The sequence below is a fragment of the Vigna unguiculata genome, chromosome 2, assembly GCF_037176805.1.
Source record: "Vigna unguiculata cultivar grain cowpea cultivar isolate G323 ecotype 2 chromosome 2, ASM3717680v1, whole genome shotgun sequence".
NCBI classification, from domain to species: Eukaryota; Viridiplantae; Streptophyta; class Magnoliopsida; order Fabales; family Fabaceae; genus Vigna; species Vigna unguiculata.
In genome coordinates this window covers 34187688-34327824 of record NC_140793.1, presented here as the reverse complement: position 1 = coordinate 34327824, position 140137 = coordinate 34187688, and the positions used below count along the sequence as shown (strand labels likewise).

General features: G+C 31.2%; 19 protein-coding genes, 1 long non-coding RNA gene, 1 other non-coding gene and 2 pseudogenes across 36 annotated transcripts; 11 read left to right on the top strand and 12 right to left on the bottom strand.

The window, feature by feature from the left end:
- Positions 1-467: 467 nt before the first annotated feature.
- LOC114170006 (homeobox-leucine zipper protein HAT4-like) lies at positions 468-2273 on the bottom strand. The gene is made up of 4 exons (XM_028055465.2): positions 1975-2273; positions 1402-1691; positions 1213-1292; positions 468-1130 (listed from the first exon to the last, which is right to left on the bottom strand). Exons 1-4 carry the CDS (start codon positions 2138-2140, stop codon positions 794-796), a joined length of 873 nt encoding a protein of 290 aa, XP_027911266.1. The 5' UTR covers positions 2141-2273; the 3' UTR covers positions 468-793.
- Positions 2274-10176: 7903 nt separating this feature from the next.
- On the bottom strand, positions 10177-15245 carry LOC114173446 (uncharacterized). Its single transcript, XM_028057855.2, has 12 exons — positions 15020-15245; positions 14483-14567; positions 14290-14341; positions 14185-14205; positions 14033-14086; positions 13220-13270; positions 12506-12568; positions 11605-11670; positions 11481-11519; positions 11085-11207; positions 10887-10979; positions 10177-10775 (listed from the first exon to the last, which is right to left on the bottom strand). Exons 1-12 carry the CDS (start codon positions 15105-15107, stop codon positions 10434-10436), a joined length of 1077 nt encoding a protein of 358 aa, XP_027913656.1. The 5' UTR covers positions 15108-15245; the 3' UTR covers positions 10177-10433.
- A 2625-nt stretch (positions 15246-17870) lies between these two features.
- On the bottom strand, positions 17871-19177 carry LOC114173448 (RING-H2 finger protein ATL22-like). The gene is made up of 2 exons (XM_028057857.2): positions 18318-19177; positions 17871-18178 (listed from the first exon to the last, which is right to left on the bottom strand). The coding sequence occupies exons 1-2, from the start codon at positions 18949-18951 to the stop codon at positions 18063-18065; spliced, it is 750 nt and encodes a 249-aa protein (XP_027913658.1). The 5' UTR covers positions 18952-19177; the 3' UTR covers positions 17871-18062.
- A 502-nt stretch (positions 19178-19679) lies between these two features.
- On the bottom strand, positions 19680-23501 carry LOC114173449 (PPPDE putative thiol peptidase family protein). Of its 2 annotated transcripts, none has more exons than XM_028057858.2 (5): positions 23340-23501; positions 22901-23142; positions 21424-21711; positions 21106-21186; positions 19680-20164 (listed from the first exon to the last, which is right to left on the bottom strand). In XM_028057858.2, exons 2-5 carry the CDS (start codon positions 23061-23063, stop codon positions 20019-20021), a joined length of 678 nt encoding a protein of 225 aa, XP_027913659.1. In that variant the 5' UTR covers positions 23064-23142; positions 23340-23501; the 3' UTR covers positions 19680-20018. The 2 variants fall into 2 exon arrangements, with proteins under 2 accessions (XP_027913659.1, XP_027913661.1); XM_028057860.2 differs by having other exon boundaries at positions 23248-23451.
- Positions 23502-25470: 1969 nt separating this feature from the next.
- Positions 25471-28387, bottom strand: LOC114173445 (nudix hydrolase 8-like). The gene is made up of 9 exons (XM_028057854.2): positions 27967-28387; positions 27477-27757; positions 27249-27314; positions 27010-27147; positions 26789-26866; positions 26659-26709; positions 26535-26569; positions 26310-26418; positions 25471-26218 (listed from the first exon to the last, which is right to left on the bottom strand). Exons 1-9 carry the CDS (start codon positions 28100-28102, stop codon positions 26012-26014), a joined length of 1101 nt encoding a protein of 366 aa, XP_027913655.1. The 5' UTR covers positions 28103-28387; the 3' UTR covers positions 25471-26011.
- Positions 28388-32085: 3698 nt separating this feature from the next.
- Positions 32086-33270, bottom strand: LOC114173447 (ethylene-responsive transcription factor 6 pseudogene; annotated as a pseudogene).
- A 9838-nt stretch (positions 33271-43108) lies between these two features.
- LOC114167378 (ethylene-responsive transcription factor 2-like) lies at positions 43109-44518 on the top strand. The gene has a single exon (XM_028052460.2). The coding sequence runs from the start codon at positions 43360-43362 to the stop codon at positions 44167-44169; it is 810 nt and encodes a 269-aa protein (XP_027908261.2). The 5' UTR covers positions 43109-43359; the 3' UTR covers positions 44170-44518.
- Positions 44519-47873: 3355 nt separating this feature from the next.
- Positions 47874-50276, bottom strand: LOC114174192 (G-type lectin S-receptor-like serine/threonine-protein kinase LECRK3). Its single transcript, XM_028058983.2, is given in 3 exon segments — positions 47874-47900; positions 47902-48158; positions 48161-50276. Coding segments are annotated over 3 exon segments (2400 nt in total).
- A 1685-nt stretch (positions 50277-51961) lies between these two features.
- On the bottom strand, positions 51962-54519 carry LOC114174631 (G-type lectin S-receptor-like serine/threonine-protein kinase LECRK3; annotated as a pseudogene).
- A 3303-nt stretch (positions 54520-57822) lies between these two features.
- Positions 57823-60778, bottom strand: LOC114173043 (ubiquitin carboxyl-terminal hydrolase 3-like). 2 transcript variants are annotated; one of them, XM_028057239.2, is made up of 9 exons: positions 60620-60778; positions 60278-60409; positions 60152-60190; positions 59848-59953; positions 59707-59765; positions 59508-59582; positions 58923-58971; positions 58712-58788; positions 57823-58178 (listed from the first exon to the last, which is right to left on the bottom strand). In XM_028057239.2, the coding sequence occupies exons 1-9, from the start codon at positions 60677-60679 to the stop codon at positions 58089-58091; spliced, it is 687 nt and encodes a 228-aa protein (XP_027913040.1). In that variant the 5' UTR covers positions 60680-60778; the 3' UTR covers positions 57823-58088. The 2 variants fall into 2 exon arrangements, with proteins under 2 accessions (XP_027913040.1, XP_085525376.1); XM_085669250.1 differs by lacking the exon at positions 57823-58178 and adding an exon at positions 58347-58464.
- A 496-nt stretch (positions 60779-61274) lies between these two features.
- On the bottom strand, positions 61275-63552 carry LOC114173085 (ATP-dependent caseinolytic protease/crotonase family protein). 2 transcript variants are annotated; one of them, XM_028057306.2, is made up of 7 exons: positions 63425-63552; positions 63321-63357; positions 63004-63224; positions 62796-62832; positions 62459-62670; positions 62152-62163; positions 61275-62051 (listed from the first exon to the last, which is right to left on the bottom strand). In XM_028057306.2, the coding sequence occupies exons 1-7, from the start codon at positions 63461-63463 to the stop codon at positions 61416-61418; spliced, it is 1194 nt and encodes a 397-aa protein (XP_027913107.1). In that variant the 5' UTR covers positions 63464-63552; the 3' UTR covers positions 61275-61415. The 2 variants fall into 2 exon arrangements, with proteins under 2 accessions (XP_027913107.1, XP_027913108.1); XM_028057307.2 differs by lacking the exon at positions 62152-62163.
- A 2974-nt stretch (positions 63553-66526) lies between these two features.
- LOC114173800 (polycomb group protein VERNALIZATION 2-like) lies at positions 66527-75671 on the bottom strand. Of its 4 annotated transcripts, none has more exons than XM_028058409.2 (15): positions 75525-75671; positions 75220-75371; positions 74777-74832; positions 72538-72602; positions 72170-72222; positions 71604-71657; positions 71461-71520; positions 71090-71136; positions 70883-71004; positions 69876-70152; positions 69258-69306; positions 67743-67826; positions 67355-67434; positions 67121-67210; positions 66527-66853 (listed from the first exon to the last, which is right to left on the bottom strand). In XM_028058409.2, the coding sequence occupies exons 2-15, from the start codon at positions 75343-75345 to the stop codon at positions 66730-66732; spliced, it is 1287 nt and encodes a 428-aa protein (XP_027914210.1). In that variant the 5' UTR covers positions 75346-75371; positions 75525-75671; the 3' UTR covers positions 66527-66729. The 4 variants fall into 4 exon arrangements, with proteins under 4 accessions (XP_027914210.1, XP_027914211.1, XP_085523901.1 ...); XM_028058410.2 differs by having other exon boundaries at positions 66527-66850; XM_085667775.1 differs by having other exon boundaries at positions 69876-70134.
- A 10677-nt stretch (positions 75672-86348) lies between these two features.
- On the top strand, positions 86349-88072 carry PLA-I{BETA]2 (alpha/beta-Hydrolases superfamily protein). The gene has a single exon (XM_028058654.2). It carries the CDS (start codon positions 86463-86465, stop codon positions 88047-88049), a length of 1587 nt encoding a protein of 528 aa, XP_027914455.1. The 5' UTR covers positions 86349-86462; the 3' UTR covers positions 88050-88072.
- Positions 88073-90021: 1949 nt separating this feature from the next.
- On the top strand, positions 90022-90094 carry TRNAE-CUC (transfer RNA glutamic acid (anticodon CUC)). The gene has a single exon. It is a non-coding gene; the product is annotated as a tRNA-Glu (tRNA).
- Positions 90095-90156: 62 nt separating this feature from the next.
- On the top strand, positions 90157-93432 carry LOC114173868 (uncharacterized). 2 transcript variants are annotated; one of them, XR_003602620.2, is made up of 3 exons: positions 90999-91463; positions 91536-91683; positions 92252-93432. It is a non-coding gene; the product is annotated as an uncharacterized LOC114173868 (long non-coding RNA). The 2 variants fall into 2 exon arrangements; XR_003602619.2 differs by lacking the exon at positions 92252-93432 and having other exon boundaries at positions 90157-91463; positions 91536-91837.
- On the bottom strand, positions 92057-94259 carry CTF2A (FAD/NAD(P)-binding oxidoreductase family protein). The gene is made up of 6 exons (XM_028058518.2): positions 93986-94259; positions 93762-93908; positions 93605-93670; positions 93178-93340; positions 92759-92987; positions 92057-92671 (listed from the first exon to the last, which is right to left on the bottom strand). The coding sequence occupies exons 1-6, from the start codon at positions 94246-94248 to the stop codon at positions 92166-92168; spliced, it is 1374 nt and encodes a 457-aa protein (XP_027914319.1). The 5' UTR covers positions 94249-94259; the 3' UTR covers positions 92057-92165.
- Positions 94260-95583: 1324 nt separating this feature from the next.
- On the top strand, positions 95584-96991 carry LOC114173232 (acetyl-CoA-benzylalcohol acetyltransferase-like). Its single transcript, XM_028057498.2, has 2 exons — positions 95584-96188; positions 96306-96991. The coding sequence occupies exons 1-2, from the start codon at positions 95715-95717 to the stop codon at positions 96864-96866; spliced, it is 1035 nt and encodes a 344-aa protein (XP_027913299.1). The 5' UTR covers positions 95584-95714; the 3' UTR covers positions 96867-96991.
- Positions 96992-97657: 666 nt separating this feature from the next.
- Positions 97658-101196, top strand: LOC114168928 (uncharacterized). 2 transcript variants are annotated; one of them, XM_028053911.1, is made up of 7 exons: positions 97658-97908; positions 98003-98091; positions 98206-98281; positions 99042-99091; positions 99178-99510; positions 100677-100715; positions 100798-101196. In XM_028053911.1, the coding sequence occupies exons 1-7, from the start codon at positions 97770-97772 to the stop codon at positions 100978-100980; spliced, it is 909 nt and encodes a 302-aa protein (XP_027909712.1). In that variant the 5' UTR covers positions 97658-97769; the 3' UTR covers positions 100981-101196. The 2 variants fall into 2 exon arrangements, with proteins under 2 accessions (XP_027909712.1, XP_027909720.1); XM_028053919.2 differs by having other exon boundaries at positions 97693-97931.
- A 2948-nt stretch (positions 101197-104144) lies between these two features.
- LOC114174188 (uncharacterized) lies at positions 104145-108927 on the top strand. 3 transcript variants are annotated; one of them, XM_028058977.2, is made up of 9 exons: positions 104145-104269; positions 104504-104592; positions 104686-104761; positions 105323-105369; positions 105457-105780; positions 106508-106546; positions 106668-106785; positions 106967-107047; positions 108493-108927. In XM_028058977.2, the coding sequence occupies exons 1-9, from the start codon at positions 104224-104226 to the stop codon at positions 108537-108539; spliced, it is 867 nt and encodes a 288-aa protein (XP_027914778.1). In that variant the 5' UTR covers positions 104145-104223; the 3' UTR covers positions 108540-108927. The 3 variants fall into 3 exon arrangements, with proteins under 3 accessions (XP_027914778.1, XP_027914777.1, XP_085523860.1); XM_028058976.2 differs by having other exon boundaries at positions 105457-105828; XM_085667734.1 differs by having other exon boundaries at positions 104221-104302; positions 105457-105828.
- Positions 108928-110611: 1684 nt separating this feature from the next.
- LOC114174189 (large ribosomal subunit protein bL19c-like) lies at positions 110612-112843 on the top strand. Of its 4 annotated transcripts, none has more exons than XM_085667742.1 (5): positions 110612-110766; positions 110854-111144; positions 111247-111396; positions 111485-111618; positions 112521-112843. In XM_085667742.1, the coding sequence occupies exons 1-5, from the start codon at positions 110743-110745 to the stop codon at positions 112627-112629; spliced, it is 708 nt and encodes a 235-aa protein (XP_085523868.1). In that variant the 5' UTR covers positions 110612-110742; the 3' UTR covers positions 112630-112843. The 4 variants fall into 4 exon arrangements, with proteins under 4 accessions (XP_085523868.1, XP_027914779.1, XP_085523874.1 ...); XM_028058978.2 differs by having other exon boundaries at positions 110613-110766; positions 111310-111396; XM_085667748.1 differs by having other exon boundaries at positions 110616-110766; positions 110857-111144.
- Positions 112844-113935: 1092 nt separating this feature from the next.
- On the top strand, positions 113936-117584 carry LOC114169245 (Plant VAMP (vesicle-associated membrane protein) family protein). 3 transcript variants are annotated; one of them, XM_028054315.2, is made up of 7 exons: positions 113936-114222; positions 114369-114439; positions 114522-114603; positions 115493-115608; positions 115701-115829; positions 116875-116934; positions 117296-117584. In XM_028054315.2, exons 1-7 carry the CDS (start codon positions 114171-114173, stop codon positions 117428-117430), a joined length of 645 nt encoding a protein of 214 aa, XP_027910116.2. In that variant the 5' UTR covers positions 113936-114170; the 3' UTR covers positions 117431-117584. The 3 variants fall into 3 exon arrangements, with proteins under 3 accessions (XP_027910116.2, XP_027910108.2, XP_027910099.2); XM_028054307.2 differs by having other exon boundaries at positions 116866-116934; XM_028054298.2 differs by having other exon boundaries at positions 116860-116934.
- A 2518-nt stretch (positions 117585-120102) lies between these two features.
- Positions 120103-122398, top strand: LOC114168571 (bax inhibitor 1-like). The gene is made up of 6 exons (XM_028053453.2): positions 120103-120373; positions 120643-120786; positions 120885-120976; positions 121387-121573; positions 121925-122080; positions 122168-122398. Exons 1-6 carry the CDS (start codon positions 120269-120271, stop codon positions 122216-122218), a joined length of 735 nt encoding a protein of 244 aa, XP_027909254.1. The 5' UTR covers positions 120103-120268; the 3' UTR covers positions 122219-122398.
- An 11267-nt stretch (positions 122399-133665) lies between these two features.
- Positions 133666-139083, top strand: LOC114173984 (GATA transcription factor 26-like). The gene is made up of 8 exons (XM_028058699.2): positions 133666-134129; positions 135665-136033; positions 136516-136945; positions 137168-137240; positions 137630-137733; positions 137950-138136; positions 138231-138342; positions 138523-139083. The coding sequence occupies exons 1-8, from the start codon at positions 134090-134092 to the stop codon at positions 138825-138827; spliced, it is 1620 nt and encodes a 539-aa protein (XP_027914500.2). The 5' UTR covers positions 133666-134089; the 3' UTR covers positions 138828-139083.
- Positions 139084-140137: the final 1054 nt, after the last annotated feature.

Below are 140137 nucleotides of genomic sequence, written 5' to 3'. Positions count from 1 at the left end.
ACCAAAAGTGGAAAAAACCTAAATGGACCAAAATGACCCATCTGGACTATCTTAGTTCTTACCGATACATTAGGTTTTATGAGAAAGTATTTAAATTTAACGAGTCTAGTTGAAGATGATGCAGTAAATGTTGGGAATCACACCTTACACCTTACAAGACATTTATTAACCAATTTAGCCAGACAATAGCCTGATAGGTGTGTGAAGGAGAGAGAGGAAAGTTTTAATAAAACAATTATGTAAGTAGAACTTTGAATTGGATTGGGATCCATATTCACCCAAATTTCTTGAACCATTGTCTGGTCATTCAAGGCAAAACTCCTTTTAAAGGTGTAATTCCCATTTTATTTTGTCAAATTCGTACCCGAAACCCGTAGTTAGCCCCCACTATTTGCAGCATCACCCAAATCAACTCAGGATCTTTTCAACATGCAACAAATTTGACTTTATACGAGAACAAAATCTGCTTACACAAAAACAAAACTATATTACATATAATTAATTAATTAATTAATCAAGACCATTGAACTTTACAACAAAGTCTCCTCCGATAATTGGCGAGAGTTTTTTTAACGCAGTAAGTATCAGAGAGTGAAAAGAAAACCTAACTAAACTAGCTAGACCAGGCCATGCCCCCGAAACCCAAAAGAAAAGACGAAGGGTCAAACTGGTACAAAACATTTGAGACCCACAAAATCAGTTTTTCTAACCACCATATCTTAGACCACACTTTGAACGCAGAATTCATGGCTCCGATACTATTCCAACCGTTTTGTCGTTTTCTTTCGGCGAGTCAAGATCTGGGACGGAGGGCATCGAAGGGCCTGTGTGAAATAGGAGCGGCAGAGGTGGCCCATGGGCCAATGGGGAAGGCCCGAGAGTGGGTCTGGGGCACGTGATGGTGACGCGCGGCGGCATCAACGGCAGCGGAAGAGGGAACAGCGACGCGCTCACAAGAGGGACACATGGTGAGAGTGGTTGGTGGAGTCATGTGCATGTAGAACTGAGGGGAGAGTTTCAGTGCTCTCAGCTCTTGCACTTCCTTCTGCAACCTTCTGTTTTCCTCCGTCAGATTCTCACAGCACCTCTTCAAAAACTCGCAGTCCACCTCCGTTTGTTTCAGCTTCGTCCTGAAATTTGTTTTCAATTTATTTTACTTCATTTTTCTCGTGAAAAAGACAACACAAACGAATATCAGTGAAATAAACCCACCTTGCCCTTCTGTTCTGGAACCACACCTCCACTTGTCTTGCTCGAAGACCCAACTGTTTCGCCAGTGCCAACTTTTGTTTCTGCACGCAACAATACACGCACTCACGTTAGAGAAAAAAAAAACATGAAACACATACATTGGACATAACAAATACGAAACTGATCGGAACCTGGAACCCTGTCACTTACCGGGTTAAGAGTGCTGTGTTCTTTGAAACTCTCTTCCAGAATAATGGATTGGTCTTTGGAGAGTCTGAGTTTCTTTCTACAATTTTCACCTTCTTCTTCGTCGCTGATGCCTCTGAAACAACCTCTTTCTGTGTCGTGCTCTTCTTCCCCATTGGCTTCCCTCTCGCTACGCTTTTCGCTGACGCTAGAAACCGTGCTGTTCGGAGACGAGACACCCGCTTCCTCTTCGCAATCAACCGCAGAAGGTAACCGGTTCACATCGATTCCGCGGAGGAACGATCCAGCTTCACCTGCATGCACAAAAAGGACAGCGTTTAGGATAACCAGAAATGGATGAAGAAGAAAGTGGAGATATTGAAAGAGGGGTTGGGAAAATTAGGAAGCTTTGAATGAGCATGGAAAGAGGTGAAAAGGAGTGCAGAATAGTAAAAGTTGTGGAAAATGTAAAAGAAGAAAAGTGAGAAAGTATTGTGCTAAGGTACGTGGTTAAAGTAAAAGAGAAGAAAATTGGTGCAGATCCGGAAAGAAACAAGAGACAGAGAATGGAAGGTTTGGGAATGGTATTATACAGACCTGAAGAAGCGAAAGGGTCGTTCCAAGAGGGTTTGTGAGGGTTGTGGCTTGAAGGAGAAGAAGAATAAGTGGGGGTAGAGAGAAGATTGAGATGAAGAGGGGTTGGAGCGTTGTGAGGGAAGCTCAAGCTTAGACTCAAACCCAAATCTTCCTTTTGAGCCGTCATCTCAAATAATGTGAGAGAGTTAATGGGTGAGTGAGTATGAAGTGGAGAAGTGGAGAAGTGGTGTGTGTTTAGAGGGGATTATATAGAAAGGAGGGAAAATGGGTGTGAGTGGAGAGTTCAATCATGACTTTATGTCAGGAAGCTCCAATTATCTGAATCATGGCTTTTGCCCCACAAATAATAATACAATTCCCATTCTCTCTCCTTATTATTTCCTACCTCCATTTCCTACACACAACCTTTCAAATATAGTAGATCCTACTATCTCACATAAACACTTATTTTTTATATTATTATCACCAGAGTCTAAACGTGTATAACCCCGGCCTGCTTTATAAAGTATTTCAAGTATCAAACAAAATTTTGTATATCCCATCATGTATAGTAATATTTGAAGGTTAGGAGAAAGCGTTGAAGTTTAGAGAGGATGAGAATGAAGAAGAAAGAGAGGTGTGTAAAGCATTTAACGCGGTGGGGCAGGTGGCACCTGAAGAAATGGGAGTTCCCCTACATCAACGGCTGAGGTCAAACGTGGAGGGCAGGGACCCCATCATCGCCCTTGGTTTTACGCTTTACCGCCATCAGGTGTTGTCGAAATCAACGCATTGGGCATGATTAGAATTTAGAAGGAAATAATTGATAGGTTTTGATAATTTAGCATGTTGGTGAGTGATTGTATCATGTGATGGATGTGATTATAGAGAGGGGGGACAGGGGTGAGTCTGGTTCACGTGGGAAAGAGGGGCTACGAAAATGAAGGAAGGTGTGGAACAAAAACCTGAGGAGCCCCAACTCACGTGGACCAACATGGCTTCCTCCACCACACGTGCTCCAACCACCGTTTCCACCTCCACACCCGGCCCCACTTCTGGGACAAATTCGTGGGTGTCGCCCTCTTTTGTCCCTTCACGCACCAACACCTTCCTCATCACAATCATTTGAACTCCTTCCTTTTCATTTTCCATCATCACCACTCTCCCATTTTCTTCACTCCACCACGCCACGTCGGAACTTCTATTCTATTCTATTTTCTTTTCTTTCTCTTCCGACTCCCACCCAACAATCAATTCATTTCACAGCCACATATATCCTTTCTCCATAATAACAAAATTTTTTAATTTCAATAATTTCGTACACCTTAATTGTATTAGGACTGCTTTTTATTTTATTCATCAATATTAATAACGAAATTAAATATTATAAAAAAGGGAGAATATTTATTGAGTTGAGAGTTTAGGTAGCAGTTTTGGCGCAGATTGTGGGGTGATAACAATGATGAATCATGTATTTCTTTCCATGAAAAGAGACGGGAGGAGTTCATAAAAGAAGTCAAAAAGGGTGAAGAATTTATTCTTGCATTAATTATATTATTCTGTGAAGGATAAAAAAAGAAAAGTTGAAGGGTGAAAAAAGGTTGCGTCAATTAATTATGATTGGGCTCCCAATAATAGAAACTCATTGGATTATGGGGCCAATCTTTTTCCCATTGGGTCCGTTCGTCACGTGATGCGCGCGTGAACCCCGGACCCTGATTCTGTGTTTTCGTTCATTCATTCATTCATTGCCACAGCACAGTGTATTTGTTTTCGACTTTGGAGATATATGCGGATTGATTAAACCCTCAACTTGCACTGCTTTGTCCTTTCCCTTCCATCGCCTGCGTTTATTTTTCACGGATTTAATTTAATCAATAAAATCTTTACTTATTATATTATTATAAGAGTTTTCAACGATTTATTGTTGAATATTCATATATTAATATATTTAATTTGTTGTTATTTTTTTTTTTGAATAAAAATATTATAGAAAGATTTTTAATTATTTTTTTTAACTGGTTTTGGTGCTAAGTGGTCGTTGTGGTTGTGGATAATGAATGCTACAATTTTCAGTTGGGACAATATACACACCCGAACTGATTAGACTTCACACCTCACTTAGTCATGTCTTCCTTCGTAAGAATCTCGTTTCGATTTTATGTGCCCCACCAATTGCATTACGTCTGTCAGTTACTTCTCTCACAGCCATGATATGATAAATAATAGACACTCCGTTATATTAACCATTTCATTCGTATCATTTTTGCGCCAATTTATTTATTTTAAAATAAAAACAAGATATTTATATAATAAAAATAATTTATACAATACATAATTCATATCATTTTCGATTATCGTAATTATTATTATTATTGTTTATGTATTAGTACACATTTGTGTTGTGTGAGTTTTAGATGTCAACGTACATATAATCAAATACACTTCGATATATTTTTTGCTTTCCTTCTATGTTATCATATTTGTTGTCTTGTCTAAATTAACAAAAAAAATGAAATACCAAGTTAAAGACCACTTGAACTTTGGAACCCTAATATCTTTTGTTTAAACAATTAAAAAAAAATATCAACTTTACCATACACAAAGAAAGTGCACTTTAACATCAACTTTAGTATCATCAAGCTGTCGGTGCATAACTTTAGATCTTTTACGCTATATAACTTAGTTCCAACTTATGTGACACTAACAAAATTATTTGGGAATCATGACGCCAAAAAACGAGTCCAAGAAGAAGCAACTAAAGTAAAAGGAATTGTTCTCATCGCTCGTAAATGGACACAATATGCACTATCACAGTATTAACCAGCACCATAATTCTGTGCCCAAATAATATACAAAGTACAGTACCAATTACCGAAACAGAAAAAAACTTTAATCAGAAAGAAAAAATTATTTTGATGGGGCCAACAAAAGTCATCGAAATAGGTATATCACTCAACTGTTTAATTGAAAATAACATCGTGAATATGTGTAATATTACATTCATGCTTTGTCCTTTGTGTTCTTATCACGACAAAAGAGATAAGAAAACAGGATGAAAATGGAACCATTTTTTAATAACACTATGATTTTTGTCAAAAGAAGATGTAAATTGACTTAGGCCAACCAAATTACGATAGGGAGTGTCAACTTACATTATCGTCAATATATATATATATATATATATATATATATATATATATATATATATATCTCTAAGGCCAGAAATTTGGGGTGATTCATCTTATAAAAATATCGTAATCTAGTCAGCATCTTCAACGACAACGTATGAACACCAATTACAAGGTTTTTACAAATATGACTTGTTTTTATTTAATAGTTATATTCGTTGTCAAAGATGATCATGCTTCAACAATTAATAGATTGCACCAACGACCACTCTATTCTCTCCCGAAAATCAACATATGACTTATCACGTCGTGTTTTTTTTTTTTTTTTTGAAAATATGTAACTTTAAAAGTGGACTAATTGTGTTTATTTTCTCCTCCTCCCTCGGAAACAAATGATGGTGCTATTTGATTATTGTCTCCTTCGTCCAATTATCTCATCCCTAATCATTATATTGCATTTTCGTACCATAATATAATGTCACCATGATCGAGTTTAAATTCGAGGTTCAAATGTTTCCGGTTACAGTGTTTTTTTTTTTTCTTTGATGTTCCCATTCTAATATTTATTTGTTTATTTTGATTAAGATTATGAGATAAGTTTAATAATATTGCCCATGAAAATAATAATAAATTTTAGGGAAAAAGCAAAAGGGTTAACTGTGTTGCATGGTTGCAAAAGTTGCAAAAGCAATGGTGTGCATGTCCTTCACCTCGGGTTGTGAGTAAACCACATGGATCCTACTTGTCTCACCAATTTCCATGTCCAACTGCTGCCGACGGACACCGAAGCGCACGTGCAGAATGTCTATCCCACGTGTACTTTTTCTTTAAAATTATTCTTTCCAATTTCATCTTATACTATTAACTTTAGAAAAAGCATATATACTAATTAAATAAATACTTAAATGAAAATATAAGTGTTTGCTTGATCTGGTCCACGGTCAAACCTGACTTTCCCTGTAATGATGATGATGATTATCGTAATTATTATACCTAATGAAGCTACCTTCCTCACACTTTCTTAACAAACAAACACACTCATGAGTTTCCCAAGCTTAGATTGTGTGATTCTCCACACGTGCATGTGCAAGAGCACTTAAAGGAACATTTGCAGAGGCAACTTGGTTTATGATACCATGATATTGTAATGCAAGCTAGTTAGTTAGCATTTTTAAAGACGTGGCCATGTGAGCGCCTGAGCTGGTAATCATGTGATTAACGGTTAAACCAATGATTTAATTGGTTGGGTTATATCGTTAATCCATGATTCACTTCATGTTGCCTTGCACGTGCATTGCTTTCTTTCTTTCTCGTACCCATTGCCATTTTCTCTGAAAAAACCTTCACAGGAGCATGAATTGAAGGGTATAATCGGAAATATGAAGGAACAGAAGAGAATATTATTGTGTATTATGGGACATGATGGTGCAATGATTATTTATAAATTTGATGATCTTGTGGTACCTGATTTGTTTATTCGATGCAGCATCAAGGTTGGCTCGCATTAACCCAATCATTTCGCTTCCTGATTCTTCAAATCATGAAAAGGTTCCAATGCGTAGGAATTCGTTTTCCCTTGTGAGAATTCTTTGTTGAATTTATTTTTCTGTTAATATTTTTAAATATATAATTTTTTTTAATATATTAAATGTTAATGGAGAAGATGACCAAAATATTGAACTGGACTGATGGATCACAGGCCCCAAAATAATGGGAAGGCCCACATGGAATTGGTTAGTTGGTGGGTTGTTGAGAGCATGAGAGGGCCACCCTGTTAGGTTTGAATAATGCATAAAGAGGTACTCTATTTGCAGTGTGTCCCCTACTAGGGAAGTTTTTTTTTTTTTACTAAAACGTGGTCTACTTGCATTACCTTATTATAGATACAGATTGGGGCTATTACTTGCTTATTTGCTTTACAATAACTTTTTCTTCTAGGTTACTATTATTGGTGCTACGAGAATATCTATGAATTTCCAAAAGCTTTTTAGTGGTAGGAGATTTAAGAGTTGGAATTTTTTTTTGTCGTCCTTTCTACTATTTTTATTTAAAATGCTTCGAAAGTTTGTATCCTTATAAAAAATAAGATTTTGATATACAAATATTTTAATATACCTATGCCCATGGAAGAATGACGAAGTGGCCAAAGAATATCAATTTTCTTTACATATGGAGATTCTCACATAGATCATATAAAGTATGTGAGTATAGTGTATTATATATGATCGAGATTAGATTAGATAAAGTAGCATCATGTAGTAAAATCATAAATATTCTTTATATACCGAGGTTCTCGCCATCAATGTATGGGGTTAATGTATGTATTATATATGACTGAGATCATTTCCGACTAAATAAAGTGACATCATGTTGATAAGAATATCTCCGTCAAAGCTAATAAGGATCAAGCATAATTAGTAGAGGTAAAGGAGTAAGACAACCTTAACATATTAACATATCACCTAGGTAGTTTAGGTCCAACAAAGTAAAAATTCATATAAACTAACTATAACATTGTTCAAGAGATAAATAATTACATATTTATTATCATCCAACGGACATATCTAACTTTAGCGTTAGAGTATTTTTGTAAACACACCCTTATTGGATTAAAGACATAAAAATTTATACACAATTTGGAATACTTAAAAGCAAAGTAAGAACATCTTGAATTGAACAATATATAAACCTGTACACATTTTGAAATACCTAAAAATAAATAAGGAACATCTCAAATTGAAGACAAAAAATATATAAAGACTTCTTGTGAATTCTTTATGGTGTGATTTTGATTTTGTGAAAACATTTAGTAAATTTCAAAATATCATAACCCTATTCTTAAACTTCCACTCATAACACTTAAAAGATCATAACAAGAAACGTAACTTTATGTTCATAAGTTTAGTTTTTTGTTGACACGCGTTTAAGATTATTGTAAAACTTTGTAAAGGCTGCATGCTTTCTATTATAGCAATGAGCAGAGCACTATTTGTTTTTGTAAAGAATAAAAACAAGCACAAATTGAATGAAAAATATAAGCCATAAAAAAATGTTAAAATAAAATACCGGTTCTCGTGTTTTAGTAGAGACGGTGAAAACCCATTTCATTCTCTTTTTCACTTATTTTATTTTCTTCACTGGTAAAAGTTGGGAACCGCACACAAATGTTAAATTCGAAATATTGGTAAGAAATATTATAATTAAATATTTTTCCCCTTTACCTAACGTTCTTAGTTTGCAAAACAATAAAAGAAATCTGAGGAAAACAAATGTTTGACGTACAAAAAGTAAGAAAGTAGAAACCCTTCTACAAATAATGGTTTATCAAATCAAATGAATCCCAACGAATCTAAAAATAGATTATTATATAAATAATTTGTAATGATTAATCATATAAAAATATTTAGCTATATTTGTTAAAGATAGGACTAAAACTTTTTAAATTATATAACGGATGTCATAGTAACTGCTTCGAAATTTTAGTGAAGGAAATGATTTATTTCAATTAATTTGGATATGCTTTGGATTATAAATGGAAGGAGTTTTTGGTTAGTCTTTTAAAGAAATTAAAGACCATAACTGAATTGTTAAATATGATTTTATACAGTCAACACATTTCTTGGGTCACTTCTATTTATTTTGAAATAATTCTGTGAAATACTTTTTACAAAATGATAATATCAGTTCCAAATTGAATGAGAGATGATTAAAAAAAAAAGGTTGGGTAAAAATAAAAACACCCCAAAATGGTTCTTAGATTAAGTGCTTGGATCCAAGTTAATCAAATGATAAACGACTGTTCAACGGAGCTAGTTCTCAAACTCAACTTTCAAGTACTAAGTTAACCTCCTTACTAAACCAAAAAATAGTTTGAGCCCAACTTCTCTGACTATTATCCATTTGGGCCCAACTTCTATGACCATTTGGGCCCGGCACTAAACATAATTCTGAATTGTTTTTTTTTTTATATATATAAGTATATATTAAAAAGTCTTAATTACTCGGATGTACCCATTTTGGTTCGAAAATTTCAAAATGGTACCCACTTTGAACTTTGTGTCAATTTAGTACCCAATTTTGATTATTGCATCAATGTAGTACTTTCCGTTAAGTCTTCACAAATAGCATTAACTACCTTGCCACGTGTCAACATCTGGATTTTTTAATTTTTATTTTTTTAAAATTTTTTTTTGCCACGTGTCAAATCCTTGTTGACACGTGCCACGGTATAAGGTACCTGACAAATGTCATTGTCTTCATTTCAACTTAGTCCCCACATGTGTTTATTTGTTTCAATTTAGTACCCATATATGTTTATTGGTTTCAATTTAGTACCCAATTTATTTGTTTTAATTTTGTCTAAATATTTTTTTACAAAATAGAGAAATATTGTTTCTCCCTTAAGACCAAATTTATTATTTATATAAATGTTATATTTATATTTGTTATTAAAAATGACTTACAATTATGTTATTCATGACTTTTACCATTAACTTTAATATAAATTTTAATACTTAATTTTATAACTCATTTTTAGTAACAAATATCAATATAACATTTATATAAATAATAAATTTTGTCTTAAAAGAGATACAATATTTCTCCATTTAAAAAAAACATTTGAATAAAATTCAAACAAATAAATTGGGTACTAAATTGAAACAAATAAACATATATGGATACTAAATTGAAACAAATAGACACGTGTGGATACTAAGTTGAAATGAAGACAATGACACTTGCTAGGTAGACACGTGGCGCTACCGTGTCACTGACAATGTCACGTGTCACATCAAAGATTTGACACGTGGCAATTTAAAAAAAAAAATTATAAAAAAATTATAAAAAAATTTTAAAAAAAAGTTTAAAAAAATTTTAAAAAAAATTTTAAAAAAATTTTAAAAAAAATTTTAAAAAATTAAAAAATCCAGAGGCTGACACGTGGCAATGTAGTTAACGATATTTGTGAAGACTTAACGGAGGGTACTAATGCAATAATCAAAATTAGATACTAAATTGAGACAAAATTCAAAGTGAGTACCATTTTGAAATTTTCGAACCAAAATGGGTATGATCCCAATAATTAAACCTATTAAAAAAATAATGTAGAAGGAAGTTAAACAAAATTAGGTGTTAAAGACTACAAAAGATAGAAGCTAAGCCTTCCAGGTAAAGCATTTTGATCATCATCAACTAAACTAATGTGAATATTATGATACTCTTATGCTATATCTATCTAATATGATGCAACTGAATTATTTTGATGAATCACAACCCAGCACACAACAAACTTTTTTGTTCAATTGAATAGATTTAGTTTAACAATGAAGTGTAATGTGATTGTTTCCTTTATGTGGATTTCTCTTCATTCATGCCAATCAATCCTCCAACGAAAGCCTTGAATGGTGCAGGCCACGAATATGACAATGATCCATCAAGTAATGGAGTGGTTGATGGTTCTACCTCCATCGTGTTGCTCTGAACAACTTTCTGATTAACTCCTCGCATTCTGAACCTAACTTCATTGATGCTATGTTCTTGGGATGTTTGATCCTTCAAATATGGCACCACATATTTTTTCATATCTGGTTCGGAGATTCCGAGATGCTTTCCTGGAACACTTACGAAGTGAACTTTACCAGCTTCATCTAGAGTTCTTAAGCCTATCCAATCCTCAATGTAGAGTTGTGTCTGTGAAGCAGATTAATACAGTAAAACAACTTTAATATTTTTTGCTTATTTGATGCACTATCACTTCCAAGTACATGATATAAGAAAACAAAGTTGAATTAAGGATCATACCGATTGTGGAGGTAAAATTGGGTTGAAGTAGCCATCTGGGTAATATCCAAACCAGGAAGTTTCCTTTGGTATTAGAACAGTGTCGTGCTCAAACTGTTAATGTACAGCATAAGAAGATAATTATGTAACTTTTCCTTATGAAATGAATTAGCTATATTCTACTCACAATATCAACAAAAATAACTTTAGAGGACTTACCATGATAAGTACCAAATTCTGCAAGCTACTGAATCTTTCCTTGTAAGTGGAATTTCTCTTGTCTGGTATTTCATTGTTAAGCACTGGAAGAAATCTACAGTTCTCCAAATACTCAGGTATGGCCTGGAATCAAAGTTTACACCAATTTCAAGGTTTTGAGCAAATTTAAAGCATATGAATAGCTAAGATACATGAAATTGTGTAGCTGAATGGTGAGTAAAAACAACTAGAAGCTCAGCAGTTTATTCCATCGCAGAAAAACATATTTGAGATTGAAAACTAAAAAAAGTAACTAACAAGGATGACTTTTTATCAATCAATTTGCATTTGTTAGATAAATAAACAAGTTATTAGATATCACACAACTTATAAATTATTTAGCACAGTCTAACTCACATTCGGTAATTTAAGATAGCCACTAGGAGCCAAGTGTTCCTGCAATATTTTAAAATTGAGGTAAATCAGAGACAGTAGAGATCTGATAAAAGACAAAAAAAAAAAAGGTGGGAATGAATAATACTTGAATATAGCTACTGTAAACCTCTCCCTTGATTAGTTGGTCCGCGAGAATGCAAAAGATACCTGACTGTTGAAACAACACTAAAAATCATTAGAACTAGGCAAAATAGAAGTTTAATATATATTGAATTTTTCTAATTTATTCTTTTGCACATATTAGCAGCATGACCAATACTTTTCAGAGACATGACATCAAGTTCAATGTTGTAAGATGATGCAAGCAACCATAACACGGGGCATTAACTAAACACTAAACAGTGAATCTAAAGCACGCTGTAAAAGGAAGAAGTGCATATATATGGATATAAAACAAGACAAAATGCAAGAGTTTTAAAAATTTATTTGATAACACTATAAAAAGATTAAAATTTACATTGTTTCACTCTCTTTCATGATATCAAAAGATTAAGGAAAGAAAAAAACGACTTTGGGTAACATATATCAATAATAAAATATAGAAAATAAAACAGAAAAAAAATATATGATCCTGTTACATCTTAAGAAACAGTCAATTTTTTTCCACTGTCAATTTAGTGGACAAAATTAACTAAGCTAATATAAACAATTCAATGTCAAGTATTCTCTGATGACTATTCAACAAAGGTCTATTTTCTTTTCCTTTTTGCTTGAGTTTTACTCTTATCTTTTTTGTAATCATCTCTGCTATTGTCCAACAAGTTCAGTAAATAATACACAAGCATTCGAATCCAATTCTAACATTTACACTAACATTCTTTGTATCTCTTCTTGCGACCTTCGAATGAAATAATTGGTGTGGTGACTGATTCAATGGGGTGGTGTCAAGACAAAGGAAATTGATGATATAGCGTATGGTATTTCCAAAGTCAATAGAAGACAGAAATTGTAAAGGTATCTTGCTGGAAAAGAACAATGATACTCACACCACATAGGGGAACTGAAGCAGTACCAGCATGAGGGCCTCCTAAAGAAACGAAGTTTTTCACCTGTTCCAAAAATAAGAAGGAAGAAAGAAGAAATCCCATGAATAAATTGACAAGGATGGGAATTTATAGAGACTAAATATACAGAAAAGAAGAATACAGAGAGAGACAGAGAGGAATACTCATAAATATGAAAGAAAGAAGAGAAGAACAATAAGAAGGAAGAACTAAATTGATACATTTGAAAAGAACATGAATAGCATTTCCATTTCTTATTATTTTGAAACAATGAAAGATGAATAACATTTTGAAAATAAAAGAATAGCATTTCTATTTCTGTCATCATAATAAGAAACAATGAAAGGTTAGACTAAAACTACATAATAAAAGCTCCAATTGTAAATTAAAAAATGCATATGCACATGTATAACAAACCACGAATTTGTCAGAAATAATCTCTCTTCATTTTCTTGGCACCAGTCACTTTTTTTCTTTGAACTGAAACCTTACTTTAAAATAGACAAGTAGTAAAATCATACAATTTGAGTTATTGCCTCTCAATTATGGACCAGACTTCCTAATTTCTCACGTGTATATATCTGATTATGAATATGTGCAAGTACAGTTAAGAGTGAAATATGTAGAAACACAGATAAAGCAATAAGTTACGAAAATTAAAATAAGAATTGCACATCTAAACTTGTGGATTCTTACGGGAGGTCCTCCTTCACAAAATTCCACAACGCCTCGACCAATTAAATTTCCCTGCAAGAAGATAAATTCAAGAATGAATCACAACAGATCTAAAACTATAAAAAAGAATAAAGGTGAAGATTGGATATTGGATATTGGTCATCTGCCGCAGTAGTATATCGATCACTCTTTTCAGTAAATAAGTACATAAACGATGTGAAGCGTTTTTAATACGTTATCACAACTCGAAAACATAGTAAAAAATGTACATAAGTGAGAAGAATAAAGTGAAGATATAATCTTTACCAATCACCATATATTTTGCTAAGGGGACTTGCCTTATTCAAACCTTTGCAGCTGACAATAAACACTTTTTCACATAAAGCAAGCCTTAAAGGACAGACACAACTATGTCAAGGATGTATTTTAACCACAAGGGCTTGTAGTAATGCAGCAAAGAAGGAGGAATAGAAATATATAGGCATTCGAAAGAAGATCACTGATGAAGCTGAATGGTGACTAAGATATATAATTTCATTGGACAAGTTGGAAATTTAATAAAGCTTATGAAACTCTATTCAACTTCAGTTTTTACGACAAACAGACATGGTTCTCTCAAATATAATTTCCCAACTTTGTTGACGCCATCAAAGTTTTTTTTTTTTTTTATAAATGATGTGATGTGATAATGATCAAATGCTTTCCAATATAATAGAGCAATAATCAGCACTCTCTTGCACTTACTACAACAACAAAAGTCTCATCCCACTATGATCCACTTTACATGAACATAACAAGAGAAAAATGAAGAAAATCCCAACTCTCATGCTTTACCTGGGAAAGTCCAACAATGTTGTACCCTTCCTTCAATTCTTTCATTTTCTTCACCTGTACATGTTGGGAAGTGGAGTAGCAAGTTTAAATTCAAAAGCCTAGAAATGTGAAGTGTTATCAGTATCACAACTTAGCAGAAATCCTTTTCTCACCTTTTCACAAACAATATCAGCCTGCATACAAGGAAAAGATGATAAGTTAGAAAATAGTCAATACTTCAAATACCTCCAATACGGCAAATCCTTCTGACCTATTACCTGCTCTTTCAAAGACACAAACCATGAATCCCATGATCCATTGCCAATCTCGCTGAAGAAATAGGGGAACTTTATCAGTGGTGAAATCAACATTACATTACAGTCTACTTTCAGAAGATAAAAAAAGGCAATGGAAGATAGTGGAAAGAAATTCCTTTACAAGAAATTAATACAAAAAGTTATACAAACATACACGCAATATCCTTCAACTCCAGAAAAGCTGCTCAATTCCTCAGTGAATCTTTTCAATCCGCGATTAGAGCACTGATCCCCAATTCCTGCAATCAAGAACCAGTGTAGTCTATAATTCAACTAAAAGGCATGGCATGCCAAAACTAGAATTCAATCACAACCAGGTAAATCAGAGTTCAAGAAAATTCCAATATACAATGCTGAATCCATCTAAAATGAACCAGGTAACTCTAACATTTTTTGGTCAAACGTAATCTAAGACAATTGATTAACTAAAAATAGGGTAGAAAAAAAGAGTGTACAGTGAAAATAGTTTTTTTTTTTTTTAAATATCTACTGATTCGTTAGAATCTCCGGGCGGGCAAAAGGAAGACACTTTCCTCAACCCCATCAAACAAGGACATAACATGAAACGAAAACCTCAACAAAAAAGTAATAAGAATTGGACTCCCTAGTAAGTTCAATCAAGACAAAAAGCAAGAACACCATGTAGTGGTTATATAAACAGATTGAAAAACTGAAAAGAAAAGAAACTTACCATGAATTACAATGAAGGGTATAGAGTGTGAGACGGAGAAGATGAAGGAGGTGAAGATGAAGAAAAAAGATATTGAAGGAAGAGCCATAACGGTATGAACAGAACGAGTGTCCGATTCTGTGAGACTAGGAAAAGGAAGGTTTTTTTTTTCTGTTAGTGAAGGCTACCAGCAACTGCTAACTGCTACTTGTTGGGTTCAGATTGGTAGCGTGCAGCACGAGACAAGAAAGAGATGAAAGGAAGCTAAAAGGGTTTTAATTTAAATATCTTTATTTTAAAAAATATTAATTTATATTTTATTTTTTTTAAACAGCATGTATATTATTATATAAGAGATAATCTTAAAATTAAGGATGACAAAAATATTTACGTTTGCGGATATATGGGGATAAAATTCATAGTCGATAGTCAGTAACCATTGGTATTTATTATTTGCAGGTAGTGGATAGCGGATATTTTATTATCCGTTTATAAATGGGTTGAGTGCGGGTATCATACTATTTGGTATTCGTTACCTGCACAAAATTAAAATTAAAATTTAATTTATATTTTATTAAGTTAAAATTAATATTAAAAGTATATTTTATTATGTCAAATTTAATTATAATTATAATTTTATTTTTTTAATTTTTATATTAATTTTTTTATAAAATATATATTTTTTAAATATTTGCGGGTATCAGGTATCCATGGATACCCGCAAGTTTTAAAAATATCCGCGAATATTTTTTAAGCGGATACCTGACGAGTAAACGGACGAGTAATGGGCGAATTTTTTTTTTGCGGGTCAGATTGCAGGTAGGCACTATCCGTACTCGACACGATCCATTGTCATCCCTACTTAAAACTGTGATATGTGTTGACAAAAAGTACGCAATTAACGTGTATTTAGAATAAATGATTTGTTTGCCTTTTTTTAATATGATTTTTATTATGATTCGTTGTTTGTAATTATGAATTGCAATATTTTCTGAAAAAATATTAAAAATAATCTGTTATTTTAAACCCAAAACTTTTAAAAGACTTTAGAACGAAGACAATGAAACTTTTCTTTGAAATAATAGTTACAAAATATGTATATTTTAATGTTATAAAATAGTATGATTTGAAATAAAATAAAACTAGTGAAATTTCATTCATTGAAAAAAGGAAAGTTGTGTTATGAGCTGGAATGGATAGACAACTTTTTTGTTAAGTTCATAAATGACAAAGGAGGAATTAAGTGAGTAGCACACAGATAATTAAATGCTATTTACACTGATTTGTTTGACTTATGATGAAAAAAATGGGGAGAAAAATTCAATGTGAATGGATTAAATGAACACAATAGGAATTAGTACCAACCACCAAATGTTTTATTTATCTGGGTGGTTGGTTGGTCTATGTTGGCAGATATGACATTTAACAAACAATAAATAAAACACTCATAGGAACCAGATTGATACATAAATCCTTAAATATATTAATTTAATAGTTTTTTATTTATTTATCTAATCTGTGGATGTTTTATAAAATAATTTGTATTAACAAGACCAAGGCAACACAAATAATTTGTCGATATAATGAAGGAGTATTTTCAGTGTTAAATTTTGATATGAAAATTTTAGGAGCCAAAACTTGATGTACAATAACAAAGTATTTTTGGTTTGGGCTTTGGTAACTTAAATGGGCCTTTATGAAAGCTAGGGCTTGGAATTGGACTCCAAAGCTTATTATTCAAAGCAGTTTCTTCTCTCTACACTAGTCCCACACCACTCTCTTTTCACTTTTATTTCAGATTCATGGCCTTGTTTTGAAATAAACAATCTAAAATACAAATTTGTATTATAAAGTGTACATTCTAAAATATTTTGAAATTATGCATTCCGAAACTAAAATATGAAAATGCTAAACTAAAAAATAAAATTGAAAATTGAAAATACATGCAAGTTGAAATTATAGAATTGCAGGAAGAAGCAGCCATTATTCAAATATTAATTCAACACGATTCCCTATTACCTACCTCCGTCTTTTTGTCTTATTGTTACGGATTCACAAAAGTGTTCCCTACCCTAAGTATGTATAAATTGGCTTCTATTTTCATCATTCTCATTGAGTGTAGTGTAATCTCGCTTCTTTCATTTCCTCGTCAGTAATGAGATAAATGATCAATTTTATTATTTTACTCGTAGACCACACTGTCAATTTAATCAACATCCAGATTTTTTTTATAGTCCTTGACTGTATAAAAAGTCATCAAATAATCTCCTGCTACTAAGTTCTGTGGGATCATTTTATCACTAAAATATATAAGTTCAAGAACCAACTTTGATCTTGAACCAGTGATGATTGTGCCATTTAGTAGTAAAGTTCAAGGAATTGATATGTTTTTAATTTCTGACTTAGACATAAAATTGAAATATATCTAATCATCTTTTAATTATGTATTTTGATTTAAGTATAAATATTTAAATTGGAATTTATCGAATCATGTAAATATCTTAAACGTCAACCCAACACGTTATTTAAAACGATTGAACAAAAATCATACCGAGAATTAGAAAAACTATTTTATTTATTTTTAGAATTTGAGAATTAGACTTAATCAAAATTCGAAACATATCCGATTTCAATTTTACATTCAAGAAATTAAAGAGATATTTAATCCTAATATTCAAATATTAATATGAGTACGTTTTTAGAATTGAGCAAGTGAATGAATTAGTAAACATAAATTCTCCCACTCAAGAATCGAATTGATGATTTCCTTGTGAAGTAATATATATATATATATATATATATATATATATATAAAAGAACAATATTTTAATTAAGATATACAAAGATGAAGTAAGAAGTATCGCGGAAGAAATAAATGGTAAGAGGAGAAAATGATGTCATTCAATATCGTACACTGAGTGCTAGGTTTCTTCTGACGTGAGACAAGAGGAAAATATATTTAACTGGGAAGTGTAACAGGAAAAGCTAGAAGATAAATATAAGAGATATTACGTAACTAAGGAATAATGTTGAAAAAGTCTATTACTGTCTGCCAGAAATCTGTCTAACTATGCAATAACTGCCCTTCTTTCTGATGGTTATTCCTGGCGGCAACACGAATCTTTGTGCTTATAAGCAATAACATTGCCATCACAAAAACAAACATGCTGAATCCAATAACTGCACAACCCAACAATAACATCGTTAAGAAAATCGAAAACTAAAGAGTGATGATCTGAAGAAACAGTGATGTCAAAACTATTCATTCCAAATTTTCAACAAGGGGAAAGCAAGAAAAAAAAAATAGTTTATAGTTTACCTGTGTTACGCGATGTGTGGGAACCTCTAGCACCGTTTGTTGTTCCCCTGTCTTGAGGTTCACGCATGTCCCATGTTAATCTAAGACCGAGTTTACTGTCCGAGAGATAAGGGCTATATGCAAAAGGAATGGCAACGGTTTTAAGTCCTGCACATGAACCTGGCACAGGTAGTGCAGGGTCAACTGTGTAGACATGATAACTAGCAGCACTTAAACATGGAATCTCCAGGAAAGGAGGTGGGAGGGTGGTGGAGCAATTGAGGTATGTGTAGTTTTTCAGAGCATAAAAATAGTGGAAGGGGGTGAGGGAGAGATTGAGGTTCAGAAAGACACGATGGACACATTTTTTGGGGTCAAGGAGGTGAATGTTTCTGGTGTCGTACGTGATAGACTTCACTTCTAAATCTCCATAAGATGGAAAGTGGATGGTGGTGAGGTTATCTCTGCAAAGAAGCTCAAAACCAGAAGGGGACTCACAGTGCTGGTGCTGATCTTTTATCTGATATGGATAGTGGATGTCAGGACCTGAATCTCCACACTTTGTTGGTTGGACGAACCTTGCATGGGTCACCTCAAGAACAGAGCTTTGCAAGAAGAGAACACAGAAGACGAAGAGGATGATGAATCCACCCATCAGTTGAGACTGCAGAGGATGCTGGGTCAAGTTTACCAAGGGAATAGAATATAGGAGGCGTTTTATTTTTCTATGTTAATGATGAAGTGTACGTGGTAGGTGGGGACGAAGACCAAGATAAACAAATGGATCTAGACTTTGTAAAGAAACTTCAGCCGCCTAGAAGAACTTTGCAAAAAGAATTAAAAGCATTGGTTTCTTGCAGGCTTCAACAAGCTTCTGATGGGGGTAATGTAAGCAATTTGTAAAGGAGCGAACAGGTAGAATAAACTTTTCAAAAGTCACATCAAGTGTCCGAACTTCAATTGTTGACCAATTCATCGTACTTCTTCCACTATTTTAACTAAATTTTTCTGGCTAATTTGCTTGACTTGGAGTAGTCATCTTCGTCAACGGTTTTGGACAGCATGCAGTTTAGGAATGTTCATGTTAGGTCACTTAATAATGACTACCGTATAAACCAACCAATCGGCTGAAGATAATGGTATCCAAATAAAAAATTTTGGATGAATTATTTGATTAATAGAACTGATTATATGGAAGAACTCAGGGGGTGCCTGTTTGAAGAAGAAAGAATGGGGAAAACCAAGACTAATGTAAAATTAATTTAAGCACTCAACAACGTGTTTCTTACGAATGAGCAAGTCGTATATGTCTACATACTTACCAAGAATCTATCTTTATAGCAGTTGTCATTGTAAAAGAAAAATAGAGCATCCAGCTTTGCGTGACACTTTCAACTGATGAAATTTTCATTCATATAAGGAGCAAACACAAGGTTTACATTAATCAGTCATTTTGTGCGTTACAGAAAAGATGGATTGGGAAAGGAATCACTGAATCAGATTTAACAGTATACCTGAACATTTTTGTCTGTACTCCTAACCAGTCTATTTTGACACGTACAGGACATTATACAACAGATTATGGTCTTTGTTCTACAAAGCATGCATTATGAGTCTTAAATATTCCAGTTGGGAAACTCGTTGCACTGAAGGTAGGATCATACATAGGTACAAGCCAAGAGAACAAAGAAAGAATATAAAGAAAAGGTAAACCAACTAAAATCATAGGTTCTCCCGCGCCAGCCGAACTGGTTTTTCCTTTAGAAAAGCAACATCACCGTTTGGTGCTGTTAGCAAATGGTGATTAGGCTCATCCTCTTCACTGTCAGTGGATGCAGAATGACCATCCGATCCTGATCCATCATCATCTGCAATGGCAGAAATTTAGATTCTTCCTCACATGGTTTAGTTAAAATCAGGTACGGAACAAGGAAGCAGACTCCATTATACTACAAGATCCAATGAACAATGCAACAATAGAATTTCTATTATAGTAAAACACACCACAAGTTGTTGCTGGACATAAAAGGAATTCAAAAGCAAATTCTTCAATAATTAATCAAAGTGTTTTAAAAAATAAAATATGTGTCCATGGATATTTTCACAAGGGAAGAAATAAAGCCCCATTTACTTCTTGGTTGATGATGAAGTGCATACTTTCTTCAACCTTTTTTACACAAGTATTAAAATGGACGTTTTATGATAATGCATACTAGGCTTACATATAGTGGTGGATTAAGAAAAGAAAATAGTGAGGACAAGAGACTAATCTATATTTTCATCAAAAAATGCTTTTACAAAATACATACTATAATGATAAACAAAATCCAAAATACCTAAGCTCTTAAAAATTATAATTGCTCTTTACACATACCTCCCTATCTTGAGAATGTTGTATGATATTATTGTCAATATTATTAAAATATTTTGAGAGATTACTCTCCATGTGTAACAGATACTTTCCTTCTTGGATAGCCAATAAAACAAGATGAAATGAAACATAGGATCTATGTGGACGAGTTTCTTCATGAGTACTTCTAGCAAAGAAAATTCGAAATTTACTCCAAAGAGTTTTAAATTCATCAAATAAATGAATTACTCTGTTGAATTACTTCGTCCAAATACAAGGTAAGCATAAGCTAATTAGTAGAAACTTTTTCATATAGTTTTAATTTGAACATAAGTTAACTTGTAGATGTTCTCGCATAGCTTCTAAGTTTTTGTTTAGAACTTATACATAAGCTAATTTTAGATTTTAGAAACCCATAAAATGTGAATCAGTTTGGACCTTATAATCCTAACATCTTACCAGAAAATGCAAGACGTTCCGGGTGATGTCTAACTGCAGCAACCTGGAGGTTTTCTGGCAGAAGACAATTGCAGAAAGAACCTAAAAGATTAAATCACACATGATTAGATGAGAACAAAACTAGTCTCCATAATCAGCAGATTCATAAAATGAAACCCCATGTAAGCATGCTTGTTTCCCTTGTCCTCATATAACCCATTTCAGCTGTAATGTGAAATTCACATCTATGCAACCTGGACCGTATGCTACACATGGGCATTACTAATGCAAATCAAATTGCGATTTACAACAAGAATAAGAAAGCAGAAAGATTCCCACCTATACGAGCCATACGATTTACCCATCCTGGGATAGAACTTCCTGTTAGATGCTGGCAAACTTCATCTGTAAAATGGTTGCAGTTTTTGGCAATAAGATGATAAGTGTCTCCATGATATTTTGCTGAAAGGCGCTCTATGAATGATCGAAATTCTGAATTAGACATATCAGTGCTGCCCAACAACACTGATCGTCTGAAGATGAAGCCAGGGCAGCTTCTAGGCTCCACTTCAAACACACCACTACTTGAATATTCATGTGCTCCAAATCCATATTCAATATCATGCACTGTTCATGAAAAAAATAAGCTTTAAAGTTGTTGCAAGATGGTATTCAACAACAAAAATGGAACTAATGAAAAACAAAACAGGACCAATATTCATGTACAAGCTCCTTGTCAACAATTCGTTCAGGGCCAGCTTACAAACTAAATTCAAAATCGAACAGGTAACCAAGTTTGTTCACAGTATCAAAAAGCACATTTTAGATATAAAAAATAAACAACAGCAGCAATCAAACATGAGCAGAAAAAAGAAGGAAGGTAAAGTCACTTAGTCTTGTCCTCCTTTAAACTATTAATTTACACATTCGTGAAACCATCGATACTCTATACATAACGTGTTACGCTTTTTGCATGATGACCTGGTCGAAAATAGCACATACATCAGTGTTCAGCATTCACCCTATGGCTCATAAATTCATCACTGACAGACTTTAAGTACATAAAACTAGGTGAGGAGGAGAAAGAGAAATGGTTGAAAATACAAGGATGAAAATCAGAGAGGAATAAAGAGAGAACATGACAGCAAAATAAACAAATTAATTATTCAGTAAAAAAATTTAAGGAGCCAAAGTAACGGCTGCTTGGTACATCACCATGCGTTCCAAATCGTAGAATAATACAATACACAATGCAGGCTAATAACGTACTCTCTAACACCTGCCGCGTTTCAGGTTGAATGCACACAGCAACTTCATTTATTATATAACAACTTCATTTAGAATTACCCTTTATTTCTCTTCTTTTAATAAGCAAACATTCTTAGCAATGATAAACTGTAAATTCATGGTCGGAAAATCGGCAAATTTTACGTGGCTCGCCGAAAGCCTAACACAACCCTTCTCCTTAACTGTTAGTCTAAAGAAATGAAGAAAGAAGAAGGGAGACCTATAAAGACTTTGAAGAAGCCGTCAAAGAAAACCTCATGCTAAACAATGATTCTCAAACTTTGGTTTTCAACTGAGACGAATGGTGACATGTAATCTAATACGGCGGGACAAGTTCTTTGCTGTAATAAACTGTAGATTAAAGTAATTCTCTCATTCATTAGTGGTAACCTTCAACCCAGCTAAAATTTGCAATATCCCGCGGCGTCCCAGAATAAGCATAGACAAGAAAAATAACAGAAAAAAAGATCCATATAAAGAAAGATAGGAAAAGAACTGGAAAGAAAATATAAGGAAAACAGACACAAACCTTGAATACCCGAATGAAATATTCCAAGACCAAGCACGTAAAGATAATTGTTTATGGGAGTAAGATCATATACATTGAGATACACCGAAGTACGAGTAGTATTATTCTCTCTATCTCGTTCTCTTTCCGAGCTTGAAGTTGTACTCAACGGAAACCACCGCATTGTGGCCGTGGACGGTGTCCTCCTTCCTCCCCCCTTCTCCAATTACAAATCACAACCCCATCCCCTTGCCGTTAAAAACCTGCAGAAGCATCAATTAATCAAAAGAAAGAGATTCAATTCAATGTTCCCAGAAATTCTGCGGTGGAAATATAAAAGTAAGAATTCAATTTGATGAAATACACACATATTTGGAATGTGAAATGAAAAAAGTGAGCATTGAAGGTGTGTAGAGCAGGATCGCTGAAAAGAAACCCACGAAAGGGAAGAAAAACTTACGTAGGAATGGGGATTGAAAAATTGAAGAAGAATTGGGAATGAAAGTTGAAGATGGAAATTTTGGTGCTTGAAATTAGGTTGGTTTTGGGTTTAGTGGCTTCGCCGTCATTATTTGAGTTCACACTGCAACTATATTATTCTCATAACAATAATCACAGTTGGGTTTGTCTGAATTTATTACTGTGGATAATAAGATTTGTAATTATAACTTTTTTATTTTTCTTTCAGACTTTAGTCCAATAGTCAACAATTAGATTCTTGTGTCGTCAGATCTTGTTAACAGATATAATTAAATTTAATATTTACTAATCCTTTACTTGTTGATCATTTTTCTATAATTAAAATTTTATAATGAGTAAGTATTTTTTATATATAAAAAATATATTTTGAATTTAAAAAAAGAGAGGTATTTGCTCTATGATATATGTCGTTATTTTTAACCGTTTAGCTGTTTCTTTCAATAACTATAAAAATTAAGTTTAGAATAATAAATAAAGCATTAATTTGAAATAAATTGATAATTAAAAAAAAACAGATAAATGAAGGTGAAAGAGATACTTTATAATGGTTAACTAAAACTTTTTTTAATAATTGTAATTGCTCTGTTGTATAAATACGGTATATAATATAATTTTTCGATTTAAAAAATAAATAAAATTACCGACCCATGTTGCAACCCTGACCTTTATGGAACTAATATAAAGAATGATTTTTATAAGCATGTCTACTTTAGCTCAAGAGTAAAGGTGTAGTAATCTATAAGTTAAACTTTTCAAACTAAGGTTTAGAAAAAGAAAAAGGGGATTTTTTGTATTCTTAAAATGGAACTAGAAACTATTCTTCAAGAAAATAATAATTTCTAATTTCTAACAAGAAATGAGAGCAACCTTTGAGAAAATCCAAGAACCTAAAAATGGAAGGAAGAAAGAGAACGAGAAAGAGGTGATGAATAGAAAAATGTATAAAAAAAGATTTAAAAAATGAAAATTACAGAAGTTTTAGTTTCTACAAATAAAAAGTGAGTGGCTTCTTCAACCATAACAATAATTGTCATTTTTACATGCTAGATCACACTGCTAATAGTTTCAAATATTTAATAATATCATGTCATTGGTGTTTACACATTAATGTTCTAAGTTGAATTAAAAATAGGAATGATAATGGATTTAGGATGGTACATGTATATAAACTACCCACTTCCTTTAAAAAAGTTTCCTCATTCTTCCACTTATTTATAGTAAAATTTTAAAAATAGTATTCGATTTTAAAAAAAATATAAAACTAAATAAAAAAAATGATTTTTACATAGTTTTGTGGAATGAAAATTGCAAGGCATGGAGCACCATTTTGGTTAGGAAATAATTGAAGGTTAATAATGAGGTATTGAATTTTCTTTTTTATGGATGAAGAAGCTCTGAAATCTCACATGATGTTGTCGTTCTCTGGTTGGGAGAAGAAGCCAACCCACTCCAAGTTATTCGCCATGTTGACTCCAAATTCAGTGGCAGAACTTATTCAATTTCAATTTACAATGCCAAAAACAAAATAAATACAGACACAGTTGCAGTCTCATTCATGGAATAATCTCTGTAATAAATAAAAGATTTGCTGTAACACTAAATAAGTTGATCATGAAAACGATGGAAACAAAAATTCAATATTAACTAAATTCACATCCAAAATGACCTGCATCTAACCAATCAAACACTTGGTTCAGCGTTTATACGTTAATAGAAAACAAAACACAAGTAACTATCAGCTTCTTTCACGTCCAACACTTTAGTCTGACAGGACATATACATTACGTATTTTTTGTCTGACATGTACAAGTGAAAAATAAGATTTACTATTTTTATTCTAAGAAACCAATTTTTCAAATTTGAATTTGAATGATACCGGATTAGATGATTAAAAACTGAATTTTAAACCTAGTGAGATTTACATTTACATACCAGTTGTAAATTTGATTTTTTGATTTTATCTCTAATCAATATGAAATTTTCAACACATCTCATTTCAATGTATACACTCTCTCGTGTCAAGGTATATACATCTCTCGTGTCTATATCCGTGTTCGTGTCTGGACTTCATAGTTCAAAGATAAAACTAAATATTAATGGATAATCCAATATCAGGAAACAATAAACTCAATAAATAACAAACTTTGATCTAGAATAGACTCTAAATCATGGTTCTAATACCATTTTAAGAAGTGTGAAGTAAAATTTACACTCATATAATAATTTGGCCTTATCTCTATTCGATGAACTTCAAGAGTACTTGATGGTAAAATGCACACACTACACTTATGCTACTGACACTAATGCTACGGTATCTTGTGGAAATATCATTTCTTCAGAGAATTTGTTGTTTTTTGGGAGAAGGGAATGTTACACAATGGATGAACAATCATTTTGCTTGGCTGAAGTTGGTACCTACACAATCAAATTTCCACTGCAAAGGCGTGATCAGTAAACCAGGAACAGGTGAACAAGTGTGAGAGTTACGCATGCTACATTCCAACGTTGCTGTTAAAGATCTCAGTTTCATTACTCAACAAATTGCGTATCAGTATCTATTGTGTATGGTTATCTCTCTCAGGTATCAACTTGTTGCTCAAATTTGAGAAGAATTAAAGTAGTATAGTGACATGCATTTTAGATTTGAGTGCTTTAATTGCTGATACAGTTGATATCTTCTATGTTGATGACATTATGGTACAGGGAAGATGACTTGCCATCAAGTTTGGAAACCATGTTATGTGCACATAATCCACCGTAACGCTTCTCCACACAAGCAATGCAGATATTTATGATCTTTTTGAACATTGAATCTTCTTGGAGAAGTGGTTGCTCTACAAACTCAACTAGAGGCATCCACTGCATAAAACATCACATCAATTATTCTGAATTAGCAAAACAAAAAACCAGGATTGGGACAAGTATGCCATCAGTTTGTGATTTTACTAACTTTCGCAGCTTCAATTTCAGGATCATCAACAATGATCTCAACTGACAGGGGTCTTAACATGCAGATGAAGAACAAATCTGACTTCTCAAACGCCACCTTGTGTGCGTGTCTGCAATTTGTGATGCAATCAATCAAACTTTGTTGGTTATGAAAATCACAAGAATCATTCGAAGTTATTTAAACTTTCTAAGATTACATAAAAGTGAGTGTGGATCATGCTCTTACCTGAATGCTATGACTTCAATGAACTCGGTACAAATCTGCAACATGGGGAAAAGGCAGTAAAAGAAAACACTGATTTAAGCAATGATGCTATATTATGCAGCATGAACAAATTCAATATTCTCACCCCAGTTTCTTCCTTCACTTCTCTTACGGCTCCTGCATATATCTCCTCTGACTGCCAAAAGTTAAGACTGGTAAAAACATTTTTATTTCTGAAGCATTTAAGAAACTTGGGTGAAGTGAAACTTAACTACCTGTAGAACAAAACCAGTTGGTATCTTCCAAAGACCACGATTTGCAGGAGCACAGTACTTCTCTTGGACTACAAGCACCTTCAAAAATTTATAAGATGAAACTATCTCAATGCAAGTGCTTAAATAAATTAACTTAGCTCATATAGAAGGAAAAAATCAACTAAAGTTTGCTTTCTATGTTTTTTGATTCAGTGTCATTTACATGAGTTTGATGTTAGTACCTCATTTCTGTGATTTATGACAAATCCCCCAACTCCTACATGATGTGATGCATTGAATGGAAGCATGCAAGGTCCTTCAGGAATCCAGTATGTTAACATCACATATCCTGGTTCCGCATGGTGGTATCCAAAGCCTTCCTGAGAGAAGAGGCATAGGTTCAACAACTCTTCTATAATTAATAGCACAGTAAGAACTGAATATATGACAAAACACTTTCATAGCCAATTAGTTATGTTACCTTAATAGCTATTGGAACAAGTTCAGACTTCTCTATAGGCAATTTAAGCCAAATCCCCTTCTTTCCCTGCAATCATCACATAACCCTATGTCAATACTTCATGCCTTTCATTCCCCAGTTACACTATATATAAACTTCTCTTGTTGTTATAGTTAAAAGAAGCTAATTTCAGAGGAATTGACAACATTTTCTCTGCTAGATGTTCCAGGAACATGACAGAGATTTTACCATCTTTTTCCAATGAGAAAGAGAAAAACGCAGAATAGCTGCGAAGTTAGTGGGGTCGTCTGGTAACCCATCTGAATCAACTACAATCCCTTCATACACATCATCAAACGCATCAAGTACTTTCAGGTTTCTGTAAACCAAGCTAGAAGTTGAGCCATTTATGCCATTCATATGATGGAAACTCGTTTCTGCAGCAAGATTATCTCGACCAACTAAACTGATGACATCTCTATGAGTCATGTAAATGTTATTCAAGGCTTCATAGTTCCTTAGAAATAACCCTGACATTGAACATAGCAGAGTAAAAAACCCAGCACCAATTATTATCAAAATGTAAATTATAGACACACCATAATGAATGAAGCATATAAAATTATGTATACGAAACAACCTCAAATTATACTAATCATGCATGTTTTTATCCGTACACATACAAAAACTGAAGAACCAATAGAAAGAAAAGCCTGAGTGAGGCTTTATTTGGTGTTACCTCCGAAACAGTTGAGCTGTCTGGAGAATCTAACGCTGCTGAAATTAGAGAGCAAAGATGAATAGATTCTTGTTCTTCCCGCATTTACAATCTCAGAAATGCACGCAGAAGTGGAAGAGAATGAACTCAGCTCCATCAATATCAAAAGTCGCAAGCTTGATAAGAAGTGAAAATTCCAAACTTTAGTCTTAAAAGAGCATCAGATTGAAATGATTTACGGTGCTTGGTAGTGTTCTCTGACTTCAATCCCATGTTTGAGTTAAGAAGCTTGATAATCCAACTGGGCACGCAATAAAGGCAAGGTGATTCACGACAGCATTATCCCACACTGGAATATGCTAGTAGCCACCGCCACGCAAAATTTTAGAACAATGTTAAACTGTTGGTGTCGGTTTAAAATATTGTATCCACAAAGCCTAAAGTCACATGAAAACTTGACCGACCAAAAAAATGAATTTATCATTTTGTAGCAAATGAAGAGAAGGAGGGAAACGAGTCATCCAATAAAAGATGACAGTGAAGTCACTTTCTTTTGGAAGGACAGGAAGTAGGTACTGTTGTGCAGGAACCGATGTTGTTGTTGTTGAAACTTTTAAGGTATTTTCTTTTATATATTTGGTAAAAACGTTGTTGGAAGGTCTAGTCATGGAGCAACTGCACGTGTTTAGAATATGAAATTTTAATGTCATTCTCAGCCAAAGTGAAATGATCTCATGAATTGCTATTTGAAAAGAACAAATACAATTGAATTTATTAGGAAGAAAGAGATGAAAGTGGTGCATTTACCTTGTTAGTAAGACCTTTAATGTAAAAAGAAATGATGTTATAAGAAATAGAGAGATATTTAGTTGAAATAGTATATTTATGTGATAGAAATCGAAAAATAATATAGTGAATAAAAATATCTATTTTATCTCCTAATTTAACAACATAATATTACAATAATATCAACCCATAAAAGTTATTAACTGATGTGTCGCTACTTCAATTAATGTCATTAGGTATTCGTATCTAATACTTAATACTTATCGATAAAATATATAATTTATATTGCAATAATTTTTTATAATAATATTAATTTATGATTTTTTATGTTAATAATTTATATATATATAATTTTAATTTGGATTCACACAATAATAATCATATATTTATCATATTTTTAAAGAATTATTGTCTATTTTTTGATATACATGTATCACGTATCGTTTCTTAATACTTTTAAAATAAACATATCGATGTATTATATATATATATATATATATATATATATATATATATATATATATATATATATATATATATATATATATATATATATATATAGCATCAATATACGTCTATCTATATATGTATAACAATCATATCACCCGATTAATAGTTATATCACTCTCATTAATTTTTAATTTTGAAACTTTTAATTGAGTTTTTATTACAGTGTTGTGGTGTAATAAGTACTAAAAAAGATTATATTTTTTAATTACATTCCTATTATTTAATTATTTTGTTAATCGAGTCGTGGGATTGTTTGTTATCTTTTTTGTCTTCTTATTTAGTTGTCGTCAACTAACAAAAAATTAGAATAACTTAACTATAAATTTTGAGTACCAAATTTTGAGTACCAATCTAGTGTATGCAATTGTTTACATCATATAATAAAAAAAAAAGAAAAAAAAATCAGCCCACAGTAATCCTTATTTCATTTGAGAATAAAATATTATGAATTAGAAAAATAATTTTATTTAAATGACTGTTTATTATGTTAAAACTACAAAATAGTTCTTTTAATTTTTTAATTCCTTAACCTACACTTAATATGCGCTTAAAAAAAGATAATTAAACTTATATGATAATCGATTGGAATCCTAATTGATCACAGGATTTGTCACTTTCAGTCCTTTATTGAATATAATGATGATACCAAACAGTTGGAAAAAAAATGCAACGACTTGATCTAAAACTTAATCGGTGATTTTAAGTTTGAGTATTTTAGGTTGTAATTGTGTTGAATATTCTTAAGAAAAATATCACGTCCAGTGATCTAATTACACTCTAGCAGCTCTCGTAAATATTTAGAATATATAAAAATCAAAATGTTTCGAGGTACGACTTTGACCACACACACTATATGCCACATATATGAGTTTTATGTCATTATTTAGGGTAATTCAATTTGCATAATTGTTTTTTTTTCTTTATGTTATACTCTTGTCAATTTAATAATGTATGTGGAATTACTATTCTGTTATGGATATTTTCTTTTTATTATTAAGATGTGATATAGTTATTAGAAAAGGTATTTCTTTAATATTTTTAAAAATAATTTAAATATCTTAATGGGGGTACAATAAGCAGGGTTTATATGTTGTGGATTGAGGAAGCCTCCTTTACCAAATCGAAGAAGGTTCATGTAGGGGACTTCTCCTTGCACCCCCAAACCTTCTCCTGTACTTCCAATAATTACTCTTTTAACCCTCTATTTTCTTGACTTCCAAACCAACTCTACCACCTCCTTCTCCTTCCGCTTCTCCTTCTCCATCCTCTCCTCTCCCTCCTGCCCCTCCAGCGAAGGCCTCACTTTCCTCGTCGCCTCCTCCACCCACTTCTTCGCCCTCTCCATGGGCCTTCCCCAACCCTCCCCCAGCCCAACCTCCTTCGCCGTCGAGTTCGACACTACCTTCGACCCCTCCCTCAGCGACATCAACGACAACCACGTTTTTAATTTTAATTTTTTGTTTTAGAAACGGATTTTGAAATCCGTTTCGTACTTTTTTGAAACGGATTTCGATATCCGTTTCACAATATTTTTTTTTGAAACCGATTTCGGAATCCGTTTCAGAAAAGTATGAAACGGATTCCGAAATCCGTTTCACAAATTTTAATTTTTTTTCTAGAAACGGATTTCGGAATCCGTTTCATACTTTCCTGGAATTTGAAATCCGATTCATAGATTCCGAAATCCGTTTCATACTTTTCTGAAACGGATTCCGAAATCCGTTTCACAAATTTTAATTTTTTTTTGAAACGGATTTCGGAATCCATTTCATACATTTCTGAAATAGATTTCGAGATCCGTTTCACAAATTTTAATTTTTTTTTTTTGAAACAGATTTTGAAATCCGTTTCATACTTTTTCTGAAACGGATTCCAAAATCCGTTTCATAAAAAAACATGAAAATTTATAAAACGGATCTTAAAATCCATTTTATATTTTTGATTAGAGTACAGGAGAAGGTTTGGGGTGGAGAAAGAAACTACGAAACATGAAAGGATGACAAGTTTAGGTAACCGTTGAATCTAATGAGTGGATAACATAAAATATTCCGACTTTTTTATTTTTCAGGAGTCATCTCAGGTTGAATTTTGAATAAAAAGGTGACACTCAGACAACGTCATGGCCCATGCCCATTAAATAAACCTCTCAAAAATAACAAAACTCAAAAACTTCTCTCATCACTTATTAATTATTTGGCCAAAAAATTTAACTTTATTTTTTTATAAACCTGCTGCTGAGTTTCTAAAAAAAGTAACGTATAAAGTCAAAAGTAGGAAAGAGTCTTCAGTTGAAAAAGAACTCTGTAGAGTTTTATTTTCTTTCTTTAATTGACATGTGCTATATTATCAAATAAGTCCATTTTTTTTTTTATATAATTTTTAAGTTCAGTATCATAAAATTCAAAAATATATACTATCTTAAACATAATTATAATATTTATTCTTCTTTTTGTATCTTCATTGTTTTTGGTTGAGCCGTGGAAAACATAAACAAAAATGGTTACAATCGTAGTTAGATAGTGTTTCCATAATGGCTGGCAAGCAAGAAAGCACTGTTCTGAGATCCGAACCTCTCATTTTCTGGCTACGTTACCTTCCATTGTTAAGCATTTCCATTCTGGTTATTCTTAGCCACAATCGTTTCTTGTTATTTCCATATTTATTAAACAATTTACGCTCTTGCATATATCTATTATATGTTAGCATGTAAATAAACAAATCCAAGGTTTTGTTTCTGCAGTATCTTCAATCTTAATGAATAGGTTGTCTGCACGTTATGTAGTAATGTATAATGTTGTTTTGTTCACCCATATTAACTGGAAATGTTTTTTACTTACAGCATAATGAAGAGGCACAACCAATGATTCAATTTAAACAAACGAATAAACAAATGATCTCGATTTTCGAGAAGGAAAACGAAAGAAAAAAGTGATTTCAATTTCACACGACCATAAGCTGTGGATAACCCAACGCCGGATGAGGAGATAACGGCGACAGAGGCGGCACGGCGAAGATTCCGTTAGCATCGGAACCCCAGAAGCCCGGCCAGCTAGACGGCGTTAAGGGAGCATCCCTAAAACAGGTGACGTCGAAATCTTCTACCTTTTCCCTCTTAACGACTTCCACCACCGGCTCTTCCTCCTCCCTTTGGCGTTTGCGGTTATCGGCGCCGGCTTCGAGGGGAAAGTTGAGGATGGCTTTGGAGCCGCGAAACCTGAACGCGGCTCGGTCGTAGGCTTTGGCGGCTTCCAGAGCCGTTTCGAACGTCCCTAGCCACACCCTGGAGCCACGCTTGTTGGGGTCGCGGATCTCCGCCGCGAACTTCCCCCACGGTCTCTGTCGAACTCCTCTGTAGTGCTTCTTCTCTTCTGCAGCCTGCTGCACCACGTTTCCCGCAACCTCACCCTCTCCGAACTGGATCCACTCCGTCTTTTTCGGGAGAGAAACTTGCAGTGACGGTTTTCGATTTGTCTGAGATTTCTTGCGGTCATGTGTGTTCGGAAACGTGAATTCCGAGGTTGATGTTTGAGGTTGGGGATTCGGGGTTTGGTAATCGATTATTTGGGGTTTGGACTCGATTTCGAAAACAGAGAACTGGTCTTCCGTGGTGGAAGTAGTTGGGAAGTCGAAAAAATCAGAGAAAAAATCGTCCATTGTTGCAGATGAGTGAGAAGTTGAAGTTTGAGAACAGATAGAGCTTGATTGAGAGGAGGTAGGGTTTGGTTCCTCAAACAGAAAAGAAAAGTTGCTTTTGTTGAGGTTAGAGGAGGGTGTGATTGGAAGAGGAGAAAGCTCTCCTAGAAGATGAAGTTTTATTTGATTGAGAGCAGAAAGTTGAAGAGGGTTTTGGTTTGCCATCAGCGATGTTTCTGATACCGATTCAGAACTGGTTTCTTAAGAGGAAGAAGATGGAGGAAGAACTTGGTTGAGATGTTAAGAAGCTGAAGGAAGATTTTGAGTGTATCAGAGACAGTGGAAAATGAAGATATATAGCCATAAAAGATGTTAAGTTTCAACGGAGGTGCCTGCAATGATTGTTGCACGAACCTTCCACTAACTTACCTTCTCCATTATTATAATCCTCTCTCTCAATTTGTATCCGTATTTTTAAATTGGGTTAGATACTTGAATTTGATCCACAACCCGATCCGACAGATTTTTCTTAAGAGTATAGCACTCTCCTTAAACATAACCCGAAAACTTGACTCCATTTCGTAATTACCCGACCCATTTTGCTTCAAACCTAATCCTATCTCAACCTTGCCCTAGTCAACTGCATGTTCTTTGACTTTTGATTGATCATTATACCCATTCTTTGCTTCTGCTGTCACTTGTCAAAGGGCCCTTTTGCTGTATAAAAAGAAAACATTTAACTAAATAAATATTTGCACTCTTGGTGAATTTTGTTGCTAAATATTAAGACAAATAAATAATACATGACCGTTTGGAATCCGGTTTAGAAAATACTAGCGTAAACATACGCGCGATATCATATGTGTGTACGTATTTTTTGAATTATATTAATAATTAATGATATTGTAATGTTTTTAAGTTAATAAACAAAATAAAAGTATGTTTATAAAAAATAAAGTAAAATATATGAAAAAAATATAAAAAAAAAAACTGTTGATGAATAGCGGAAGAAAAAAAAAGGAGATAAGTAAATAATTTTATAAAAACTTGTAAAAATAACCGTTAATTTTTAAAAATTTAATAAATAATTAAATTATAAAAAGTAAAGTTGGAATTATGAAATGTGGACACAAAAAAAGGAATTCCCTTTATATATAGTTATAGATTAATTACTAAATTAGATAAATTGCAACATAATTATTTCTATTGATATGTTTTAATGGAGTAATATAACTATTTATTATAATTTATACTACTACTTACGTCTCTTTACTCCATCATTTAGTATAGTTTTAAAATAATGTTAAGTGATTGGGATTGTTTTTGTTTTGACCCAAATGGTGCAGTCCAAAACAAATAAAAGGTAGAGTGTTGGCAAAGGTTAAAGGAAGATACTGTACGTATAAGCAAAGTTTATTTGTATATTTGTTAATAATATAGTGTTTAATTCTAGAAGGCCTAAAAGGTATCCTTCGTTTCTGGTTAAGCCTCTGAGCTGTTTACTAACAACCAAATCGTTTATTTATATGTTTGAAAATCTTGTAAAGATTATACACTAGATTATTCAAAGTAATTAAATTAATTAAGTTTGTAATGTATCTGAATTGTTTTGTTTTTTTTTTTCGTGTCTAGTTTTCAAGAAAGATATTTCTTCTCTTAAATATTACAATTTAAGTTCTCTAAATTAAAAGAAACTCCCTCCATATATTTTTGGACACCACAGAAATCATTTTGTTTAGATTTGCACGAGTCAAATCTAATATACAGTTTTGTAACTTGTATTATACTTAAGCCAGACAATTACTCCGCTTACGTATAGTATTATAAAAAAAATAGACGAATGATTAATCGAACAACACAACACACATAACTGTTCAGATCGTCTACTATAAATGATAATGCACAATCAAAAATTGCTAACTCCAAACTTAGAAAATTGCAAGCGAGAACTCTACTGTGTCTCTAGTGTCGACTCGCTTACACAAGACTTGGGCTTGGTCCAGACACATCCAAAATTTGAATATTGGCCCAATGCAACTAAGAGGGTCCAACCCATAAGAAGTGACAAACATAATTAATGACTCTATAAATATATGTGAACCCCAATAATTAAGAGATACGCTCTCATTAATTCACTAGTATGATATTTGACTTTTAAGAGTCTTTATTGACTTAATCTTGAGAACCCTTTTCGTAGGTAACCCCTTAAGGGTCCAGACCGCCAACATTAAGAGAAGACACATCTAAACCAAAGAACAACCAATTTGAAAAGTCAATGATTAAAATAAGATTCGATTTGTGTTCCCTTCGATTTGTGTTCCCTGACATCTTGTTATTGTTTCCACATGAACATAACCCATCAAGAAATTAATCTCTTGGAGTCTATTCAATCACGTATTAATTTCATTTTCTAAAACTAGCTTTCTAATATGTTTGCACGTAACTTGTAAGTTGCAAACATCAAGTATGAAGAGATAAGAAAGAGATTCCAAAGTTTTATATTCTAAAGCAAAATATATCTTAAATGCAATCATGATCAATGTTATCTTAACGAAATGAAGATTGTTAAAAAGATTGTGAGTTGAACCCGAAAAAAAATAAATTTGCTAATATGTTTGAATCAATCTCCTACGTTATTTCTCAAAAGAGCATCTTCTGGATCTGAAATTAAGGAGGTGGAAAGACTAGTGTTTTATATATTCCGATCAATAAAATGATTCCCTAAAACTATATCATATTTAATAACAGAAAGAAGAAGAGCAGTGTTGTATAAGCATAATACAGTTTTTAAATAATATAAACAATTGATGGAATAGTTTAATGAATGATGCGGTCATACATAGAATGGATAGAAGAACTTCTAGAATGGTCATGGTTGATTTGGATGTCCTGTTGCTTTCTCCTATTTTTTAAAAAAAAAACTTTGACCTTCTCACAACCCTAATCATTCTAGTTTGACTTCATCCATATTATGATAAAGTCTGGTGAAACGGTCTCTTACTATTCTACAGTGTTTGTAAATGTTATAGACCCTGTCATGTTTTTCTTTCTAATATTAACTTTACAACATCTTCTCTCACTTTTGCAACATTGTTCCCATTGTCTATTGGGCTAGCCCAAATTCAATATGCAGATCTAGTTTTGATAAATATAATTTAGTTTTCGTAACCCAATTTAATAAGTTACATTAAGAAGTAAAAAATTAAAGTAAAAAAAAAGTCAAAATATAATTTTTCAAAATAAAATTACAACATCAAAAGACATTTCTAACTGATATGCATGACTGAGTCTTTAGTTTTACAAAAGTGGAAGAAATTTCAGTTTATAAAACACACGTTCTTTTGATGTTGTACGAGTAGCATGTGAAGTGGTTAAACAAAACATTAAACTGAAAATAGGTCGTGCCGACAACAGGTGAAGTTTCGTTTAATTCTTGTAGACAGAATCAAACAATTGGTTACCCAAAAACTGAGAAGAAAGAAATCGAATACCTATTGCAATGTATTACAAAATAATATTGATTTGTAGAAATGGCATGTGTATCGATATTCCTGGTCAAACTCTCGATCAGGAGGGATAAGCAGTCGAAAGTCGTCCGTTACAGGCAGACAATTTCGTGGATTGTTGATGTGACAATTTTTTCGGAGTAATTTAAGGGAGTTCACGACCCAAACTGTCACCACTGTTCATTTTAGTAGAACTTTGTCGCTATAACATAATTATGGGACCTTCGACAGAACGCACAACCCTCCTGTCGAGCGGCTGCACGAAAACTAAATATGTACATTAAAGTAATACAAGTCATTAATCAAGTTTAAAAATCAATTGGGTCGTGATTAAGAAAACCTTAATCACAGGTCCATGCTAAACACTATAAATAGGAGCTCAAGGTAAATTGGTAAAAAATTTTACTTCACATTTATTACAACATTAATTGCATTTATTCGAACGGACTTGAACTGAGTTAAACATCGGAACCTTATAAACAGGTATTGAGCGGAAAAGAGCAGAAGGAGATTGAATGGTAAAAACTATTATGAAAAGAAGATATACATATTGAGTGTTTTTAGACAAGTACTAGGTCCCTGTACCCGAAATAATAACATGTTAAATGGAGATGATATGAATTTATTATTGATCAATGAATGATGTTATAATTTTAAAAGAGGATTAATTTGACCGTTACATAGAAAAGTCATGTTAAGATAGTAGCATTGAATGAGTTGTATTATTCTATGGTGGATAAGGTTTTGTTTTCTCCATTGTTTTGGTATGGGCATTAAAGTGCCTGAAAATATAGATTATATAATATTATCAAGTCGATTATAGATAGTACAGTGCAGTTTTACGTGACAAGATTGTCAACTTGTTTGAATGAAAATATTTCAATTAAGATGCCACCAAACTAGTTCATTCCGAACAATTTTTGCAACAACTTCTTTAATTACGTCTACTTTTTGTACCCATGGAACCATGCACAAGACCAATGAAGTTTATATATTATGCAATCTAAATAATATCTTTGAAAGTTGAAGAAAAATGAATAATTATTATTTTATTGGTATGAATTTGTATATTATTAGTGTCAGTATAAAGTGTTAGAGGTAGATTTTACCCTATGTTAAGCCACAAATGATTTTATTACATTCTAAAAATAAATAAATAATATTTTGTAAAAACTACGTCATATTAATTAATTATTTATTTATTTAATATATAAATTAATATATATATATATATATATATATATATATATATATATATATATATATATATATATATATATATATATAATAAACATTTTAATAATTTTGGTTTTACTAATTTTGGTTTACCTGTGCATGTGTGAAACAAAGATTTAAGTAATCGCTTCTTAAGCAACCATCAACAATTTCACATACCATAACTACAACAATGATATATACTCTCAAAACAAAGAACCATATAATTAAAATTCTAACTAAATCATCAAAGTGAAAAACACTAACTATAGCCATAAAAAATTCACTCAAATTGAAGGGAGTATTTTATGAACTTTTTCGTATCTGGCGAGAAAAATATTAAAATGGCATAATGGAATTGTGATCAATATTTATCAAGAAAAACTAGCGGGCACAGTACTAAATTTTTTATATTTACATAATATTATATTAATAAGTGATAATAATATAATATTATTAAATTAATATAAAATAAAATTATATTTATTAAAAATAAAGTAAAAATATGTAAGAAAAGATAAGAAAATAATGTTAATAAATAGAAAAAAATATTTATAAAAATAATAATTAATTTTCAAAAATTTAATAAATAATTATATTTTAAAAAATAAAATTGGTATTTTAAAATGTCATACATCTTCTTTATATATTTTGTTTATAAATATTTAAAAAATATAATTTTAACTTCACTTAAATGTATTACATTTTAAACTTGGGTATGGGAACCGGTCCATTTAAGACGAATCGCTTTCACGTTAATTTTAGTTTCAAAAATAAAAAGCATCTACCTTTTTATAACATAAGAGAAAATTGTGAGTGGTCTGGTAAAAAAAACGTATGTGACATTTTATTAAATTGATTACATAAGAAAATTAAAATACATTTTAAGAAAATTAATGAGCATCCATTTTAATACAAGGTTTAGTATTTGTCTTCGTCAAATAGATGGGTTGGCTCTATATATATTAAAATTTTCCATATATAATAAGTTTATTTATTTTGTTATGTTTAAAATCATTTGTGGTTGATTAATAATGTAAAATATGTTATGCCTAAAAATTAAAGTGAATAAATTACTCTAATATATACATTATTTCTTTAATGTTTTTTATATGTAGGGATTGAAATCGAGAGTTTACACAAGTCATTCAATCGAGTTTTTAAAATCCTTGGTCATTATGTTTTAAAATACACAAAGTTGAATGACATTTTATATTTACTTATTTTTAATTAGGATGAACACCCACCACCTTTCTTTGGAGCAATTATACGTGATTATTATACCATTAATTAAAAAATATAAGGGATCATGTAATTTTTTTATGTTTGTAGTTTCTTTAAAATAAATCATGGATATAAGATCATGTAATGCATAAATTAATAATGTTTTACATTGCCTTTATTTGTCCTGGCGGAAAATACATTAATATCACTATTCTTTTATTTAAATAATATAATTAAAAACCTATATGTTATTTTAATAGAGAAAAATAGACAAATATATTTCATAGAGAAATCAAATAATTATATTTAGAGAAAAAATATATCATTATAAAAATATATATCTCATTTAATAAAGATTACAATTGTCAAACAAAAACGTTGACCTTAAAAGATGATTTTAGAAGAAAAAAAATGTATTTTCCTTTTTCTATATAATTGAATATATTTACTGCCTATTATTTAATAATATGAATATTATGTATGCAAAAGTTGAATACATTGAATCATTTGAGAAGAAAAATGTTTTAAACTTCGTCAATCATATTTGGGTAACGTAGGAAGAAGGACTATAAACAATTTATTTGTACAATTTACGCGCGTGAGGTTTCTATTCTTCTTTTTTCCAAAATTTAAAATTCTAATTTCAACTGTTAAAGAGTTTTTGTCCTTGGTGGGCCTCTCATGTTAAAGTCCAAACTGGGTTTAACACAGATTCCAGCCCAGCTAAATCTATATAAATAGTTTTATATATTTTTTTTCAACTATAAATTATATATGATCTTATTTATTTATATTAAGTTTAATAAAACTGAAAAATTATGAAAAATACATTTATATTTTTATATTTTCAAAACTTTATATTTAATCCATTTATTTATAATAACAAGATATTGATGTTTAAAATTGTAAATATAATGAGATAGAATTTTAAATCTAATGATAAATTTTAGAATATACTTTTCAATTTTTTATCCTTAAAAAAATACAAAGACTATTATAAATTAATGCAGCCAAATAAAATATTAGAAAAAGATTGAAAGATTGTGGGATACACGTGTTGGGAATGGGCACGTGGACACAAAACAGTTACTTGTATTAACAAAGTAATGAGAATTTTCAAGTCAAAATCAAACTTTGCACGTTGTTATGGTCAACGGTCAGCTTCAAAATTCAAAGGTTGGGCACTCCGATTTTTAAATTTAAACCATTTTGGTACAAAGATTCTTTTTTTCATTCCAACGGAAAATGAATAGAAAAGTAGAAATATATTTTATAGTTTGTTAATTATTTAGAAAATAAAGATTCGAGAATACAACTTTTTTATCAATTAATTAAATTTGTCTTTGAATGTGTGTGACATTATCATTTTAATACTAAAAGTAATATAATTAGTAAAATAAATTTCTTATTTGCAAAAAAAAAAAAGTTGTTGAGAGAGGTTAGACAAAAATAATGTTTATTTTTATGTGACATGCTGGTTGTTTACATAAGAATAACAGTTATACAATATTCTAAAGTCAAAGTTTTTGTTTTCTTTTTTAATAATTATAGTATTGTAATATGTCATTTTCAATTTTGTACTATAGTATTCCTCACATCTTAAATTTTTATTTCACATACTTTATGTGATTCATCGTATTGTCAATTTTTATATTAAATTTATCGTTTAAAATCTAAATACTCACAATATCCAATACAAACTTTAAAATACGCCTTTAAATACCACGCAAGCTTAAAAATATGTCTACAAAATTTATACAAATTAAAAACTTGGTTTAGATAAAATTTTAGGTTTTAAATTTTATATAATATTGTTAGCTGTAACTTAAGCTTACTTCATAACTACTAACATTTGTAATTATTCATAAATTAATTTATTAGTTATAGAATCAAATACACAACATCTAAATATTTAGATATATACACAACATGAAAATTTAAAATATGCTACAGAATGTTTGAATTTTAACTTTAATAGATAAAATATTTCACAAGTACAAATAAAAAATTAAAACGATAAAAATAATTTACGTGTTTATTTATTTTTAATCAAAGTATTAGTTAACAATTGTTTTTTTTTAAAAAGGAGTCACTTTAACCAAGAATTTGTAAATAAGGGTCGTTTGAATTTTTTTTTCAAAATAGGGTCAAGTCGTCGTGGCAGAGGACGACATTAAAGGTGAAGTCGTCCTCCACCGTGCCGGTTTCTTTTTTTTTTTCCAAAAAGCGAAACCGTGCTCTCGAAAGCCGGTTTCTATATATTTTAAAAGTGAAGTCGGGCCTGACGACTTCAATTTTTGATTTTTTTTTACACATTCAGCTTTATATATATATATATATATATATATATATATATATATATATATATTTAATTATATATTATTTAGTTTTTTATAAATATTTGTTTAAGTAAAAATATGAAAAATAGTTTTAAAAAAAATTTAAAATACTTAATCGTTAAACCTTAATACAAAATTAAGAAGATAAAATGATACAAATTAAAAAAATATTAAAAAATCCTTCGATAATTATATTTGAATATTTAATTTGTTAATGTTTATTTTATTTGTGGTTTAGTTAGTCTACTAACTATCAAGTATCATTTAATAAAATACTAAATTTGTAAAATCAAACGAAGAAGTAGAGAACGTTTTGACCAAATCAGAAGAAATTGGCGAAAAAATCGCCATTGAGGATGTCACTTTATTTATCTACCGTAAACAAATATTTAAAAAAAAACTAAATAATATATAATTAAAATATATATATATATATATATATATATATATATATATATATATATATATATATATATATATATATAAAGCTGAATGTGTAAAAAAAAAAAACAAAAAAGTGAAGTCGTCAGGTCCAAGGACAACTTCACTTTCAAAATATATAAAAACCGGCTTCTGAGAGCACGGTTTCGCTTTTTGATAAAAAAAAAAAAAAAACCGGCACGGTGGAGGACGACTTCACCTTTAATGTCGTCCTCCACCACAATGACTTGACTCTATTTTGTAAAAAAAAAATCAACGGACCCATTTTTACATATTCTTGATCAAAGTGATCCCTTTTTACAAAAAAGCCTTAACACTTACATTTAGAGAATAAATTGCAATATCATCCTTATATACACCCGATCTCTACATAGAACCAATTTGAGGCCTCAACTTATTTTTAATGGAGTCCACCGTGAACATCACTTGGTAAAAATTATGTTTATTTGTATTATAAAATATTAATTCATAGATATCATTCTGAATCAATAAATATGTAAAAAATAAGGACATTAAAATGATCTTAATTTTTTTTTTACTTATCGCAATACTTGTTCATTTTTCGCCGTTGAATAAAAAATTAAAAAGAATAATAAATATTACAAAAAGCTGTTACTTTTTTTGAAGTTACACCCTTCTGGTAATTTTTTTCACTTAAAAATTGATAAGTATCAGAAGAACGTTAAGTGTAAGGAGAAGAGTCTAGGTTGAGGCGTCAAAAACTAGAAATAAATGTTGAAATTAAAATGAATTATTCAGAGTTAACTATTATTCGTGATGCTGATACATATGAATCTATGTATTAATTTAATTACCCATTCAGTCAAATCCTTAAACTTGATATATTACATTAGTTACACTATAGATTTGGTTGATCTAATCGAAATCCCATTATCTGATTAATGTAGAATATTTATTGATAAAAGGGGTGGAAATGATGAAATGTGAAAAAGTTAGGGTTTGTGAATGAGCAGCAGCTTCCTGGAAGCAACACTGATAATAAAAAAAGTAAGTTACAGTGAGATAGATGGAAAATTAAAGGAGGGTGGGGTCCTCATTAGCAAGTAGATAAATTAATGGGGGGTTATTGACCTTGCAAGAAACTTATCCATCAAATTTCAAACTCCACCAAACATGTCCATATCCACTGCATCATTCCCTCTCACTCCACTCCCCCCAATCGCCATTCTTTCTTTTCTGCTTCTACTTTTTCTCTTCCAAATTTCTCATTAATAAAATTAGGGTTTTCAATAAATTTCTCTAATTTTCATTGTACAAGAGATTTAATTACAAGTTTTTGAGTGATTTTAGTGGCAGAGAAGACGACAAAAACAGCAGTAAAAGACAAGAAACAAGTTGTGTGGGCGTGCAAGTCGAAATGACGTCATAGAGCAAATATTTTATTACGAAAAAGGGGAATAAGCACGTGATAAATCCCAAGCAACTTGCACCTGAACCTTGCCTTGCGATTCATACATGCGAACCTTCGGAGAAGCTAAGGGTGACAACATTCATAAATCCCAAAGAATTTAACTTAAACCCGAAACCCTACACCATTTGAAAATTAAAATATTTGTAAACGCCATCGATCTTAATCTCAAGTTTATCATCCAAGTTCATGTACCTTCCCTTTTATAAAGACCCCATCTACTCTCTCTTCCAAATTCCAATTTTCAATTCACAATCCCTCAACAACACAACTCAAACGATAAAAAACACAGATTGCCTAAGACACAAACAAAGACATTTCGGTTACAGAAATGTACGAAGAAACTACCTACGAGTCCGATTTGGCTCTTTTGGATTCCATTCGCCGCCACTTACTCGGGGACTCCGAGGATCTCAAATTCGGACCCCCGATTGTTAACTCGGGTAACACCCCCCTTTACTCTCGGAGCTCCAGTTTCGGTAGGTTGTACCCGTGTTTGAGTAACGACTGGGGAGAACTTCCTCTTAAGGAAGATGATTCAGAGGACATGGTGCTCTACGGTGTTCTTCGCGATGCCGTCAACGTAGGGTGGGTCCCCTCTCTCAACGCGGACTCACCGGACAGTTATTCCTCGGGTTCCATCCCGGAAGTGACCGTGAAACCCGAACCGGATATATTTCCGGCACCGGAACCTGTTTTCACTCCCCCGGTGGTTCAGGATGCACCGGCGGTTGTTCCGGCGAAGGGGAAGCACTACCGCGGCGTGAGGCAGCGGCCGTGGGGAAAATTCGCGGCGGAGATCCGCGACCCGGCTAAAAACGGGGCTCGGGTTTGGCTCGGGACGTTTGAGACGGCTGAGGACGCCGCACTGGCTTACGACCGAGCCGCGTACCGAATGCGCGGCTCGCGGGCTTTGTTGAATTTCCCGCTTCGGATTAATTCGGGCGAGCCCGAACCGGTTCGGGTGACGTCGAAGCGAGCGTCGCCGGAGCCCTCGTCTTCGTCGGAGAGTGGATCGTGTGGTAAACGGCGGAAGAAAGTGGTGGGGCCGAGGGTGACGGCTCCTAGTGGGTTGAGAACGGGGCAAGTGGGAAGTCAAGTGGCTCAGTGCACACGTGCGGAACAGTTGTTGGTTAATTAATGCGTTATGGTGACGTGGATTTCAGTGCTCGTTTTTGTAAATTCCGGTTTGTAGTTATCTGATTCTGAGATGCGTGTGGCAGTGGCAGAAACCTGTTATTAAAAAAATTAAAACAATAACCCAAAAAGGAAAGGACAGTGGCACAGTGGAAAAAATGGATTGTTGCCTCAACTCATTCAAGTGGGAGTGATCATAAAAGCTAAACCAGAAAAAGAAAAAGAGAGAGAAAAAAAACTGAGTTGGAAAAAGGAATTAGGGGTGGAGGTTTTGTTGGGTTTGTGAATACAGTCCCAATATTTGTTATTTTTTGGTTCAATATTTATGAAATTTGTGAATTGGGTTGCATGTCCCTAATGAATCAACTATAAAGGCTTTTAGATAATCCAAAACAATGAAACAACAGTGATGTTGTTCTTAGATTCTGCATCTACAAAACATGTCAAGTTTAGTAGTTTACACACTTCAAAAAAATAAAAAATAAATACGAACAACATAGATGTTTTATCGACCATTTTTATACTATAATTTTATTCATTTTTAAACTCGTGTGTTTTACTTCTCAAAATTTATTTTCCGTTGAATCATATAATTTTTAATGTGAAGTATTTGATTTAATTTTTTATTAAGCCAATTAGCATGCGTCAACTGTTCATGTCCACATCCAATGTAACCCCATAGTAATATTTTTCTCTTTTCATTTCTATAGGCACCCCTATTTTGATAAGTACATACAGCTACTTTATTTGTTTGCAATACACCCCTTTTTACTTACTTAACCACCAAATCTCAACTCTCTAACTTTACTGTATTTACAACTTTCCTTTAAATCAATTTCCATCATTAACCGCAATTAATACTATGTACATAAGGTAAAACTTATCCTTACACTTTTATAATATTCGAATATTCTCATGATGGAGAATTTCGTGCAGCTTAAGTTATTGCACGAAAATGGATCTTACATGGACATTGGGGTCTAATCACGTTTTCTATCAGAAGAGGAAGGACTTACATTAAAATCAATGGTTTATATCTAAAAAATTTATAATTTGTCATATATATTTTGTCTCCGACACTGAAAACACCATTAAAGGTAATTTTTGAGACATGCAAGATTAGAAGAAAATAAGAGAGTAAAATTAATAACAATGCTCTTAATTAGTGTGTTTCAATGTGATTTATATCTTTGTGAAAACAAAACTTTAAGTGAAAAAAAAAGGAAGAACATAGATCCTTCAACCTTGAAAATAAGAAAAAGGCACAAACAAGTGATGTGTGATGATTTTCTTTTGTAGTCAATACTATTTACTTAAAATTGTGTTATTTTTTTTTGTTATATTATTGTGAAACTAATTATTATACTTTTAAAGTTTTAATATTATCTTATACTATTTTATAATTTTTTTTTTGATATAATGGAATTTTAACTTTAAAGGAAGAATAAGTGTGACCAATAATGTAATAGATAATGAATTTTAATATTTTATTTCACTTAAAATATAAGATATAATTATATATTTTTATTTGATAATATGTGGTGTCTTTTAAGTCAAGTTTTATGAATTTAGTATTATTATATTGTTTAATGGAATTTTCTATTGAATTCATTTTTGTGAGCATAAAAAAAATTACTCTATTTTATTAAGAAATAGTTATACATAAATATATTTCTTTTCAAATTTATACCAAAATCATTTTAATTAGACCACGAAGAGAGAAAAGTAGAAGTGGTAAGATATAATTAAAAACGAAAAAAAAAGGAACTCTTTAAATATCAGTTATTGTGTTCCATAATAAATTTATTAAAAATTATCATTAAAAACTTTTAGTAATTATTAAATTATATCTATAGTAAGTTATACGAAATCATATAAATTTTAAAATTATATATGTTTTGTAATTTAATGGTGTAATATATAACATAGGAAAAATGATGTTAACACTTAGACTCTATGTATGTTACTTATTTAAGACAAGGAAAATGATAATTTAATAAAAGTTTTTTTTTAATAAATTTTGATAATTACCTATTTAGGATAAAAAAATACTACCTTATTACTATATTTTAGTTAAAAAATCAAATATTAATCTATTTTAATTCTAATATGAAAACTTAATTAAATTTGTTAAAAAAAATTGTCAAAAAATGATTTTGCTTAAGTTAAAACTCTTCTAGAACTGAAATTGTCTCTAATCTCTAGGTAGAGGTGATTATCTTCTCTCCAACCTTCTCGTGTTTTTTAATAGAGGTTATTTATAAAAGAAATATTATTCAATTTCAAAGAATTCGTGTTTAAACAATCTATATAAAAAGTCATATTTTTATTTATAAAAAAATAACTTTTTTTTTTATTAGAAGTACTAATTTTTATCTTCTTTATTGCAACCAGATACGACCTATCTAAAAACATTTACTGTACAAAGTCTTATAAAATATTCTCTATCTTATTTCATTTTAAATACGCATTAATTGTCTTGATATGCTTTTTAAAATGATTCTCGCTTATATTGAATATTTTTTTAAAAAAAATATAGGAATTCAATTTTTAATTTTAAAACTTAATATGTTAGGATAAACTTTTCTTCTAAGATATACACATTAAATTAGTATTTATTTTTAAGATTTCTCCTCCTCTTATATAAATAGTGGGTTTTAGAGTTTTTAATTTTGAATGCGTTGTATGCATCAACTTCAAAATGTCTATGCAACGCAAGAGGAAGAGAAGGAAAACAATTTCAAAAGTAAAACAACTCAAATTTGTCTATTATATTCTACACCTCACAAACTAATTGTTCTTTAAGATTCCGACACGTTATGTTTATTAAGCGTTTAAATTCAACTTTAGATTTAGAAAAGTGTTTATCAATCACAGTCAAAAAATATCAACTTACGAAAAAGAAAAATCAACCCTCAACAAACATAGTCATGAAACTAAAATTATATTCAATTTATCGCGATGATGGATTTAGAGTCGTACGTTTTCAGTTAATAATAATGAAAATTGTGATTTACTTACATGTATTCAAAGGTAGAATATAGACAACTTTTACGTGTTTAGATAAGAGAAAATTGTAAAACGAGACAGAATAAAACTATACCATAGATAAAATGAAAAGTAGTGTAATTTGTTAAAGAAAAATATGAAGATGAATAAATAAAATAAAATAATTAGATTAGGTATGTTTTTAGTTCTTGAAATGTAAAATTAAAATTTATTATAATATTAAAATTTTGATAAGTTTTGGTTCTCAAATTTTTTAAAATAAATATATAAAATTCGTTTAACTCACCTGTGTTAATTTATGTTAATGTATCATATACGTCTCCTATTAATATTTAAGTTTTTGTATTATTCGATGTTTTCGCTTCGATGTCATATGAAAAACACATTTGATACGAATAAAAACAAAATCATAACAAATTAAAATAACTATATTGATTTATTTTTAAAGTTTGAAAATCAATATCAAAGTTTTAGAAAAAAAAATGTCAATTTGTCTCGAATGATATTTAACCTTAATCATTAATCAACTTAAAAAATTGAAAAGAAATTGTTTTTTGTGTGAGAATATGACATCTTCAAATATGTAAATATAATAATCTTATCCGTTAAATTGCTAAAACCAATATGATATAAAAACAAGAGAAAAGAAAACAAGCACGTATGTATACAGCATGGATCATGTTTTGGCCACCAACTTGTTTAGTTGAGACATGGAACGCATGAGAAAAGGAGATGGTGGGTTAGGCACTTCAACAAAACCTTCAAGCATTTGCATTACCATTCCCATTGTTGGTCTCATTTCAGGTTGCTCATCAATGCACCATATTGCTATTTTCACCCATTTCTGTAACCTCACGTAATCAGATATGGCCTCTTCATCATTCTCCACCAGAACATCTATTCTCCCTTCCACAAAGCAATCACAAGCCCAATCTGTCAGCACTGCCTTCTCTTCTTCCCCACACTCCATCATCAACACACTTTTCTACTGCAAATTATTTCCAACAACATTACCCCAAAGCTATAAACATCCACTTTAACCGTCACGCCGACATTCTTAAACCATTCAGGAGCCACGTATCCTCGAGTTCCTCGGATCATCGTCGTCGTTCTACTTTGGTCAGACAACAACAACTTGGCCAACCCAAAATCAGATATTTTTGGATTCAAATACTCATCTATGAGTATATTTTGAGGTTTTATATCACAATGAATAATGGGACTCTCACACTCTTCGTGCAAGTACACCAACCCTCTTGCAATCCCCATAGCAAATCCAACCCTTACACTCCATCTGGGCTTCGATTGCCCAAACAGCATGTCTGCAAGACTACCATTGCTCATGAACTCGTACACCAATATTCTGTTCATTCCCTCGTCACAAAACCCTATCAACCTCACCAGATTTTTGTGGCAGGTTCTACCGATAGAGCTCAATTCACTCCTAAATTCTTTCTCTCGTTCGTCTACCAATCTGTCCAATCTCTTCACAGCAACCACATGACAAGAACCTTCTTCTAGTTGTCCTTTGTAAACAATGCCATAAGAACCTCTGCCTAATTCCTCCTGAAAATTCTGTGTGGCCTTTTTCAAACTTTCATAAGTGAACGAATACAAATTTGTTTCCGAAGGACCAGAGGCGGCTTTGGAAACCCTATTCACTTTCTGTTTCTTGAGAAAAAACAAAGCAACTGTAGAAACAAGAATACCGTTAAGGACAAGAGAACCAATTAGCGGTCCCAAAACAAATTCTTTCTTTGAATCCGGAGCAGGGGAAGGTTCCCCGTTTACACCTGTATAAAAGTCGCGAGTAACTCTTGTTTTGATATAGACAACATGTTGATCACTCACTGTTTCTTGTCTACCGTTACCAAGGGGAAATCTCTTCAACCAACAAGTGTCGCCACCTGAAACGGCCATAGCACACATGCAATCCTGCAAGCAAAATTGCTGGCATTCCTGCTTTGAGTAAGGTTGTATCCTTTCGTAATCTCCCTCAGGAAAATTAAAATCTTGAGATGCATGCATTTCGTATAATTCTTCTGGCGGTGTTTGAACATCGGCTCCACAAGCAAGGGTGAAATTGGGTTGGCATCCACCGAATTGATTACTTGGATCCAGCATGGAATACCCATAAGGGCATTTGCAGGTAGGCCTCTGATTTTCCATGGCGCAGTAGCTATTATAGCCACAGGAACCGCTACCATACTCATAAGATATTGCAGTGCAAATGTTGTCAGGAACATACCTCATGATTCTCCACCCTGGCTGGGCAGTGTTGTTCCGTGGATGAGAATACTGCGTGAAAACTCCAGCGAAGTCAAGCGTTGCTCTGTAGTAATTCACCTCAGGATCCAGATCCGAGATATTCCATTGGGAACCTTGAGGTTGGATCATAGCCCCATTTGTGGTGTTTACATAGATATCCCCGGATTCATTGAACACCAACGTTGAAGCAGAAGCAGAGGCATTCAACACATAGTACGAGGTGTAGCGCAGTGAAGAAGGCCAGGAAAGAGGACTCAGTAAGACATTACCATCCTTGAAATAAAGTTGGAACCTTCCGGTGGTATAATTAGTGTCTGTTAATCGAGATGTTAGCGTGGCTTCAGGTTGGAGAGATTGGGTAGGCAACAACGTGTCTGTGGGGTTCTCAAAACTTTGCCACACCATTTCAGAGTTCCCATTCAGTAGAACAAAGTTGCCAGTGTCAAGCATAGAACCTACGGAGACAACACTTGCAAGGTTTGATTCCCATATGGAATTTCCTTCGGGACCTGCCAGTGTTAGCCCCGCCGAAGTGATCCGAACCTGTGATCCCGCTGCTGCTGTTGCAAGTTTGTTGTCGGTTTTTAAACTCCAAACAACGGTCCTGTCGGGTATCATGTCGTACCATATGGCAACCATGAACAGCTTCGTATTGGGATCCGTGTTATTATTCAATGCGCGAAACCCAAAAGCAAAATGACCCGAAGGTGAACGCCACACTCCATTGTCGTCGGTGGAAATTCTGGAACCAATATTAACGTCTGCAACAGCTAATGAAAGAAGATGAAATTGAAGACAGATAAGTGCTGGTAAAAGGAGGGTTAAGGAAGCCATGGCTTGAATTACAACAAAGCTACAACAATAGAGATGTTAATAAGTAGTTATTTTGTCGATGGCTTATTATAAAAATCCAACTGCATGACAGACTCTTCGTTCTGGAAAATACTTGGAAGATTAGGTAAGGTGACCAAGTCCTAAAAACTGTACGAGAGTTCCATTAGTTTCAATAATCCCCTTTTTAACATTCTAAATTATTAGAATACAATTATAATATTTTCACACCTGCTACTTGAGAAATGTTCTGAAATTATACGACTCTTTTGTGTATGTTTTTTCTTTATTTTAATCTTATGATCAGTAACCTAATTATATACGTCATGTGAACTTTTTTTATACATGTAACAATGTATATATTAGTTTAGAGATAAATTTAATCCAAAACTATACTAATTTAGGATGTCATGTGTTTCATGTATTATTGCTATGTGATATAATTAGCATAATACCATAGTAGAAACTCTTACAAAATTTAAATTATTTAACCAACTAGTAAACCTTGTATAATAATTAAATTAAGTTTGGTCTACACATAAATATATTAACAATTAATTCTTCATGCTATAATAAAATTATTGATGATTACAAAACTTTTACAAATCTTTTAATAAGGCTTAAATATATATTTGGTCTTTAATTAAGCTTTGTTTTCGTCAAATTTTGGTTAATTTGGTCCTTTTTACTAGATGTGTAAGTAATTAAAGTTTTTGAACAGTCATATCACGTGTCAGTCCTGTTTTTTTTTTTTTTTTAATTTAAAAAACATTGTCCGTGTCAAGTCATAATTGTGCTACGTATTAATGTTAGTGTCACGTGTCAGTTTGTGATTTTGTTATTTTTTTTTTGTTCAATTTAGTCCCAATATTAGTTATTTTTGTTTAATCTAGTCTATGTATTCATTATTTTTGTTCATTTTCATTCCAATTTTGATTAAAATGAATCAATTTTGTCCTTTTCAAATTGACATCAAATTTAATATCTTTTATAAAAATTATACTAATATTTTTTCTAAAATTGAAATTTTTATTAATCACTTTTGAAATTCACTTATAAAATATTAAATTTAATTATAAATTGAATAAAATTATTATATTTAATTATTAAATAGAATAAAATTATTTAAAATATTATAAGAATATAATTATTAAATATTTTTTCTAATATTTATATTCTAAAATACTAATACTTTTAAAATTGATATTTAAAAATATTTCAAATATTGGACAATTTTTTTTTAAATTAAAAAATTAAAAATATATCAAAAAAATCAGAAGCGTGACATGTATTGTTCAAAAACGTTAAATATTTAAACACCGTTAATAAAAAGAACCAAATTGACCAAAATTTGACGAAAATAGGATCTAATTAAACACAACACAAATAAGGATCAAATTGAATAAAAGAACAAAAATAGAGACTAAATATATATTTAAGCCTTTTAATAATTATGCAATGTTTAATGATGTTAGAATTGATATATTAATTCAAATATAAATTTAACAAATAATTAGATTGATTTAACCAACCTTTTACGTTAGTTTAACTAATATATTGTGATCATATAAGTAAAGAAATGTCATATAGAATGAGTGTAAAGCAGATGGAAATACCACCTACCCATATTACTATTACTCTAGCACTATTGATTGAACATAAAGACAATGAAGAAATTGTGTGTGCAACTTAGAAAGCTAGACAAAACAAGAAACATTATGATATATATATATATATATATATATATATATAATGCATGCATATTGGTTAAAAAATCGTACAGGAATGGGAATTCATACATAGAATAATAGCCATGGATCACCTTTTCTCCCACAAATCTATTCAGTTAAGACATGGAATGTATGAGAGAGGGAGATGGAGGGTTAGGGACTTCAACAAATCCTTCTAGCATTTGCATTACCATTCCCATTGTTGGTCTCATTTCAGGTTGTTCATGAATGCACCATAGTGCAACTTTCACCCATTTTTGTAGCCTCACATAGTCAGATAAGGCCTCTTCATCATTCTCTACCAAAACATCTATTCTCCCTTCCACAAAGCAATCACAAGCCCAATCTGTCAGCACTGCCTTCTCTTCTTCCCCGATCTCCATCATCAACACACTTCTTCTGCTGCAAATTATTTCCAACAACATTACCCCAAAGCTATAAACATCCACTTTAACCGTCACGCCAACATTCTTAAACCATTCAGGAGCCACGTATCCTCGAGTTCCTCGGATCATCGTCGTCGTTCTACTTTGGTCAGACAACAACAACTTTGCCAACCCAAAGTCAGATATCTTTGGATTCAAATTTTCATCTATGAGTATATTTTGAGGTTTTATATCACAATGAATAATGGGATTCTCACACTCTTCGTGCAAGTATACCAACCCTCTTGCAATCCCCGTAGCAAATCCAAACCTTACACTCCATCTGGGCTTCGATTGCCCAAACAGCATGTCTGCAAGACTACCATTGCTCATGAACTCGTACACCAATATTCTGTTCATTCCCTCGTCACAAAATCCAATCAACCTCACCAGATTTCTGTGGCAGGTTCTACCAATAGAACTCAGTTCAGTCCTAAATTCTTTCTCTCGTTCGTGTACCAATCTGTCCAATCTCTTCACAGCAACCACATGACAAGAACCTTCTTCTAGTTGTCCTTTGTAAACAATGCCATAAGAACCTCTGCCTAATTCCTCCTGAAAATTCTGAGTGGCCTTTTTCAGTTTTTCATAAGTAAACGAATGCAAATTTGTTTCCAAAGGACTGGGGGCGGCTTCGGAAACCCTATTCACTTTCTGCTTCTTGAGAATAAAGAAAGCAACTGTAGCAAAGAGAATACTATTAAGGACAAGAGAAGCAACTAGTGGTCCCAAAAGAAACAGTTTCTTTGAATCCGGAGCAGGGGGGTCCCTATTTGCACCTGGATAAAAGTCGCGAATAACTCTTGTTTTGATATAGACAAAATGATAATCATTGACTGGTTGTTGTCTACCCCAACCAAGGGGAAATCTCTTCAGCCAACAAGTGTCGCCTCCAGAAACGGCCATAGCACACACGCAATCCTGCAAGCAACGTTGCTGGCATTCCTGGCCGGAGTAAGGTTGTATCCTTTCATAATTTCCATCAAGGAAATTAAAATCCTGAGATGCATGCATTTCATATAGTTCTTCTGGCGGTGTTTGAATATCGGCTCCACAAGCGAGGGTGAAATTGGGTTGGCATCCACCATGTTGATTACTCGGATCCAGCAGGGAATACCCATAAGGGCATTTGCAGGTAGGCCTCTGATCTTCCATGGAGCAGTAGCTATTATAGCCACAGGAACCGCTACCATAATTAAAAGATATTGCAGTGCAAATGTTGTCAGGAACATACCTCATGATTCTCCACCCTGGCTGGGCAGTGTTGTTCCGTGGATGAGAGAATACTGCGTGAAAACTCCAGTGAAGTCAAGCGTTGCTCTGTAGTAGTTCACCTCAGGATCCAGATTCGAGATATTCCATTGGGAACCTCGAGGTGGGATATGAGTACCATTTTCGGTCTTTAAGTAGATATTCCCCGACTCATTGAATACTAATGTTGAAGCAGCACCAGAGGCATTAAACACATAATAAGGGTCGTAACGCAGTGGAGAAGGCCATGCAAGAGGACTCAGTAAGACATTACCATTATTGAAATAAAGTTGGAACCTTCCGGTGGTGTAATTAGTGTCTGTTAATCGAGATGTTAGCGTGGCTTCAGGTTGGAGAGATTGGGTAGGCAACAACGTGTCTGTGGGGTTCTCAAAACTTTGCCACACTTTCAGAGTTCTCAGTCAGTAGAACAAAGTTGCCAGTGTCAAGCATAGATCCTAGGGAGACAGTACTTGTGACGTTTGATCTCCATATGGAATCTCCATTGGGACCTGCCAGTGTTAGCCCCGCCGAAGTGATCCGAACCTGTGATCCCGCTGCTGCTGTTGCAAGTTTGTTGTCTGTTTTTGCACTCCAAACAACGGTCTTGTCGGGTATCATGTCGTACCATATGGCAACCATGAACAACTTCGTATTGGGATCCGTGTTATTATTCAATGCGCGAAACCCAAAGGCAAAATGACCCGAAGGTGAACGCCACACACCATTGTCATCGGTGGAAATTCTAGAACCAATATTAACGTCTGCAGAAGCTAAGGAAAGAAGATGAAATTGAAGACAGATAAATGTTGGTATAAGGAGGGTTAAAGAAGCCATGGATTGAATTAGTACAATGCTCATTGGAGACGTTAATGTGTAGTTATTTTGTGGATGACTTATAAGTATCCAACTTATGACAAACTCTTCCTTCTGGAAAATACTTCGAAGATATCTTATTTTAATATTCTAAATTATTTAGAACCAATTCAAAGGTCTGTACGTGTGGAAATAGTACTTAGACATTTCTCAGAAAAACACACTCAACAACCCTCTAATAATATTAATGGCAATACATATAATAAAATAAAATTAAAATTAATATATATATTGTGATTATAAAAATAAATTTTATATTTTTATTGTAAGTAGATTTTATTTATTTTATAGAAAATTCTATTAGTTTAAAAAATAATAATTAAATTTTAAAGAATGTATCAATTAAAGAGTAAATAATTAATTTAATATAATTTAAACTATTATATAAAGAATAAATAAAAAACAACAAAAAGAAAAGAATCCCTTTGTATCTAGAAGTATAGAATAGTATAATATATATTAAATTAAAATTAAAAAATTATATATATATATATATTATATATATATATATATATATATATATATATATTATTTTGTATATAAACACGCATCTTTTGTATTAAAGTATAGAATATTAAAATTTAAAAAAGAAAACTAAAGTTATAAAAATATTATTTTTTAATTGGTATCAAAAGGATATTAAAAAACAAGAGATCCGTTCAAAATTCTCCATTAGTAATGTTCTGAAATTACACGACTCCTTTTGTAGGTTTTTTTTATTTTAATTTTATGATTTAATCTAATTAAAAAATTTAATTTAGGGATCTTTTCACTTTCCTTATATTTCTATTACATGACCTTTTTCTTCTCTCTCGTTACAAGTCCACAACCCTTTCACATCACACATTAATGCACATTAGTTACATTAATGCACCTGCTGCCTTCTACGTATTACAATTACATTTGTGTTTGGAATCAAATTATGTATGTTATGGTTAACATGAGTGAACATATACATGCAATATATTTGTTTAGAATTAAATATATGATAATTTTGTTACTCGTTCCAGAAAGTTTTTTCTTTTCTATAGTTTAAAATAAAAAACACTCAAAAAAATCTCCCACAAAATAAAAACAAACCTTTTTTTTGTATATACAAAAATTATCATTTTCAAAATATTTTTTTTATATTGTATAATTAATTGAATACAATTAGGTGTCTCTCCACCATTGTCTTTCACCGACCCACACGTTACTCAAGTACAATTGACTGACTGATATCATCCTAATTAAAGAAATGCAATGAAGAAAGCTACACAGAAGAAGCAAAGGTGGAACAAAGACTTTTCTTTGAACAAACAAAACCTAACAAAGACTTATTATATATACACGTTGCATGATATTCGCTTAATATATAAAAAATTTTTAAATAAAAAAAATAAAATTTAAAAATAAAAAAATTACAAAATAATACATGAATACATTTTTATTTTTAGATAAAAGGAATATTTTTTAAAAAAAATTAAAATAAAAATCACAAAATAATATATACGACAGTAATTATTCACAATTGGATAATTATTTTACCAATATTAGTGAAAATAATAAAATTAAATAAAATTAGTGAATGCTAATATTGAATTGAAAAAAAAATTGAATCAAAATAAAAAATAATCAAATACTAGGACAAAGTTATTATTTAAGTCTATAAATATTCTTAACAATTTTAATTTTTTGTTAAAAGTACTCATCGACTATCTTCAATTTCTTTCTAATAAGAGACAGTGCATTATACGTACTCACAATTATTATAACTATATAAAATTATGAAAGTTAAAATAACATCTTTCAAATTGGATTGAATGTATGTTTATGATGGACATATGAAACTTAAGAAGTACTAACGTGAAAGAGGGGTGATTGGATGAAAAATGTTAAATAAATAGATGAAAGGAGAATGAAACGATAAATTAAATATCAATGAAAAATAATCATGTCATAAATATATGCTTTGATACCTAAAGAAAAAAAAAATAAGCAAAAAAAATACCAAGATTTCTTCCTTTAGTTTCTTGTTCAAATATACACAAAATTTATGTTTTCACCTTGTATCAAATTTATGGAATTTATTTATACATTACATTATTTTCTCGTATCACCTTGTTAAAATTTCTACTGTCTTTATTATGGGAAGACGTGTAAAATTTGAAATAGACTTCTAAAACAAGAATTTTTAAGATAACTTTCAAATATTTTCTTTAAATAACTTTTAAATTGCACAATTAAAATATAATTTCAAATAAATTGTAAGATTCTATAATTGATTATTGTTTTTCAAATCTTATCGAATGATATTTCTCGTGTGCGATACAAATTTTCTCGGTGCGTATCCGCAACAATAATCACAACTATTATAGACTTTAAACGAATTGATGAGATTTAAAATAAAATCCTCAAATGGGAGTATTTGTATGTTTATGCTGGAGTACGATCGTATAAAGGGAACGATAGGAAGAACAATGTATATGCTAACTTAAAAGTTGAAGAACAAAATTGTAGATTAAAGAAAAATAAAATGAAATTAATAAATTAAATATCAATTATAAAAAAATATTATCTCGTTACAGATTATATCTTTTTGATAGCTGAAGAAAAAAATTAAGCAAAGGGGACTCATCAAAGATTTCATTATTAATTTCTTGTTCATATAAAAACAAAAATATATACCATGTTTCCAACTAATTTTATCTGATTTATTATACATGTGGGGCTTAATTTGTGAAAGCCCAATATTTTAGAAGAAATAACTTTTTATTTCTTCATTTAGTGCATTAACATTTGTTCTACTGTATTAAATTCGTAAAAATATTTTCTATCGTCGTATCACTTATTTCAATGCATATTTCTAACAAAAGAAATTGTAATAAACATGGCAGCAACTTTCGAGTCTCCAATTCCAACGTGTCTTTAACAGTGCGTTTGTTACTTAAAAGAAAGATAGGGAGAGAAGAAACAGAGTGAAAGTGATTTAATAACAAAAAAATGACAAAGTTATATAAAAAACACAGGTGAGACCTAAAGCCTTGTAAACACAACTATTGATCTATATTCTTCACGATGTTATATTTCAAATTATATTATGGACAGCAATTTCAGCACTGCCAGAGTAATGTTTTTGTGCATTTATAGGTTCCTTGCGATAAGTCGGGGAGTTCGTTCTTACGCTCAATGTTTTATGTAATTACCAATAGTAATCTCGCTATTGTGATGCGATTATCTATTCTGCATAATGTCCCTTTACTTAATAGATTAAACTCAAAATCCAAATGTTCAGAAACATGCAATTCAATCATGTCATACAGATTCACAGAACAATCCTAGGACCTGGTAGTACCTGCGATCTTTACAGATGCAATCCAAAGATGAGTATTGCGTAGTAATACATGCGAAGTATTCTACACCGTTTCAAATGATGGGTTGCTTTTTAAATTATTATTTACATTGTTTCATCGTGAAAAAACCTCGCTTTCTGTTGATCTAGTGTGTAAATAAAATCTAAACATACTAACTCCAACAAGCCTAAATCAATAGCCTTACCCGGATTTCTTATACAAGGCCATGACATTGAAGTTGAGGGATTCTGGATTTTTCTGGATCATGCTCTGTATCACCTTAGCTGCATCCTGTCGTAATTTCAATATATTAGTAATTTTAAAATTGTAAATCCTTGGTAAACCACTTTGTAATATAGGTAGATATGTAATATGAAGATCAGCAAACCCAGCAAATCAACGTGATTAAATGACTAATAACATGAACAGGGTTGAAAAACAAAAACCCACCAAATTTGACAGGAAAAATGCACTCGCCTGAAGATAAAGTTTTATAGCAGGTGCACAATACATGCAAAATTGGTAGCACCCTCTGGTGGAAAGGAATGGAAAGACACTCAGAGGAAGGGGTTCAATGCTGAGATGATTGAAGCAGAGTCACTAGCGTCATTTACCAATGAAATTCAAAGGCATCATCTATGAAACTAATGCTAAAATGTGGAAGTACAGTCTATAAGCCCAAGATGCTTTACTATAGAAATATGGTCATTTGACAGCAATATAAAGAAAAACTCTCCGTTTGTATTCACAAAACAAACCGATCCTTTCCAGAACAAGCAGAAAAATGAGATGGCCTTAAAATGCAAAGATATTACATTATTTACCCTCAACAAAGTACTCGGTGAAGATGGACCATGAGATATTGGCCACGATTTTCTTCCATCAAGCTCATATAGTTCATCTGCATATGAATTATTACAGCATCATGCAAAAATCAATACTTGATAAAATACAAAACTAAATGCACAAGAAAAGAGAATGGAGAGGGGAAAAACACGACTGTGATATACACAATCAATTGTATAGAAAATTTACCATCAACACAGACAAAGCATATGAAATGTGCATCTGCATTGTCAGATGCCTGCATTGCAAATATTTGAAACAAAGAAATCAGTGGTAAGATGAGAAGCTGAATAAGATATATCCTGGCAAATATTGAGTCATTAAATATATTAATTCCTTCATCCTATTTCATAAGGAACTTCTTCCACCCTATTTTCCCGGTAAATCCTAGTTAACATTGCATGCAAGTCATACATAAATTGGAGCAGGAAATAGGGTTTGACCCAAATATGTTAAAATACACTCTCAAATTAATATTCCTGTGAAGTTGAGTTGAGAGGCCATCAGTATGATTTACGTTTGCAAAACATTTATCATAATATCAAGAATAATATCAAGAATAACGACAAGATTTAAGATAAATTTTATCTAAAGCCACTAAGTATGCATCGTGTATCACACCCAAAGATTAAAGATGCTAACAACAAGAGCAAAACTAAACCAAATTGATAGGATTAAATTTACAATACATTATGACTGAACCAGGGTACCATACCAGTTCCACGAATATATCACATAATTCCCAATACATTGTTGCTTCAATCAACAAATTACCTCTGTATCACCAGCAGTTGCTGCCACTGAATGAGCAACTTCCATTTCTCTGTCATTCTCCAGAAATTTAGCACGCTGTATGAGACAAGTTACAAAATGTAAAATGGGTATTTCTCATATGTTTTAGCTGATAAACAGTTCTATACTTGCATGTGCGAACATAATAAGACGGCAAAACGGTAAGGCAGGGAGGAATAACCTGCAGTGGATCCATGCTTGCAGTAGATTTAAAGAAGTTATTAAAGAAAGACCCCTCAACTGGAAAAAGCAACACTGATTGGTAAATTTGATCCAGTACATTAAAAATCTTAACAGAGGGAATTAACCAGTGGCAACTCACCCAGCTTGACTTCTGAAGTCAAGTTGCCAAGAGCATGAAGCAGTCCAATTGTTCCACAGGCATTACCCACAGTTTGCTTCATAAAATACACTCTACTGTTGTATTCCTGCACCAGCACACAACGGTAAGCAGTTCAGTAAATAATGTTCAATGACATTATGCTATATGCTAGCCAAAATAAAACTTTACTACGGTACTGTTCACTGAGTCATGAGACCTAAACGCACATGTTGTCAAACAAAACAGGCAATTCAGAGAAGCGGAAAATTACAGAAAAGATTATAACAGTATAAAATCCACTCACCTTTTTTTCATTTTCCTGCTGCAACCTTTCTTCTTCACTCTAATAATTTGACAAAATCCGTAGAAAATGAGAAGTGACCCAGACATGGAAAATGAAAAGTTGAAATAGAAAAAAAATGACAAAAACCTGGGTCGTTATAGGATAAAGAAAAAGCACGGCGAGAACGGGGTTTGGAACCATTTGCAGAAGCTCTTCATCTAAGCCATAAACGTCACAGCATTCTGCCTCATTCTCTCCGAGCCCAAGCCCCCAAAGGAACTGCAAAATCACCCAATAACTATACGCTAAAATATGAATGTCATTAATTCGAAGAAGAATGAGAAGACATAAGTATTCAACTCTAAAGTCTGAAGAAGATTCTCGATTAAAATTAAAAGTTGTTACAGTTCCAATCGCATTAAAGAAAAACAAAGAAGAAGAGCAATGACATAAATAATAATACGCAATGGGAGTATCCGTGGAGAGAACCTGATTCATGACTTCAGGGTTTGCTTCTAGCGGAAGCCACCTTTTAGCAGAAGAAGCCATTGCTTTTGCTTCTTCTTCCTGCTCCACCTACGCTACCATCACACCTGTCCTTGCCCTTCTTTTATAGTCTTGCAATGGGCCTCTTAGTGGGCCCACAAGGCCCACCTCTTTCTCAAAAATAATCAAGCCCATTCTTTAGCATGTCTTATTTATGTATTTGCTAATTAAACAAATTGACCAGGGGCAGCTATATAGTAATTACTAGAAAACGTTCATGTAACAATTTCTCATCTTTATTTGTTTTTAAGAAAACAAATTATTTATGGCCATGTTAAAATTCGTATAGAAGACGATAATGTTAAGTTGGTTGGATTTTTTTTTTAAAAAAGGACCAATTTATTCGTAATTCACTTATTACAATTTATTAACATCTGTAAATATATATATATATATATATATATATATATATATATGAATTTTAGTCATTGAAAAGAAAAATTAAAATTTTCTTACGACCATGAGTAAATGTAATATAATGTTGATTCCTTCTTTTGTAAGTTAACTTTGATTCCATATTCTTAAATATATTTTCTTCCTATTGTTCATAGATTTTACATACAATACTTTCTTTCATACCGACACAGAAGTAAGATGGTTTAATTGAATAATTAAGTATAATAACAGAAGGGAAAACATACATAATGCAATCAAATGTTTTTATCTGTTTGGTTAATCGATCTACCTTAAACCACTAACCATGTAAAAGTTGTTTCATGGAATAATGTTCTCCCAGGTCTCAAATTCTACGAACCCAGCGCTCGAGCCTAAGTTGTTTCATAGCAGGCCCAACCTCAGGTTTACGTTTCTGTGGGCATTGCCATTTCCCTGTTATCCCCATGTCACTATATAGTTGAACATTTGTTGCTTCTGTTAAAGCCTTTCTCTTTGTAACACCACATTGCAATGGAATTGTGACTGTCCTTGTTGACCGCTCTAACAATATCTTTTCAGGTTTCTTCCAACAATTTTCATCATTTCCTCCCGTACAAATCTTCTTCCTTGTTGTCACAAAGCCGTCATTTTCTTTATTGCTTGTACACGCTGCAGTTCTTGTTGAGAAGGTTTTAGTTGCACTTGCACTCAAATCAAGCTTGTTATCATGTTGGATATCAGTTTTTGTGTTTGATATTTGGGTATCATTCTTATGCAGCAGCTTTGGAGATTTCGTTGAACTTTTATCGGTATCCAGTGACACTGGATGTCCTTTTCGATCGTGACGAGGACTTGTGCGATTCAGGTCCAATGTCTCCTTGTACTTGGTTGGACCAAGATTATGTTGCAGCGTTTTATCTTGCATGCATGGCTGCAAAATCTTTTTTGGAGGAGTGTCAACCGTAGTTGAATTTTTCTTCACTTCAGCACTATCATGAACCTATGATTTCAACCGCAAAGAAAACCAATGAGTACACAGATGACTTGGTGGATAACACATTTCACGTTCATGTATTTAGAGCCATATATTGAAAGCATACCTCACATGTATACTAATGGTTCAATTTTCATTGCCCAGACCATTTCCATAGGCACAAGGTAAAAAGGTACGTATTAGAATATATTTTTCTGAAGTGCTTAAACGGTCACCAAATAAACAGTATCTATTCATTGAAACACTCATAGTGCAATTGAGCATAAATGTTTATTGGCATACTTCCATTTAGTATCATCAGAAACCACAACCATATGTAATTTCATTGAGTAAATATGTGATATTTAGCAGGGTAGTTAGCAAAATGAAAAGTTTTAATAGAATAAGGAAGGACTACTGAGTATTCGTTTTACCTTTGTCTTTTTATTAGAGGGGTTATTGGGCCCAACACACCCTTTCGGGTGACCATTAACAGACTTGCTTCCATCTGCTTTCACGACTTCAAACTCAAGCTTCTTCCCACAGTGATTCTCTTCAGAAGCTTCATCTCTTAAAATACTACATGTATCAAACTCAGGTGACTCGTAAACATAGCTGGAGAACCAGTTTCTGATGTCTGGAGGCTCTGAATCAGAAAAAAGAAAGAGGCACATACAAAAAAGCTGAGAGAATTGAATAGCAGGACTGAAAACCAAATCATAGCTACATTTTGAAAAAGAAATCCTACAATAAGAAGGGCAAAGTACAAACCTGAAAGTTGTGAACATGAACTGAATGGTTCAAGATTCTGCAAGAAAAAAATAAAACAGATAAAATTCTGAAACCTCCATCTCTTGGCTTAACATCTGTGAGTCTAACTTCAAAAGCCACAACTTAAAACTCAACCCATAATAACCTGAATTTCTTTCTGCCATCAGTTCAGAAATAAATAAATAAATAAATAATTACAAGAAGATACCTTGTTCATGCACTGTTCTTCGTTATAATTATCCTCGTCTTCTTGAACTGCATTGTCCCCATTAGGCCGTAGACATCGAATCTTTACCCTTTCTTCTACTTCTTCGCCATCTCCCTGAGATTCGTTTTCCATGAAAACAAAACCTCCGACACTAAGATTCGAATCCGGATCGGGAGATTGATACTCATAGCTAGAGAACCAATTCCCAACATCAGGGGGCTCTGACATGCATACCCACAAGACACAGAAATCAAAAAGGAGATAACTTTCAACATTAACAGGATATTGATAAGTTTTGAGAAGTAATTGGTACGAACCAGAAGGGAATGAAAACGAGGACCGCGAAGTGGGAACCTGAAAAGAAGAAAGAAAATGAAAAAAGTGGTTGATGATGGAGGAAAGTGGGATAATTAGTTGATACCTGGGAATTGAGGCCTTCAAAGATTGGGATCGAATCCATCAAAATGCGTCCATCAAACTACGATCTTGCACGACAAGAAAGTAAAGCTGTTAATGCCAATTTTTCGTTCTAAAAAACTTTACTGTATTTATTACATTTTTAAATTTTGGCGCCTAGGTATTGGCGCCACTTTTTTTAAGACGCGTTTGGATTATAACGCGGAATCTCTATATACTCTGTTGAACTTCTTTCCTTTTCTAAAAATAGTTTTGTTTTCGAATAATAATTAAGGAAGTGACTCTTAATAACTTTTTTATGTAAAATTAGTATGAGACCCGTAATTTTTTTTATTCTTTATATTGTTTTTAAGTAGTATTGAAAATGAATATAATTATATTATATTTTAAATGATAATTATTTTTATTTGTAAACATATAATTTTAATTAATAAATTAAAAACATAAAAAGGAAAAAGTTATTAATTATGAGTAATAATTAGATATTAAATTAAATAATGAATATGAAATATATATTCTGTATTCGTAAATAAAATATTTAATAATATTCTTCATATTAAAATGAATCATAATAAATAAAATAAAATTTCAAAAATTAAACTTTTTTTTGTTGATGTATTAAACTTAATTAAAATTTGGAAAAATATGTAACAATAAAAAAAATGTCAATGTCAATATTGATCGTAAAACAGTAGTATTTTATTTTTTTCAAACCACCAAAAAAAGTATAGCCAAGCAAAAATGTGACTAGGAATGAGCTCCCCGTACCTTACTCGCTGGATAAATATTTGTGTCGTACCCGTACTCATATCCGTCGGCTATCCGTTATGCGGGTACCTACCTATTTTTTTCATATCCGCGGGTATCCACGGGTACCCGCGGATATTTACAAAATTATTTAAAAAATAAATATTTAATCATAAATTCAAATAAAACGAAATAAAATACATCCGTGTCATAAATTTTAAATAAAGTTCAAATAAACTAAAGTTCATACAAGTCAAAATAATTATAAAAGTAATTATAAAATGACGTTCAACCCACTGAAAATTTTTTAATTTGTGTTTTTATCAAAAAGTTCATTTTCTCCAATTGATTCCTAAAAAATAAACAAAATAAACAAATAATAAACCTCAATTGTCAGGTGTCAAGTATTCTTATTTTGATTCCATCATTTGACAACAAGCATACCATAAATGTCATTGTCTATATAGGATTTGATGTATATGTCCAATTTCAAATAAAGGAAAGAGAAGAATGTCAAGGAATGTACTTAGAAGAAGACAACATACCAATACTTAAAGTTTGAAGAATGAAGATAGAAGACAAAATGTGCAACTTAAAAAAAATTAAGTCAACTAATATATATATATATATATATATATATATATATATATATATAGATATTTGTGTGTGAGGGTACTTTTGTTAATTAAAGTTTAGCGGGTACGGGTATCCACGGGTACGGATACTATGATACCCGTACTGTTAACATGCGGGTATCAAAAATACCCGTACCCGCGGATAGCGGGTATCCATTTCTAATATCCATTTCCTACACGTTGCGGGTTTTATCCACGGATACCCGCGGATACGGATTTTTTTGACATCCCTAAATGTAACATGGTTCCATGGAAAAGTGGATTTGAAAATAATAGATGACCATGAAATGGATCCAAATCGTAAGCTTGTTATCAATAAAAGTGGAAGAGTCCAAGCCCATTAATCTTCGGTCAAAAACAAAAGGCCCTTTTTGGTTTTGGAATCTTCATTGAAGAACTTATTTCATTGTTGCAAAGTTTCCTGTTTTAGTTGTTCTAAGTTTATGAGGAAGAAGTTGTTTGACAGTAAGTTTCACAATTTAAAAGATTTATTCCAGAACTCTATCTCCTTTCTTGAGTCTTATGAGGCAAGTCCATGTTGATTTGAGTTTCATTGGTCTTTGATTTTTGTTCATTTAATTTCGTGTATTCATCATTTGTATAATGTTGCTGGTGATAGAACTTATTGTTGGTTGAATGATTTTTCTTAATGATTTTTTTTACATGTTTATATAGTTATATTTTGATCATTTTTATTTTTGGTGAATATAATGATTGTAGTTAATGTTTTGTTATTTTTTTTTATTTTAAGAATTTCTTACGTTTTAATAAGGAATTTATCAGAAATGGACCAATTATTTGATGATTCGATAAAACTATTTTCCAAAGGTAATCTATTGAATATTGAGTTCAAGAAAATCCTTCTTTATGTGACAAAAAGTTTAGGGCTTCAGATGAATAATATATTCTTCAGTATCATAGTTTTTTTACTTAGAAATACTTCTACCAACTAAATACATGAAAGATAGAATGTAAAAAAGAAATTTTTCTCACAACCAACTAATTGAATTAAGTATTTTTTGCATTAATTTGAAAGTAAAAGGTTTCTTTAAAATTCATATCAACTTCCAAACTTTTATTTTTACACATTTAACTTCCTCTTACATAATTTAAAATTAGTTAAACTCAAAATTTCGACAAAAGAAATGTTAAATTTATAATTAATTATTTTCATTGCTTTTATAGGAAATTTAAAAGTGTTAATATAAATTTAAACTCGAAATTGTAAACCAACACAGTATTAGAAATTATAAGATTTTTCAGCAAAATCCTCCGATTTCACAGGCAACTGCACGTTCCTCGCTTCTCCCAAACTGTCGTGAACGTCAACCCGTTGTATCTTCCCTATCCGCTGGGTCGCATGAATACAAGAGTACACCCGCCATTTTAAACAACACTCTGTAACATGTTACCTTCTATTACTTTGATATTTTTTAGATGCTAAAATTGATTAAAAGTGTTATTTACATATTTCCTGGGAACTTCTCTTGAGAATTAAAGAAAAAAGAGAAAAGATAACAAGAACATGTGGAGTCATCAAGTTTTGTAGGGCAGTGAGAATGGGTTAAGGACATTTATTTTCCTAATAACCAACATATACAGATGGAAGCCATGCCGGATTTTAAAATTTTAAATGACATTAAAGTTAATATGAAGAAAATAAAACTTTGGTACTTTGTCCATTTTTATGATTATATGAAAATTTATATTTCCTGGACAAGATATGATTCAGAAATGTAATTTCTGTGAGAATAAACTAAATTTCAATCTCCATAAAATGGGAATATCGATACAATGTACAGGACAATACTAGTCAAAAAATCATAGTAAATTATGCAAATACGAAAATGGGAACCTGCAGTCAAGCAAAATACAAGGCAGGGAAGACTGTATATTCTTTGTAGTTGAGTCAGTTTCCTTTCGTTCTTTATTTGCTAGTACCCAATCCCTCGTTTCTGTAACTATCTAATATCCTGTTACAGTTGTTCATCGTGCCGGCATCAAGAAGACCATGATTCCAAAGTTTAACCATCAATAACCTCCAACACCTGCTGCATCAAAGGATATTTTCTAAAAACATAACTCAAAAATAAACAAAAAAGTTGAAGTTTGAGGCAAAAGTTTATAAACTACAGTACTACGAATGGTTGATCTGATGTCACTAAAGTACTGCTATAAGTGACGAATTCAGTAAAAAACTCGTTATTCCATGCTATGAGGGACGTTAATGACAGGTAATTCGTTGATCATTCAGTATTATTGCTTTAAGTAGGAAAACTCCATGAAATTAGAGAAATATTAATGGAAGATAGAAGTACCAGAATAAAGTTGGAGATGTGACCAGATTTTTTCCATGAAGCTTGGAAAATGCCTCACAGGCCCACGGAACATGACCATCCGCAAGCACTCTGCCACAGTAAAAACACGAGTAACCAACAAGAATCATACACACAATAGAATGACGGTTTTTTTTCTCGTTCAAAAACCTAACAAGCAATGAGGGGGAAAGAAAACTAAAGCAAGTTTAATATATAACTGTCATGATTAAATACCTTTGCTTCCTCATAAAGGAGTTCCAGAGATGCATGACCTGTTTTTCATCTTTGGAAACATCCACAAAATCATCAAGCATCTGCAACATTGCAGTTCAACAATAAATTATCATGATTAATATCAGTTTGTTTGTAAGTATTCAATAGTAAATGCCCAAAGGTTTAGAGAAGCAACTGGAGTAGGGAGGACCAAACTGAACAAGGAATTCTTTACAACATGAAAAGAGCATAATTTCAGTCAAATTTGACATGGCAAAGAGGCACTATACAAAATTTGATAATGTTCCTGTTATTTACAGAAGGCCCAGAAATAATAATTTCAAATGCACCATTTGGAGAAAAGAGGGAAAAATCAGAGACATAATAAATTGAAAGGTTTCAAGCTTACCCTTCTATCTTCAAGATCTGCAATGTCATCGTCAACTTCATCTTCACTATCACGGTCTGACAACACTTGTTCCGGTGCCATAGGCTTCATTTAACACACAAAAGTTAGGCATTGATAATCATTAAAAAACCAAGTCCACTAACAGAACCAAAGTCAATTTTATGTATTATAGAATAATGCTACATTTTATTAAGCTAGATGAAGGGTTCAAATATAGAAAGAGCCAGGGCACCCAAGCCAGAGAACTAGCTAACCCCAGGTTCCAACAATTCATAACAAACAAGTCTTATACCTTCTTTCCTTCCTCTTCTGTATGCATAACTATCTCACCCATTCCCGTTCTCTAAAAATTATCCTGTCATTCCTCCCTGTCTGCTAACACATTCCCAAGCCAGAGAACTAGCAAACTCCAGGTTCCAACAATTCATAACAAAGAAGTCTTATACCCTCTTTCCTTTCTCTTCTGTATGCATAACTATCTCACCCATTCCCGTTCTCTAAAAACTATCCTGTCATTCCTCCCTGTCTGCTAACACATTCACGTAGAACAGCTTCAATAAGTTGCTCTCAGACAAGGAAACTCTTGCTATTAAGTTCAATCTGTTCAAATTTGTACATCAGTGTCAAACCAACCCAATCTGTTAACCCAATTTGACCCAAAAACTCATTCAATTTGGGTTGAGGTCACCCTTGAAATCGATTGAGGTCAAACCAATCCAATCATTTCAGGTTGACATTGTTAAACTATTCAAATGCATTCGTGTATGGTTTGGGTAATGCATTTAAATTTGAAATCCTAGGAATTGGTGATCTCAGACCATTAACTATGAGGCATTTACCAGAAAAACCCAAAGAAAACACCAATTCTCTAGTGACTAAATTGTGACTAGTAGCACCACCTTCAATAAGCAACAGTGTAAAAAATTCCTCAAGCAACTCCAGCTTTGCAGTTATAAAAGAAAAATTAATTCATGAATATCCAGTTTTATTGCATATTAGATGTGAGTATCTTAGATGATGTTTTAAGTATTTTATGACTTATTTCTCAAAAATAAACAAGGGTAGATACTATATATTTAGGATACATCAAAACACATCAATTTCTGATTATTCACAAGCCTGTTTTCCGTTCCTCCTTCTCTACCTAAAAATCTCCACAATTTCAAGAACAAAAGATTCTATCTGTGTTTCTAGAATATGAGAAAATGAGCACTCATAAATAGGAGATAGGAAATACGATAGACTATTAATAAATATTGATCCCCATATACTCGGGTTTATTATCTAATTTCCAACAGCAAGAATAAATAAAATAAAGATTAGCAGACTAGTAGTAAAGTTATGCATGAAAGAGAAAGCTGTTTAAATAAAAACAAAAGGTTTCTACAATTAAAAAATCACATAAGCCTGTGATTCACTTCTAGCAATTAAGTTATACATAAAAATTCCATGCATCAAACAGATTATGCAACACATGCAAATAATAAATTTGAGAGATCAAAGATAACTAATCACCTGGACCCTATGCGAGTGAAAGAACAGTCTTTTCTGCAGAAGCATTCGGCTGGATAAACAATTTTGAATTAAAAAGCAGAATTTAAATGCCCAAATCAGGACATTCATGACAAATATAGGGAAAAAAGGTCACGAGTATCACACTCCTCTCAAATTAATCAAATATCAAAGCCATGCAAAGTTAAAAAAAAAAAATATTTAAAAATAATAAAACCTTATAACAGATGCCAATGGTATTAGTAATGATGTGTCTGCATACGCTAACAAATTTGAATCATGGGTAACAGAAATACAATGCAGATATTATACAACTTAAACTTCCACGAATGTGACTTTGCATTGTTTTAAATCAATAAATTAAATTGCTCTTAGAGTTTCAAAAACTACAACTAAAGATTTAAAAAAATACCACTCTTACCAGAAACTATACTTATGATACCAGACTTCACATAATAAACTGTTTATTAATAGCAACAACATCTAAAAAGAACAATAGAAATAACTAGGAAACAATAAGAATGAAATAAAAATTACTGAAGCCTTCATTTACAACAGAATCTTGTATTCGTAAAATTAAAAAAAATAAAACAAAAAATGAGAAAGGCTTTATTTACATACTTTCTTGAGTCTGAGCGATCCATGCTTAGTTTCTTTGATTTAACAGGCAGAGCAGGATCACTTTTACAAATTGGTTTACTACATTCAGGGTCTCCAGAAGAATGAGGCATTGCAATCGAAACACCAGAAATGTTGAAACTGGATTCAACATGCTCCAGATCGTCCATGGTGCCAAGATGATCAGGACCCAATTTCCCTCCATCATTTCTTCCACTAAGCAGTATCTTCTCATTACGAGATGTTCTAGACACATTTTCCCCTTTGCAGCATAGGATATCTACAACTTTAGAATTTCAGTTCATCCCACAGAATTGTATAGACATTACTTGTAAGTAACAAATATTTCACATATACTGCAGTAAAAGTAATCCATCAAACTGCAATCTTTTATTTTGGAAGGGGGATTCAAGGAGTATTTCATGGATTGAAGCACTTTGTGCTTCAAAATTGAATGTTATAAGACAACTTAGTCATCCCTTCCAAGATTGTTTGTGGTATGTGTTGGACAAATGAGAACATAGCAAAAGAGCGGAAACAAACACGAGAATGAAGATTCATCCCAACAGCAAGAGTGAAATACTCTTTACCTCCCCTAAAACCTTTCGTTCAAAACAGTAAGCGGCATTTTTTCTCTTACACGTTTATTTTTCATTGGTAAAATTCCAACAACAGTGCACGATACCTCTCTCTGTTTTACACTTTAGCCCCAATATTTATATAGCATCCTCCATTTTTCTTTTCGTTTTACAATATTCCACAAACAGTGCATGATACCTCTCTGTTTTACAGTTTAGCTCCAATATTTATTGCATCCTCCTATTTTCTTTTCGTTTTATAATTTTTCAGAACAAAAAAGAAGTTTACTCTTCTAGCATGTTTTAAGGAAAAATCTCAAGGCATCTTAGTGGTTTTTGAGTTCTGTACACACAAAAAAAAAAACCTAGCATGTACATAAAAAATATTGTTTCTAATTATAGACACAGCAGGTATCAAAGTACAATTCCTACCATCATCCTTTTGCATAAATCCATTCGGTATGTCTTCAGGTGAATCCAACTCCATGAATTTTACATTGCTGCGCTTTTCATTTTGAACAGAGTCCTTTCTTCTACGCTTTCGAGGCCTTGAACTGTACATTTTTTGTCATTGAATAATTTAAATTTCGTAATCTTGCTGAAATTATATTAATTGGTTAATAAATATCCACAACCAACCAGAAAAAGAAGGTTTGCAATTGTGGAATTATTCCATCAGCAACATTCTGCATGCAGATACATATATGTTAAGAAACTAAATAATACATTTCAAATTAAGGGAATTCAATCAAATATTAAAAAAATCATCTCATTCTAATTAAAATAATGACACCCAAGCAAACTGTTCTGTTTAACATGACCCAACAATCAGATTATTGCTAGCCTACTTGGTGACCGAGCAACTGGCACCATTTGCAAAGGGAAAAAAGTTAACAAGACAGACATGACGCTTTTGATGACTAAAAGAGCAAAATATTTAGTGAACAACTGACAATCACAAAGAAAAAATAAACCCTTTACTACAAATCAAATTTAAACAAGGTTCTGACCTCTGATCTCAATATATCCATTTTCACTGAGACGTTCACTGCTTGGTAATCTTCAGTGACCTACAAAATTATAAAAAGAATAAACTCATAGCAATTAAGAAGGATCGGTGTGTTAAAGATAACTTTTAGATACAACCGCTAACCCAGAACTCAAAGTTGAATAGATCATGTGATGAACATAGATGAAGTCGCAAACCCTGCACAGATAAACTGAGATTGATAAAATTGCCAAGGAGAATACTTTTACAAAATACTGACCAATAACTAAGAAAATGGGAAATTACATTAGCTAAGAATATATAAAAATAATAAAAAAGAAATCAACAGAAAGTTCATGTGATTTCATAGTAAAACTTTGAACATGATATATAGCCAAAAGGAGTGTGGAAAACAACGCATCATTACGTAGCCGTCTAAGATAACAACTCAAACAGGGAAAATATCTTCCAGAACAAAATAGCACATTTAGACATGCAAGAAAGATTACAGACCCCAAGTATATCTAACCAATATTTACCACCTCAAAACAATATTACATTTAACATTCGAGAGAAGAGAATCATTATATCAAATAAATTCAATATATTTTTCAAGAATGATGGTTTTCAGAGTTTTCACCTACTTTTAAAACAGAGAAGAGAGACAATAATTCTCCTAACTAAATTATAAATGGGAAGAGCACAATTAAAGTACAACTCACAGTTCGTACCTTAAAGCTTCCACACTGCATCAAGCAAAACGGGCAAGAAAAGTCTTCAGTCACTGTATTCAAAAAGTGATCGGAAATGCCTCAGTGGTGTTGAAATTCTTTTTTAAGAAAAAAAAATTATCAAAGAAAGGAGGGTGACAAAAATAAACAAAAATGAAAAAATCCAGCTTAATATGGCAGCATTGTCAAAAATCTTATTCATCCAAATTGTAAATGTATGCAATGCAATTCTGCAGTCAAAAGCTTTCAACGATAAACAAATGATAACATGTTGACAGCTAGTTTGATTGCTCTTCTCAAACCATGCAAGCATATGACAGCAAGAGTAAGATGCAACGTTGAACCTAGTGTTGTATAATATGTTGTACCTTCTGTCTTCCGAAGCATGTTGTAGCGGTCCCTATAATTGAAAATCACTATTCCTGCTCTCAACCTATAAAACAGAAAGCACATAAAGTATGTTAGTTACAGCCAATGCAACAAAACTAAGAGATAAAGATTGATTTTTAAAAACTCCTTATTACAATAATTGTTATTCAGTAAGATTTCTACAACTAACTAGTTGTTAAATGTAAACTTAACAAAGATCCAACTGTATATTGATAAAATTAAACTAGAAACCAATCCACCAGCCAAAAAAATTGAAAACACAGCCACTACCTTTAGAAGTTCAGATCCCTACTCTTTTGAAGTTGGCTTATACAGAAAAGAAAAAACAAAATCTGATACAATTAAAAGACTAACTTTTGCCAGCAATAGAATAATAACCATTTGCAAGTGAAGCCAAAGGCAACAAAAGCAGGGCCAGTGGTAGGAGCCAGACCCTTCAGGAAAGTACTCACCCTTACACATTCTATTTGTAAATTTTCAACAAAAAAATCAAGCTTTCTAACTGTGATTACAGATGGTGCAAAATGGTCAGAATGTCGAAAACGAATTACTGGTAGGATTACCTTTGGGACTTGGAACAATATGCAGAAAGTAGCTTTGGATTTTGTAAATTGACCTGCTTAATCTTCTATTGTAACCATGGATGTAATGCTAGCCTAGGTAATTTATTTAGAAACACAGCGCAAAATAGTCATATACTTTATTCTATCCCTTTCTTCAAGCCTCTGTTCAGTGATGAATATGTTAGCAACCATCACCTCAAGACGTAAGCAGCTTCCTTAGGTGAGTAATGAAGACAAATTTAAACGCTTTTCTCTTTTTTATATTTGCTTTTCTATTTTGCAGAAGAACTTCAGATTCCCCAAAATTTATATTTCTTTTATTGAATATTATCACTTAATTATCCTTTTACAAAATAGGAAAACATAGATGTGAAATGATGTATTATATTAATCAATCAATATTTATAATCCAGCCGCACAAGAAAACACATTTGCAGCAAGAAAATAGTATGAACATTAGTGTACATGGAGTCATGAAACTAGATACTCCTGCGATTCTTAATAATAATTCAGATAAAATTGATGTTCTTTTTATAAGGCATTTTATAGTTTCTATGAAGCATTATTCATTTTCCTTCTTTGCCTCGTATTAAATATTACAAATATGTGTTTTTATTAATAAATAATGAGAAAATAATTTTAAAATTCATTAATAATGATGATAAATTTGTCTCATTTGTAATTCAACAAAATCAACTAAATTAATTACTTTTATTGGTTCGTGTGATTATGTTTAAAGTGACTTGTATAAAGGACTGGTGCCAGTATTAATGAAAAGGTTTATCTTTTTGGCTGCCAAACTTTGGTTTTAGTTACTACACCATTTTTGTGTTTTTGGTCAATATACTTTTCTCTAGTAAGAGTGTTAGTCTCCTGTTTTCAATTAATAGTGTTAGCAGATGATGTAATCAACTAGTTTCTACACAATTTTTTTCTTCTGCCCCCTCCTCATTTGGGAGGTACTACACACACACACACACATATGCCTAAGCCTTGGCGATCATATTTGGGAAAGGTACTCAGTCCTTCAGATAGTTCATAATTGCCGAGGACTGAGGAATCCTCCTCATAATTTGTTAGCTCAAAAAAGCTAAATTTGGGTGTAATTTGGTATGGTTAATAATGATTGCTTTATGGTCGTTCAGGTCCGGTTTTGGCCAAGATCCTCAAACTCAGCGAGTGAGGCTCATAAGGTCAATCCAAACTGGAGAAAATACAGCCTGAGAGCCTCAAGCTTGAAAAGCAATGAGGTTCAGAAGGATGAGGGGGATGAGGCTTGGTTGTACCAAATGGCTCACATTCAGTTGTAATAGATACTTTACAGCATTTCATACAGCGTTGTCAACATGGCCTTCGCCCAAATTGCTCCTTCTAGTTTGACGTTGTCAACTAATTTGAACGTGTAAAGAACTAAAAAAAAATACATAACTACGGGAAAAAATAGACATCACTATCTCATCAGACTCTTTGAACATGTAACAAGTCACTACACTGCCATCATAGTTGTTAAGCCACTTGACAGTAGTAACTAAAACTATTAACAGATGAAAAGTATAGGGGCCAAACTAAAAATTCGGAAAAGTTTAGGAGCCGAAAAGATGTTAAACCCTTAATAAAATACTACATATATACAGTGTTTGGAAGGAATAATTACCTCCTTTTCTTCCTTGCTGTAATTTTATAACGCAAACATCTGCTAAGAAAGGAAGGCTGCAAGAGAAAACACAAGAAGTGGAATCAATCAATCAAACTTCGAATTCAATTTTTCTGAAAACAGATGTTGGAACCTAAGTTAATCCAACAACAAATATAAGACCCTTTATGTGCTGAAGTTTCATACAAATTGTACATCGGTTTCTCCTTAGGATTCCTCGTGACATTTTTTAAAAACTTCTAACCAGAGGCTGAAAAATGCAGTTTCTAACGAACCAGAAATAAAAGAACAAAACATAGACACACACGGTCACAAGGTAGTAGACGGCGTTGGTATCAATGGACCATTCTAATAAGGAAACATCGAAGAGCAAATTAAAGATTGGCAAAATAAAAACACGGCACATATTCAATACAGCATGAGAAATGTATTCATTGTTTTACATTTTGAAGACCACGACGGTAGAGAATGTTGTACAGTTCAACAGGCTTGCAATAAACCAAAAGGCTCTCGTCAGCTGCTATTTCTTCTTCACCGGAATGGTGCTCCAGAGAATTCTGCCGGCACATGTTGACCGTTGTAATCAAGCTTCAACCTGCACAACAGAAGATCCACTTTATACATACATCAGTGATACACACAAACCGTTGTAATCTCAAACGCTTAGGTCAAACGAACCAATACACCAAAACTCATAACAAATGTTACTGCTGCTATAGTTCAAAAGATAAAATAAGAGAGAGATTACGATAATAATAAACGGAGACAGAATGCCAAGGAGAAGTTCAGCGGCGGCGATGATGAGATCTGGCGGAGGAGATGGGAGGAGCTTATCACGGTCTACTCGGTCCACGACGTAAGCTGATAACAGGGCTAGACTTCTTCCTAAAACAGGAATGAATGGCCCATCCAAATTCTTAGCCCAACTTGCTCTATACAGTCTAAAAAAAATTCATGAAACGCTCTAATTAAGCCCAAAACGACAAATTTATAATTTTTATTAAAATATATGACTCCCATTATTTTATTTATATCTTTTATTTTCTAACAAGTTGGTCATTGATTAAAATATTATTATATTTAAAAAAAATCACGTCAAAAAATAAATAGTAGAAAGTCAAAAGAATAAAAAATAAATAATGCTGCTTGTTAAATTTGAAAATAAAATATTTTCGAGTTCTTTATATTTTTTTGGTCTAGCGTAACTATTTTTGTCTTTAAATAATAAATACAATTATAAATTCTGCACATAAAATTAAATGCAATTTACAATAAACATACCTATAATTTATTTTAAATATCTCATATATCACTATTTGTAATAAAAATAAAATTCCGGCCAACAACACATCCATCGTTTAGCATATCATTTAAATTTTCCAGTTTACTAAAAGTCTGTAAAATCAGATACTACGTCAAAGTTTTTAGCATAATCAGAATATTATGCTTTATCTTCGATAATCAATTAAGTAATTTAACTGCAAGTACTCAAAGATTTTGAAACTTAAATTGACGCAATTACGTATTTTTTTATAAGAGTCTATTATGGAACATGCTCTTAACTACTATTATAAGTCCAAATATATAAATATTGATTATCATTTTATTTATGAACTGGTTAAAACACAACTTTTGATCATCATTCATGTAAGAATAGAGCATCAAATAGTTGATTGTTAACAAAATATTATTGGCTCTTGTTCACGTTAAAATAGATCATTAAATACTTGATATATTATTGAGATATTATTATTGTAACTATTTATTTTATTTTATTATTAATTATAAGATATACTTTTAACATTTTTTTGCATAGTTATATTTATAAATATTATTTGATGCATATTTTTAATTATTGCAATTTTATCTTATTTTGGATAACCGGGTCATGTAAAATATATTTATATTGATTGTTTTATTGGCAAGTTGAAAATTATTCACATCTATTCTCTAACTCGAGAAGACATTAAAAAATAATATAATTAACAAAATAGTTACTACTTTTTTATTATTATTATGAATGGTTATTTAAATTTAAAAAGTAATTAGCAAAAAGGAGTAACACCAGAAAAAATATTTATTTAAATTTTAAAAACATACGAAGAGATTAAATTTGAAAGCACAAAAAATAATCTTATTATTAATAATATAGAAAAATCATTACTCAACAATTCTTTATAGACTAAAACTGCAAACTTTTTAGAGTAATTTTTCTTAATCCAGTCTCTCTGCATAGTTTTTTTTTTCTTCTATTAAGTATTACAAACACATTGTTTTTTGATATTTTAAAGATAATTTTAATATATTTTAAAATTTTAAAATTAATGATCACCAATGTACTTTGAAGGCACAACTGAGGAACAACATAAGAAAAATTAGTGAAAAATCTGAACTTAATTTTTTTAGCGAAAATTATAAACTTTTCGATGACTCACCCACAACTACCTAAGTTCCTCGTACAATCAAGAGACATATTGAGTTGTGGTAGCACTTTTGAAAACAATTCTTTATTTTTTATAATATTTTTCTATTATTCTCTTATTTATATTATTATCTTATTTATATTATTATACGTGGGACTTAAAAATATTACTTAAAAATCAACATATATGCACCTGATTGGTAGAATAAACTTTCAAAAAAGTTGAATAAAAAAGACTAAAGTGAAAAGTAAAATAGAAAAATTCAAGATAGTTATTACAAGTTAAGATGAGACTTGAAAAGACTAGTATATCTTTAAATTAGAACCTTTCTTATTGATGTCTAAGATTTGTTTTTTTTGGGGCAAATCTTGTGGGGTTGGAAGTGATACTAAAATTCCTGCTATTCCCCTATTACCACCAACCAAATATTACTAAACAATTCAGTAGTTTAAATATTGTGCAAATATATGTTGTAGCAATACAAATATTTGTATTGTGGGAGCGTGTACGAATTTTAAATTACTCCTTAAATCTTAATAAATTAATATAACGTTGAAATAGCATAAAAATAATTATTCGTATGTTACTATTAAAATATAATATATAAATGTAATAGATAACTAAGAACTTACAATTTCCGATAAAAATTATAATATACAAATAAAGACACTATCTTTAATTTTTGGTTAGTGTGTTTGCACTGCTACTATGTGACCCCATTATGGGTGCCAAATGGGGGCAGAGAAGCACAACATTAAAAGGTTCCAAAAACAAAACAAAAAAAAGAAAGTGATGGGACCTTAGGTGAGTAATGGTATTTTGAGACATGAAAATTGTTTTTCAAGAAAGGAATGGATTTACTTTAAGAACCACTTTTGTAAAAGGCTGATGTTTTTAAAAATTAAAAAAAATAAAATTATTTACTGTACCAACTACCTTTGTAAAAGACTGTTTATCAGTTTCTTTCTTAACCATACGAGAACATGAGAATGAACATTAGTTTCAATTTTAATGTGATAAATATAACTTAAATTTAATATTTTAAAATTTATACTTGATCATTTAATTAATCGGATTTGGGTTGTTCAGGTTACATGTTATTTTGGTTGAAGTTTTTGGATTGTGAACCTATATTAAATTAATTTTTTTAAATGAAAAAAAAAAGTTATTTTTGTTTTAGATAAATGACATAAATATAATAAATTTTTAACTAAAAAAATTATATGTATAATTTTAATAATAACTGTTACAATTAATTATGATTTTATATAACTTGTTAACACATTTTAACAAAATAACATCATATTAAAAATAAATTTTAAAATATATTTATAAATGTTAAAATATAAATTTGTATCCATAAAATTTTAATATATTATTCCAATTCTATTACAATTTTCTATTTTATTAAAATTTATTTATTCAATATTATCCGTTTATCCCATTTAACGGATTGTATATTCAATTTTTTTCTCAGCTCTAACACATGTAATGACATTTTTAATGTTTTTTTTTTGGTGCTTTAAATATATAATATTTAATGAATATGTAAAGTTGATCGCTTTATTAATTATTTAAATGTTATCAAATACATTTTTTCAGCAAGGAGACATAGGAGAAAATAAAAAAGTCACCTTTAAATAAAACACATTGAGTGCTCTTGTAGATGAATTTAAATGCCATCACATTACTGTATTCGCATATTTATTAAATGTTGAGTGTAAATATATGTAAAAAAATTGAGATTTTACGTTCAATAAAAACCAATCATGAAGACATAGAAAACTTTTTTAATTCAAAATTTTATTATCAAAACTTGTTCAATATGTTTTACTTTATGTTATGGTGCACTTTGCATATTGAGAGGACAGCATTACTCAAAATTTAGTGAGTGGGTTACATAGTTATCAACTTTCAACCGTTAGATGGTGCATTGAAGACATGCATGTGGAAGGTGATAAGAGTTGTTTGCATTAACATTTCTTATTTTAGAGTGCCACGTCAAAGAGATGTTGATAACATCAATTTAACATCATAAATTTATTTAAAAGTGTTTGGGTGTTTCACATTTGAATATGTAGACAAAGAATTTCATGCAATAATCACATCACATATCTTCATTGATTATGAAAGTGAGGAATTTAGATTAAAGGATGTGAAGGTTAAAGTTAAAAGTAAATATATGATTACTAAGATACAATTAAATGGTATAATATTTATTGGAGCAAGGATTATCATCATATTTTTAATTATAAAATCGATTACTTTTATCATTGATTTTATTTTCGTGAGAATTCTATTTTTCCGGACATGTTTATTTATATTATATATGTGTATTGTTGGGTATTAGAGGAGAGAAACTAATATTCTTTCTCAGAGGAGAGAAACTAATATTCTCTCTCAGCTCTCAGAGGAGAGAAACTAATATTCTTTCTTAATTTTTCTCTCAAGCAAATAAAGCAAAAAGGAGTAGAAAGGGAGAGACTTTATAATTATTACCTAAGAAAGCACTGGACTCCTTTTATAACATTAAAAGTAAGTCTCAAAGCAAGTTCCCATCGATGTGGAACTTCTTTTCTCACATGTATTTCATAGAAGTTGCTACATGTTGTAACATTATTAGACAAAATAATTTAGACAATTTCTTATATTATACTATTATGGTCAATTATAATATACCTTCAATATATTTATTAACAATAACTAATAAACTCTTATTAAGTTCACATTTTAATCTTAAAAGTTTGATGCAGACTTAATTGAAATGCAAATTTATAAAATTTTAAGAGTCATATTACAATATAAAATATTATGGATCATATAATTATAGTATAAAATATTATGAGTGTTGATAATTTATAAGAATTATAAAGATACGAGAGATATATGTTATAGGAGAAATTTATTATTTTATTTTATTCATATACTTTATCTTTATATATAAAATAAAATGTAACATAATATAAAGTTATTTTTTTTGAAAATAAAATCACATAATTATCGGTCTAAAACTTTTTTCATTTCCAAATACAAATTTAGACGGTATGTAAACTTAATAGAATAGAAACTTAAGCGAATGTTTACGATATAATAATACATTTCAAATCTTCAATATATTTATTAATAATGAGTAAACACTATGATACATTTCAAACAATTAAAAGAAGTTACGAAAGATTGAGAAAACAAAAGTATCAAAATATAAAGTAAAATATTACTGAACTATATTTATTACACCGTAGAATTTTTATTTTTAATTTGTAAAAAAAAAATCTTTTTCCTTTTAAAAATCTTCACAAAACAACATATGTCAAAAAGGAAATAACATGCTTAATACGATGTTAAATTGATGAAATCGAAATAGTTTCTGGTAAAAAGAGATGAATATAATAGTATATAACATACACTCAACTACTCTCTCCAAAACCCAACCATAATAAACACATTTTACTTTTGCTGACTTTTTAATTTCATTCTCTAATCAACACTCATTATCAATCAAATTTTCATCGGTCTTTGTCACTACCCAGTTAAACCATAATAAACAAAAGCAAGTGCCATGAACACACAAATTGTTGCTACTATTATATAGTTTATCTCCCTGTGTGAACATTTTTCCCTCGTTCCGTACTCAACCGAAGATGGGATACACGGTGTTTGACATCAAACATAATATTCTCTTCCGCGGAAGATCTATAATATCATATTGCTCCACCAAACCATCAAAACTTGTGTCATGCTTATATTAAATTCCCGAGATTAATACCTTTTTTATACTTAAGCAAGATCACGTGCTTATAAACAACTTGCTTGGGGTTATATATATATATATATATATATATATATATATATATATATATATATATATATATATATATATATATATATATATATATATAATTAGTAGGATGGTACCTACTTTTGTTTAGATGTTTCAGTTTGGTACTCACTTTTAAAAATGTGTCAATCTAGTTCCAATTTTTGAAAAAATATCTTAATCAAGTCCCTTTCGGACAAAAAATATTAAAGTCGTTAACTTAATTCATGACTTTTACCACTAACTTTTAATATAAATATCAATACTTAATTTTATAAGTCATTTTAAATATCAATACAGTTAACAATGTTAATAATTTGTTGTTGAAAAGGACCTAATTGAGGTATTTTTTCAAAAGATGAGACTCAATTGACACCTTTTTAAAAGCGGGTATCAAACTGACATATTTAAATAAAAGTGGGTATCATTCGACTAATTAAACCTATTATATATTATTGATGCAAATCCTTACACAAACATCTTAAATGAAACTAGGGTAAACACAAGCGCTATTGTACCTGTGTGTACGCATTTTTTGAATATGCATGATATTATATTAGTAGTTGATGATATTGTAATGTTATTAAGTTAATAAATAAAATAAAATTATATTTATAAAAAATAAAGTGAAATATATGAAAAAAATATGAAAAAGAAAAACTATTGATGAATAAAAGAAAAAGAAGAAAAAGATAAATAAATAGTTTTATAAAAATTTGTAAAAATAACTATTAATTTTAAAAACTTTAACAAATAATTATATTGTAAAGGATAAAGTTGAAATTATGAAAAGTTGACACAATATAGGAAATCGTATTTTTTTTATATATAATTATAGATAAAAGTAATAATTTGAATTTTTACGGTATACATAAAAGATCACCCATTTTCCAAGGTAAATGATTAATCGGAAGCAATTAATGTCCACTAAAATAAAATTGTATATGAAAAAAATAAAATAAAATGTATTACATGTTTAAAAGATTTTTGAAAGAAAGATGTGATGTAAAGTGCGTTTTGCTTTCTCTTTGCATATGTGGTAGTGAACCCAGCCACTGCATCAAACAACAAGAACATTTAACAATTTTACTCTAATGTTTTTTGTTTTATTTTTTAATGATACATAAAATGTCACCTTAAAAATGCCAAAAGAAAAAAAAAGTTTATTAAAGGCATGCATGCCATGTGATGGGACAGAGATCAGGGACAGTGTGCCCCCAAAAGGGGTCAATAAAAACAAAACCTAAAATGATAAATATAAAGACAACAAATAAAGTGATGAAAACTTGTCAGTTCGACAAATCGTGTCCAATAAAACCCACTTTCCAATAAATAAATAATTATTATATTGATTCCATGCTAAAATTATTAGGTGTCTGACAGTATTATATTGGGGCGTTTTTTCTCACCAAATTATAAAAGTAATTGTAAGTTTGCATAAAACCATGAAGAATGATTATTTGTTTTCACTAAACTTAATCGAGATCACATGCATATTCATCTTGCATGTGTTTGTGGATCTCCAATTATCAATGCGTGAAAAACACTTTCTTTTATTAAATTAGAAAAAAAGTTTTAATCAACAAATTCATTTATAAACAAACCAAGCATTTTTTAACTTTACTTTAATTATCTTTACAATACTACTGAGGTGTTGTCACATTTTTAATTATACGTGATATTATATTAGTAGATGATGATAATGTAATATTATTAAATTATAATATATAAAATAAAAATATATTTATTAAAATAAAGTAAAATATATCAGAAAAAATAGAGAATAACTGTAGATAAATAAAAAAAAAGAAAAGAAGATGATTTTATAAAAAAATTGTAAAAGTAACAGTCAATTTTAAAATTTTTATAAATAATTATATTTTAAAGGGTAAAATTGATACAAAAAAGGAAATCTCTTTATATATTGTTATAGATATAATTTTATTTTCAAAATTTTAAAATGGGATAAAGATTTGAATTATATAAAAATAATATTCATAACCATTAATTGCAATATTTACATATACTATTTAAATCAAACACGTTCAAGGAAGGATTCTGCTGATAATATAACCAATGTTAAATGAAAAAAAATGTTAAATATCAAGTTTTGTAAGTATTGATCTGATATCATATTAAGAAGTAGATTTTAAATCTAATTTAAGTTCATAAATTAATTTGTAAAATAAGATTTGTAGTTATTTATATATTATAAAATTATCTTGAAGTGAAATTTATAATTTTAACATATAATAAAAATAAAAAACTTCTACCCGCAATATAATAAGATGAACATAGCATTCTACCTATTATCATCCCTATGGTAAGCCGAAAAATGACCAGTAAAAAAACAACATAAACATGAAATGAAAAATATTAACACAATAATAAAATAATATAATTTTTTTACTTATTTTATGTCACATTATTAAGTGTTTGACAATATTTGCAAATGTCAATAATTTTAATATATTATTATTAAAATGATTACCATAGCTTTTTGAAGTATGATTACAGTGACCCTTTTGAGTGGTTCTTCCACTTCCTATAAAAGTGACGATGGGGGTGGGACAGACATATATTTTTAAACACACATGTTATTGAAGAAAAATCTGTTGTTGCTTTATACTTTCGTATTTTTCTGTCCTAAGGTTTTTGTTGCAGAGTAGTGGTGTTGTCTGTGTCATGATTATCTTCTTTGTGTAGTGCCATGCCTCAGTGTGAAAAAGAAAAAAAAAAGAAAAAAATATAGTATTTATAGGTTTCGTATTATGTGAATAAATCACGTGTAGAATTTTTCTACACTTTATTTATACCGGTTGAATTATATTTAAATTTCATTAATATTTAAATTTATTAAGAACAGTTTAAATATTATAATTTTTTACAACTTGTTTATTCATGTTTTAAAATTATATTAATTAAACATATTAATATTTTATGTTTAGTTATGTAAAATTGATAGATTTAAATTTGAAATAAAAGTGTATAAATTAGGTTAAGAAAATGAAAAAAAAAATATATTATCAAAACAAAATGTTCATTTTAATAAATTAATATTTCGGTCATCCAAAAAATATTAAGCTGGAGTTAATTATATTGACGTCGAAGTATATTCATGTGGGACTAGAAATTAGTGGGTGGTCCGGTTAGCGGTCTAATAACGGGTGAAACAAAATGTATAAGAAAATTCGTTAGGATAGTCTAACTTGACTCTAATACCATGTTAGAAGTGGACTTTAAACCTAACTTAACTCTACAAATCCAACTTGTAAGATCAGTATTACACTCACTTATATATTGTGAATTGACTTTATCTCTATTCGAGGTGGGACTTCCAACATATTCATTAATTTTTAAAGTTGGATAATCAAATTACATCAAAGATTAAAATAAATATTAACGCATGACACGAGAACAAGTCTGCAATTAATATGCTTGTAGGAGGATGAAGATAATAGAAAAATAAAGCTAAAGTAAGAAAGGAGAATAAATGTGGTAAAACAAAGAATAAAGCGATTTGTATGACATAAGATAAGACCATGAATTCAAACCAGCATCCGGCGGCATTTTCACAAACACTTAAATGCTGCTACCTTTGGTATGCAGAACAATTCACTAATTTACTATCCAAACATTAGACTCTGTTCTCAGAATTGAACTGGTAAAAAGACAGACACCTGTGCGAGCACATCCAAACCAACGAACGAGGTTTTCTTTCTTTTCTTCCCAGTTCGTCTTTTTGAAACAAGTATTTGACTTGACCAGACTTGTTCTCTTCTGTTGCTTATTCAATGTTCAAACTCCTTTAGTGCAACATTGCGGGATCAAAATGCCTTCCCAAACCTCCAACATCTATATTTTCCATGCATATGCTTCCACTCTTCAAAATATATACGTTATATATCTGCATCAAAACTTTCATCCTCGCACTGTTGAGCCAAATTCCAAATTGCATTGATGACTCCTTCTTCTCAGTCCCACCAAAGTAACATTTTTTGACTATCGCCAGACATCAAATAGGTTTTTCAATATTTTATGGATGTCTTATTGCTTATCAAATTAATGAAACTGACCATATGTTGGACACGCACATGACAACATTAATATTTTATAAATTTTATAATTTACTAATTATTATTTAATTTATTTTTCTAAATCTTGTCCATTATAAGTTTTTTTAACCCAAAGGAAAAAACAAGGTTGTATCACACAAAAATTATATTTAAACTATCATCTCATAAGTACGTCACAGGACAGGAAGAGATATACAGAATGGGGCAAAATAAAACGAGATGAAAATAATAATTATAACAATGATAATTAATTAATAAATGAATGAATAAATAATAGTTTTGACTTTGGGAAGTTGACAAGATTTACATTTCTTAATAATAGTAAGATGGATGTTTTTACGAGTCAAACAGGCTATAATTCATGATGAGATAATGCTATTATTATAATTATATTTTGATTTTTTCAGGGACAAATGGGTCATTTCAAGGACAAAGCGAGTGACACCGTTACGCCGTGCCCGCAGACTTTTATGGAATGTGACTAAACTACTGCGTTTTCAGCTTCCCTTGCCAAAATATCGAATGCATTCACACTCAAATTCATCCCGTACGCGCTTCGTTATAAACCTTGTTTTCTTTTTCTACGCGTATTTATTATTAAGAAATAACAGTATACAGATAATTTATTTTATTGAATATTGCGAACTTTCTATCTCTGACAGGGAGGGGTTCAGATTTTCTGCTGACTATTTTATCCTGTATCTTTATTATCCTTCAAAATATACTAATATTGACATCGGTATATTAAAAAAATTTATATATTTTAAAATATTAAAACCAGTATTCGTATATTTTTGAAAAATTGATAGAAAATAAAACATCAAAAAATTTAGTAAAGAATTTAATTTTCTCTGATGACTTATTTAACAAAAACATATATTTATTCTCATGTCTTTTTGCATCCTTTTACAGTTGTACACAATTAATTATACTACAAGTCGATATGGATAACTTTTTATAAATACTCGTAAGAAAAAAAAAGAAATTTATTTTTCATAAATTATATTAAAATGAATACAAATGAGGAGAGGGATTTTTATTTTAATTTTGTCTCTTACTTATTCTCTTCTGGCATGATGTCATTTGCTTTTGTTTAATACTGTTGTTATTCCTTGGAGGGTGTTAAAAGGAATTGAGTGGAGAATAAAAGGGGGTAAAATAATAACTGAATGGGTATCTCACGTAATTACAAGATGTTGTAATGGCAAAATTGTAACGCCAACTACCACCTCTTTAAATACACCCTTCAATGACTTGATCCATTCAATTTGCAGCATCTCCTCCTTGAAGCTGTCTTCACCTATCTGCTCAACGACCCTTCATTCATTTTCCCATCAAAACCACCATTTTTTCTTTCGAATCAATTCACCATGATGCAGTTCAGCTCCACCGTACCAGCCCACAACCTTCACAAGTTTCAGGCAATAAGGTGCCCCAGCTTCAGCTTCCGATGCCAAGCCTCCTCCTCTTCCTCAACCTTTCAGAAGCCCTTTGTCTCCACCGAGTCAACTCGCCTGCACCTCGCCAACCTCGACAAGCTCCTCGAGACCCAGAAGCCCGTCGACCCACCCTCCCAACTCCACCACCACCACCAACAACAACACCCGCACCAACCAATCATCAACCACCCGAAGGAAAAGAAAGGAAGAAGCTTTCTCGAAGGCCTCAACCTGGCAAGGCTCTGGCCGGAGATGAAGGCGAACGAGGAAATGTCCCCGCGCCACCTCAATCGCCTCCAGCGGCTGCTCTCCATGACGGCGGAGTATTCCCCGAGGAACATCCTCGGCGGGCGGTGGAGAGAGTACCACGGCAGCAACGACTGGAAAGGGATGCTGGATCCTCTGGACGAGAATCTCCGGCGAGAAGTCGTCCGCTACGGCGAATTCGTCCAAGCCGCGTATCAGGCCTTTCACTCCGACCCTGCCATGTCAACCGAGGAGCCGCCACACCCCCGCCACGTGGCGCTTCCTGATAGATCGTACAGAGTGACGAAAAGCCTCTACGCCACGTCATCGATCGGGTTGCCGAAATGGGTGGATGACGTGGCCCCGGATCTTGGGTGGATGACCCAGAGATCGAGCTGGGTCGGGTACGTGGCCGTTTGCGAAGACAGAAGTGAGATCGCGCGGATGGGAAGGAGAGACATTGTTATCTCTCTCCGCGGAACCTCGACGTGTCTGGAATGGGCCGAGAATATGAGGGCCCAATTGGTTGACCTCGAGGGAGTTCCGGAAGGGCAAGGAAAGCCCAAGGTGGAGTGTGGGTTCATGAGTCTGTACAAGACCAAAGGCGCACACGTGGCGAGTCTTTCAGAGTCCGTTGTGGAGGAAGTGAAGAGACTCGTGAATCTGTACAGAGGAGAAGAGTTGAGCATTACCGTGACAGGACACAGCCTGGGCGCGACGCTGGCTCTATTGGTGGCCGACGAAATAAGCACGTGCTGCACCGGAGTTCCACCCGTGGCTGTTTTTTCCTTCGGTGGGCCGCGCGCGGGGAACAAGGCGTTCGGCGATCGCGTGACGGCGAAGAACGTGAAAGTTCTGCGGATAGTGAACTCGCAGGACGTGATTACGCGCGTGCCTGGGATCTTCGTGAGCGAGGAGCTTGAAGAGAAAATACGGAGCGTGGGAGGGGGAGTGTTGGAGGAGACGACGCCGTTGGCGTACTCGCACGTGGGAACGGAGCTGCGCGTGCAGACGAAGATGTCGCCGTACCTTAAGCCGGACGCGGACATGGCGTGTTGCCATGACTTGGAAGCTTACCTGCATTTGGTGGATGGGTTTCTGGCGTCGAATTGTCCGTTCAGAGCGAATGCGAAGAGAAGCTTGGCGCGGTTGATGCAAGACCAAAGCGCCAATGTAAAAAAATTGTACACTAGCAGGGCTAAAGCCTTAACTGTGAATCTCAGTAGACAGGGATCCATGTCTATGTCTAATTGTTTACCAAGTCCATCTTAATCCTAATCAGTCTCTTACATATATATCCTCCATTTCTTATGCTCCGCAATCAAACCTAATCATTTATTCACAACATCACACTTAACAATCTATAACAAAAATATTATTAAGAATTTATTATCATATCCTGTCTACTTGCCAGTGAATCTAAATCTTTAGACAAATACCAAAAATTTAAATATTAGACCTATAAACCATTTAAAATAATAAACTCTGATGAAAATATAATTACCCCACAATTTCTAAGTTATATAAGATCGAGAATATACGATGGAGACATGTTTCGGAACGTCATAAAGATTTCAAAGTAGTTTATGAAATTATGTCCACAAGCCTCAAAAAAATCCTTAAAGAGATTTTGGACTACGGATAGTAGAATATGAACTTTTTATAATTTTTGTAATGTTTCTGTTTAGACTTTATCATACCTTTAATTGTGTTGGATTTTTTGGTGTTTTGGTCCATAATATATAAATTTTTGTAAAATATTCTGTATTAAAATTTGAGTATTATGAAACAGTGATTTATGAGTTTTCTCTCAAGTTTTCATGTTCTCCTTAGATCCAAAAATCTTATCTTTGAATCTCCAATCTAAAGTGGCGGATCTTCTTCACTTATCTTGGAATCTCCTCCTATTGATGTGATTTCCTCCTGTTTCACAAAACCGGTAATGGACGTCTTCCATTTTTCTCACTTTCGTTATAGGGTTCATACCCATTTCTCTTCAACACAAAATTCACCCCAAATCAGAAACCACCATTTATCAATATATAAGTGTTTCTACTCTTATAAATAATCCAATGCACTATCACTTGACCAAGACATATATCGAATGTCTCTGAACTAAGTCTTTTTTTTTTTTCAGATTTAACAGAAAAAATATTTATAAAAAAATATTATTTAAGAATTTGTTATTGATAACTTGTTCAATTTTCTTACACATATTCTATGCTTTATGCTCTGTGTACCTCTCATTATACGAGTTTACTATGTGGAAAATCCTTAATACAATAAATAAATTAAATATGATTTTCATGCTAATTTATGTGAAACATGATTTGTTTATTAATGTCTGTTTTGTTATGTTATTTTTATTATTAATAGTGAAAATAAATAAATCATGTAGTTTTTGGCATATGAACATAAATAAAGGTTAAAAGTTGGAAAAACTATTTTTAAGAATTTTATATTATAAATTGTTATTTTAATTTATCTAGTAAAATCCATTAATAGGAATTTTGTTTTGTATTTGTTTGAAAATTTGAATAATTAAAAAAAAACATATATTATGTTTCTTTAATCACGGATCTCCAAAAAATATTTAAAATTTATTCTTTTCGACGTGATCTGTTTTCTTATTTTCACTTAACCTAAGATGTGAAACTCTTACTTATACAATAATTAAAATAAAAGATATATCTTTTTTAATTTGAAAAATATTGGTACACAAGCTTAATTTTATGCATGGAACGTTTTTGTCATTCCAAAATCAAAGATACTCATAATTACCTATAGCGACAGCCATGCATGGCATCACCTTTAACCTCTCAGCACAAACTTGAGGTTGAGTAGTTGTGTAGGGATAAGCTTTTTCGTGATGACACTGTCATAGTAGGAAGCTCCAATAATTTAGGGTGAATAAGTATCCATTTCACGTTTAAATTCTGGACATTTCCACCTTTAAGAAACTATATCACTCAGTAAAACTAAATAAAATATGATTGTATATACGGTCCAATAACAAGATCCACAAAAATAAGATGACACACTGATTATGGTAAAATAAATATGGATAGAATATTAACACATTCACACAAAAAATGATTTTAAAACTTCAATTTTTTAATTACAAAATATTATGATATTTCTCTCCACTTATAACCTATGCATTTCTACTATTAAAAAATGTTGTTGCTTTTCTTATTTATATTAATATATCTTAATAAAATAACGTACAAATTGTTATCAGAAATCCGTTGTAGTCTAGTTGGTCAGGATATTCGGCTCTCACCCGAAAGACCCGGGTTCAAGTCCTGGCAACGGAATTATTTTAAGGTTGTCTTTTTTTTTCATTCATCATTTTGATTTGGAAGCGTTTTCATGAAAAGGAAAAAAGGTGTGGTTGAGTGGGATTGCCACTGTCCATTGTTGGCGATTGTTCTGCAAAAAGGCACCACCCCCACACGTATCTGTTTCTCCGTTGCTTTTTGTGATGCCACCCTTTCACATTTTTTTGTGATATATCGGTATCATTCAGCATGACGCGGCTGAATAAGTGAGTATCTCAGCTTCAAATTATGCAGTTCAGCTCTCACCACTTTTTTCTGTCCACATCTTTATCATCCCACCACCTTTATCATCCATATCTTCAATACCAGATAATGCCGTCTTTCAAACTAAAATCTTTTTTTTCTTCTATGCAAATTTCAAACTTTCAGATCATCTTCCTTACAATCATCTCCTCTTCTAAATCTTATGCTTATTTTACACGTGTTTCTTATTGTATCGGTACCTACTACTCAGAAGATAAACATGAATCATAATTTTTTTCTTCTTTTAATCTTTTAGCACTTTCAAACTCAAAAAACAGAAAAGATAATAACAGACAGACAGTGTCATCTATAAGAATGAGAATTCTCTTCATCGTTTGTTGTGCAACAACATAAACATTCAATAACTTTAACATTGGCCTTTCTTCATCGTTAGAAGGGGTAAAAGTGTTTGAAAACTATAATTCCCTACTTAATTTTGTGCTTTCTCAAATAATATTTTCAGCACAGATTTATCTTCATATGAATAAAGTATAAAAATAAGTTTAATTAATAAAAAAAAATATACAGGATCAATTAAATAAGAAATATTTTAAATGAAATAAACGAGATATTAAAATATTGGGATTATACAAGCAATGCAGACCGTATGAATATACGCCGGCCAAAAAAAAAAAAAAAAACCATTTGACAATGAAAAAAAAAAAATTGTAGGAAAGGGTATACGCAAGTATGACATAAGGAGAGAGAGAGAGAGAGGAAATTGGAGGAGTCATGTGAAAGGATAGCATCCCTCTTTGTTGCCTTATTTGTATTCCTCTTCTCTGCGGTGTCAATCGATTCCAGTTCAAGCAACACAAGAAAACACAGAGACAAGACAAAGACAACGTTAACATATGCAGAGGTCGTGGAGTGGCAGTGGTAGTGTTTGGCGGAAGAAACCATCCTTGGACTTGGACTTGGACATGGACACCGACCAACACCTCCCCACATACGATCCCCTCTCCCACGTTGCCCAGAGACACCTCTCTCGTCTCAGATCAGCACAAAACGCCGTCCATCTCATCCCTCTCCTCGTTCTCTTCTGCGCCGTCGTTCTCTGGTTCTTCTCTGCTCCCACTTCTCCGTCACATCATCATTAAAGGTTACCCTCTCTTCAATCTCACCATTCACCCCTTACCATCATCACTCTCTTATGTTTACCCATCCCTTGCAGATTTCTATTTCGGACTATGGTCAACGCCTGCATAAAAAGCGTGCTCTGTCTTTCCTTCACTTTTCACGAGACTCTCGGCAACGAGGAAGAAGACCTGAACTGCTTGCGGCATCGTCTGTTTATTAGATTGTCTATCAATAGATTGCTTGTATGTTTATTCATCTTCAACCCTCTTCAATTTTTACTGTATTACACGATTCTGTTGAATCCTGTTACTTTAGCGGAGAGCAAGTTATAGTGATTATAGACATATTAATCATGCGAAAGAAAAGAATATAAAAATTAATGTTTCTTTTGGTTGATTTCAAGTGTTTCGGAATGCATCTGTTTTAATGTTACTGTTTTATTGTATCATACCAGTTCTTTCCGGATAACAATAAATTTGAGTGATTCCACTGTTAATTCTGTATTAATTGGTAAAAGTACACTAGATTTTTTTTTTTTTTTGGGGCAAGCCAATCATTAAGGGAGAAGTTCCCAGAAAGTATTTAATGTACTTACTTAAGATTGGATCAATGCTGTGATTATAAGATCTCTCTTTTTATACCCATTCAATGCAGTGTCTATATAGTTTATTCTTCGTGAATACACAATCTTTCAATGTGGTTGCCATTGTCTTGTTTTTCTTCTTCATAGACTCTCACAAGTAAAATTTGTATGCTCCAGTAATGGTCCGAGTCTGACTAGCTTAGGTATGACAATATTGTTCCTGACAGAACACACCACTGGGTTCTCCCACTGCAAAGCGGAACCCACAAGGTTTGCACGTATGGTTAGTGGAAACACACGGGGCCATCTTTCAGCGCCATAGGATCTGAAAGCTTCTTCCACAGAAGGGTCTTCAGATTTGATTGCTCCGGCAAGCTTTTTGGCAAGAACCACCGAGTCCTCCAGTGCACAACAAGCTCCTTGTCCAAGATTTGGGGTCATTGGATGCCACGCATCTCCAACCACCACAACTCTTCCAGCAGAAGCACCAGGACTTATGGCTGGCCAAAGCCATCTATCTACCAATGGAGTCTTGATCACAGTATCATCTGGTGTAGAATCCACTATGTTCAATAGCTCTGAAGGCCAATCCTTCACCAGTTCCTTAGCTTGGTTCTTCAGCACCAATGAGTCGGTTATTTTTGGACCTGCCATTGAACATATACACAATATCATGCTAGTTACAACTACAAAAAGTCAGTGATTTCACCATGGATTTTGTTCGTGTTGGCAACCTGGAGAAGGACTATTGAAGCAGATGAACCAGTAAACTTTGGTCGGAGAAACAGGAACAAAGCCGGCGCGCAAACCTCTGCCGTAGATGTAATTCACTCTGGGTCGAAAAGGTTGTCCATCAGAATAAGACGCAAGTCCTCTGAAAGCACAGTGACCAACGTACTTGGGCTCAGGAAATCCCATCCACTTGGCTATAGGTGATCGAATTCCATCGCACCCTATCACAGTCTATTTAGAGATTAAATCGATTTTCTGTTTCCAACATTCAGTAAATCGTAGAACACTGTAACACTAAGATTTCAATTATGACCAATCATTGCATTAACTAAACATGTGATCAATGATTTCCAATGCATGCAGCTGGAAAATTTAGTGCTATGCTATGCTATAATAATTACAGCACCATGACATGACTCACCTTTGCAAGCAGCTTTGACCCATCCACAAGTTCCAACAAGGTATCCCCGTCTGAAGTGGCTTCAATCTTTGCTAATTGTGAAGAAAATTTAATGGTTTCCTTTGGTAGCTGACCAGCCAAGGTTTCCAAAAGCACTCTCCTCTCCACTGCACGCACCTCTTGACTGCATTTCATGCCTTAATATATCAATAACCAGTGCTTGATGACAGTTAAAAATTGTAAGATGAAATAATAATTCATTTTTTATTTTTATCATGAGGGCGTTTTTTTATTTATTTTTCAAATAGCTTATTTCATCTCTTTTGATTGTACTGTTGAAAAAGACTACAATGGCGTTTTCTGTCAAATGCTGTTTCATACACAAATATAAGCATCCCCAATGATATTTGTACATATCATGATTATCTGCTAATTAATCATCCCAAACCTTTCATCCTCTTGCTTGAAATTGAAGGCTCGTAGTTCCCTCCCATCCTCGGAATTCACCACCATCCTGTACAGCTGATAATGTGAACCAGATCAAGCTCAGCCGGTATAAAGATTAAAAAAGATGAAAATTTTCCTTCATGCGTTCATCCATGTACCCTTGAATTTCTAAGAACTGAGTTCTGAGATCATTAGCTACTCCAATTGCATCGAGTACCCTCCATCCGTTTTTGAAAAGGGTGAGTGAGGTTCCACCGGTTCGAAGTGACTCTGCCTGCTCCAGCACCAGGGACTGAACTCCAAGTCTGATGCATGAATCAAACATTAGCTCATCACAGCGAATAAACAAGATCGTAGCTATGCAGGGAGCTGGAATTGTAACCTGTGAAGAGATAGAGCAGTTGCAAGGCCTGCGATCCCAGCACCCACGATCACAACTTGTTCCTTTCGTACACCAGACTGAGATTGAGCCTTGATGACTCTGTAACTTCTGCGTGTTCCAATTCCATGTCCAAACCCATCAATGTTCGTGAACAACGTTTTGGTGAGACAAAACGGTGAGGTGTGAGATTTCACGAAGACAAAGGACGAGGTTGTTGTAGCCATAGATGTTGTGATATGTTGAGGGAGGTACGCAATATGCATCACGGTTCTGGGCGGAGATAGGGGTGTGTAGTGTTTCAGCCTGGACCATACAAACTAGTGGTGCGGAACATCTCTTACAAAATGTAAATGTCTCTCAAATTTTCAAAACATGAGTGTGTTATCAATTTTTTTTTTATATTTCAATACAACTAAATATTATTATTTATTAAGTAAATACACATGTGTAATAATTTACATAAATAATTAGTTGAGTTTATTGAGTGATATGTTATAAATTTAATATTGCTGCTTAATTTTAATAAATTAAAAAAGATGTCAGGTATCTATCTAACTGACATGTAATAAATAGGAGTGAAGTAGTTTATATCTGTGTGGCCTGCTCTAAATAAAATAGCAATTACTGCTGGGTGTTCAATTTTAAAAGTCCTCAACTAATTAACCTTTCCATGAAAAGACCAAATAAAAATTCATAACTAATATGCAATAACTTGGTCCTCTATTTATACAGCTGGTGGTTGCTGTTCATCTTTTAATCACTAAAATGGTATAATTCGCTTAAAAGAAACACCACTTTTTGAAGTGCATACACAAAAAATGCATGCTTACAAATTTAGCAGTTGGACAGATTATTAAATGTGTAGACAACACGTTAGTTGGGATGGATGGCAAAGACAAGGCAACGTGAGTTAGAATAATTTATTGTTGCATTTATTACTGTTTTCTCCAAACTTGCATGAAAACAAAAATTAATTAAGATAGTGGTTAGTTAAGTATTTTGCATATATAAACACTATAGACGAGAGATCAACATCGATTATTAAGCGGCATTACCGTTAGAGATTACACCGAATAAAAATAAAACAAATTTTCAATGGGAGTAAATTTCATTTCAAAAATTGGTTTTTGGAGACTTAAAGATACGGATGACAAAATGAGTTAGCCCGATCCATTTTGATCCGGTTTATCTGTGGTTCACAAAAAATGAATCAAGTTACAGTGGATTGATGAGTTAGAAATTTGATGGGTTAGAAATTCTAACTCGGTTTACCTTTTCTTGGCGGGCTGGTAGGTTGATTCGACAGATCTGACTCGTTTTGACATCTCTATTTAAAATACACATTTTAATGTGATATAAGAATCATAATTTGATTTATTATTTTACTCGGTATTAAGTTTCTCGAATCATCTATTAATATTTAGTTAAAATAATACTTTGATTACAAATAAAATGAGCTTATAATATATAAATAAATATAAATAAATGAATATCTTATCTTAAGCCAATTTTATGACATTTAATTAGGTTTAAAGTTGAGTTTTTAACATATGCTTAGTTAAATTGTACCACATTATTCATGCTACCGTTGGCGAGACTTTTTTTCTCCATCACAGCCGCACATTTTGGTTTTCGCTCTGCAACTCATCCATATAAATGCACCACCGACGCTCCAAAATTTGTGGTGACTCTCAGATAGAGCAAAAGGTCAAACAAACAGAAGAAAACAATGGAGGTGAATGAGAAGGGTGACGGCACTAGCCAGAGCCTCTCAGAGTTGCAGATTGTGACTGTAATGAGCGTGCCACCGCTCAAGGTGACAGAGCCACGGCGAGTTCGCAGAGTTTTGGTCGGTGACGAGCACACAAACGCCATTCACGGATGCTACCAGATAGTTCTGTGCTACGAGAATCTGAAGGAGGATGATCATGGTTGGTACATGGCTGGTTGGATGGTGGAGTCACTGGCCAGGGTTCTGTTGGATCACCCTCTTCTCGCAGGTCGCCTTCAAAGAAAAGATGGCACAGGGTTCGAAATCGTGGCCAACGATTCCGGCGTTAGACTTTTAGAAGCATGTTACCCGACAAGCCTGTCACAGTTTCTTGAGCTGAACGAAAGAAACCAACATCTGAAGACCGAGCTTGTGTTCTGGAAGAAAATTGATGCGCAGTGTCCTCAGTTCTCTCCCCTTTGTTATGTTCAGGCAAATGTTATGCATACATAATATACCACAGTATTTGTTTCTGTCTTTTTGCCGTGTTTTTTAGTCTATTTTGGTTGGTTTTCGATGGATTGAAAGTGTTTGTGTGTTTATTTTTAGGTGACAAACTTTGAATGTGGAGGGTACACTATTGGCATTAGTTGCAGCCTTCTATTAGCAGATGTTTTTGTCGTGGACAACTTTCTCGGAAAATGGGCTGAGATACACGAGAACATGTCAGTCCAACGTGGAGAAATTAAGACACCCGTGTTTTACCACCCTCCGATGAAAAACTCGGAGTGTCTTCCATTAATTAACCGTTCTGAGAGTGAAAGTGAAAGTGGGGTTCAGAGGTTGGCGTTCAAAATCGTTACAGAGGATGTAAAGTCGGTGGAGGAGATGTGGAGGAAGGTGGCGAGTGAGTTGGTGAAAGAGAGTTCAGAGGTGATGAAAGTTGAAGGTTGGGCAATGAATGATGAGAAAATGAGATTGAAGATGAAGCATGAGATGAGAGAGTTGAGAGTGCAGGAAGTGACATTTAATGAGGGAAACAAACCTGTTCATGTTTGTTGTTGGATTGATTATGTGAGGGATGGTTTTGTTATGACAGTGTCACTCCCAAATCTCAAGAACAATGCATGTGCTGTGATTGTTATTTCACCTTCTCTTTCTTTCCTATGACTGTAATATGTCCACTGTATTAGGATTCATCAAAGTTTAATCCATTCTATGTTTTCTGTCATTAATCATATGTAACATTTGTTCTTCGTAAATTTGTGTACTTCTAATTATATTTTTTTTTTAAATTTCTTTTGTTTATTGTTCATAGTTTATATATTTTTTAATTTAATCAGTGTCGTTTATATTTTTTGTTAATGAAATAACACAATGTAAATTGTTAAGTGACCTATATTATTTTATTTTGTATTAATCATAAAACTGATGAGAAATTAAGATGACGAAATAGTTTAATTAATGAAAGAATTAAAAGACAAGGTTTAATTGAAAAATATAAAAATGCTGAGTAGTATTCTGATTTTATATATTTTAAGAAAAAAAATATTAAAAATAATAATTACGTAAAAATGTCTAGTTAATTTTAGTATTTGAATATCTGTTTTTTTAAATTTAGTATATAATTAAAAATAAAGTAGAAATGAAAAATGTGTACAATAAAGGAAATTTTCTTATATAACTATTTACATCAAATTTCCCTGTATAATAATAAGTATTGTTTCTCTTATGATGTAGATGGACATTTATATAACTATCTACATCAAATTTAACATAAAAAAAATTGTATTATTGTATTTGTAAAGTTGAATAATTTAATTACAAAATTATATTATTACGTTGTTTAAATTGAGGAATCTAATTAAATATTTTGTTAGTGAAAAATTAACTTGAATAAAATAGTATAAATAAATAATGGAATATATAGATATGATTGAAAAAGCGATGTTCAAGAAACGTGTAATACAAGTGCAAGCTTAACTAACGGTATTACTTTTACAGAGACATTTTACTAAGAAAAAAGGATTTTGGTTAGGGTTGGAGAGGAAGAAGTGAACAGGTGATAGGGGAATGGAAATTGGGAGAGTTAATGGCGAGAAAAATGCGATTCGAATCGAGAATCCATTTACTTTGAAGGTGGGTCAAGTGTTTACAGGTTTTGGTATCGGTTGTGGTGTCGGCATCGGCGTTGGGCGTCCGTTAAATTTGGGTATTCGATTCTCTTTCGGGAAGGTGATTATTGTTATATATTTGTGAAATTCAGTGAATATTTTTTACCAATTCTCGTTTATTATTCCATTTAGGGGCAATTCCTATGTTGAATCAAGTGATGAGTGCCACCAGAGGTGCGACCGATGCGTTTTCTGGTGTTAGTAGGCATGTGAATGCTTCTGTAAGACAACACTCGTCATTTTCTTATTTACATAAATGCTGTTACAACTTACTACCGTCATTAACCTTTTTTTTATACTTGTAATGAACTATTTATTTGCGGCATTTTATGCAGCTGATGAAGTTGGGAGCTAAGAATATTGAAGTGGGTGTTGGATGTGGAGTTGGTTTCGGTCACGGTTTTGGAGTTGGTATGCCATATCTGTTCATTATATATATTCTTTGCCAAATGTTTCAACCTTTTGTGATTTTTATGTCATCACATTTTAGTTATGCTTGTTCATTGCATGAATTCCCTTGTTTAGCCTTTTCTTTGGATACTCATGTCATCTGTTCCATTTTTTAGTTTGAGTCATTCTGTTCTATTCTGAATTATTATTCTGTCTCCTGTGCTACTATTGGCAATGTGTTTAACTTTTATATTTTCCAAACATTTGTCCTGAGTAGTTCTCAAAATGATTCGTATGTAGAACCGGAAGTTTTGGTGTTTCAACTTTTTACATGCTTAGAAAATCTCAAAATCTTTTCCTAGGAGGCAGCTTTGGAGCGTTTGCCTTATGAAATTGATTTTTAAAACTATGTGGAACTATGGCTCACTGAATGCTGCTTCTCAGTTTTTGATGATATATTATGCAATGCACAGGAGAGTGATTTATACTAAAGAAACCGCAGTGTAATGTTATACAATGCCATGCATTTTACACTAAAGAAAAAGAAAGCGGAAGCAGCCAATGCTCTCTAGAAATTGCTGCAATGTTCTTAAATCTCAGGACACTATAGTCTCAAATACTGGTCGTGCTTGAAATTAGTTGCCACCTATATATCCTTGGCCATATTATGTTTGTCACTTGAAATGGTTATTTCTGTTTAATCACTTCAGTTGACAAAGGCTCCATATTTTGCATGCCTGCTTTGGTTGGTAGCTAAATTATTATGTTTTTATTATGTCAGGTCTTGCTGTGAAACCAGGGGTTTTGAATCAAATTCAATCTTGTCTTGTAGTATGTGATTTTTCTCTTATAACAAAAGTATTGACATCTGCATTTCCCTTTTCTGTATCTCATGGCTAAAATCTTGAATTTTGTAGGATGTAATGACGAAGATGGCGACAAAGTTGGGACTTAGTCCCAGTTTAGCCCTTAATCAGGCTGTATTTCCACCATTGCAAAATGCCGTAAGTACAGTCAATACAAACCAAAGTTCTGCTGGAAGCATGATGCAGTTGGCAACTAAATCAACCGATCAAGCATCTCAAGGTCTGGCAGGATCCCTACCTGTGCAAATTCGCTCAGATTTTGAAAATACTCCATTAAGAAGCACTTCAGTTGACTCTGCATTTGGCAGCCGAACTGAGAAGGTTATTAGCAACTTTCTGCAGAATCCCCTATTGAAGGGGGAAGGAGAAGGACTTGATGAAGCAGTACGCACTCATTTTCATAAATGGCGATTAAATGCTATGCTTTCTATCATTTTAGCCATTGATTTGATTTTTAGTTATGTCTACTTACATGTGGATGAAGCGACAGAATTTGCATTCTGTATTGGTAGAGTGTTGAAAGATGAGGCGTAGGCTAAAGGAACAATTTGCCTCTTGGAATAGTTATATGCCTTGAATGTGTTTCTTCTTTTTACGTGGGAATACTGGAAAGTTCTAGACATAGTATGGAGAGGGGTGAAGGTGGACTATAATTGAGTTGAAGCAGCCTGAGTGGAATCTAGTAATCTCTCCTAGCTACTTTAGTTATGGCTCTTGGGCTGAATGTGATTCTTGAATATGTCGCCAAAAGTGCTTAGTTTCCTGAAATATTAAAAAATATTTTTGTGAAATTCCCTATAAAATTCGTAGTTATCCATGGTCGGATGGTAACAATAGAGGTAATGGTTATTGCAGTTGCAGCAATGTTGGAGTTAACAAGTGTGGAGGGATATAACTAAAAGTGACGAGGGTTATGTCTAATTTCACATTCTGGGTAATAAAGAAAAACCCTTGTGTCTTACTATCTAATTGGTTGGCCATAACAGGGAATGTTACGTCATTGACTAGGTTTTTTATAAATTATATTAGACATGATACCCGGATATCCTGAAACTCACATGCGAACTTCCTGCGCTGATAATGTATCTATCATTTATGTGTTTTAATATCAAAATTGTTGATAACCTTGTTTTTGCATCCTCTAGTCCTATAAAAGATCATTGTCATTATCAATTATTAGACTTGTTTTGAGCCTGTAGTTGTATTGTAGGTACAGGTATAAACTCATTCAATTTTTTTACCTCTTCATATGTGCATCGTTTTTTAGTAAACTGCTGAGTCTTGTTATTGCTAATTTATGTTTGCTTCATTATACACCCTTTTGTGATTGATTATGGTATTTTAATTTTAGTTTTATTACACAACTTCCTTGCAATTAGATTATTACTATGATCTTGCTTCAAAACTATAATGTGTACGATGGACACAATTATCATCGTTTTCCCAATCAATATGCATGTGAGTTATAGAATGTTCATTTCTGTATTTTATTGTGTTTTCCGCGGTTAATAAAATATTATATGAAATTCTAATTCTAAGATGCATTGTAGATTGGACGTCTGCAGTCAGAAAGGATAATACTTCAAATGGTAATTTTTGTGTACGCTTAGATTCTCAATCATTATTTTGTCTTCTGACCAAAGAACTCACGATTTTTTTTTGTGGATTTAGGTTTTGAAACACCAGAAAATCATTGAAGAACTTGTGGAAGAAAATGAGAGACTGAGGCGTATACTAATGGAGGACCTGAAAGTGCCATCGAGCAAACTTGAAGCAAGTTCTTCAGGTAGAAATAGAAATAAGGTGCCGTGTAGTGAATGCTTTGAGTGCCGAAGAAAACAAAGAAAAAAGTAGGTTAGTAATCATAATAGTAAAATCATAAATTCTTGCAAGTGTCTCACCTGCATTTTTGGGTTTTCTTTCATTCCACACTAGCTTTACTGGTCTGGGTTTCTTGGGTTACGAATTTTTGGAGATTTCAATTTCATGAGTTAGGATGGAACGGAACCTACAAAATTAAATCCTTATTATTATTTAAATATTTAATGATAAAATGGGATTTGAAAAATAGTTTCGTTGCTTGTAATCTAATTGTCAAAAAAGTAAAAGATTATTTATGGAATAGATGCTATCTTTTGTATTATTTTTAAGGTTTATTTTTGTTTGTTTGAAAAAATATTTTTGCTTTTTATCTTTTAATTTTGGATCAATTTGATTGTCCTAAAATAATTATCGTCTTCAATTGTGAATTCTGACATGTGATTTTGAACCTTTTTCTTTTAATAAATTTAAGATGCGAAACTTTTATCATTAAATTGGATTTTATCTACGCAGCTCCAGGCGTCAAAATTCGTTTGAAAAAACTATTATTAACATGTTAAAAGTTGCATGAAAATTGAGCTTAATAAGTAATTAGAAAATTGACATATAAAATATTTAGAGAATGAAATATGATCATTTTTTCAGCATTGGTCTGCCCAAGCAACAGAAGCTAGAAGAATCTTAAAAAGTCAATAGATTGAAATACTGATCTACTTTACACTTTTTCTTATTATTGAGACTCGCATAACAAGTTACACGTTATTTTTAATATTCAAAATTGGTGTCGTTTTATTCTATTTTTTCCATTTTTAACTAATTTAAACATGTCATAAAAATAAGTACTTCTTAAATCTATAACAACGATATATAAAGAGTTTCTAAATTTATAAGAATATATAAAGGAATTTTCTTTTTTGTTTACATCTTAAAATATCAGTTTTATATTTTAAATATAATAATTTATTAAATTTTTAAAATTGATCGTTACTTTTACAAATTTTTTATAAAATTCAATTATTTTTACTTTTTTTTTCTTCTTTATTTATTAAGAATTATTCTTTTATCTGTTTTGATATATTATATTAATTTAATAATATTATAATATTATCACCTACTAATATAATATTACGTATATTTAAAAAATACATAAACACAGATATGATAACACACGTGTTTACGTAGTTAAAATATAAACATTTTTATTATAAAACAATATTATAAAATATTAATTTTATTTTTTATAAATTTCACTGTGTGTCACTCTTGAAATAATCTGTAAGTTACATAAAATTCATAACCCAACAATGTTTTATTCAGGGGTTAAATATTTTTTTTCCATTAACTTTCATTAAATTGGTCTAAAATTTAAAAGATAAGCTCATTTTAATTTTTGATTAAAGTTAAGAAATAAAAATATATCTAACTCTTTATTTAATTATTATTATTATTAACAAAAACAATTTTTACGTTTATAATTTAATTTATCTTAATTTTTTATGTCATAATTGAATAGAGAGGTTTTATACCATTCATATTTTATTTTACAGATGATAAAGAGGCTTTTAAGGTGGTTGGTTAGCTGGTACATTTGTGAATGAGTATTAGTTGGCATTTAATTTGACGATTCAAAAGATATTGTCCAAGAATTGGTCCTTGTAAAATCATTAACATTATATAATATTATTTAATATTACGTATACATCCTGCAACTCCATCACATCATATTCAACTACCTAAATCAGGTACAAAATAAGAATAGTAAAAGTAATGATAATAATGGATTGAAATATCAAACACTGTCGCCTGATATTGGAATGTTTATTTATTTACTTATTTCTGAATTATTACCAATCAATTATTTGTAACAGACTCTTAAAATTATTCAATGTGTTAGTTGCAACCTTATTTCAGCACTTTTATTAGGGTCCACATTTAATAATTGATGTAATTGTGACTGAAATTTTGTTTAGGATGGTACATCATGAGTTGGTCTATTTATGAAATCCAACCTGTTAAATAGAGTACACTTATTTCTACCGTTATTCTAACATTTATAATATGGCTGTTCAGAATCAAACTAATCTAAAAATTATAACTAAAACCTGATTATAATATCGCAAAGTATCCTTAGTCATATTAAAACATAATTTCTTTCTTACAAATATTTTTTTTTCCAATAACTAAATAAAAATTATTAAAATATAAATCTTATAAAGTATTTATTAAAGACTTTATGATTTGGAAGGCCAAACCATCCTTCTTTATTTGTTTTTAGGTTAAAATATATTTTTTGTCCCAATTTTGGTCAAGTTTTATCAATTAAATCCTAATTTTGGTTTTGTATTCAAATAGGTTCTAATTTTTGTCAATTTTTGCTAACATCATTTAAATTATTAACGACCATAAACAGTGATTTTAAATGTCCACGTGTCGACCCAGAAGCGTGTCACGTATCAAACTCAATGTTATATATTTAATTTGATCCTTATATTTGATATTTTTTGTTCAATTTAGTCCAAATTTTGTTTAAAATTGACCAATTTTGTCCCTATCGAATACGTGACCAAATTTAGTTTTATATCAAAGTTATAATGATGTGAATTTAAATATATTATATAAAAATATTTAATAAAAAATGTGAATTTTAATACAAAAATTAAATTTAGTTTCAATTTGGAGAGGGACCAAATAAGTTCATGTTAACAAAAATTGGGACTAAATTGAACAAAAATACAGGGACCAAATTGCATATAGAACATTGACTTTGACACGTGACACGCGAACATTCAAAACAAAATTTAAAAAAATTAAAAAAACCCACGAAGTGACACGTACGGTCAATGTTCATAGATATAAACGGTGTTAGCAAAAAAAGGTCCCAATTGAACAAAATTGACGAAAATTTGGACCTATTTGAATACAAAACCAAAATTAAGACTTAATTGACAAAACTTGACGAAAATTGGGACAAAAAAGATATTTTAATCTTATTTTTAGCGGTTGTTTTCATATTAATATAACAAATTCAAAATTTTATATATGATAATTTTTTATAAAAAATTCAAGTTTAAGTTTGGTTTTAACCCCCAATTTTTTTTTCTTGCATGATGTGCCTAATGGGCCATTGGTGGATGGAGGAAAATGTTGAAAATGAACAAAATGTATTTTGAAGTGAGAATCCATTTACTTTGAAGATGGGTGAAGTACTTAGAGGTTTTGGAATCAACCCTTTAAATTTAGCAACTTCCATTGTCTCTGAAACATTCACTGAACCAGATGGATTGGAAACGCTTCTTCAACCCAAAAACTCACCAAAATCCCAGTATCACTTTTTTCCATTCATAGTTTTGTAGCAGTAAACAAAATTGCATTACATAGTACTTTTTCATTGGTTGATTGAACAAAATCTATTTACACTTCTTTCTTTATACGCATGCTTGATTCTTCTGCATGAGTGACACATTCGTTTAGACTTGCCAAATCTTACTAAACTATAATTAATTTAGTGGTTATTTTTGTAAACCAATGCTTATTTGTATGCATTCAATATGTGTAGATACAATGTCCATGTTGGATCAAGTGATGAACATGACCAAGGGTGCAACCGATGGAATTTCTAGGGTTAGCAAGCAAGTCAATACTTCGGTAAGACAAAATCTATTACCTCAAATTATAAGAAAAAGTTGTTAAAAATATATTTTTCTTTCGAGAAATATCTGTTTCTCATGTTTTATACAGTTTAGGATGTTGGGAACTTCAAGTATTCAGGGCGCGGTTGGATATGGAATTGGTTTTCGCCATGGTTTTGGACTTGGTATCTATTCACCTTTATCTATTCATATTTCTCAATGACGTTTCACCTTTATCTGATGTTTATATCATTAGGTGTTTGTTATGCTGTTGCTCTCAGCTTGATAGATGTTATAATGCATGATATGATTTTTACATTCATAAGCATTACGCAATAAAGAAAAAATAGTGGAAGCAGAAAAAGTTGTCAGGATTTGCCACAAATTACGCTTCGAATATCCCACTTCGACAGAACAATTCATAATATATAAATAGGTGCAAATTTTAACTTACAAAACATTTTTGTAAGATTGAGTTAGGTTTAGTAGATTCATCTTTTAACATGTTATCACAATCACGAATAAAGTCTATCTTAACAAAATTTATTATTTGTCGAATCTATTATTTCACCTGAGTCGTTATCGGACCATCCATTAACATCTCACGCACAACTCGAGACATCTCTACTAAAGACGAATTAAGCTTAAAGTCTGCTTCTTAACATTACGTAAACTTAAGTGGTAAGCTTGAATAAAACCTAAGTAATCTTCATTTGATGGCTGTTTTCTAATTTACTCACCTGCAGGCATATCAATGAGATCAGGGATGGATAAACTTCAATCTAGTGTAGTAGTATGTGGAATTTCTTTCATCTGAAAAGGTTTTGTTTTGTATTCTGTGTGGTTTATGTATCTCATGATAAAATCTTGAATTTGGCAGGAACCAATGACAAAGATGACTGGCCTTATTCCAGGTTTACCATCTGGTCAGGGTGCATTGCCGATGCCAGCATCCTCAAAGAATGTTCCAAGCAAGGTTCCTACCGACAAAGTTTGTGCTGAAAACATGATGCAATCGGTAACTAAATCAACAGATAAAATATCTGCAGGAAGCATGATGCAGCAGGCAACTAAACCATTTGACCAAATTTCTCAAGAAAGTTTCATGAAGTTTGCAAATAAATCAGTCAACCAACTATCACAAGGTCTTGTAGGGTCTCAACCTACAAAAAATGATTCGGCCTTTGACTGCCAGACAGAGAAGGTTATTATTAGTAACTTTCCACAAACTCCATCATTGAACCAAAAACAGGTTTCAAACAAATCAAAACTGTTTTTTCTTTTAATATGGATACGGATTTTAAATCCAATTCATGTAATTGGATATGTATGAACATTTAAATTCCAACTCATGCTTGCATTTTTCGAAGAAAGAGGGGAAGGACTTGATACTAATTAAGTCAACTTATATATATACATCTCGAATGTGAAACTAAACATTAGTGACTGTTTCAATCGTCACTCAATAAAAGATGAAAGAATAAATCCAACAAACATCATATTTTACTAGGATAGACTTAAACCCACGATTAAGATAATATGTTAAAAAGTAGACTTTAAGTCTAATTCAATCTCACAAAATTCTCACAAAACCCTGACTTGTAAAATGAGGTTTATATATATATATATATATATATATATATATATATATATATATATATATATATATTCTAAATAGACTTTAAGTCTAATTCAATCTCTAATTGACGTGAAACTTCCACAAATCTTAACGGACTAACTTCCATACATGATTGTTATCAGATGCTGCTGCTGTGCCTTTTCTTCCATTAATTTCACTGCCTTACAAAATGAATTATAACTTTGGTTTTCACACATTCATTATGTTCAAGAAAATGTATGAAATGATAATTTAAGCTTTTCCTAAGTCTATGAAACATAATATGAAAATCTGATTCTGAGATACTTTGTAGGTTGGACTTATGGAGTCAGAAAACAAACTACTTCAGACGGTAATTTTTGTTTGCAGCCAACAAGTACCACAGTTGATAGCATATACTTTTCTATTGGACTTTCGAATTGTTGAGTCACTTCAAAAATGGAAAATGAGTATTACTATTACTATGCATTTAGGTTATGAAACAGCGAGAAATGATTGATGAACTTAGGGAGGAAAATGAGAAGCTCTGCCAGATACTACAAGTGAAGGACCTGAAAATACCATGCACCAAGCTTCAGCCAAGTTCTTCAGGTAGAATTAGAATGAGGTTGCAAGTACTGATTTTTTGAGAATAGACAAGTAGATTATGCTATGACTTCAAAAATGCTTTTGATGCATTTTTTTGTCTCATTTTCTGTAATGAATCAATTTTATGTGGATGTTGCTAATTAAGTTTTGCACTGATTTTGATGGAGATTTGCTTATTTTGCAGATCCAAATTTTCAGACATTCCCTTCACCGGAAGTTATTGATAACAACAACGGTGGTTCTAGGCCTTCCGGTGATGCTTACGGTAAGTATTCCAAGAAAAAGATTTAGTATTGGAATGTTAAAATTGAGGATAATGAGAATTTGATCTCGGATAGAATTTGGATTCTCTTGTGAGTTTTTGTGTGTTGTTCCTCTAGTGCGCTTTTATAATACATTGATTATTACTAATTTTGATATTTTTAAATATATTAAAAAGATACTTAGAATATTTTTAATATTCAGCAGAGGACAACGAACAAAATCAGTGAAGAATCTGATATCGGATAATGATATTTGGATATAATTTTAATTCAGTATTTCAATAATTTATTTTGACTTTTTTTAATAATAAGATGTAATGATCTAAAAATGATTGAAGTAATAGATTAATAATAAATAAAAAAATAATCAAAATATTATTATTTTAAAATATCATTACTCTTTTCTAAATTTTGTAAAATCTAAAAAACATGTTTTAGTACTAATACTAATGTATAAAAAAAAAATCTGCACTTTCATTTTATCATAAATCATATCATGCTATATGAAAATTTTGTTAATTTTATATTAGTAACCTTAAAAGTCATACTGATTATAAAAAAATTTGTTTTTTAGATGGTACAAGTCTATCCATCAATCCGCAGGAGGATTCACAAGGGTTTAATTTTACAATTTGTTTAAAAAATACTGACTTGAAGCGATAAAATTAGCGTTTTATTAGAAAAATGAAAATACGAATTAAATATTTGTTTTTTAATAAATTATTTTTTTAAGTTAATATTGAGAATTGATATTACATAGGATGGTCACATAAAATTCCATTACCTGCAAAATATTCTTTCAATATTTTAATAGGATAAAAGTGAAAAAAAAAAATACAAACTAAAGAAAAAAATTAATAATTTTATAAAATCTATGCTTAAACTATTTTAAGTAAGATTCTTTTGACAAAATTAGCTGACAAGTTCATTTTAACTTAGTATGTATAACATAAATTCTGATCTAAAAAAAAAAATATTTAATTAGTTGTTTTAATAGAATATTAATTATTTTAATTTTTAATGTTAAAATATTTTTTAATTCAAACAAATATTAAAAATAATGCAATAATTAATTATCTTTATAAAATTAAAATAAGTAATGATAAGTAATAAAATAGAAATAATAAAATATAAAGATATAATGAAAGAAAATTAAATATTTTAAAATAAATTATTTGAAAGATTTACAGACTAACTACTTAAATAAGCTAGTAAATTTATTGGTCTTAATAAAAACACTCGATATATTCTCAAAAATTAGGTTTGTAGGTACATACATTAATTGACAACTTTAAAAAGAAAAAACCAATGCTAGAAATAAATGGAACTAAAATAAATAAATAAATCTTTCTATTTTATTTGTTTGTAGGTAATATCTAAACTTACACCAATATTAAGGTCATATTTAGTTTCAAACATAATATAGATGTGTTATTTATGATTGCAGGTACATTGCTAACTTCAAAAGGAGAGAATGGTAAAGAAATTTTTTAAACATAACTTCTTTGTGGTAACAGGTACTTTTCCAATTTCAAGAGGAAAACAAAATGGCAGTGAAAAAGAGTAGAGCCAAAAGAAAAAAACCCTACATCGTGACGTGGAATTTCCATGCATAAATTATTACTTCAATAAAAAAGATTATGTTTTTAATACTGCAACACCTTTTTTTTTTTTTAATGAGTGAATGTGGAATATTGCATCAATAATTTCTGATAAATAGTTTTGTTTAGTTGTGATCATGGATCCCGTAACAAAAAAAGCTAAAGTTTGATACTCACAGCTTTTACAATTTGAATTCATTGGGGGTGGAATCTAGTGCTTTATTTTGTGTGGTACAAAATTCTTCATGTGTAATTTTATCATAAATGAATAAATTCTGTAACTTTATGGCCTACACAAATACCCATTCATTGCAGAATTAGCAAAACTTCAAATGCTACTTCATCACCTCTACCTTCGGATTTTATTCCCTTGTTGTGTTCTTCTTTACACAGAACAGCATTCAACAAATTGTGCTTCTAATGTTTGTGTTGTGTTCTAAACTCTGATGTTAAACAAGAAGAGTTATGCACCCTTTCTGGTTTTATCTGCTATCAACTTATAAATAAAAGTACTAAACAATTTTCATCATTTTCTTTAGTTTTTGCGTATACATTTCAATGGTCAAAATCCTTAGTGCTATGGCATTTGTTATTTAATGTTAGTAATTTTATGGGAACCTCACTTTCTGCTAAAGTTGTTTTGAGGAAAAAACCAACCAATTCCATGCTCTTTATATTCTTCCATCACATGCACAAGCACAAGCACAACACACTGTCCCTTTTTTAACTCTTTCTTCCACACACATATTCATGATAAAGTTCCAAAGTGTCACCTTCAACTTGTTCCTCACCTTCAACAATAGTTTTAGATATAAGAGAAAAATAGTGTAATTTTAATATGTTTTTGTGCGAGAGAAGAACGTAATTTATTTTATTAATTATGACAACTGTGAATGTCGATTAGAATTCATCTTAGATTAACTTTAGGCTGCTTCGTATGTATAAAACGTGAATTTGACCTATTTTAATTTTTTAAAATATACTCTTACGTGACGCTAGGTGAAAAACTAATGTTTTAAATAAGTTTGATGAATACTCCAATTTTCACCTTTTTTTAACAATGATATTTACAATTAAAAAAACACCAATGAGGTGCCTATAACAGATAGAGCAAACATAAATACAATAATATTATAATTATGAAAGTCAGGAATTAGCATCCGTAGGTAAAATCGTAAATTTTGAATGATATCATAAATCATACAATACTCGTACAATATTGCATTAATGAAATACTAACCAATTATCCAAGAATCATCTACAGAATAAAATAACAGAGTAGCTTAAAAAGAACAGAACAAAAAACATGTCTCAGTTATTGATTAAAAACATGTCTTGGTTCAAACAAGAAGCATTGTCGCAGCCGCGAAAAAGGGTAGAGGTAGCATCAAGAAACTGGTTCCACCAAGAAACGCGTTGTTGGGGCTTGAAGGCACAGAATCAGCAGATGCCGATGAAGTGAATGGAGTGGGTGAGGGTGAACTAGGAGAGGGAGCAAAAGGTGAAGGTGGCGATGAAGTGGTGGATGGGCCTGAGCTTGGGCCTGGGCCTGGGCTTGGGCTTTGGGAAGGTGTTGGAGTTGGTGAGGTGGTTGGGGACATTTGCGGGGGGAGAGTGAAAGACGTGGGTGCAGGAGAGGGAGCTTGAGACGTGGATATTGCTACCAGAGTGAAGGATATGGCTAGCACCAACATGGCACGTGTGAGTGCTGCCATTGTTACAGAGAGAAGAGAAAGAAAAATTTGGGTGACAGAGAGAACAGAGTATGCAGAACAATGGTCATGGTTACTGTATTTATAGAAGGAGCATAGATAATACAAGTTCTTAACGAAGAATCAGTTTTTTTCATGTAATCATGGATGGTATAGACACGTGTCCTTGCAGGAAGATCCTGCCCAGAACATAATGGACTCTATTCGGGCCCATTATTTTTGTAAACCAGGCCCAGCCCAATAAAAGGAAAAAGGAAAGTGTAGTTAGTTCGCACGTGTGGAACGGATAGAAACAGATAAGGGTCTTCTCCATTCTTACATTTTGCAGTGTTGCCATGTCTCCTACCCACTGAAGGTGCAACCCCTGTTTCCGTTTTCATAATAATGGCTTCTCAAGTTCTTCTTCAGGTTTTGCTCTCGCCTCTTCATTAAATGTGAAAACCTAAACATTTTTATATTCTCTATCTCCTTACTGATTTGGAAATTGTACTGCAGCAGGCACTGTTTGCGCCCAAGCTCACTTTTCCTTCTTCTTCCCTTCGTAACGTTGCGTTAATTTCTAGGGTTCCTTCGACTCCAATTTCATGGCGTTGCACTCCTCTTATTGCTAAGTCTAGTTTCGTTGTGAGAGCTGATTCCAACCTCGAAGGCGGTGGTGAAGCCACCGAAGATGTTCCTTCCGACAATGTTGATGAAGTTTCGGAAGGCGAAGCAGAACAGCTTTCGGATTCTGAGGCTCCGAAATTGCCCCGAAAAGCCAGAGTCAAGCTTGGAGACGTTATGGGGGTAATTAGAGGCGCCATAAATTAGCTTGAGTGTTTTAAATTACCAATTAGGTTTCCACACTCTGCACCCTTTCTATGCGTGTCTGTGTGTGAGAATGTGTAGGGAAAGACAGAAGATGGACGAAGTGTAAAATGCATGATGTTGTTTTTGCTGTTGCTGATGCAGATATTGAATCAGAGGGCAATTGAGGCATCGGAGAAGGAAAGACCCACGCCAGACATTAGGACTGGGGATGTTGTCGAAATCAAATTGGTATTCTTTTTATTACTTAAGATATATTTTGAGAAGAGTGCTGAAGTGACATGAATTTTATGGTGTTATAATTTTGTTCTTCTTGCAGGAGGTTCCTGAGAACAAGCGTAGGTTGTCCATTTATAAGGGGATTGTCATCTCAAAACAAAATGCTGGTATTCACACAACTATTCGAATCCGAAGAATCATTGCCGGCACTGGGGTTGAGATAGTCTTCCCAATGTGAGTTTCCTCTTTATTAGAATTTTGTATTTGAAGACTATTATTGCCATTTGCTTTTCCACTATTTGGATCATTCCTTCACATCATTGTTTATCCTATTGTTGTGATTAGGGGATATAATTATATAAACCGTTTTCCTACTAAAAACTGGGAATTTGGGATTAATACTTAACTATCTTTGTTACTTAAAGGAACTATAGTCAATGTGAAGACTTTGGATGACTAGGCTGTGGAAAAAGAAATAGTTAGGAGTTGTCATTTCCAAAGATTTAGATTCCATCGTCTATGCATGCACAACTGTGCACCTTTTGAAACTACATATTGTTTGGACGTTGGTTGTCTGATGGGATTCTGATCAATGGTAGCTTAAGGTAACCTTGTTCTACAATAAATTGAAGCATGAGACTATTTTCATTTCAATTTTTATTTCTTTTTTACAAAACGGGGTTTATTCGGTTTCCATGGGAGGGTTGTAACTTGTAAGAAGACAAATCCTTTTCTAGTAATAAGAATTCTAGTTGTGGGAAATGTGAATTGGAAAAAATATCAGCCTGAACTTGAAATTTATTTATGTCAATATGTCTCAGAAGAATGGCAGGTGAGATTCATATATGTTTTAATGTGTGACCTACATTTGTTGCTGACGAACATATGCAATGTTTCTATGGTTAATATTTGTCTTCGGTCTGTGCTGATATTAAGAGATAATGAAATTATCATTGAGAAGATTTGAATTTATTTATTCAAGCTGATTGCCCAAACAGTTCTCTGTTTTAAGCTACAAATGGATGTCTAAAGACCACTGTATATGAATTTTCATATTGGTAGATTGTATTATGAAATCTTTACCGACTTTTTCTTGTCATATATTGTCTTATATGTGCTTATATTTACTGCGACAGTTACTCACCAAACATAAAAGAAATCAAAGTGGTAAGCCACCGTAAGGTCAGGAGGGCAAGATTGTACTATCTGAGAGACAAGCTTCCGAGATTCTCCACTTTCAAATGATTCGTAGATACCCCACTTTTCCCTACGTTCATCTTCGAAATAGTCTACTGATCCATGATAAGTGTTGCGGGGCTCTAATGCTACTATTTCAATTTGTTCTGTTGTACAATATATCATTCTTCTTCCCCTTACATCCTATCTTCCCTGAAATCGAAACAAGTGTACTGCTGAACCTTGATAGCTCTGAGAAATTTGAAGTGTTTCTTCTGCGTCACTATAATATATACTGTAAGAAAGCGAAGCTGTGACAAAGAAAACCATTACTTTAGTTCATTAAAATGGATATTAGGATTAAAATCTAGAGCAACATGCTGGAATAATTTTGTTATAAATTCTCTTGTTCTATGCTTTTATTTATTACATATTTGAATCTAGACGAAATATGCTAGCATGGGGATGATGTCTATTTTTATGTTTTAATACCCTTCGTCATCCTTTTCATCGACCTCATTAGTGATCACTTGTTTAAAATCGTTATTTTCGTAATCATCAATATAGAGTGCCCCGGTTTTCAAATACGTTGTCAGTGTTTTAACGCTCTTCTTGCCTGAAAGTTGGAAAATATGAAGATATCCGTACCTCAATTACTGTTATAGGTAATATGAGAACATGGCATATTTTTTATGAAGTAAAAATGAAAGAGAAAAAGAAAGAGAGGAATAGCAATTGGAAGTGAGGTAAAACTTAGTAGGTAAATAGTATTGAAAAAATATAATGAGATAAATAATAATAAACATTGAGCATTAATTTTATTAAAAAAAATAATTATATTTAGAATAATGGAGTGTTAATAACTAAACCAAAAAAATTAAAATTTAATATAAGAAATTAAAAACTGAATAAGCTGAAAATTAGCCTAAAAATCGGAGGAAATAATAATCCGTTTTCATTGAAATTGGTTTAGATTTAGTTTTGAAAATAGATCCAATTCAAATTGAGCTTATATTTTTTTTATGTTATTAATTATACAATTACTTTTAGATTTGTATAAATAACTTTTTTAAAATACTTGTATTGTATTTTCTTAAACAGAATAAAACTGAAAATCTGTGTGATTCAAACCCCTTTAAATAAAATTATTTTAAATCTAAAAAACATAAAATCAACAACTTAAATAATAAAATAGAAAAAGAAAACAGTGGAATGAGATAAGTTTTCACATAAATATCATTCTCTTTCTTTATTTAGAAAAAATAAAAGGTGGTAAATAAAAAACATTTAAAAAAGGACACGTGCACAGAGTAGGTAGCAGGTGGCCCCAAAGGATGCGAGCAGCGTCTCTCTCTCTCTGTTATTCAGTGCCTCTGCGAAAACCAGATGGCGCAGACATACAGTGTGGAGGAGTGTGAAGGCGAAAAGCGATCTCGGTGGCTAAAATTCTGCAAAATTTGGTTAAGGACTTTGTAGCCATCGGTGCCCCATACTCCTCGTTCCATCACATATTTCTTCTTCCTCTTCTCCTTCACGCGATGTGATGTCACTCTAATTCATTTCTTCCTCCATTCCCCATTCCCCCTTTCCCCCCACTCCCCTTCTCCGCCATGACCGCCTCTCAACTCATCTCCGTTAGTCCCGACGAACTCCGCTTCCATTGTACGTCTCTCTCTCTCTCTCCTCTCAATCTCACCAAATCCTGTTTAATTATTCCTTTTATTCACAAAATCACTAATTAATTAATTGTTATAGACATTTATCGCCAATATGTTGTTTATTTACTCTCCTGATTTTCGTGTAACCAGTTGAGTTGGAGAAGCAAACGTTTTGCGATCTTAAGGTCCTCAATAACACACAGAATCATGTTGCTTTCAAGGTATTTTTTTAACTTTATGTTTTGCTTCCTTCTCAATGCTTTTCATTCCAATCTATTTTTCTTGATTTTCTCCTTCATATAGGTCAAAACCACTTCTCCCAAGAAATACTTTGTACGACCAAACACCGGTGTCGTACACCCCTGGGACTCCTGTATCATCAGAGGTGCTGCATGTTAATATTACCGAGTTACTTATAAGGCTAGTTCTTTGATTATGATATGTATTATATCTTTATTTGGGTTAGAGGATATATATATATATATATATATATATATATATATACGTGAAGCGATTTCAAAATCGGAAACTATTAAATATTTAAATGAAGACAAGTTTATGATACTGTCTTCTTTAAATAATTACGATTGATTATGGAAAATTGATGGATTTTACTTTTGATTCCTTAGCCCCTGGCGAGCACACGTTAGCAAAACCGTTTTCTTTTTGCTTTAAAACTTTTATGACATCTTTGATCGGTGGTGTGAACAGATAAAATGAAAAGCAAAATTGTCGCCAACCTCTTTCATTGCCTTTTAGCCAAATAAAAAGGGAAAATGTTATCAAGACAAATTTTATTTATTTGCTGAAATTGATTACAAGTATGTAGTAAACTTCCCCTCGTGGTTTTTAATTTCTAATAATTTTAAGCAAAGGCAAATAAGATATTAGGAAGTGTGTTGCTAGCACTTGCCTAGCAGATATGCATGTGAACAGGATACTGAATGGACATCTAATGGACGTAAATTTAGAAATATGCTGTTTCATAATATAGATGGGTAGGAAGAAACGCAGGGTGGATGTTTAGGTCTGTGAAAACTGCAAATTTCAACTGATCAAAGGTCACATAATGGAAAATTTTCTTTCCTGCAACGGTAAGGACTAGGAATAAGTGATTAAGAGCTTTATTTGAGCTTGTGATGCACTATTTCAGCTTTTTTGGTTCCATCTAGATGAAATGTTCTTGTGTTAAATTTATTTGCTTAGGAGCCCAGAGCTCTTCCCGGTCTATGGTAGTAGAATTTGTCATATTGTCCAATTTTTATTTTGTACAGTCACTCTCCAAGCCCAACGGGAATACCCTCCAGACATGCAATGTAAAGACAAGTTTCTGTTACAGAGTACAATAGTGAGTTCAAATACTGATGTTGACGACCTCCCGGCAGATACTGTAAGAGGGTCAACACTGTCTTTTTATAGGGGATCAACTATACAGATTGAAAAGCAAAAATTGGTCACTAATACTGCTAATTTCACTTGCAGTTTAATAAGGAAAGTGGTAATTCGATAGAGGAGTTGAAATTAAGAGTTGCATATATCTCTACTGCCTCACCCGAAGGAAGCTCTGAAGATGATGCATCCAGGAACTCACATAAACTCGATTCCTCTTCTGTGAGTCTCTTTTCCTCCCCCATATACCCTTCGTGGAAATCAGTTTCCCCTTTTTTTCTTTATTTTGAATTTCGTAATTTTATGTTTTAAGCCATAATGCCATATGTTGTATCTTATGTCTCAAGCTGGAGAACCCACATGCGTGGGGTCCCTATGCAAAGAAACCTCACATATTTGGAACGGAAAAGCTTGAGAAACCTGATTGAGAAGATTACTATGGGTTGCTTCACTTGATGGCATAGTTCTTGGATTTTGTGACAGCATTAATTCCATTTTGTTGATGCACAAACTACTCATGATACTTGCTCCATTTGGTGGAAACAACGTAGGACTTGGTATTTGAGAAAGCTAGAAAACATTTTGAGATTGATAAGTAAAGACAAAATAAAAATTGAAATCAGTGAAACATTTGAACTTCCTTCTATAGGTCGCTTCTGATTGAAAATATAAACATGTGTTGCATCAAGCTTCTCCTGTTTATAATATGTCTGGTATCTGGTTTATTCTGCTCAGATTTTACTTTATAATTTTATAGAGGTGTTTCCTCGGCTTTTAAGTGGCACAAAACATCTAGCATGTTGTGCACTCCACAAATTCCATTAAAGCAGTGTGGAAAAAAATTATGCTCAGGTCTCTAGTTAGTTTGCCGGAGATTATACATATATAATTTTAATTCTTGTGGAATTGTTTATAGATTATGTCATTGTACACGCTGAATTTAAAGTAATTACTTCTGTATTTATGATACCAATTTATTCTTTTAGGTTAAGATAGTTGTATTGGCAGTTTTTAATTTCATTCCATTCACATACATACTGACTCCATCTGTGTATTAGCAAAATGAATGGCTAGTTGCTTGAGTTGTATTCCGTATTTGAGTTGTTATATCTAATTGCACATCAATTGCTCATTGTCAGACATTTCCTACATTGTGGCAGTTAATGCCAGACAATTAAACCTTCCCTCCCCGTTCAGATCTTTTCTTTAGATTAGCCAGTCATGCTTTTAAATTACACTTCTATTTTTTAAGAGTCAGGTTTTGCAGAATCTGAAGGAAGAAAGAGATGCCGCTGTCAGACAAACGAGACAACTGCAACAAGAAGTGGTAACTGTTCTGCGTTTTTCAAACATTGCTCTTTTATCACAAGATTTTGGTTAGGATTATATTTGGAGTTGTTGTTCCAAATATGCACTCATGGTGATTCAGTTGAATGTGATGAATAAACATGTTGGAACCAAAAATGATATTTGATACACATTGTCTCCACCTCTCTTCCACCTTGTATTTTCTCGATTAATTTACTTTCGTTTCATATCATATATCTATTTTCTTTTTTCTGAAAATCTCTCTCTTTGGTGTTGGATTGTGACTGTTGGATCTATAATAGTTGTCTGCTGTACTCATTACTGAGACTTGAAAACTATTTGTAAATATCACTAATCTATGTACTCTGTTCATTGTGTAGGACATGCTGAAAAGACGAAGAAACAGAAAAAGTGATCCTGGCTTTTCCTTCATCTTTGCCATTTTTGTGGGTGTCCTTGGAGTTTTACTTGGCTTTCTTTTTAAACTGTTATTCTCTTCTCCATCTAGAGAATGATTTAGACTATTCCGTAAATTTGCATGCAGACTCTCCGTATTGTTCACTGTATACGTTTCAAGTTTAATATTCTTTTGAATTAGAATTTTTCCAATACGCCTCATAGACTTGACGCACTGTTGTTTGGAAGAGGAATGGAAATGTTTGTTAGTAATTTACAGTTATTCATTATAATACTCCTCTAACACAAATACATACTAAATTCAACAACTTAATTTCCTTATAATTTGAGTTCGAATTTACTGGATTGAAAATAAATAAATAAATCAACTGAAATTAATTTGAGAGTTTCAATTCTGAATAATTAAAAACAAAATATATCCTTTTAAGTTGTTCTTTCCTCTTGCATGTAAATTTCCAAAAGTCAAATTAAAATGTATGAAAATTTATAATACCAAAAAAGACGAAAGATTTTATTGGTTAATATTTTAGATTTTATGATCCTTGGTTTCTGTCAGAAATACATAACTACATAACTGAGTTCTTTATTTATTGAAAATGTTATTAATGACGCATTTATGCAAATTTTCTCGGTACCAAATCGCAGTTCTGATCTGATTTCAAAAATAGTAAATAATATATGCAATAATAATACGAAAAATTATATCCAAAAAAAGTATTATATGTGATAAATTTATTTATTTTTTAAATAATTTTATCAAAAAATAATATCAATAATATTTTTTACTTGATTAAAGTAATGTGTCTATTGTGTACTCGTTCAAAAGGTTTACCAAAGATATCATCCACGCAATATATTTTATATAAAATTTATCCGTCCTTTTCGTGATACTATCACATAATTTAGTATATTTCTTGTATCTTTCTGTCTTTTTTTATTTATTTACCTGTCTTAATTACAAAACTTGTTATGAAATAATTTTTCTTTTTACTAAATATGATTTTGTACCTTTTGAGGAAGCTGTTTTATTTTCCTTTTAAATCAATTGGAATTTTATGGATATGTGTATATTGGTGAAAAGAAAGGGGGAAATATACTTTTTTTACAAGAAATATTTATGGACTTTGTATTAAAATTTATACACCAATTGATACAAATTATTTATTTGAACAGTTTACTTTTGTTTATCAGTCTCATCAAAATAATGGTTATTAAGAGACAACCAATAATCTTTTACTGGAAATGTTTTAATATGTTTATATAATTAAATCTCATATTTATTCACATAACTTTTTTTTTTAATATTTCATTTTAAGTATAATAGGTAGCAAAAACTATTACAAATTTCATATGTTTGTATTACTTTTGTTTAATTGTGTTTAGTTTGTAATATTATGCCTATTATAATAAACTTTTTATTATACTATGACAATTTTTTTTTTTATTTTCTCAAAAAACTTTATTTTAATCTTATTATTTGATGGGTGTGATGATCTATTTTGGATTGAAATGAACTTATTTTTTAATCTAATTTTAAATATATTAAATATAGTTTAAATAATTTTTAAATAATTTTAAATTTTAATTTGAACTAGTCTAACTTAAGTTCAATCTTGTATAATTCAAACTAACATGAATTCACTCATTTAAGTTTTACTTAATCTGATCAAGTTTTATTTGAATTAGACCTTATTTAACTTGTTTTAGGTTAGCCAAGGTTTGAATCTCTTTAATATAGACTCGATTAATCTAATCAATATTCAGTTATGTTATATTTCACTTAGTTCTTATCGAATTTAATCTAGTTTAAGGTGATTTGAACGTGTGACTCACTTAACTTTATAAGAAATTGTTTTGACATGAACTTTCACGGACTCAACATATATGTGGACTAGTTTAGTTTAACTCAACTTAAAAAAAAAAAAAAAACCTTAATTATAATGATTTAAGATTTAAATTTGTCTCACTTAACTTAAGTTCATAGCAATTTAAAGTCAAACCCAACCTAACTTATATATAAGAGTCTCACCTCGATTAACATTATATCATTTGGGTGCAACATGAACTAATCATCTCTTGTCTAAATCTAACATGGCTTCAATTAATTAAAAACTACTTTAATTTTAAATTAAAAATATTATCCAATTCAATTTAAATTAAATAGATTAGACTTACAATAAAAAAAATTATATTCGAAATAAGTAGAGTAAACCTGAAGTATGAATGTATATTTACGAATTAAATTTGAAAATTTAACTTTTTTTTACATCCTACTATTTTAAATTTTTATATATTTTTTAACTATTTTAAATGTGTTATATTAGTCAGCCACTCTCCAAAATAATAATAATGTGCGTTATATATTTATGTATTGTGTATTTATCCCGTCCAACTTTATATGATACGGTATGATTTATTATTTAAAAATATATTAACTTCGTTTTAAAATTGAAAATTAATCAAAGGGATAACATTATCAAGTTGGAAAAAACTACTAATCCTAATATTTATATTTATTCGGTCAAATCTATAATATTATATAAATAGAATACCTTTTTAGTTTCATATTTTAATTGAATAAAATTTACCTTTTAATAAATAAAAAACAATGTATTACTATATATACAAAAAAGTAATTAAACAAATTTTTATTTAATTAAAATAGCTAAATAATTTTTATTTAAAAAATAATGATTAGATAATTTTTCAATACTATTTTTACACTTTTACAAAATTATATATAATAGAACCACATGCATGGGATAGGGGAGGTAGGAGACTTAAATGAAGAGGAAATAATCTTGTGTGGAACTTTCTGCGAAATTGCACTCTGTCCTTTCAAATATTAAAATAAATATAAATAGATTGGGAGTGTTGACATTCAAATATATTTCTCTCATCCATTATCCAATTTGTGTTTGCGATCGATCCAAGCAATGGACGCCTTCACTTCCTTCTTCGATTCAAGAAACCGATGGAATTACGATACCCTCAAGAACTTCCGTCTCATCTCTCCCCTCGTTCAAAATCACCTCAAGAAGGTTCCCTTCTAATTTCTACCTTTTTATCATTCATTTCATTTTTTTTATTCAATTACCGAAGAAATGTGGAAGCCATGGATTTCCTACGTTTTCTTTCATCGTCTTTGTAATAACAATGTCTCTTCTTTTGGATATATCAATTTCTATGATCTTAGTTAGGGTTTGCAAAATTTAGGGTTGTAGGATCTTCGGATGTTGGATTATTTCGATTTCATGGTAAATTTTAGTTTATTGGTTTGTTAATTTGGTGCTGTGATTGATTGTTGTAGGTTTATTTTACTCTTTGTTTCGCCGTGGTTGCTGCTGCTGTTGGGGCCTACCTTCATGTCCTCTTGAATGTTGGGGGTTTTCTTACTACGGTGGCGTGTGTGGGAAGCAGCGTTTGGTTACTCTCTACACCTCCTTCGGAAGAGGTATGTGTCATTTTAAGCTTCTGTTGCCTTTTTTTTTTTTTTTTTGTTTTCTTGTGATCGTTATTCACCCGCGTTCTTTATTTTCTTGTGATGTGCAGAAGAAGAGGGTGACTTTGTTGATGGCCGCGTCACTGTTTCAGGGCGCCTCCATTGGACCCTTGATTGATTTGGCTATTCAAATAGATCCAAGGTATGTGCTATGTGTTGGTCAATGGATTGTGCTAGGATTCATGCTATACATTCAACGCTCCCGTCACCTTTGATTGGAATTAAATCATTGACTTTTTGTTTAGATAAACTTTTAACGACTTTGTAAAGGTGAAGAAATTGTGAAAAAAAAAAATGAATTTGACTTCTCTCATATTGATATTAACTTATGAATAAGATAAAACCAGTTTACTGGAAAAGTTAAATGAGAGTTTCTGTAAAAGATTTAGTTTAAAAGTTGTAGAAAAAGCTTAATTTTTTTCTTTCTATCTTCTTTTATTATTTTTTTCTCCTGGCTAGTACCTTCACTGGTAGTTACTCTTTGAGACAATTGGGTAGCGCATTGATGAATGTTTTATAGTTCTGTGACATCATTCTTTTTTGTTTCTCCAGCCTTATCTTTAGTGCATTTGTGGCAACATCCTTGGCCTTTGCATGCTTCTCAGGAGCAGCTTTGGTTGCAAGACGTAGGGAGTACCTGTACCTCGGTGGCTTGGTTTCTTCTGGATTATCCATCCTTCTCTGGTTGCACTTTGCTTCATCCATCTTTGGAGGCTCAACAGCTCTCTTCAAGTTTGAGGTAAGTGGCTGTCTGTCATTATTCCCATTTTGTGAAAATAGCTTGGAGCATTCTGATTCTTGGTTATACATATACTAAGAGAAATGCTGTCGACACTCTTTAAAGACTCTCTTTCTGACACTCTATCTAATATTGGTAATTTAGTGGAAATTACAAATTTTAGTAGGTTCTAATTTTCATTCAAAGATCCTGCCACTTGATTTAGAACTAAGAGCTCTCAAAATTTCTTCTTTCTAATTAATATTAACCAATAACCAGTAAATTTTTATAAGTATTAACACCCCTTAGAGGAATTCATTATTTGTTTTTTTAAGTCTCAATTTACACGGAGTTTATTTGATGTTGTTGCAGCTGTACTTTGGGCTTTTGGTGTTTGTGGGTTACATTATAGTTGACACCCAAGAAATAGTTGAGAGAGCACACCTGGGCGATCTGGACTATGTAAAGCATGCCTTGACCTTGTTTACTGATTTGGTTGCAGTTTTTGTGAGGATTCTTGTCATTATGGTGAGTTTGATTGTTAAAGCATGTTTAATGGGTTCTCCTTTACCTTACAAATTTTTTATTGACGGGATTTTTACTATTATTTTTCAGTTGAAAAATTCAGCTGAGAGGAACGAGAAAAAGAAGAAGAGGAGAGATTAATTTCTTACCAATCTGCTCGGTTTACACCTCTCTTCCCTTGGTCTTCAATACATAGGTTACTGGACTATAAAGTGATTTAATCTTCATGAGCTTGTTCCTACTTGTTTGCTTTTGAACTTTATAACTAAGCATGTATCAAAATGAAAAAAAAAGAAAAGCAAAAGATACGTTTCTAAGTAAGGTGGTCTTGGACAACCAGTTATTTTTTTTTTTATATATGTTAATATAAATAACTTGAGTACCTTAAAAAATAAAATAAAAATTATATATATTCAAGTAAGGTGGTTTTGCACAACTAATTTCCCACCCAAAATAGAAATAATAACTAGTCAATTTAAAATATATTTTGAGTATTTATATAACCCGTTGTAACTTTTGAGAATATGCATTAATCCTTGATAAATAATTATTTAAATTACGTATCTGTTTAAGGTTATGAATGCAATTGGATAGGTATGCTTATCAGTTATTGTAATTCTGACTATTTCTCTTTTCAATTCTATGCGTATAGTGGAAGTTCAAGTAATTAATCAAACATGATATTGTTGAGAGTCAATTGTACAATATAAGTATGTGATACATAACAAAAAAAAAAATCTGTAAATTTAATGTTTATTTCCTTAGAAATATATATCAACCATAAGTTGGGATTTTAGATTTCAGAGAGATAAAAAAAAAGTATTCTATCTCTTTGCCTAAATCTTCCGAATTGGTTGTATTAAGAATCTGACACCGTATTTTAAATTCCTTTAAAAAATTCATCTGCTGGATGGCAATACTTCAAAGTATTACATAAAATATTTTGAAAAAAAAAATTAATGCATGGGCGGAGAAGAAAAAAAGTAACAAATTAATGAAATCAGAAGACTATGCATGCCCCAAAAATTGTCTCTGACAGAGGTTTGGTGGAATTCAGACATGTGCTGTAAAGTTTCAGTACTACGTACGTGAGTGAATTTTATTTTATAAAAATTAAATATTTAAATATTATAGAACACCTTATCTCTTGAAACCTTTATGTATTATAGTATTTAGATATCTCATTTTAAAAGTTCCAGAACATTCCATAGGGATCTGGCGGTGGCTAAAGTTATAATTTTATGTTTAATTGAAGCAAAGACTTTTATTAACCCTAAAAGCATATGATGCAAAAACAGGCAAATCCGAAAAAAAAATTATTATAACTCCTGATGGATATCATGTCATTTTACTTTATGCTCGACAAAAACTAAGCTCAAGGTATGGGCTTTTTGACTTTTTCGTATTGTCCATTGATGTATTCTCATTTTTGGAACATTGCCAAATTTTGATTTCTATCAACAATATTACATTGATTTCACTTGAATTATGCTTAGCCTCTTTAAGATTTTAAATTTAAGTATGTATTCAAAAAAAATTATGAAAACTTTTCTTTAAAAATAACCAATTAGGTATTTACACTAAAAACAAAAATGAAGTGATTAAATATTTTTTAACCATAACTCAAATAAGACAAAGACAAATCTTGCAGTATTCTTTAATAAGACAAGGATACGTTGACAATCAAATTTTGAAAATTCTTTCATACAACATGAGACGTCGTCTAATTAGTTTAGAAACATAAAAAAATAAAAAAGTAAAAAATTAGAGACCACTTAAAAAAATGATACTTCTAATTATAAGAAAGTTGTCAAAATTTAGTAGTTAAAAAATAATTTTTCTCTTTAATATTAAAATTTTGAAAACAGTAAAAGCATTTGATAGATTTAGATTATAAGTTTCTCCTTTTAAACTAAGTTTTATCTATAGACAGTTTAAAATGCTTAGAAAGAATATGTGGTTTGCAGTGTTTACCTTTCAAATCATGATATGCTTGAGTTAAAAAAAAAAAACATTTTTTTCTTGATTCGCAAATAAAGTGGAAATACCCAACTTTTTGTTATCAAACAAAAAATCCAATCAATAAAATAACTGTGAAACTGAAAAATATATATTAGTTCGATTTAATTTCCAAAAAAGTAGAATAACTATTTAAAGAGTTTTGCCTAATGGTCGAATGCAAAGATGTCTAAATACAAACACATTAAAAGAAATTGTTAACATGTTGTCGAATACGAACCTTATTCCAAAATGCTTCATCATATGAGACTTCAACTGTTTTTGTTACAAAAATACTTCAATTGAATTTCTAGTTTCAATTGAATAAAAAGTAAAATAATAATAATAATAATAATAACGACTTCTTAAAATAAATCTAAATCGATTTCAATGTAAAAATAAATAAAGTTGTGACAACTTATTTACACTAGAATAGTCAATTCAATGACAACTCACCTTCATTCATAATCTTCTTTTTACAAATCAATGGTGATAATAAAATTGCATCATTTAGTGAATAGCCTCCCCCATCTTTTTTTTCGAAGGTAGGTCTACAGTGAAAAGTGTAACATCAAATTATAATATTTCAATAATGTGACAACCTTTGATCATTCGAATCTTCACGCAAAGTCACCAACATGCTCCCTCCCAAAAATATATGCAATCATTATAGGCTGAGGAAACAAGTATTAGAAAAGAGTAATATCCACACAATGCTTAATATGACCTTAGAATCATGTAATTCTATCACAGTTTTGTTCTTAAAAAATATCTTGAAAGACAGAGAGATAAAAGTATCTAAACTGTGTTTGATTCTGACTTCTAATATGTGAGACTTATCGAAGGTAGTGAAACTGTTATTAAAATAGATTTTTAAAAGAAAAATATGTGATCTGAATTCTCTAATCTGAGAACATTTACATGGTAGTTGCAAATCCTGATCAGAAGGCACCTTCTGTTTTGCTTCTTTGCACACTTGATTCCATTCCTAATATTAATAGGTTATAATATATGTTACTATTATTAATTTATTAATACTCTTTTTGTATGAAGGGCCTCTATCAATCTGACTCAATCTCACTGAAATGGGCCTAATACTTCCACTTAATTTATAGGGTGGTTACATTTAACTTGTCGTTTCTAAATGGGAACTATTCCAACCACATTATTGGATTATTATTTCACTTTAGCCAATGTGTTTTTGTTACATGGGATGATGATGATGATGAGTTGGAGGGTGAAAGATTCCGAACAAACTTAAGATCAGAAAGTGTGAAAAAGGCATAAACATGTATTAGGACTTTAAACAAACACTTGGTGCACAAAATGGGTTCGTGACCAAAGAGTTGAATAAAAGATACGAAGCTGATTCCTTAATAAAGTAACCCGCAAAATATACCGTGTGGATAAGAAATGTGTGAGTGGAAAACAATTAACATAGAATATCACTCGTTTAATTCTAAAAACAAATAGCTAAAATGTTTAATTACTCGATTAGTATTAGTTTTCATCTAAAAATGTTAAGGTCGAAGATTCTTCAGTTATTTTTAGTCTCAATTTGGTTTTGATTTATAAAAATTGAAACAATTTGATCTTTATTTGTGAAAATTTGATACAGTCTGATTATTTTCATTAAATTTCCTGAAACTGATAAAGAACTTTTTATCAAAATTGAAATAATAAATAGGATGGTTTGTAATATTTGTGTAATTAAAATAATTTTTAGTGTTAAATTTGATTAAAAAAAATCTTTGACATATTTCAAGAAATTTAACAATAAAAAAATATCAAATTGCATTAATTTTTCAAAATTCATGAACAAATTACATTAATTTTAGAAATTATAATTAAATTGAGACTAAATAAATTTGAAGAACTAATTTGACATCCTTTTTATGAAATTCAAGATTAAATGAGTAATTAAATCTAATTAAAATAAATAATTGTTTGAATTGGGATTTTAGTTGTTTGATAATGACACCGCGAATTAAGGTTAGAGATTTTTATAAAGTTCAATTTATTTTGGTATATTTATATTGAGATTTATCGAGTTTAATTTGAAATCACTTTTAAATCATTAATTAAGTGTTGTTTTTGTTGGTATTATTGGTTCACTCTTCGTGTAAAAGGAGAGGCGTAGATGATAATGTAGATTAGTTCTTTTGTGTATATGGCTGGTCAAAAATAGAGAACAAGAAGTTACTTTGTACAAAACTTGCAAGTTACGTTTTATTTTTTAATTTGTTTTGTGAAGTTAACATACAAAATGAATGATCAAACTTCTATGAGGAAAAAAATCTATTTTCAACAAAACGTAAAATAATATAATAATAACACAACGTAAATTAATTTCTCACCTGCTTAAAATATCCAACAAAGTCTCAAAATAAATAATTAAATAATTAAACAAAATAAAAGTACAGAAGTCATATATATTGTAGATTGGTGTATGTTGTCCCGTTTATACTTTGTTTGATGAGAATGAATTACTATATGTGAACATTTTTGGAAATTCATTTTTTATTTTATATGATTTATAAATATTGTTTGATGGTAATGATTTAGTTTATATTGGTGATTTATAGGATGAAATGTGAGATGAGGAAAAAGTGGTGGATTTACGGGAATTGTTTGATAGAATATTAATTTATTCTATATTTAAATACTTAGATTTAAAAAAAAATTATTTTATTACTTGAATTGTTTTTATTATTATATATATTATTGAAAATTAATAATTCATATTTTAAATAGCTAATATTTTTAAGAAATATTTGTTTTCAACTAATTTTGTATAACAAAATAATGTTTATGATTTGAAAATATATGTCAAATAAATTATGACATTACACTTAATTGTTTTTAGTAATCTTCGTTAATTCAATTAAATTAGTCATGCATATTAATAAAATTTATTATATTTTCTTCAATCAAATTACATCAATCTCTTTTTTTTTTCATCCCCTCCTCCAAATATTTTCAGTTAATCATATACTTTATAAATGTTCATTAAATAATAACTTGATTAATTTTTTTTTTAAATTCATGTTATTCTAATTGAACTTATTAAATATTGTATATCTATTAAAATACTCAAAAATTTTATCATTTGTTTGACTTTTTCAGATTCTTTACTGTTTTTTTTGTGTTATTTTCTGTTAAATATTAAAAATACACTGCATTATCATTTCAACAAAAAATTTAACAAGAATCCAAATTCTTAATATAATGATTACCTCACTCTGTTATCTTATTTTTTTTGTTTTCATGTTATTAAGAAAGATTAGGATTCATAGTTAATATAAATCAGTATTGTATTAAGTTACAAAAAATTAAACCCTAGATTGTATAAAATTAAAAGGTAAAAGTTAATTAAAAATATAAAATTTTTAAATATTCAATAAAAGATTATAAAACGTCCATTACAAATTCATAAATTTGAAAACTAATTAACCCTTAAATAAAAATTTTCTGACAATTTACAAATTGAACCAATATTCTGAACTACATGATAATGCAGTTACTGTTAGAAAATGAAAATTAGAGGTAAGAAAGTGAAGTGGCGTGAACCATGACACCCAACTCAACAAAGATAAACTAAACGCTGTTTATTCTCTTTTAATCCTTCACCCGCCAAACCAATCAATACCTACCACGCTTTTTCCTTTAATTCCCATTCTTTCATTTTTAGTGTCTTTTTTTTTTTTTCTCCATTATTTCTCTCCATCATTATTATCATTTTTAGGGTTTCACTGTTACACATTTTTCTCTTTCTCTCTCTCTTTGACTTCTAACCTATCACTTTTCTACTTCATCGCGTGCGCTGCAGAGTCACCACCCCACTTAGCTTTCTCACCACACAAACCCTTTTCAACTCTATTTTTTTATTTTATATTTATATTTTTAAATAAAGATAGCTCTATATTTTTTAATACACTAAAATAAAAACAGCTATGTAAAGTGGGAAGACATTGAAGTTAGGTAGTATCTGAAGATGGAATATTAGTGAAAACGTTGGAATTTTCTTTTTGGCCTTTCAATTACAAAAATAAAATTAAATAAATGCTATTAGGTTTCTTTACCCATTCATTTTTTTATTACTTTACTTAATAATAATAAAACGACAACACACAACTCAACTTTCTGCGTTTCGCCACATTAATACCATTCTTCTCAAATGTTAATGTCATAGCTGCCAGGTCCCACCATGATTCTCTAAAAAAAATTAATTAATTGAAAAAAGTAAAACAAATTCTAATACTAAATCGATTATTTTATTTGTATACTTTTCTTTTATAACTATAAATATTAGAGATGTGAACCTTGTTTTATAAAGAACTTGTAACTTTTTTTTTCAACTGTTTTTAAGTTTATAAAAGGTTTAGTTAAACCGAATATATATTTCTTGAAAATGGGTTTGTTCAAAATAACATGTTTGACAGTTGACCCGACAAATTCAACAATAATTCATAAAAGTAAAATAACATGGATGTAATACATTTTTTAATATTAAATGTATCCATTCAATTTACTTATATGGTAAGTAAAAAAAATGTAACTTAAGTAGTTGAGTAAGGTGGGTGAGTTATTATAAATTTATATATTTTCATTTTAGGAATAAAAAAAAATGTCATAGACCATAACAATACTTACAGTAAAAACATAAAAAACTTACATCATGCGAAAATTATTTTGAAAGAAAATGAGCAGGCTATGATAATAATGACTAGAAAATATCGTAATTATTAAAATAAAAGTATAAACATCTTTTAAGTATTACATATTGGAAGTGAAAATATTGCATAGTATTGTTGGATAGGACAAAATTAGGATTTGAATGTGTTATTTTTTTGAAGTTTAGTGTAAAAAGAAACATTTAAAAAAAAAAATGTTCTTAGAATTGAAATTGAATGTTTGTTAAGGTGATACATTAGGTTTGGAGAAAAACTCATAGTTGAATAAATAAACAGAGTGTGTAATTTGTAAATAAAAAAAATAATGCGTGGTAGTAGTCATATGATAATTTTTCTTGTAGGTTAAATATTTAAAATAAACAGATATACTTGTACACTAAATAAATAAATAAATAAATATATATATATATATATAAACTTTATTTAAAGCGTGTTTTATTTTTTTATTATGTTTTAATTAGTTAAAATCAATGTTCTATTTAATTCTATATTTTATTGGCGAAAATATATGTTCATTCTCTACATTTTTATTACATTAATATTGGTTAAAAAATATACGATTTTAGAAAAATAATATTAATAGTTTGTAATTTTAGTATTGGCACGGTAGTTGGATTTTGTAAAATAATTATCTGAAAAAAAAAAACTGTTTTTATAAGTTGGAAAATGGTAACTTGCTCATTTTAATAAATTTTTTGCATTCAACTCTGTATAGTAATAGATTAAAGATAATTAAAATATCATTATTATTTTTAAAACGATTGTCTTAAAATTATTATTAAAAAAGTTGTTCACATTATAATCTAATATTTAATTAATAATTAAAATAATTTAACTTCAATGGTTGTATCTTAAAAAATCTTTTTATGAGATTTGGAAACACACGGAAAGAAAGGTTAGTTATGACACCTAGTCAAGAGTTTCAGTGGGACCCATCTTGCTTATGAAACTCACTTTTATGTTTCCGCAATTATATTCTATTGTATTAAATTATTAAAAAATATCTCTTAAATATAAAAATATCATTTTGCTTACCAGTGAACATTATAATTTATTTACGATTTTGTCCTTTTTGTCATTTTTTTCCATAAATTTGGTTTACCATTAGTCTGTGTTAACCCAACAACTGTGAGAAATTAAAGCATAATTTAATTTATTTTTAGATTATCTCTTGTGAACTTCTTTAATGGATTGTGGTTATCTGTTTTAAGTATCATGCATAATCACATATTTTAAAGTTTTAAATAATTACAAGTATTTTAGTATTAATGTACAGAAATATATTTTTATGGTATGATATTTGTTTTAAAACTACTAATTTATTGATAGTTCATGATGACATGAAACATGAAGTTAACTTACACTTTTAGACACGGATTACACAAAATTTCTTATCCAAAGTTCACAAAAATCAGAAAAAATTACGATTTACCAAATCAGATATTTACCGTGAATATCAAATCTATGAGATATTCATTTTGAAACATGATCACACAAGTTTGTATCTTGCTACATTTAATTCTATGATAAAATAAGAATTCATTGTATTTTATTAATACTGTAAAACAACATTTTGATTCTGATTTTTTTTTTTTTTACAAAAAGTGGTGCAAATTTTGTTTGAAATTACATAGAATGATTTGAAAATATTATGAATCTTAGTTAAGTTGTGCATGATGAAAACGACTTTACCAACAAAAGTTATGCTTCGTGCATACGAATTTTAGACTAGTGCAAAAGGTGAATTGAAGTCATGCTCAAATAAAACGATTTATAATATAATTTTTTTAAAATTTAAAATTGTTTGTCATGGGAACAACTTGGACAACTGAATTAAAGTTTTGAGAGATCATAACTGCTTTCAATTTTTATATGAAATTAAGAGTTGTGTTGTGCATTGCAAATAGTTTAATTGGCAATGTGAAAAATAAAAAAGTTATGTTCAAAGGTGTGAGGAGTTTCAAGTTGTATATGAAATTAAAAGTTGTGAACAGGAATTGAGGAATTGAGTTAAGATCTGAAAAAAAACAACTGTGTTTGCCAGGAGTTTCAATTTGATTTGCATTTTATTTTATTTATTTTAACGAATACAACGCGTAAATTAATCCAATTAGGATTTATATAAATCGGTTAAATTTTGTAGGTTTTTTTATAGGATATTTTCAAATAACTATTTTAATTTAATTTTTTAATCTCTATCTTTCTCTTTATTGTTTGGTAACTTATGGTTCTCATTTTTTATATTATAAATTAAAATATAAAAAAACATTGAACATCAAAATCAAATTTAAACTATTAGAGAAATACCAAAAGTAAAAAAAAAAAAAATCTTATAATATGTTTAAGAATCCCTACCAAATTAATGAATTTGAATCTCATGACAATACACTCAATAAATGAATTAAGTTTTAAATTAAATTAATCTTGCAACAACCTTTATACTCATAAGAGTCCTATACAATATTGAATTTCTTAATCAAGTTTACTGGTAACAATAGGTATATGCAATATAGTTATGGATATATTATATAAATGTTTTTTTTATTACTAGTATTTTTTTTTTTAAATTTGAAAAAATAATTACTAAAATAATAAAAGCATAAATAATTTTTTTATAACGAGTAATTATTTAAATTCAAGAAAATAGATACTAAAATAAAAAAAATTCTGAAAAATTATTTTTCTATTATAAGTATTTATTTAAATTTTAAAAATAATAATTAAGATAATAAAATTAAAAAATACAAAAATATAAAAAAGTGTATAATTTATTTATATACATATAAAAATGAAAATACATGCGTATGTGTTGCTCTTTATAATAATAAAAAATAATGAAACTATAATTATAAAAAGGAATGTAAATAAATTTTATAATTTAATTATAGACACTTTTTATTTATTTTTTAGATAATTTTATTTATTTAATAGATGATTCTATTTTTAAATTTATAAAAACAGTTAAGTTTTAAAAAAGTAAAAAAATATGTGTTTACGTTTTTTATAATAATAAAAAAATAAAATTATAACTATAAAAATAAATGTAAATAAATTTTATAATTTAATTTTAGACATTTTTATTTATTTAGCTGATAATATTTATTTATTTAATAAATTTATTTTATTTATTTAATTTATAAAAATAGTTAAAATTTTAAAATAATAAAAATAAAAATAATTGAATTTAAATAAAATAGTAACTTAAAGTTTAGAAGTGAACAAAAAAATTGACACAAAAAAGGAGAATCCATCCTGATTAGTTATTCACTGTTATATATTTATAGATATAGATAAATAGTAAAAATTTAGTATAGACATTGATAACTATAAAAGTATAATAATAATAAAAATATAAATTTTATTTTAAATAAATTATTATAATAAAAATACAAAATAAGAAAAAAAAACTATTACACTTAGGTTTTCGCTAGTCATTATATATAAAATTATTTAGATATTTTTTTATTTTAAAATATAATTAAGAGTAAAAAAAATATTAAATACGTATCTTTTATATATATTTATATATATTTTTTTAAATTTGATTAAAGTAGTTATATATTTTAATTTAAAAAATATAACTAAAATTTAAATAAGAATATAAAATGTATATACCAAAGAAAATAATCTTAATATGTTGTTATAAATGAAATAATAAATCTATTATTTAACTTTAGTATTATTTTAATATTTTACATTAAACTTCGTTTTTTATATATATTTTTTACTTTAGTATCAGCTGTTTATATACATAAATACACTTTCAATTTTAATCATACTTTATTATTACAGAAATTTGATTCGTTAGAATCCCAACTTAATTTATAAAATATAAAGCTTCCATGTTACTAAATACTCTCGCTAAGAAAAAAATCTGTATTTGGTAAAAATAGAATTATTATCGACCATTATTTATTTTTTACCATAGATCAGGTATAGTGCGTGTGTGTATATATGCTATAAAATGATTATGATATTACTTAGGTAATTATATACATTTAATTTATTGATTATATAAAATGCTATATACATTTTAAAAAAATTAATTATTTTTTTTTATTTTCATTTTTTGTTGTAGAATTTAGATTATCAGTTAGGATTTTTGTGCTGTCTTTCTGCTATGTTTTCACTGATTTTTCTGTAAAAGAATGATATTCTTTTCCTTTATTCCCCTTATCTTGAGTATAAACAGAATACTAATCACAAGGTTAAACTAAAATTACTTGAAGTTAATATTTGTATTTGACTATCTGATTTGGAATTCAGCACTAACCCTCCATGACTAATCCAACGATGATAATTAGGTTTCTGACCACACACATGACATAGTCACAGATTTATTGTTCTGTTTTTTTTTTTTTTTTAAAAAAAAACACAATTTTAAATCCTTATCAACATCATGTCATCACACTCGGGACAATATAAAATTAAGAATTGGTATTCACATCTTAAACTAAAAAAACCATTGCATTTCATAGCAGCAGGAACAAAAATTGGGAAAGGCCAAAAACATGTCCTTGTTTCTTTCTCCCTTTTCAGCGGATTTCCTTTTTTCTTCGAAAAATAATCCAGTTATTGAAAAATCTCTTTCATTTGATGCACAAAAAATTGAAGAATGGATGGCAAAGATTGAATACTTTTAAATTTTATTATATCATTTGTTGAGAATTTAAAAAATGGAGGATTAACAAAGAAGAAAAGTCCATAGTCAACAGGATCTGTGCAATGATATTCCCCTACCCCTTCTGTTCCCTTTATAATAAGATGAGCTCATTATTTTTAATATAACAAAAAGCGAAATTGAAGTGTTTCAAATAAAATCAACAAAAGAGAAAAATAAAAAGAGAGAAAAAAAAAAAAACATAAAAAGTTGAAACATTTACTTCTTATACAATACAAGAGGTCACATACAGGGACCTTCACTTCTCTCTTTCTCTCTCAACATTCAACTTCTTTTCTTTCCCCTTTTCACAACCATTTCTGAGATTCCTTCTCTAGTCTTCTCTTATTGTACAATTCCCATATACATCAATCCTTTCGGGTTGTTGCGAGATTGTTTATGTCAAATTTCTTTAAGGACTGTTAAAAAGACAAACTTTCTGGGTTTATTGGTTCCTGCTTTAAATTTTCTTTCTGGGAACTATCATTTCTGGATTTGCCTATAAAGAAAGCATTTCTACATAACTATTGTATTTTTTTCAGAAAGAAAAAACATTTTTTTATTGATTTTGTTGTCAAAGAAATATATATATATATTTTTCTAATTTTCTTGCAATTCTTTCTTCAAATCTTTTGATTAATCTGCGAGAAAGATTGATACATGGGTAAACAAGGTCCTTGCTATCACTGTGGAGTTACAAGTGAGTTCTTGTTTCTTCAATATATAATATTTTCTTTAAAGTTATTTACTGTCTTTTTTTTCTTCTTTATGCAAAGAGTTTATGTATTTGCGAATTGAAATGTGTTGAGGGAAGGGATTATGTTTAATATGAACTATTAAAAAATTATGTGTGCCGTGTGATAGTCTGGATGTATATGAATTAGAAAGAATACAACTGTGCTGTTCTCCATAGTATTTGTAATTGAAAGTTGTGAAAAATTATGTTTGTTTCCTATTTCTATGTGTTTTTGTACTCTTTTGTTGCTATTTGTTCCGCTATCTATTTCCAAATCCGAGACCATGTAAATGTTGTAAAATTAAGCATACAGTTCATTGAATGTGATACTCCTCAATAGGAACAACACTCACTGCTTTTAAGGTCTTTATCAAAGAGTCAACCCACAGTTCATGTCTTGCTATTTGGATGGTAATAAGATAAGGGAATCATGTTTTTTGTAAAATGGCAGAAGTTAATTCATTCATGTATTTGGAAAGACTTTTCCACAATTGTTTTCATTTCCTCTTCAAAGCAGTTTTTTTCATCGTGCCAGAGGATATTGGAAGCATTGCATTCATCTCATCCTTCATACACGACTTGCCACTCCCTTGCTCTCTGTCTGATGAATAATCGATACTTGTACCTCTTCATTATTTTCTTCCGAAATATTTTCAATTTGAAACTATTAATTTTGTGTGCATCACTTATTGGCATGACTTGAAGATTTTCATTGCTTTGCTTATAATTCCAATGCACTTTTCAAAGTTTTGAAGTTTTTACAACTGGTTTTTTTCTCAGTTTTCTAGCACTGTGTCTTGCACTAACTACAATTTTTTCAGTCCTTAAAAGAAGGCAATGTGCCATTCAACTTTGTTATATGTATGAGACTTCGCAGTTACTTTCAGCATTTTTAGTTAAATTGCAATCTTTGTTTCCACTATCAGCCTATAACAAGTGTAATTTTCCACCAAACTGCAATCATTGACTCACCATCAGTGTCCACAAGTTTTCGTAATTTTGAGTCTCACCACTAAGTGCTTCAGGTTTTTTAAATCAATGTTGATTTTCCTTCAAAAGGAAAGGGTATTGACATGTATTACTCTTGGAAATTTAAAACCAGTTGGCTAATAAAAGTAAAATAATCAACATTTTTTCATATGACCGATGTTGTTTGTGATGCCAACATTTATGGAATGACAAACAAGATAGTGATGCATTAGCACTCTCATCTCTGTTTGCTTAACCTTGATATCTGAACCTTGAAGCTTTTGTTGAGTTCAGCTTTCTAGTATATGAAAGATACTAACCAATGTAAAATATTTTAATCCAAGAGGTTCAAGCTATTTCTCAATATCTAGCTTGACTTGTATTTTTTGTAATATGAATCATGAATTGGATTGTCAGGAAAATATGAACTTGTGGTTGTTAGTAGTCTATCCAATCTGAGTTACATCTCTAATCTTGATTACAAGGGCTCTAAATTTTTGTAGGTTTCTGACAATTGAGCATTGCTACAGGCACACCACTCTGGCGTAATGGACCACCCGAGAAGCCAGTACTATGCAATGCATGTGGGTCTCGGTGGAGAACAAAGGGAACTCTTGCAAATTATACCCCTTTACATGCTCGAACAGAAATTGATGCTTGTGGGGATCAAAAGGTTTCCAGGGTAAAGAACATATCAAATAAGAAGAGAGAAGTGACATTGCTCAAGCCAAATAATGACCATGATAATGAACTATCTGGAGGGTTTGCACCTGAGTACAGCCAGGGATGTCAAATCTTCGCAGATGAAGATGTAAGCAACCGATCAAGTTCAGGATCGGCTATTTCTAACTCAGAGAGCTGTGCACAATATGGTGCCATGGATGCTTGTGATCTGACAGGTTGGATTAAGATCTTCATAACTGATTACAGCAGAATTGCGCATTCATCATTTTGAAATAAGTATTGGTTTTATTGCCTGTCCAGATTTATGTTAGCACAATCAAGTAGTGAACAATTGAGTGTGGAAAAATGAATGAAGAATTAGATTTTGGGAATGGTTTAGTAGTTGTTGATTTTCCTGGAAGAGAAACAATTGATCTTTGCTGACAAACCAGAAGCTCTAATTATAACATTTGTAATGACAAGTTCTGTATATAAACATGGCTTATCTTTTTTTCTTTTTGTTTAGTGTATGACATTATGTAATACTTTTTCTCCTAATAATAGAATGCCAGCTCTCACATATATGCTTCATATGTCTAGTTCATTATTAATTGACTTCAATCAAGAATTTCTACTTGTATTACCATGCAAAACATGTAATCTCCTCTTTTTCGTTTATGAAAACATGTAACTAATAATAGATTTTTGGTTAATTTAGGTCCTGTTCAGTCAGTGGTTTGGGATGCCATGGTGCCTTCAAAAAAGAGGACATGCGTTGGTCGGCCAAAGCCTTCTTCTGTTGAGAAGCTAACAAAAGATTTATGTACCATTCTTCATGAACAACAGTCTTATTTTTCTGCATCTTCTGAGGAAGATCTTCTTTTTGAAAATGAAACACCAATGGTCTCTGTTGAGATAGGACATGGAAGCATTCTCATCAGGCATCCTAGCTCTATAGTCCGTGACGAAGAGTCTGAGGCTAGTTCTCTTTCAGTTGATAATAAACAATGTCCAACGAGTGAGGCATATTCTTATGTTGGTCCCATTACAACGCATAATGATTCTAGTCACCTGAAGCCATCATCTCTGGAAGTTGAAAAGATCAGGAACTATACCGAACAAGGAAGGCAGCCGGAGCAACATAAAAGGCATGCTTTCACAAACTATTTTTTGGCATACTTTGCAGACAGCTATGGTTGTGTATCATTAATTAATGTGACAAAAGAATCTGTTCTAATGTTACACTAAGCAGCACATTCTGTATGTAGGTTATGAATTTTCCTTGTGCATGTTATGAACTTGTAGAAATTGTTTTGAAAAGAGACAAACATACTCTGTCAACACTAATGTTTCTGTTTTTTAAATTTCAGTGAAAATTCTCAACTTGAAAGATTACAAATCCTTGGCAATCATGAATCACCGCTGTGCTCTATAGATTTAAATGTGAGTTACATAGCCCTTCCCATTGTTTTTTGGCTTAAATTGATAAAAACTAATGCTCATATTTATGTTTGTGTTAACCAATTGGACATGGTTTTACATCAGTGACTGTGCTTCAATTTTTAGCACTACTTTTTAGTTGTCTTTTGAATCGTTTTCTTGGATTCTTCATTCATATAACTACACAGCAATCAGGCAGGATAGCACTTGGATTCAAGATTTTTTAGAACACTCGATATTTCCTCAGACAATTACTTTTTATTCCAGTATTCTCACCTTGTTCAGTACAAATATGTATTAATTATTAATAATATATTATTCGGTAAGACTGTAGGGCCTCAAATATGTATACTTGTTGAGTACTTAATGTAATCACTGTTATGTCTTGTTAGGATATAGTAAACTATGAAGAGTTTTTGAGAATCTTGACAAATGAAGAGCAACAGCAGTTACTGAAGTTACTTCCTGTGGTTGATACTGCTAAACTTCCTGATAGGTTAGAGTTCTACTCTTTCATTTGCAGTTCGTCATGTTTTTCTTGTAACCGATATAAAAGCTTGCAAATTCCTGTGTTATTCTTTTGTAATAGTTTTACATCGGAATGTTGTAGCCATTGCTAGAATATTTCTGTTTTTCTTAAAGGATATATTGAAGATGTTGGGATTTAAGACTGAGACCGTCAATGTTGACAACTTGTGTGTTGTGTGTGCAGCCTTAAAGTCATGTTCAATAGTTCTCAATTCAAGGAGAACTTAACATATTTTCAGCAGCTTCTTGCGGAAGGGGTTTTTGATATCTCATTGCGGGGGGCAAAACCTGAAGACTGCAAGACTTTGAAAAGACTTGCCATATCCAATCTGTCAAAGTCAAAATGGGTTGAACACTATAATTTTCTCAAGGTTTGTACCATGTACTAGTTTTTTATGTCACCAATAGATATCTTGTTTGAGTATGAGTATGTTGACACCTAAAAGATGTTACTTCTTTCTATAGACGCAGAAATGTAAAAACAAAGCTGGAAAATTTGATTCTTTTGGATCTGCTGTTACAGCAACAACTAATGCAAACAAGAGAACTCGTGACAGCAGAAATCAAAACTTCCCAGGTTAGCTGAAAATCTCATGCATCAAAGACCAAGAAAAAACCTTTCGTTTATTGTCTCCCTAATGTAGACAACTTTTACATTGCATATAAAAAGTTCTGCCTTTAGAAATTGTGTTACTGTTGTTAACTGGTTAAACACAGCTAGTTATAGGTTCCTTAAAACTCATCTTGCAAATTTCAGAAATGAATACAGAAATGAGGAGCCCAAAGAAAATGATCACAAAGTTTGACAGTGAGGTCAAAGAGGGTGTAGAAGATGGTGCTTGCTATAGTCCAAAGAGTCTATTTACTTTGCCTACTGATGCTAGTTCACTCATGCTTGATTCATTAAACTTTGTGGAGGAGATTAATGAGCAGGATCTGCTGCTAGAGGTGCCATCCAACACTTCTTTTCCTCAGGCAGAGCTCTTGCACCCTAGTTCAAGCCATGGTGCTCAAGTCAGCACTAGTAGTAGCTCAGTGTATTCACATCTTACTCATCATTAAGCACACACTCTTTACCAGTTCATTTGGATGGTTAGTTATGGAGCATGTTTTACATCTTAAACCCATGATGGTTGTTCTTTTGTTTACTTGCAAGTTGCAACCTTCTTTAGCTTGGATTGCCAACTATGAAAGTTGGGTGGGTTTTTTCTCTTTTTTTTTTGTTGTTGTATAGGTTGGTATAAGGTTGGTATAAGGTTGTAACATAGCATGACATGAAGAGGGATTATGTAATAATATCCAGAGCTTTTGTGAATAATTTTGCCACTATGTTTTTTTTTACTCCACATAAATAAAATGAGAAGACAACATTATAGGAGGTGTGTGGAGGAAGTGGACAATCATAGGATCTAAAGTTAAGTTTGAGAGTGTGTGACACCCCATACCCGACATTCTAAAGGTGCATTTGATTTGATGCATTCCTTTGTCGAATGCTTAATTGAGATGTAACATGAGATGAAATTTTATGGGTCCAGAGAGAAGTTTTTGGTAGTGCTGGTATGTCGGGTCAGTTCACGTGATTAACGTTGTTTTGTAAAAAAATAGTGATAGATTATAGTTTTTTAGGGACATATACTTGGTTACATGCTTACAAAAATTGGTAAAATAGGATTGAAAGTATTTTTTCACTTGGTTTAGCAATTAATATACATTTCAAATTATCTTGGTTAAAATACTCTCTTTGTCCATGTTTTTGTTGAAAAATCTCAAATAGGTCCTAAGATTTTTTTTAGTCTCAATTAGGTCTATATTTTTGAAAATGTTAGTATAGTGTTAACGGTGTTAAGGATATGCCACGTGTCAATTTCTCATTTTTTTTGAATTTTTGAATTTTTTTGATTTTTTTTTGAATTTTTTGAATTTTTTTTTGAAAATTATTCATGCCACATGTCACATCAATATTGTGCCACGTGTCAAGTCAGTAAGGTGACACGTGTCAAGTCATGTTTGAATCTCAATTTGGTCCATATATTTGTTATTTTAATTATATTTCAGTCTATTTTTTTTTAATTTTTAATTTCATCCTCTCCAAATTGAGGTCAAATTTAACTTTTATATAAATTTTATAATGATATTTTTATTAAACATTTTAATAATATTAAGTTTATTTTATATTTTGTTTTAAAATTTTAAAAAATTTATTTTAACTTGTTACAAAATTGTTTTAAATAATTTATATACAAATGTTAGAGTTGGTTTAAAATTAACAATTTTATAAATATATTTAAAAAAATTTAAAAAAATGGACTGAAATGTAATAAAAATAACAAATATATGGACCAAATTGAGATTCAGACAATAATTTGACACGC

Bases quoted from the DNA above. Each gene is read 5' to 3' on its own strand.
- LOC114170006 (XM_028055465.2), bottom strand. From the start codon at position 2,140: ATGACGGCTCAAAAGGAAGATTTGGGTTTGAGTCTAAGCTTGAGCTTC. The intron at 1,692-1,974 runs GTCTGTATAATA...TTGTGCATGCAG, and splicing joins CGACCCTTTCGCTTCTTCAG to GTGAAGCTGGATCGTTCCTC. The intron at 1,131-1,212 runs GTGGGTTTATTT...AACAAATTTCAG, and splicing joins TTCCAGAACAGAAGGGCAAG to GACGAAGCTGAAACAAACGG.
- LOC114173446 (XM_028057855.2), bottom strand. From the start codon at position 15,107: ATGGCTCTTCCTTCAATATCTTTTTTCTTCATCTTCACCTCCTTCATC. The intron at 14,206-14,289 runs GTAATAGGTCAG...CCTTGTATGCAG, and splicing joins TTGTGTCTTTGAAAGAGCAG to GCTGATATTGTTTGTGAAAA. The intron at 10,980-11,084 runs GTAAGTCCTCTA...GTACATTAACAG, and splicing joins AGAATTTGGTACTTATCATG to TTTGAGCACGACACTGTTCT.
- LOC114173448 (XM_028057857.2), bottom strand. From the start codon at position 18,951: ATGGGTGGATTCATCATCCTCTTCGTCTTCTGTGTTCTCTTCTTGCAA. The intron at 18,179-18,317 runs GTAAACTATAAA...TGGGTTGTGCAG, and splicing joins CCACACATCGCGTAACACAG to TTATTGGATTCAGCATGTTT.
- LOC114173449 (XM_028057858.2), bottom strand. From the start codon at position 23,063: ATGCGGTGGTTTCCGTTGAGTACAACTTCAAGCTCGGAAAGAGAACGA. The intron at 21,712-22,900 runs GTTTGTGTCTGT...TTTCATGAACAG, and splicing joins ATTTCATTCGGGTATTCAAG to TGCATGATATTGAATATGGA. The intron at 20,165-21,105 runs GTAAGATGTTAG...CTGCCATTGCAG, and splicing joins GGAACGTCTTGCATTTTCTG to ATGATGATGGATCAGGATCG.
- LOC114173445 (XM_028057854.2), bottom strand. From the start codon at position 28,102: ATGGAGCTGAGTTCATTCTCTTCCACTTCTGCGTGCATTTCTGAGATT. The intron at 27,758-27,966 runs GTAACACCAAAT...GTTCAATGTCAG, and splicing joins ACAGCTCAACTGTTTCGGAG to GGTTATTTCTAAGGAACTAT. The intron at 27,148-27,248 runs GTAACATAACTA...CTCTTCTCTCAG, and splicing joins TTGTTCCAATAGCTATTAAG to GAAGGCTTTGGATACCACCA.
- LOC114167378 (XM_028052460.2), top strand. From the start codon at position 43,360: ATGTACGAAGAAACTACCTACGAGTCCGATTTGGCTCTTTTGGATTCC.
- LOC114173043 (XM_028057239.2), bottom strand. From the start codon at position 60,679: ATGGCTTCTTCTGCTAAAAGGTGGCTTCCGCTAGAAGCAAACCCTGAA. The intron at 59,766-59,847 runs GTGAGTTGCCAC...TGCTTTTTCCAG, and splicing joins GACTTCAGAAGTCAAGCTGG to TTGAGGGGTCTTTCTTTAAT. The intron at 58,789-58,922 runs GTAAATTTTCTA...ATTCATATGCAG, and splicing joins ATGCTTTGTCTGTGTTGATG to ATGAACTATATGAGCTTGAT.
- LOC114173085 (XM_028057306.2), bottom strand. From the start codon at position 63,463: ATGGATTCGATCCCAATCTTTGAAGGCCTCAATTCCCAG. The intron at 63,225-63,320 runs GTTCGTACCAAT...TATGCATGTCAG, and splicing joins CTCGTTTTCATTCCCTTCTG to AGCCCCCTGATGTTGGGAAT. The intron at 62,671-62,795 runs GTTTGTACTTTG...TTTCTGATTCAG, and splicing joins TTCATGTTCACAACTTTCAG to AGCCTCCAGACATCAGAAAC.
- LOC114173800 (XM_028058409.2), bottom strand. From the start codon at position 75,345: ATGTGCCGGCAGAATTCTCTGGAGCACCATTCCGGTGAAGAAGAAATA. The intron at 74,833-75,219 runs GTAAAACAATGA...TTTCTCTTGCAG, and splicing joins ACCGTCGTGGTCTTCAAAAT to CCTTCCTTTCTTAGCAGATG. The intron at 71,521-71,603 runs GTTAGCGGTTGT...ATAATTTTGTAG, and splicing joins TATTCAACTTTGAGTTCTGG to GTCACTGAAGATTACCAAGC.
- CTF2A (XM_028058518.2), bottom strand. From the start codon at position 94,248: ATGCATATTGCGTACCTCCCTCAACATATCACAACATCTATGGCTACA. The intron at 92,988-93,177 runs GTGAGTCATGTC...ATCTCTAAATAG, and splicing joins GGTCAAAGCTGCTTGCAAAG to ACTGTGATAGGGTGCGATGG. The intron at 92,672-92,758 runs GTTGCCAACACG...GTTCAATGGCAG, and splicing joins CTTCAATAGTCCTTCTCCAG to GTCCAAAAATAACCGACTCA.
- LOC114173232 (XM_028057498.2), top strand. From the start codon at position 95,715: ATGGAGGTGAATGAGAAGGGTGACGGCACTAGCCAGAGCCTCTCAGAG. The intron at 96,189-96,305 runs GCAAATGTTATG...GTTTATTTTTAG, and splicing joins CTCCCCTTTGTTATGTTCAG to GTGACAAACTTTGAATGTGG.
- LOC114168928 (XM_028053911.1), top strand. From the start codon at position 97,770: ATGGAAATTGGGAGAGTTAATGGCGAGAAAAATGCGATTCGAATCGAG. The intron at 98,282-99,041 runs GTATGCCATATC...TTATTATGTCAG, and splicing joins CGGTCACGGTTTTGGAGTTG to GTCTTGCTGTGAAACCAGGG. The intron at 99,511-100,676 runs GTACGCACTCAT...GATGCATTGTAG, and splicing joins GAGAAGGACTTGATGAAGCA to ATTGGACGTCTGCAGTCAGA.
- LOC114174188 (XM_028058976.2), top strand. From the start codon at position 104,224: ATGGATTGGAAACGCTTCTTCAACCCAAAAACTCACCAAAATCCCA. The intron at 106,547-106,667 runs GTAATTTTTGTT...CTATGCATTTAG, and splicing joins AAAACAAACTACTTCAGACG to GTTATGAAACAGCGAGAAAT. The intron at 106,786-106,966 runs GTAGAATTAGAA...CTTATTTTGCAG, and splicing joins GCTTCAGCCAAGTTCTTCAG to ATCCAAATTTTCAGACATTC.
- LOC114174189 (XM_085667742.1), top strand. From the start codon at position 110,743: ATGGCTTCTCAAGTTCTTCTTCAG. The intron at 111,397-111,484 runs GTATTCTTTTTA...TTCTTCTTGCAG, and splicing joins ATGTTGTCGAAATCAAATTG to GAGGTTCCTGAGAACAAGCG. The intron at 111,619-112,520 runs GTGAGTTTCCTC...TTACTGCGACAG, and splicing joins GTTGAGATAGTCTTCCCAAT to TTACTCACCAAACATAAAAG.
- LOC114169245 (XM_028054298.2), top strand. From the start codon at position 114,171: ATGACCGCCTCTCAACTCATCTCCGTTAGTCCCGACGAACTCCGCTTC. The intron at 114,440-114,521 runs GTATTTTTTTAA...TCCTTCATATAG, and splicing joins AGAATCATGTTGCTTTCAAG to GTCAAAACCACTTCTCCCAA. The intron at 114,604-115,492 runs GTGCTGCATGTT...TATTTTGTACAG, and splicing joins GGACTCCTGTATCATCAGAG to TCACTCTCCAAGCCCAACGG.
- LOC114168571 (XM_028053453.2), top strand. From the start codon at position 120,269: ATGGACGCCTTCACTTCCTTCTTCGATTCAAGAAACCGATGGAATTAC. The intron at 120,787-120,884 runs GTATGTGTCATT...TGTGATGTGCAG, and splicing joins CTACACCTCCTTCGGAAGAG to AAGAAGAGGGTGACTTTGTT. The intron at 122,081-122,167 runs GTGAGTTTGATT...ATTATTTTTCAG, and splicing joins TGAGGATTCTTGTCATTATG to TTGAAAAATTCAGCTGAGAG.
- LOC114173984 (XM_028058699.2), top strand. From the start codon at position 134,090: ATGGGTAAACAAGGTCCTTGCTATCACTGTGGAGTTACAA. The intron at 134,130-135,664 runs GTGAGTTCTTGT...GCATTGCTACAG, and splicing joins CTATCACTGTGGAGTTACAA to GCACACCACTCTGGCGTAAT. The intron at 138,343-138,522 runs GTTAGCTGAAAA...TGCAAATTTCAG, and splicing joins CAGAAATCAAAACTTCCCAG to AAATGAATACAGAAATGAGG.